General features: G+C 39.9%; 2 protein-coding genes across 3 annotated transcripts in view; both read right to left on the bottom strand.

Moving 5' to 3' along the window:
* msmo1.L (methylsterol monooxygenase 1 L homeolog) overlaps window positions 1-10,193 on the bottom strand; it is a 10,765-nt gene extending 572 nt beyond the window's left edge. The window contains exons 1-6 of the mRNA XM_018241703.2: window positions 10,038-10,193; window positions 7,732-8,037; window positions 5,570-5,718; window positions 4,494-4,620; window positions 3,378-3,532; window positions 1-379 (exon numbers count right to left, since the gene is read on the bottom strand). The exon at window positions 1-379 is cut by the window's left edge and continues 572 nt beyond it. Of these exons, the coding sequence (XP_018097192.1) occupies window positions 181-379; window positions 3,378-3,532; window positions 4,494-4,620; window positions 5,570-5,718; window positions 7,732-7,986 (885 nt within the window). The 5' untranslated portion in view covers window positions 7,987-8,037; window positions 10,038-10,193 and the 3' untranslated portion in view covers window positions 1-180. The remainder of the gene's footprint in view (window positions 380-3,377; window positions 3,533-4,493; window positions 4,621-5,569; window positions 5,719-7,731; window positions 8,038-10,037) is intronic.
* Window positions 10,194-19,114: 8,921 nt separating this feature from the next.
* Window positions 19,115-92,983, bottom strand: LOC108704958 (kelch-like protein 2). Of its 2 annotated transcripts, XM_018241704.2 has the most exons (15): window positions 92,464-92,981; window positions 74,754-74,876; window positions 69,282-69,388; window positions 63,990-64,111; window positions 56,291-56,453; window positions 50,147-50,256; window positions 37,231-37,347; window positions 35,851-36,000; window positions 31,969-32,086; window positions 30,049-30,246; window positions 29,521-29,622; window positions 28,049-28,177; window positions 24,252-24,392; window positions 21,606-21,749; window positions 19,115-20,249 (listed from the first exon to the last, which is right to left on the bottom strand). In XM_018241704.2, exons 1-15 carry the CDS (start codon window positions 92,538-92,540, stop codon window positions 20,221-20,223), a joined length of 1,830 nt encoding a protein of 609 aa, XP_018097193.1. In that variant the 5' UTR covers window positions 92,541-92,981; the 3' UTR covers window positions 19,115-20,220. The 2 variants fall into 2 exon arrangements, with proteins under 2 accessions (XP_018097193.1, XP_041445202.1); XM_041589268.1 differs by lacking the exon at window positions 69,282-69,388 and having other exon boundaries at window positions 92,464-92,983.
* Between the last annotated feature and the right edge of the window lie 23,920 nt (window positions 92,984-116,903).

The raw sequence follows: 116,903 nt of genomic DNA on the forward strand, positions 1-116,903 counted from the left end.
ACATTTGGGGGGTTTGGGGCCAGCAGTTATTGGATTTGTGGGTAATTTCCACAGTTGTTTACTGTCACAGACAAGCTATATACAAGTCTTTGTTCATAAAAGGACTTTGCTTCCATCTGTGATCGCATATAGAATTGGCTGAGATTTATGATCCGGCAGGAAAGAAAACGAATAGACGGTTTATTTTACCTTCTTTTCTGTTGTTGCCTTGATTTTATCGCTGTAGTTGTTGTACTGTGAGTCTGTGTTGAAGATTCTGTCCCACCATGTGAACGTTGAGGCGTAGTTACCAACGAAGTTCATGTGATGAAAATCATGAAAGCGGGCGCCGGCGTAAAATGGTAAGAGGTGCAAGGGGTTCAGAGGAATGTCATAGCCACTGGAAAGGAAAAAGATAAGGCATCAAACAAAGAAGGATTCTGATACAAATAAAGGCTCAGTATCAGTTACTTATCAGCTATTGCTCACGCTTAAAGGACCAGTAACAACAAATATGATTTAAAAAAAACTTTAGTTAGTATGCTACGAAAAAAAAGACACCAACACATATTAAACTTTAAATTTGCTAATTCTTTATTAAGAAATAACTTACCAAAACTCCGCTTACGCTTCTCTTAAGAAAAGGCAATCGGTGATCCATCGTACTGCGCTCTATTTCTTCTCCCTGCCTTCCTTATAGGAGATAGCCAGGGAGGAGAAATCGAGTGCCGAACGATGGATCGTCGCCCTGTCGCCGTTTCTGAAGAGGAGCGCAAGCGGAGTTTTGGTAAGTTATTTCTTAATAAAGACTTAGAGATTTTAAAGTTTAATATGTGTTGGTGTCTTTTTTTTGTAGCATACTAACGATTTTTTTTTAGAATTTTTTTGCAGTTACTGGTCCTTACTTACATTATAGCTCACTTCTTGGCAGGGCCCCAAGGGAGAAAAGCTGTTACCTATTAATTTTTCCATAGATATGATGCACACTACGACCCCCACCCCAGGTCCAAGGGAGTCTGGGTAATTTATCTGACCCATCACTCAACTGGAAAGTCCTATGAAAATGGTCATAGAGCTGAAACAGATTGTCTCTTTAAAGGCACACACTCCGGCACAAATAAGGGGCTGGCTAGAAATACTCACAGAGAGGGGGTAATTTATCAAGTGTCCAATTTTAGAGTTTTATATACCTCCAATGAAACTTTATAATTTAAAAAAAAAAAACTAAAATGGGAAAAACTTGAATCAGTGAGTTTTGGATTAACAACCCAAAAACTCGAACTAACAGAGGTTTTGGCAGAAAAAACGTTTTGGGCAAAACCCTCAGAAAAAAACCCAAACATCATGCAGGCTATGAACATCTTCAAATGGTTCAAGGGACCTCTGACACTGACTTCTACACGACCTTGACAGGTTTTAGATAATGTATTTTCCGATTCGAGCTATTTTCAGGGTTGGGGTATAATAAATCTAAAAAAATGTGTGTGTTTTAAATTCCAGAAATTTTTTTTAACCCCAAAAAAATGTGAATTTTGACCAAAAAAAACAACCCAAACCTTAATAAATCTGCCCCAAAATGTCATTAACAAACATAAAATATACATATTTACATGTATATATATATAATACACAAAAGCCATGAATATCTTGTAAATTATATCCTTATAAACGGTGAGTAGTGATGTCATCAGTTATAAACGGTGAGTAGTGATGTCATTTCTGTCACATGACTCACTAAAATTTGTGTATTATAATTAATAAAGTACCCCCAGTTGTAAAATATGAGGATATTATAAGTTACCTCGGAGTTCCATGACCTGTATAAAAACACTCGGCCTTCGGCCTCGTGTTTTTATATGGTCATGAAACTCCTCGGTAACTTATAATATCCTTATATTTTACAAGAGGGGGTACTTTATTCACTATATTCTTCACAGAAGTGAACTTTCCCTTGCCAAGTCACCATCTTGCTTATATAAGTTGTTAGGAAAGCATAAAGGAGCTTAGATCATCTACTATTTCATTACCCATTTTCAGTGACAAGATAGTCAGGGACATCTGATAACATTTTTATTTCCAGGCCAAGGCAAAGAAGGGAATATAACTTAAAGGGGTAGTTCACCTTTACATTAACTTTTAAAGCATGATGTAGAGAGTAATATTCTGAGACAAGTTGCAATTGGTTTTCAATTTTTTTTTCATTTGTGTTTATTTTTTTAGTTATTTAGCTTTTTATTGAGCAGCTCTATAGATTGCAATTTCAGCAATCCAGTCCAGATTACCCTAGCAACCATGCACTGATACGAATAAGCAGGGCCGGTCCAAGCCGGCAGGGCGCCCAAGGCACCTGGTCGGCGTCCCCTGCCCCCCGTGTGTGTGTGCGAACGCACCATAAGACAAGGGAGAGCAGTGAAGGGGAAGGGCAGGGAGGTAGGGGGAGTGACAGAGGGAGGGCAGAGTGCTAGAGGGGAGGAGAGGAGAAAGGCGAGAGCAGCAGGGGAGGAAGCCACCAAGACAAGAGGTAGGCAGAAAACTTTTAAATAGGTGCCTGCCCAGCAACCCCACATCTTTGTACCCTAGGTGCCTCTTCTGCCTACCCCTAGTTCCAGCCCTGTGAATAAGAGACTGGAATATGAATAGGAGAGGATCTGAATAGAAAGATGAGTAATAAAAAGTAGCAGTAACAATACATTTGTAGCCTTACAGCGCATTCGTTTTTAGAATCAGTGATCCCCATTTGAAAAGATGCTTGGAATTAGTCTTTCTATAACACACTAAAAGTGAACTTAAAGGTGAACCACCCCTTTAAGGACACCAAATCTAAATTTAAGTAAAAAATGTATGGACCTTCACCTTTGTAACATAATCTCCCAACCCCACCAGTAATAGTGTGCTATCTATCCACTAGCAGAATGACCCACCCAAGAAGAAAGCTGATGGCTAGTATTGATTATAAACAAATGTCTCCAGACATGTATCAGGTCACACACAAGAGTTGTACTAGTTTGAGCAGCACTGCATAAATTAATGGAAGTGCTCTGAAAGCTGGCTGTCAATTTCTATGTGGCAACTGCCTGATAAACACGTTTACCTGTGCCATAGAAGGTAAAGGTAGCTGATTTTCAGCTCACAGAGCTGCTAATGGGTGCAAGAACAAGAACAACTAAATATGGATGCCTCTGAATATCCTAAATTTGTTAGCTCCAGTGGTATTATCCCCTTTCTTATATTAAAGGTGATCCAGTTCATTTATATTCAAATATTGTGCACATGTACTGTACATAAGTGGGCATGTAACAAATATCTATCCCCTAAAGCACACATAAGAACATATTTTCATAGTTTCAGCATTAGAAGATCCGCAACCAATATAAGGACATTTGAAAGACGCAGCTTACCTGTGAACATCAATTGTTTCCAGCAGTCTAACCATCACCCATGCCCACATGAGAACGAGGTGATTGCAGAACACCATGATCCCAATGAAAAACCCAGCACCGAGTATTAGGGTTTCCAACGGATGGGCATATTCAGCTTGCATCCCAAAAGGGGACTAGAAAAAACAAGTTATTTCTATTTAGAAACAAGCCTCAAAAAGGATCTCATCACGATATAATTGAAATAGACCCAACCGAAAATATTTCTGTTATAGTGATACTTCACCCTAAAATGAACTTTTTTTTAGTGATATTGTGTTTGTACCTGGACTTTATTTTATTTTTTAATCTTTTGCTATGTATTATTTTTTCAAGATCTTCAACCTAGTATTTAAATGACCATCTCTACCGGCACGGGCCCAGAATTCCACATGAGAAGGGGTCTGAATAAAATGATATACTGTACTTAGCAATAATAAGCTCAAAATCAACCTCTTTTGGTTGCTGGGGTCATTGACCTGAAGCATGTCTTTTCTGAAACATGTTTCCAATATTTAGATATTGTGGTTTGTATAGCAGTCTACAAAAAATGGGCAACATGGCAGCACTGGGTGTCTGGGTATTCCCTTTATGATATGAGCTCATTTGGATTATGTAGAAAAGGTGCACCAACACTGTCTGAACTTCCAGAATTAGACATAAATAATAAATAATTTTACACAAACATAAAAACATAATTTCACAGACTGAAAGGAAACCTTTCTCTAGACTACTTACCATTTCTCAACTCCCCTTAGGCTCATTCAACCCTTCAGTCACCTTGTTCTGTTGTGAAGCTGTGGATTCTGGGACTGCTGTGCTTTCTAGAGAATCTGTGCACCACCCACTATGATAGAAGTGGGACTTCAAGTCCCAGAATTCATCACCTCTCAATGGAACAAGGTGGAAGAGGCATGACTCTGTGAGCCTACAGGGAGTTAGGGAATGGTGCATATGGAGATTTGTGCTGAGGCTTCCCAGGCACAGAATCAAGAAAAAAATAATATATATATATATATGTAGACAGTTTTGAAATTAAGAAATCTTCCATGTCAGGAAGGCCCCCCCCCAATTGCTGGGTTAGCAGAAAATACTCACAGTGAACTCATGGTGCACTTTGTGAATGTATTTGTATATGCGTTTGTGGTGAAGGATTCTGTGAAGGAAATAATGCCAGGTATCTTCAATCGCTGCACACCCGAAACACTGGGCGCACAGAATGTACCTAAAAACAGAAAACAGTGGGAATATTACTCTATGGGAAGTAAAAGGGAAATTTTGCATTCAGTCTATCCCCCAGTTTTACTTGTTTAGAGCCAACTATTTTGTTTCAAACTGGGACTTTTTATATCTTCTAAAATGTTTTTGCAGATATGTTTTAATACACATTAAGGGGCAGATTTATCAAGGGTGGAATTTCGAGTTCATGGGAGTTTGTAAAAACTCCCATAAACTCGAAATTAAAAAAAAAATAAAAAAATTCAAATTCGGGTGAATGGGATCGACCCGCAAACTTGAATCGAATTGAATTCGATTCAAGTTTTTTCTCCAAAAAAAAACCTTGATTTTCAGGAAGGCTGCAAACTGATCCAAATTGGATCCCAGGATGTCCCCCATAGGCAAAAACAGCAATTCGACAGGTTTACGGTGGCGAATAGTCGAATTCGAATTCTTAAAGGGCCAGTAAATGATAAATATTGAATGTGAATTTTTTTAAAAACTCGAATTTTAACTATTCCCTAGTTGAATTACACAAAAAAAACTTGAAAATTCGAATTTTCGCTTCCCCTGCCCCTAAAAGTGATTTATAGGACAAATACATCACTATAAATAAAACTTCCTATAAACCTGATTGTGCTCTCCCCTGCACTGCTTTCTGTTACCTATTACCCTGCTCAGCACAGGATAATGCAATTGCACAGTCCAAGAGGAAAAACTGCTTTAGTGCAGTAACCATCAGCAATTGGATTTCTTTGGTTGCTATGGGTTACTGCAATAAGGCAACTGTAGTCAACACAGTACTGATACAGCACAATGGGGTAGCTTTAATGGTATACAAGCCCATACAAACATTCAATTAGTGCACATATTTGTAAACTCAGTTATTTATTTAAAAAAGAGGGTATATATGGTATAATATAAATACATAGATATGTGCATTAGTTTTTACTCACCATCGTGGCATTGCATCCCAGTCATAGGGTATGTTAAAATACTCTGTAAAATGGTAAGTGCCGAAAATCAAAGGAAACTGAATGCAGAAATGATTAAAAAGGAGCATTTTGAAGCATCTCCACTGACTTTCCCATGTCTCTGGTTTATCCTGAAAAACAAAACAGAATCTGTGAATCTGGTTGTCTACATCCAGTTGACATTAAACATACTGTACCCCCTGCTTGTAATTTATTGGTACACTACAGTGCAAGACATGGAAATTAACAGCCTCTTCTTCCTCTTATATACTTAACACGTATACTTAAAGGGGTGTATACTTAACACGTATACTTAAAAGAGTGGTCTATTTTAAGCAACTTTTCAATTGGTCTTCATTTTTTATTTTTTATAGTTTTTAAGTCATTTTCCTTCTTCTTCAGACTCTTTCCAGCTTTCACAACCAGAACCATATTTAATGCAATAGGAAGCAGAGGGAGTAGCCCTAGGGATACATTTTTCACCCAAAATCATGCAGCATTCAGTGCGGGAGTGCAGCAACAGACTACTTTCAGTGTTTCCTAGTGAAGTCTATAACAAATAAGTAGTACAGAGCATCTCTATATTATATTGGTAAGGAAAATATGTTTTGGCACTATAAACATACAAACTGTACAAAATATTGTTCCTCACTGCTAGAAGAAAGCAGTACTATTACCATATATATTTAGTATGGCCATTTGTAGATGAGTATTACTATTTTAAATGATGTCAGAAGGCACATGGGTCCTTTTTTTTTAGAAAGCACCCCAAATTTCCCACATGGCCTCCCACTGTCTGTAATAACAACCACCTGACAGACATTCTGGACCTCAAAGTGTTCAATTTCAGGCTGAGAACCAGCAGAACTGATTTAGGTGGTTTACATAAGGAGGACTATTTTGGCACCAGAGAATAAAACATCCATTGGGCATGCTACATAACTTTTCCTTAAAGGGGCGGTTCACCTTTAAGTGAACTTTAAGTATGTTATGGCCAATTATAAGCAACTTTTCAATTGGTCTTCAGTTTATTTTTTATCGGTTTTTAATTATTTGCCTTCTTCTGACTGTTTCCAGCTTTCAAATGGGGGTCACTGACCCCATCTAACAATCAAATGCTCTGTAAGGCTACAAATGTATTGTTATTGCTGTTATTTTTATTACTCGTCTTTCTATTCAGGCCTCTCCTATTCATATTCCAGTTTCTTATTCTGATCAATGCATTGTTACTAGGGTCATTTGGACTCTAGCAACCAGACTGCTGAAATTGCAAACTGCAGGGCTGCTGAATAAAAAGCTAAATAATTCAAAAACCACAAAAATACAAAATGAAACCAATTGCAAATTGTCCTAGAATATCTCTCTACATCATACTAAAAGTTATCTCAAAGGTGAACAACTCCTTTAACTATAGTTCACATCCCAATAGAATACTGGAAGGCAGTGCTTTAAAAGTCCATGTCATTGGATGGCACAGACTGGCAGAATATAGGGAATATCTAATGATAAGATAAAAAGTACAAAGGTGTCCCATACAAGCATATTAAACTGTTAACATGCCATGATCCTTAGGTTATTTTACAAAATACTGTTCAGGCCCAATTTTTGGAAATAATATATATAGTGAATAAAGTACCCCCTCTTGAAAAATATAAGGATATCGAGGAGTTCCATGACCATATAAAAACACAAGGCCTCATATTTTGCAACAGAAACAAAAGTTTCAGTGAAGTTCATTTAACTTGTGCAGAGTCAGCGATGCAATAGCGTTAGGGAAATAAGCGGTATAGTGATATGGTAATATATGGTGTAGTATATTAATACCCTTTTTGGAATAGTTTAGCCCAATAACCATATCTCTATAAAGCTTATTTCCCTAAAGCTATTGCAGCGCTGACTCTGCACAAGTTAAAGGAAGTTTGGTGTTACACTCGGAGTGGAGCGAATTTATTGAGAGCCGACAAAAGAAGGGAAACCTCAGGAATCTTTGGGTATTCCTACTGGCTAAATGTTTCAGTGAATCATGTGATAGAAATGACATCACTAAGCTCTGATTATAACTGATGACATCACTAAGCACCGTTTATAAGAATTTTATTTTACGGGATATTCATGGCTCTTGTGTATTATAACCCATTACTCACCTGCTGTATTTTATACTTTTGCATGAAAGGTAAGAACTGGAAAAGAAAGCCAGGCAGACAGAAGAGGAAGTAGATTAGCTCATGGACTAGCAGAGACCCCCAGGTTGCAATCTGAAACTTTGTGTAATTATCCATCATGTAGTTCCAGGCATACTTAAAAGATGGCTGCAACGGATTGTCCGGTAAGAGCGTGTCTATATATTCAGCAGCAATGTAAGCAGAGCTCAGGATTCCGGTACTGTCGTTGGAAGCCATTATTGCTTGCTAGCCCTCGGAGGAAGCACGGCAGTGTCAAATTCAGGTGGCCTGCAAAGGAGCGAGAGATAAGATTTAAATTATTGACCTACTGAGTTTTTTTTGCATCCCAAGCAATTAATTTTAACTGTTTATTTCAGTAATAAAACATAGGCTCACAAAATGCATGCATAATATATTGTACCTTGGCCTGTAAATGATAAGAACAGTCACCAAGAAATTATATTATAAAATGTTGTGGTGCTAAAAGACAGGTGGTAACTTCTGTTACCAACACTTAGAAAACAAAATGTACCAATCCAGCTTTTGGTTGAGGAGTTAGCCAAATTCGATCACTTTAATTGAAAGGGCAATTTGAAACAGCTCGCTTGTGGAGAACTCCTATAAAATGAAATCTATAGTAATTAGCGAAGGAGTTCTTTTCTGTAAACATAAAGCATGTGGCCTAATTTAGTGCACTGTGTACATATATATATATATATATATATATATATATATATATATATATATATATATGAGAGCAGGTGTAAACTGGCAAAAAAGTAATCAAAGGGCCAAATCCAGAATTTACATTGGTGCTTAAAGGAGAACTAAAGTCTAACTAAAGAAGTAGCTAGAAATGTTGTACATTATGTTTTGACCTTCTCTGCCAGCCCAAGGCAACCGAAGCCCTTTAGCAGTAAAGATCTGTGTCTCCAAAGATGCCCCAGTAGCTCCCCATCTTCTTTTCTGCTGATTCACTGCACATGCCCTGTGTTGTTGTGTGCTGTCACTTACTGAGCTTAGGGACTCACTCACAATATACAATATGACAGAAATGTCACAATTTGAGGCTGAAAAGTAGTTAATACAGATAATTACAACATGGCAGCTCAGAAACCAGTGCAACTAGTATCAGAATTAAATAATCAGCCTTGTAGCATCAGCTTATATTTCAGACCAACCTCATTTTTTGATGTATAATTTGCAACAACCCCTAAGCTTAGCTTCTCAACAGTTGCTCAGAGCCCACTGAGCATGTGAGTGTCACAGACACTTTCCAAGTTGGTGACCCCCTGTGACAAGTTTGAAGTCCTGGATCATTGCTGCTATTGAGAAGCTGAAACTTTACGCTGGTGCAATAAGTTCAGTATATAAAATATGCCATTTTTAACCATATTCACTTTAGGGTTTACGTTCTCCTTTAAAGGCATCCTCCACCCAAAATCAGATTTTTTTGCATATAAAAGAAAATATAACTTTTAGTAACGCTCAGATAATTTCAAATGGTTTTAAAGGTATATGCAAATTATTATTTACATGAAAGGCAGTATCTGTTTTCGGCACCGCTGAGTCGGACTCCTGAAACATTACAGCTGATTAACAGACCTAGAGATGAAAAAAGAACTCCTGTTCTAGACACTTGCACTTACAAACAGGTCCGGACTGAGAATTAAAATAGACCCTGGCATTTCAGGTACACAGAGGCCAATCAGCCCCCACCAGCCCACTAATTACTGACTTTCTATGGCACCTTATAGCAGCCCCTCTGGCATTTGCCAGAACCCACAGATTGCCAGTCCGGGCCTGCTTACAAATAACTTTGAAACCGCTAAAAAGATTTAATGAATATGTATTAAAATGTTTCTCTGAATGACATTTTCTTTCATGGTGCAAAAAGAACAAAATATGGTTACATGACACATTACAGACGTATATTATATATCTGAGCTGGAGGTACAATTGCCAAACGACTAAAGAAATAACATTGCAGCACCCAGACAGTTACCCTAGTAATGAATAATGTCCAGTTACTTAACGTCACAAATGTGCAAGGTATATGTGTCACAGGAAGCTTTAGATTGTAAGCTCTTGGGAGCAGGTCCCTGCAGTCCTACTTTGTTACTCTGTAAGGGTTGAATGCAAGGCCCTTGTTTGTTACAATATTACTCTATATACATAAATGCTAATGCTCATATGGTTGTACATATAAAGTATAAGTGACATGACACCTGCCCTACATTATATTGTATAATTATGATAGATATAAAGGAGCTGCGCAGCCGTCTCACCTGTGCCTGTGTAGGAGCCCGTCTCTCGCTCTTCCTATAGACACTTCTCACTTTATAGCTTCACCTCTTTTCCTTTCAGCACCGGGACAGGGAACTCATAGCCCTCACGCACACAACGAGCGATTCCCTTCTCCGACTCTCATTGGTACAAAGCGTTGCGAACTACGCGCGTCATCAGACCGGATCAAGATCCGATTGGCCCACCTTATGGAGTGAGTCTAGGCAGACATAGCGCAAGGACCAATCCCCGCGTCGCTTTTTTTCTCCGTGGGACACGCCTATTGCAATTCGCTGCTGTGCTGCGGCCGTTCCCTGAATTGGGGCGGGTCTAAAAGGTGGTGTGGTTGCCTTGGAGACTGGATGTTACCTAATCGTGGTGTACGTGATGCCACGAGTGGAGCCTGCTGGGCTGAGCCTTTGCTAAATACAACCTTACATACACGGTATACTATATGTGTCTATGGAATTGCCAGCGCTGTATAAATAAATAATTCCTTTATGGCCATAAGTGCAATGTAACCATTAGCAACCAAATGTTTGACGACCAACACGATTTGCCAGTAAGAGCTCTGTTCTGATGGTTATTATGGGGCAGATTTATCAAGGATCGAAGTGAATTCGAGGGAATTTTCGAAGTAAAAAAATTTGACATTCAAAGTAATTTTTTGGATACTTCGACCATCGAATAGGATACTACGACTTCGATTCGAAGTAAAATAGTTCGAATGTTCGACCATTCGATAATCGAAGTACTGTCTCTTTAAAAAAACTTTGACTTCAGTACTCTAAATTAAACCTGCCGAAGTGCTATGTTAGCCTATGGGGACCTTCTAGAGCAGTTTAGAGCAGAGAAATCGTTTGATGGATCGCTGAAATCCTTCGATTCGAAGGATTACAGCGATCGATCGAACGATTTTACTTTGACTGCAAATGGCCAAATTCGATGAAAAAAAACTTCGACTTTCGAAGTCGAAGTAATTCAATTCGATGGTCAAATTTCGAATTATTTTCAACTTCGAAATTCGACCCTTGATAAATCTGCCCCTATGTGTCAAAAGGCAAGTTAGGCAAGCAAGTTGCTGGAGCCACCTGGCCGGTATTTTAGAGGCCTGGCCTGTAAAAATTTTGGTTGATGCCAATGTTATTAATAGGATAAAAAGATAAATATATAGGTAGGCCGGTATTTTTTTTCCAGAAAAGGTGGCAACCCTAGAGTGGCTGACGGGGAGATTTGTCTCCCTCGATAAAAAAATGAACGAATGCGGGCGACAAATCTCCGAAAATGCATCTCCATTGGAAATAACTGAAATCGCTGCGGTAAAACAAACATATCGCAGAGGCAACTTCGGAAGAATTAAACGACGCGTTGGTTTTACCGCTTACAATTTCAATTATTTCCAATGGAGACACATTTTCAGGAGATATGTCGCCCGCATTTGTGCATTTCTTTATCGAGGGTGACAAATCTCCCCATCGGCCACTGCCCTTAAAGGAGAAGGAAAGTCTTTGTGCACTTGGGGGTGCCAAATGTTAGGCACCCCCAAGTGATTGTATTTACTTACCTGAAACCCTGGGCCGGTGCTCCTATCAGCAGAAAACGGCACCAGCCCGGGGTTATACCAGTGAGCACTACTAGCGCTTCTTTTCTGTCTTCCTCTTTCTTTTAACTAAAAAGTTGGCTTTTTCGTTCAACTGCGAATGCATCTGCCCTGGGAAATTTGAAGAAAGAAGAAGTCGTAAAAAGATCGCTCCGTGGTGCTCACTGGAATAATCCCGGGCTGGTGCTGTTTTCTGCTGATAGAAGCACCGGCCCAGGGTTTCAGGTAAGTCAATACAATCACTTGGGGGTGCCTAACATTTAGCACCCCCAAGCGCAAGATGACTTTCCTTCTCCTTTAATAAATGTCACCATAGCGTGGTATGCATGACTTTATTTGTAAAGCGCTGTACAATAAAATAAAAGTACAATGTATACAATTACAATATATAAGTACACACAGGGAGGACCAGTAACAATAAATATACAAAACTATATACATAAATATCCAAAAAGGACACAGAGCTTATATATTTCTATGTAACATTTTCTTAGTCTGCAGTTTTCAAAATGTGTAGCTATTTGTACAAAAAGCAGGATATTTTTAAGTTGACATTACCTGTAATCGATTACCTGTAATCGTTCGACCATTCGATAATCGAAGTACTGTCTCTTTAAAAAATCCTTTGACTCAATACTTCGCCAAATAAAAGCTACCGAATTGAATGTTAGCCTATGGGGACATTGTAGATTATGGGCACTTTTTATGCTCGAATAAAAATCATTAGATCGATCGCTTAAAATCGGTCGAATCGTTTGCGCTAAAATCCTTCGAATTCGATATTTGAATTCGAAGGATTTTACTTCGAGGGTCGAAATAGAGGGTTTTTTAACCCTCGAAATTCGACCCTTGATAAATCTGCCCCATAAAGGTATTATATAGATAACAGTATTATAGGGCATATTTATGTTATATGCAGACCACTAGAGGGAAAATCTGCCACACTGTATTGTTTTTATGGGATTTTAGTGGCATATTTATCAAAGGTTAAACGTGGGAACCACCCTTTATTAAATATGCCTTTAAAATCGAATAGAAATGAAGAGATCCCTCAAAAGACCTGCTGTATTTCACCTTATGATAAATATACCCCATTATATTTAAATGTATATAAACCCCCTTTAATTTCGTTGGTGGTTTTTTTATAATTTTTTTAAGGTAAGCGGTGCCCAAAAGGTATATACTGATCGACCATTAGTGTTGAACTGTTCATTAGGAGTTTCTATCATTATAGCACAAAACACACCATTAAAGTGGACCCGTCACCCAGAAATAAAAATCTGTATAATAAAAGTCCTTCTTAAAAGAAAACTATACCCCCAAAATGAACACTTAAGCAACAGATAGTTCATATCATATTAAGTGGCATATTAAAGAATCTTACCAAACTGGAATACATATTTAAGTAAATATTGCCCTTTTACATCTCTTGCCTTGAGCCACCATTTTGTGATGGTCTGTGTGCTGTCTCAGAGATCACCTGACCAGAAATACTACAACTCTAACTGTAACAGGAAGAAGTGTGGAAGCAAAAGACACAACTGTGTCTGTTAATTGGCTCATGTGACCTAACATGTATGGTTTGTTGGTATATTTGTGAGTACAGTGAATCTTACAATCTCAGAGGGCTGCCCTTATTTTTTAAAATGGCAATTTTCTATTTATGATTACCCAATGGCACATACTACTAGAAAAGTATATTATTATGAAAATGGTTTATTTACATGAAGCAGGATTTTACATATGAGCTGTTTTATGCAATATCTTTTTATAGAGACCTACATTGTTTGGGGGGTATAGTTTTACTTTAAATTAAATATGAAATCCAATTTCTTTTTTTTATTAAAGCTTTCATAGCTGTTGTAAACTCATTTAAAAATATCAGCTGTCAATCACGTATTGACTACCCCGCCTCTATGCCTAGAGGCGGGGCAAGCAATTACTTTCACTTTCCATTCAGCACTTCCTAGATGTCACCGCTCTCCCTACATTCCCCCAGCTCTCTTAACGATTTAATGCATAGGGATGGACATTGGGTCCCTGTCCCCTGGTGCACAAACAAGACTCTGAGATGATACAAGACTTGCCTTAATAACAGTGTCCACAAAATTCTCCTTCCTGGTTGCTATCATTATGAATTCCCAGACTGATGGAAACAATATTCAAATAATTTATACAGTGTAATTAAAGTTCATTTTGCTTGACTAACATGATAAAATAGGATTTGGATAATTTTGTTTGGGTGAAGGGTCCCCTTTAAAACACTGTGCGCATGGTCTAGCGAATGAGGTTAATGTTGACAGAGTTGATATATATAATGTTTTCATATAACATTATAGCCTCTTTCCTGCTTGAATATATTCTGGTATCATGGCACTGTCTGCTTTCCTACACCCCCATCTTTTTATCGTATGTAGAACAGTCTTGTAGCGGTGCATGGGCTGTCCCAAAACAGGTTCTGAAAGGAAAGGTTAGGGTGCTGGTCACAAAATTTCCAATCCGCACATCGCTACAGCCTTGCCTGGAAATAAGTCAGTGGTCCTTTCTTCTCTTACATAACCAAAAAAAAAAACAACGTGGTGATTTTTTAAAGCGAATAAAGCAGTGGTGATAAAATATACAAAAACCCATGATTAGGGTTATAGCATGTGGTCTTCTTATCAACATGGTGCTCCCTTGGGGGAACCTCAGTGGTCAAAATGGCCTTTATGCTGGTCGGTGCTTCCAATTGAAAATAATGGATCCTTTACAAATGGTGGTTGTGACAGATGGACACTGCTTATGAATACCTTGAGAGCATCACAATGGTGAAAAAAACCCACATGCCATACATTTTATCTTTTATCCAGCCTCAAGGAGGAGAATGAAGCCCTTTTACACAACCTAGCTCATCCCATATCTTATGATAACAGACATTAGTGCAATGGAGTTGGCAGGCCACATAACTTCCTTTCTCAGCAGACTTTTGACAAGGAGCATGTATAGTAAATTTATATAGCACATGTAGTATTATACTATGTAATTGATTCCTATCCTGATTCATTAAAATGAATCAGGAGAGAACCTGTTTTAGTCTAACAAAAAAAAAACAAAAGTCGAAGCTTTGGTCTAATGGTTCATTTTTCAGCAACACTATGATCCTAAACACAAGGTTAACATGATGTAGCTCAAGCAGAATATGTGAGGCCCAGGCAGATGAGAGTCTAAAGTTTGGACTGTAATAGCTTGTAAGTAGATAAGTGGAGGGACATGGTCAGGCATGTTCTATTTGGATAAGCCTCTTTTATATAAAACTACGCCCCCATGTTGACCCGACTGTAGTGAAGGACCTTGAAAACGAGATGTTAGCTTTTTTTGCGGCCAATACTACCCCTGACATGAAGACTTCTACACTCTGGGCAGCCCATAAGGCATTTGTTAGAGGCCTACTGATACAAGCTTTGTCTAAGCGGAAAAGAGTTGCGAAAGAGAAAGTGACAACCCTAATGTCCCATTTGAATCGGCTTGAGTCGCAGCATAAACTTACCCCTACCACTCCTCTCTGGAAACAAATTGAGAAAACAAGAACAGAACTGAACTTGTTAATGACAGAACAGGAAATTAAACGGCTGTCGTGGGTAAAGCAAAAATACTTTCAAAAAGCCAATAAGGCAGACACGATGTTGGCGAGGAAATTGAACAATAAATTTCACCACACCCCATTTACACAGATTAAAACTAAGGAGGGGGCCTTGACTGCTAATCCGGCCAAAATTGTTGCTGAATTTGCATCCTTCTATAAATCTCTCTATGAGCAGAAGGTGAATTTGAACCCTCAGTCCGTTCACTCGTTTCTCGACAGCATCCCTATTCCTAAGCTATCTCAATTGCAGCAGAGTAGTTTAGCCAAACCGATAGAGTCGGAAGAAATTGCAGAGGCTATCAAAGATCTTAAGATGGCCAAAGCCCCGGGCCCTGACGGTTTCTCCGCCAAATATTATCTATATTCTGTCCGCTTTATATAATGACATGCTGACTGGGGAGGGAAAGTTTGACGCGGAATCTCAACTCGCATATATAACGGTCATACCTAAACCTAATAGAGACATCACATTGTGTAAAAATTTTCGTCCTATATCACTGCTGAATATAGACCTCAAACTCATCGCCAAAATATATGCCACTCGCCTAAATGTCTTTATACATGCCTTAGTACAGAGAGATCAGGCGGGATTCATTCCTGGTAGACAGGTAACCGATAATATACGTAGAGTTATTGATATGGTACACCATAGCAAACAACAGAATATCCCTTCAATGTTACTGTCGTTGGACCTGGAAAAGGCCTTCGACACGGTCTCTTGGCAGTATCTAACTTTGGTGTTGAAAGCATACGAATTCCCCTTAGAATTCCTCCATGTACTTAAGGCATTGTATCACACACCTAGAGCCTGCGTCCGGCATCTGGGATTCCTTTCGGAAAAATTTGTAATACAAAGGGGTACCCGTCAGGGGTGCCCGCTTTCACCCCTACTGTTTGCCCTGGTTATAGAGCCTCTTGCGATTCATGTCCGTTTACATAAAGATATCTTTGGTCTGCAAATTGGGGACAAAATCCATAAGTGTGTGTTATATGCAGACGACATAATGCTGTTACTTACTAAACCAATGACCTCGCTCCCGCACTTATATAAAATTCTTGCTGATTTCGGTTCTATTTCGGGTTTGAAAGTTAACTCACAGAAGTCAGAAGCGTTGAACATTAATCTCCCTGCTCCTGTTCAAAAATTACTAGAACTGAATTTCGAGTTCCAATGGCAACCCAAGACTATCAAATATTTAGGCATACTGTTAACTTCGGATTACAATACTATTTCTACTGCTAATTACCCTAAGGTATTTAACAAAATATTTTCTACGCTTCGGACATGGGAATCAATGAAACTGTCTTGGCTGGGTAAAATTCATGCCTTAAAGATGTCGATCCTTCCACAGTTGCTGTATCTTTTCCGTACGTTACCGGTAAGCCCTCCTATGACAACCCTAACTAAACTCCAATCCTCTTGTCCAGGGGCGCTCCGCCAATGAGGCGAGCTGAGCCGCTCGCCTCAGGCGGCAGCGCCAGACAGGATTCCAGGGGCGGCAAAAAGCCGCTCCTGCACCTTTAAGAGCCGAATTTCCGGTTTTTAAACCGGAAATTCGGCTGCGCTATTGCGAGAGAGCGCAATTGCGCTCTCCGCAATCGTGTTCCTGCCTCCCCTCGCCGACAGGTAAGTCGGTGCGGGGGCGGCAATGCAGGAGCCGCCTCAGGCGGCTCCTTCCCCAGAAACGGCGCTGCTCTTGTCAGAAATTTATTTGGGGGGGTAAAAGAGCTAGGATGAAAGCAAGTGTGACTTATAGGAGTAGACGTAGGGGAGGACTGGGGGCCCCAAATTTCCGACTGTACTATATTGCAGCACAATTGGCTCAGATGTCGGAATGGCATGTCACCTCTCACTCTCCTCTTTGGATAGATATAGAACAGTCGCAGGTTGGCAATCTGTTACTTAGCAATCTCATCTGGACCAAAGGGAACGCAAACCTCACACTACCTCCCACAGTGACCCACTCTCTGTCGTTATGGAGGAGTATCCGGTCCCACTACCCGTTATCCTCATATTACCGCCCAGCTCTGTCTATGTTACAAAACTCTGAGTTTCCTCCTGGTCAGGCAGGGTCGACTTTTCAGTGGTGGCATATGAACAATTTGTCTACGATAGCCCAACTGACTCCGAATCACAAGTTTGTAGATGTTCCCACTTTGACAGCCAAATATCACATGCCTCCCTCCGAGATATTCCGGTATGCCCAGATGAGACATTATTTCCTCTCCATAATAGGAAATGAATCTCGCTCTTTACCTCCCCCCACTATGTTTGAACAATTGTGCCTCCATTCACTCCCACATAAGGGTGCCATCTCCAGAATCTATGATCAGTTAGCTCATCAACAGCCATTAAAGGACTTACTATACATTAGGCAATGGGAACGGGAGCTTCATGTCACTTTGGAGGAGGATGATTGGTTAGATAGGTTCCTAGATATAACTAAATGTTCCCCCAGTATCTTGATTCAAGAAACTTCTCAAAAGGTTATGTCACGATGGTACCTAGTCCCTGAAAAAATTTCTGCATGGTATCCTGCTACATCTCCCACCTGTTTTCGGGGTTGTGGACAGGTAGGATCCTACCTACATGTATGGTGGTCCTGTCCCAAAGCAACTAGATATTGGACACGTATTTATACCATGATCACTAGCATCACAGGGCTCACTTTAACTAAGCTTCCTGCAGTGGCACTGCTTCACGGCAGAATCACAGGATGTACTAAATATGTGAAAAAATTGATATGCCGTATTTTTTCGGCCGCCAAACAAATTATAGCTAAAGCATGGAAAACGCCTACTCTTGATATACCTTTGGTTAAGTCCAGAATAGACGGTAACATGGTGATGGAGAAGCTTACCATGATGGCTAGTGATGAGATTGATACTTTTCATGGGATCTGGGACCCGTGGCTCCGATATAGAGGACTTACTATATGACTCCAGTCCTGTCGCCCTTTACTAGAAAATACAGCCCTTGACCTAAATACCACCTTACCTATATCATGCCTATACATGGTATACCACCACGGCTGTCACTACTTTGAGCAGGTTCGCTGTAAGAGTTGAGACAAGATTTTGTTTTTTTCTTTTCTTTTTCTCCCTTGCCTTTCTCTTTTTTTCTCTATCTTTACTGTCCCTTGTTTTCCTTCTTCCTTCCATGGCACGGGAAGTTTCTTAGGGCAACTGTTCTATTATGGCGATGTTGACTTGATATACTGACTCTGTACTGATGTAATGTGTATCTCTGTTTATACTGCATTTTGTTGGATATTGTCATATTGCCGACTGTCAATTTTTTTTTTTTTTTCCACTGCCTTTTTTTAGCTTTCTGTATTTCCTTGAAAATTGAATAAAGATTATTATAAAAAAAAAAAAAAAACTACGCCCCCATGTTATGGTGTTTGAAGGATATACCACCCATGGAACCCAAGTACAGATTGGGACAATTTTTTTTTTATATTGGTTATATTGTTTTTGAGTTATTTAACTTTTTATTCAAAAGCTCTCCAGTTTCAGAAATCTAGTTGCTAGGGTCCAAATGACCACATGAAAGCTAAAAAGAGTCAGAACAAAATGGGAATTAAAAAAAAAAAACTATAAAAAGTAAATAATGAAGGCGAAATTGGAAAGTTGCTTAAACTTGGCGATTCTATAAAATACTAAAAGTTAACTTAAAAGGGCACCATCCCTTTAAGTAACAAAAAAATGTGAACAATACTGCTGTCTATAATCAGTATTGCATACTTATATTTTACTTAGCAGAGGAAAAAAAAGAGCCAGGGAAACAGTGCAAGCAAGGTATAAATTGTGAGAGATTGGCCAGGCCCAATGTTAAGAATGGAAACACTCAGACATGTGAAATAAAAAGTTTTATTGAGAAAGAACAGATGACATTATGTGGGACATTGTAGTTCAATTTGAAAAGTAAAGTGTAAATCACCAGAATAAACAAAACATTATTCCAAATAATCACAGCCGAACAAAGCGGATGTATGTTATTCCACTTATATAAAATAATGGTACGCCACGGATGGAACCGATTGGGCCATCATACAAATTCAAGTGATAGCCATGAGTTTATTGGAAAACCAAGATCGTATGAAGCATCTTTAAAAGAAATGACGCTGAATTATGTGCAAAATGATATAAACCGTTTCATAAATAAATCATAATTGATCCATGTTTCAGATTCATATATAAAAACACATTTGGCAACATATTTATTCCCTCTCCTTCCGACCCCCCAAGAGTGCCACCTAGCACATTAGTGGGCAAATTTAAATATACACATATACAAAAAATATATATATATATACAGATTTAGTTCATAACATAGTACTGGCATGTTTTCTGGGTCTTTGACAAAAATAAATAGTGCATACCCAAAAGCTGGACTGCTTTGGGAAAATAAAAGCCGCCTCTACGAAAACACATCACACATACCAGCACTCATATTCAGTACAGGCACTCACTCACACACACTCGCTCCCACGCACACTGCTTTATTCACATAGCTGATGCATACATTTAAGAACTTCTATCGTTTTACAGCTGTAGTTTGAGAAAAGGAGCTCATTCTCGTATGCAAGTCTCTGAGAATGGAACAATTTGACTTTACTTGGATAGACGCCACTTGATGTCCTTCTTTACGAAACGTTCCGTAGACACTTTGTTGACAACAGCCGGATGATAGCACAGTAGCTTTTTTTGTCACATTTAGAAATATCTTGTGAAGTAATAGTTCACAACTCATGATCATATTCCAGACAGCCGCTGCTCCACACAGAATAACTGTGCACTTTGCTTCTACCTAAGGTAATCTTCAGTGCCCGCTGTGCTAGACAGCAGGTGAGCTTTTATCTTCCACTGCCTCAGCTTGCAGCGACTAGTAAGGAAGCTCTGAAACCTTTTCATACCTATATGCAGGTAAGACAAATGTTGGAAATCTTCTTCCCCGCTATCATAAAGGCTTATCGATAACCGTAACACCTACACAGAAAGGAGCACAATGGACGTAAGATAAAACAAATGAATTTTAACAAAAACATTTTTAAGCAATGGTGTAAAAACAAGAATCTGCCAGTACATTATACTCCTCTAAATATTGAAGGAATGATTTATTAAAAAATTCCCACAAAAACTAACTAGCCCTGCCCATCATCTGCAGCTAGGTTGACCTGATAGGGACTCTCTGACTGCAGGGCTGTGATTGGCTGTCCCTCTCCTACTGTGCTTCTGGCAAGGACCATTACAATATGCCCACCCCTCATTTTGGAACACAGACAGCAACTGTAGCAGATCTATAGCTCTAAAAAAGGGGGGCATTTTTGAAGATAGCCCACGTAAAAACATATATTATTTATTATTGCCTACAAAATTAGGTTTTGTTTATACATATCCTATATGTCTCCTTTCAAGACAATTAAAATATAGGGCCCCCTGCAGGACAAATCAGTTTTTGCACTTTGCTGATGAACAACTGTGTTGTTCATCTGGATAAGGCAACAGTAATAGGACTTCTCTAGTGATCCAATGGATTATACTGCTGGTTGGACAACCATAAGAATTTTGGCAACCATGTGCCTAGCCAATTTTTTGGTCTCTGAGCTGGTTAGCATTCAACAAAATATTGTTTTAAGGAAATCCCATAGCACCAATGCCACATCATTCCATTCATGCTATTACCTACTAATCTGTTTGAGATTCATAAAGCTGACTGACCGAGTCGTTGACCCTAGCGACCAGCGAGTAGAGTATAATGGTAACAATGGTGAAGAGTGACAACAAAAAAAGAAATACTTCAAAAACCCAAATCATCTTACAATATAAAGATCTAACTCGTACTATAAAATACTCCTTTATGTGCATAGGTTAAAGGGGTGGTTCACCTTTAAGTGAACTTTTAGTATGTATAAAAAATAAGTAATGGATTTGCCTTCTAACTCTTTCCAGCTTTCAAATGGGGGGGGGGTCCATCTAAAAACAAACAAGCCTGTAAGGCTACACATTTATTGTTAGTGCTACTTTTTATCACTTATCTTTCTATTCGGGCTCTCTTCTATTCAATAAATGCATGATTGCTGGAGTAATTTACTCCCTAGCAACCAAGAATTGGAAACTGAAGAGCTGATGAAAAATCATTCAAAAAACACAAATTATATAAAATGAAAAGCAATTGCAAATTGTCTCAGAATATCTACATCATACTAACAGTTAACTCAAAGGTGAACAACCCATTTAATTTCCCATATAGCTCTTCTATTATGTTGGATAATCATGCAAAGTCAGGGAATGAATATGAAAACATGAGTTCTCCGCTCCGGAAACTGCAGAAATACCATTTACCTGCATAACTCCTCCCTGTGCTCATACATGATGGTAAGAGTATCCATTTGTCAGTGGCTGAATTGTAATATTCCACAGATGCCAAGTTACATGAGCCATCATCACCTCCAACAACATATATCATACCGTCCACAGCACAAACGCCTGAAAAATATAAAGAAAGAATAACATTTATACACATTTTTATTTCTTAATTTTATGGCATCATGGAAAAAAACCATAAGATAGTTCTACATTTCTTGGTTAGTGTTGATAATGCAAGCCTAGAACATGTAGCTTTGACCTTCATAAAATTAACAGCATCATGGCTTAAGAGAATGAAAGCATGTTTAATAACTTGGCACTATTCATAAGCCTCCCACCCACATCATACCAATGGGAAACCCTAAACTTCCCTGTTTGCTGTACCTGGTTCTAAGATGTTGAATAACGTGGCAGGGTTGGAGGACACCATCTTGCACTAAATCAGGTATTCTGTGATCTCCCCGACAACAGTGCAATTAAAGATGCCCAATATGGCAACTCAAGATGTGGTTCAAACCAGAATGATCTCATTGTTTGTCACCAGGACCAGCAATCAGATAGGCACTAGGAGCACAGGTTTATATATATTATATAGTGTATTTGGATTAAAGGAGTTGTTCACCTTTAAATTGACTTTTAGTATGATGTAGAGAGTGAGGCAATTAGCAATTGGTTTAAATGGGTTCAGTAATTAAAAATCAATAAAAAAAAAATCTAAACTAATGAAGAGAAAGGTTTCTTAGAATTAGTCATTCCATAACATACTAAAATTTAACCTAAAGGTAAACACCCCCTTTAAATGCAATCAATCTAGCCACTCTAGCTCAAGGTGCCATTTTTCCACGTGATATGGTGGGGGTGCTATGCATATTTTCTAAGCACAATGCAAATAGTACAGAGAATGCAAACACGCCGAGAAGTATTTTATTAAAAACAACATTAAAATGAGCAGACAGAAATGCTGCTTTTATCTAATCTATACACAGATAATGCAGTCAACTGTTCAAGGATGCACTCATAACCTATAGACTTTTGTATACACCTACGTGTACATATACATTCATACTCCTACAAACAGAGTGCTAGGAGAGTTGTGGTGGCTGACTGGTAGTGCACTGGCTCCCAAGCAACAACCCGATACTACTAGCTATTGCTCAGCCACAGAGGCACAAATGAACGTGGGGTGAAAGTGATCTGGCCTTACCCTTCTATACAGTCATATAAACCTGCAAAATGCTGTGAAATTAATAATTAACCCCCTTGACTTGCCTTCAGTACTGATTATCAGAGAAGATATAGAAAACATTATGAAAAAGATTATGCAAGCTGAAGCCTAAAAACACATCTATGTGTCACTGTCCTAAAAGTATCACTAATGCCTAAAAAAAAAAAAAAAAAAAGAACATGGCTAATAATTGCTGTAATTTTTTTTTTCAAGCTTAGGCTCTGCATCTCTGTAACAATAATGATCCCTGCTTTCAAAGCCGTTGTGGATTTTGTTAGGCCATTTACATCTCATAGAAGCCGTCATTACAGAGTTGATCAAGAAGTAATCAACCAATTCTGATGCAGAATTCAATAGTGTCTATGCAGCCATGTAATATGCATCTAAATTAATAATTAGTTAGCCCTGCATTATGAATTTTAAATGGTATATGCTAATTGGCAGCAGCCCAGAGCATGTGCTGTGAAGATGGAATTGATGGGTATATGGTTTGGCCACAGATTGGCAGTGATTGTAATCCCATCCATGCCCAAACTGGACATTTACTTTGAACGCCTGGAGACAAAAAACTGTTCTACAACAGCAATCGAAACAACAGAAAACACAGCTCCATATATAAATGTACATGAAAGTATTAAAGGAATTGTTCATTGTAAAAATAAAAACTGGGTAAATAGATAGGCTGTGCAAAATAAAAAATGTTTCCAATATAGTTAGTTATCTAAAAATGTAATGTATAAAGGCTGGAGTGACGGGATGTCTAACATAATAGCCAGAACACTACTTCCTGCTTTGCAGCTCTCTTGGTTTCCAATGATTGGTTACCAGGCAGTAACCAATCAGTGGCTTGGGGGGGGGCAGATGGGTCATAAATTTGAGCTGAAAGCGAAGGATCAATTGCAAACTCACTGAACAGTTATGTCCCATGTGCCCCCTCCCCTTAAAGTCGCTGACTAATTAAAGAGCTGAGAAGCAGGAAGTTGGGTTCTGGCTATTATGTTAGACATCAAGCTTTTAAACTGAACTGTTCCATTAAAAGCAGTGACCAGTGTAAATTTCAAAGTGTAAGTAGTTGCAAATGAAGTGTTTTTCATATGTGTTTAGAGTGATTTGTTCTACGTTAGCAGTGCATTAGTAATGTGCAGGGCAATGTGCGGGCATCTAAATGAATTTCCAGCCAGCCTATACACTTACTGACCTTTCCATGCTGTTCCAAGCCCCACAAGTGAAGGAGCGGCACTTGTTTATATACTCTTGCTTGACCCGCCCCATCTGTTGACATCAGAGTTACTTTTTGGATATATGAAATAAACTTTCTAAATATGAAGAACCACAGGTCCAGGCTCTGTTTATAGAAATAGTTTTGGTTCTTTTTGCAAAACAAACACAAGCCTTACCTGCATTCCTTCGACACATGTTCATATCTGCCACTTGCTTCCACGTATTCGTTGAGGGATCAAAAACCTCCACACTTTTCCTCACTAAAGGCCCATCATGCCCTCCAACAGCATACAATAAGCCATTTAAAACTCCAACACCTAGAAAGATTATATAAACAAAAAAATCTCATTTGAATACAACACTCAGTCAGCAGTCAGTCAGTCATCAACAATAAGTGAACCATCACTATAATGTGGCTCACAATGGAACACACATTTTTCAAAACTGAGAATGTGGAACTTTCTCTCGTTTCCCTTTTCCTCCTTAATTGTCTGTAACTCTATGGGATTAGCAGATAGTTTATATCAAATTAAGTGACATATTAAAGAATCTTACCAAACTGGAATATATATTTAAGTAAATATTGCCCTTTTACATCTCTTGCCTTGAACCACCATTTTGTGATGGTCTGTGTGCTGCCTCAGAGATCACCTGACCAGAAATACTGTGACTCTAACTGTAACAGGAAGACGTGTGGAAGCAAAAGACACAACTCTGTCTGTTAATTGGCTCATGTGACCTAACAAGTATAGTTTGTTTGTGTGCACCATAAATCCTACTATCCCAGGAGGCGGCCCTAATTTTTTAAAATGGCAATTTTCTATTTATAATTACCCAATGCACATACTACTAAAAAAGTATATTATTATGAAAATGGTTTATTTACATGAAGCAGGGTTTTACATATGAGCTGTTTTATTCAGTATCTTTTTATAGAGACCTACATTGTTCGGTGGGTATAGTTTTCCTTTAAGTTGACCTAAAAGAACAATACAGAAACACCACTTTGGTAAAAATTTAACAGCCGAGCATTACTAGGATGGCAACTGAGCTTTCCAAACTGATGGAAGAAGCCAGTCTTGTTTAGCCTCACAGGCTGCCTGAGCTCAACAAGACATTCTTTTCTTAAAGGGCACCTATCACAGCCAAAATCGAACACATATTAACAATCTGACCAGTACAAGCAAAACACGTTGAATCACACTACATATATAGTTTTTTGAAAAAACTGCAGGTTTTAAAAAAAATCCCTTACTTTGTCAAATGGATTCTTTCACTGAGGGAGTCCATACTGAGACTATAACAGAGACTATAATATGCAAATTTCAGGAGCATGCTCAGATTGTAGCACTACCCGGTATTCTACCCAGAATGCCTAACTTTAGTAAACTCCTCCAAAAGTATCAGGAGATTTCCCTATCTTGTCCCCTGCTGGTGATGTCATAATCCAAATGAAGGGCACACACTAACTTCCAGCAGGTGGCAGCACTACTGAACAGCAGCTAACACAGAGGTATCGCTGATTTGAAAATAGGGTTGATAAGCAACAAGGAATTTCAACTGAGCAAGTGCGAGATTTCAGAGCTAGATTTGGCTGGGAAGATATAGGTAGGAGGAGCCAATGGAATCCAAGATGCCTGCCTCAGCTAGAACTGCAGGGGAGATCTTGCAGAAGGTATAGTGAGCTGATGATTTACATTATAAAAACAATTCTAACTGTTTTAAAAATCAGATTTCTTGAACTTTCACATAGTGTATTTACTTAGTAAATGATTTTAGTGATGATTGGTGCCCTTTAAATGTAGGGTGGGTTGACACTAGACCTTGCGAAAGTATTCACTTGTTCTCTCATAGACTCAAAAGGTTAAACAACCTTTAAATGTCATGGGATAAGCATGCCATGATATAAGTACCTCCTTCAAGTAATATTCCCAGCATTGGTGAGATGATTCTGTTGCTGCATAAGAAGCTATCTGGTTCTTTTTCCAGATGAAAGATGTATGTATATATATATATATATATATATATATATATATATATATATATATATATATATATATATATATATATATATATATATATATAATAGTAATAAATAAATATAGTAATATGTTAAAGGTAAACTCCACCCAAAACCAGATGTTTGAATAAATACTTTAGGCCAAATAACTTTATGTGGCAGATGGGGAGATTAGTAGACAAATCTTCTCTACTGCGGGTGACTAATCTTCCATAAATGCCTTCCCGAATATGAATTGCCAGCGGGGTGGCATACGAATCGTTTCAGATTTCCGAAGTCATCTGAAGTTGCCTCACGAGGAAACTTCGGGCAACTTTGAAAATCTGAAGTGATTCATATGCCATTGTATTCTTGCCGGCGGGAAGGCATTTCGGGGACATAAGTCGCCTGCAGTAGAGAAGATTTGTCGCTGGGCAACACGTGCAACAACCCTAAAGGCAATGCCAGCTTAACCCTGTAAAGGCAGTCCATTGTACATTGCCGGTAAGTTTGTAATCCCGTCCCTGGCTGGTAAACAATTGTTGATTTGGAAAGAAAGACCTTTTCTCCAGCAGAGAGGATCACCCACCAGGAGGTAAAATGGATATATCCTTCAAATAACACAAGCAATAAACAATAATTAGCCCTCATTATGCACAAAACTATATAACAAACGGCAAAACCACACTGCGCCTGAAAAGCACTACAAAGTTGCAAATGGTAGACACAGACTAAATACCCAGATTCAACAGCTCAACCCTATATAAGGAAAAAAATCTAATAAATATTGAGGCGAGAAGCAAAAAAAGTGTTTCACGCAAAGTTTCCTAAAGAAGTGTGGTTATCAGGAAAAGATTTGTCCCACTGGTATGAGCAAATTCTCAAAGAGGGATTGCTGTTTTTTTTTTGTTTTTTTAGAGAAGGTAAATTAAAAAGCATGTATTTCCTTGAATTTACATTTTTCCAGATTTTACACCATTTGTTTCTGTTCCCCTGAAAAATATAAAATGGGGTTTCTACTGTATGAATGTATGATTCATTCATGTTAAAACCCATAGAGCTGCACTTTAAAATATCTTTCAGAATGTTACTTTTTGGTGAAGGAGAGAAAGAGACAATCAGACACATCATTCTCTGCACTAACCTGAGCTGGGGCAATGTTCTTTACTTTTGCCTACTTTGTGTTTGACTTTACTGCCCTCTTCTGGCCATTGGGAAACTTCTTTCTTACTTTCAGTCACAATTCTCCCTCACCTTTTTGCACCAAGCCACTTTCTGCACTTCAGTCGTATTGCCCCTAGCTACTTCCCAGCAGCAGGAGAACAATGAAATCCAATTGCAGAAAGGCAGGCTCCAGCGTTTCCCTATGCACTCAAATGGTTAAACAGCATATCTTCCCAGTTTACGCTTTTAGAATATTCTCACCTTTTCATTTTTCCCCACAAAAATAAATGTGCAATATTTTCTAATGATTAGCTTGTCAAAACACCAACCATTAATCATTGAAGACATGATAACTTTATTCAGAAACTTTTTAGTTTCACTCTGCTGGGTTTCTGAGGACCATTTATAAATATTTAGTCTTTTCCACGCAAATGAATTCTGTGACTACACAGGCAGAAGGTTTTGCATGAAATTAAGTTCAATTTACAGCTTGATAGCAAATGAAGCCTGTCAAAAAAATATCAGCACTGATTTAAGGAGAATAAAAGCCTCACATAACAGTTAGTATTTTTGGACAGTTATCCCTACCATCAACAAACCTAGTTTGCCTCCAAAAACTGAAGTGAAGCTTAAAAGTGCAGTATTGCTTCAATTTAAAAACATAGTGCATCTCATGGTAAAAAAAGGTTTCCAGAGATCACATGCTTTAGGCATTTCGTAGCTGGCTATTTCCTCAGTTTTTGCCCCCAAAAACTTCCCGATTTCCAATTGCCCGCTTAAATAAAGTACGGTAATAAAGATCTTTTATACCTGCTCCGCTCCTTCTTGTTCCCATTTCTGCAATGTAACTCCATTCATTGGTACTTGGGTTGTAACATTCAACTGTACTCAGGCACTGTCGGGATGCACCATCATAACCCCCCACAGCATACAGCATGCCTAAAATAGCCAACACCACGAAAAAGGGAGGTTATAGAACTTTAAAGGGATACTGTCAAGGGAAAAAATGTGTTTTTTTTTCAAGACACATAAGTTAATAGTGCTGCTCCAGCAGAATTTTGCACTGAAATCAGTTTCTCAAAAGAGCAAACAGCTTTTTTTATATTCAATTTTGAAATCTGGCATGGGGCTAGACATATTGTCAGTTTCCCAGTTGCCCCCAGTCACGTGACTTATTCTCTGATAAACTCTTTACTGCTGTACTGCAAGTTGGAGTGATATCACCCCCCCAACAGCCTAACAACAGAACATTGAGAAGGTAACCAGATAGCAGCTCCCTAACACAAGATAACAGCTGCCTGGTAGATCTGAGAACAGCACTCAATAGTAAAATCCAGGACCCACTGCAACACATTCAATACATTTAGTAGGAGAAACAACAGCCTGCCAACGGGAGCAGTTGTTCAAATTAAATTAACTCTGCATGTTTACATGTGAGGGAACTTTGAAGTTGCCTATAACATATCACAATTTCTTTATTGTTAAATATCTTTTATATCCAGTTATGAAATCTGGGAATTGCTAGACCTTGTGAAAGACAAGTAGTGTAAATGTTAATAGGGTGCCATTTTGACTGTACCCCCACCCAGATAGAGCACCCCTCTGCAAAGCACACTAAGGGGCAAATTTACTTATGGTCGAATATCGAAGGTTAATTAATTGAAATCCTTCGAATTCGAATATCGAAGTCGAAGGATTTATCGCATTTCCTACGATCGTACGATTCGAAGGATTTTAATCCATCGATCTAAGGATTTTCCTTCGATCAGAAAATTGTTAAGAAGCCTATGGGGACCTTCCCCATAGGCTAACATTGACTTCGGTAGCTTTTAGGTGGCAAACTAGGGGGTCAAAGTTTTTTTTTTAAAGAGATAGTACTTCGACTATCGAATGGTCGAATAGTCAAACGATTTTTAGTTCGAAACGTTCGATTCGAAGTCAAAGGAACCCATTCGATGGTCGAAGTAGCCAAAAAAAACCATTTGAAATTAAACGTTTTTTTTATTCTATTCCTTCACTCAAACTAAGTAAATGGGCCCCTAAGCATTTGGTATTAGCATGATAAGGACTAATGTTTGCAAGTGCAGGTATGTAGTGCAGAATGTACACAAACGTGTTCTTGCATCTCTTGCATCGGGGACCACTGCTGTTTCCTAAACACTAAAATACAGGGAGGCCTTTCCATCTTGTGTAAATGAAAAGAATGCTAACCATACAATACTGTCTCTGTCTGTCATGAAAGTGCACGATAATGAAACCAGGTATTTACAGTCAGAACTCACCTCCAACAACGCCCACACCGACACTGCTCCTCCTAGTGTTCATTGGTGCAACATGAAACCACTCGTTTGCTTTTATATTGTATGCTTCCACTGTTGCAAGACCTACAAAACAATGCAATTCCTGGTGCTATTATGTCATGGAATCTTGTGATAGCAATACTCACTTGCGGGGTAACTTTACCAAGACATAGGTTTCTGTACACATTTATCTTCTTAATGCATGTGTGTGCATTGATATGTTTGTATGGGTGTGTGTGTGTGTGTATACAAACAGTTGTGCTCAGCTTTATGACTGAGATTTAATCTACCTTTAAATACATCCTGGTATCATAAATTTGTATATTTTAGCTACCCAGTGTTCCATGGATCCGCTGTATGCTAGTTCACCCCTCCACAATCACTTCTGCACTTTAAAACTTTGCTGTCAGCTCACTCTTTTGCTGTAAGCAGCAGGAGTCTGGTGGGGCCTGAAGGTGTGCACTGCACCTCCTGCAAAGGGAATTTCATATGAAACAGCATTTAAATTACCTGTACTCCCATCAAATCCTCCAACAGCATACAAAAGCCCATTCAAAACAGCTGCGCCTAAAGTGCTTCTCCTGTCTTGCATGTTGGCCACAGTTGTCCATTGGTCCTTTACTGGGTCGTAAGAATCTACTGTTCGCACCCTGAGTGAGCCATTGAATCCTCCAACAGCAAATACATGGCCAGACATGTACACCACACCTGGAACAACATGGTCTTATTGCATGTGCAGAAGTAAACACAAACAGCCAAAATTAAAAGCCAAAAGGTCTGTTTAAAATCTATTAAATATCTAATGGCATATCTAGTGGTTATGAGAAATGTACTAATTTCCCAACATCCTAGTGAGGATTTTAATGCAGTGTAACAGCATATATATACATTCTTAGATAAATATCCTCTTACAGGGGTCCTGTCACCTTAAGAAAGAATTCCAAATTCCTATCTATTGCGTTTGTAAAGCGAAATAAACTTTTCTTACATTATATCATTTATTTAAATCTTTGTTGCCACCTGCTTTGGCATTCACAACCACAGAAAGCAGGCAGCAGTCATTTTGTGGACACTGTTATTACGATAAGGTTTGTAATGCCTTTAAAATTTTGTCTATGTGCCAGAATGGGAGACTTGATGCTCATGCCTACTAGCTACACAATTATAGACTGTGAACAGGGAGGGGAAGACATGTAGCAAATGGAAAGTGAAAGTATTTGCCTGCCCCAGCCTCTATGCCTAAGGCATAGAGGAGGAGGAGGAGCAAGCAATATATGATTGACAGCTGAAATCTTTAAATGCATTTATTACAGGGATGGATGTTTCAATGAAAAAAATAATTTGGGGTTTATGTTTAATTTGAAAAGGACTTTTATTATACAGCTTTTTATGTCTGGGTTAGTGATGTGCGGGCCGGCCCAATACCAGCGGGTTTACCTGCAAGTGGGTGGGAACGGGCCTACCTTGCACTCCTCTTCGCGGGCGGGTTGAGCTCTTCTCCTACTCTCCCCGCCCGCCACCTTGCACTGCCGGCTTCCGGGTTCTTATTTTATAGACAATGTGCCTGCTTGTCCCACCCCTTTTGTGATGCCATCAGTGGGGGCGGGTCTATAAAAGAAAGCCATTAGGCGGGTGCAGGGAGGACGGGCTTCGGGCGGTTGTGGGTCGGGAAAATCCCGACCCGCACATCATTAGTCTGGGTGACAGGTCCACAGTAAAATCAAAGAATTTAATTATTTTAAAGTACTAAAAATATAATGCAGTGTTGCCCTGCACTGTAAAACTGCTGTGTTTGCTTCAGAAACACTACTTTTATTTATATAAATATGCTGCTGTGTAGCAATGGGGGAAGCTATTCAAAGGAAAAGAGTTACACAGCAGATAGCAGATAAGCTCTGTAGAACATAATGGTGTTATCTGTTATCCACTATTTAACATGTGCCATATAGCCATTTTTCAATTTCTGCCATTGCTACTCAGCAGCTTATTAAAATGAACTATAGTAGTGTTTCTGAAGCAAATTGACCAGTTTTACCAGTGCAGGGCAACATTACATGATATTTTTATTTCTTTAAAGAAATTTTATTTTTTGGTGTTACTGTTCCATTAAAGGCATTTATGTAAGAATGTAAACATGAACCTACCAGAGTAATGAAACATGGGGTGATAGAGGCTGTGGCAAGATGTTTAAAATGACTCCTCGTTCAAAGGGAATCAGAATTACTGACAAGCACCCGGTGCTGAGAAGTGAGATTTTCATGCGCTGTCAGCACTGGGCACTTGCCGGCAATCACCCATTAGGGTGAATGGCTGGGGGGCCATGTGTGCACTTAGGTAGAGCTAATCTTCAATGGTGGAATGTGGAAGAAAAAAAAGCACAGTTTTGTATTTATGTTAGTTAACAGTGGAGTCGTTCATATTGAAACATACCTGATCTGCATCTTCTTGACGGCAGTTCAGCCAACTGGTGCCACTGCTCCTCTTTGAAATCATAGCATTCCACACTGCGGATAGCCTTAGGAGCCTGACCTCCCACAACTACCATTAGCTGAAAAGAAATCATATTACTGAACATTGACCAAAATATGGAAACTTACTTCATGTGCTTCAGCCAATTTGTGTAGAAATATTATAAAGCGTTCCTGAACTAACTGCAAGAGAATCATACTATCCCCGACATCACACCCAACATCATTATCTCCTTTTAGACTGTAAGCTCTTTTGATCAGGGCCCACTAACTCTTGTATGGGTTGTTTTTGTATAAACCCATTTATTGTATAGTGCTGAGGAATATTTTGGCATTTTATAAATTTGAGTTAATAATCACTTCAGTAATGTGTAAAACTGAAGGCAGAAGACGGTGTCCATTTAAGGATACACTTCACAGTCTACAGCAGTGATCCCCAACCAGTAGCTCGTGAGTAACATGTTGCTCTCCAACTCCTTGGATGTTGCTCCCAGTGGCCTCAAAGAAGGTGCTTATTTTTGAATTCCAGACTTGGAGGAGAGTTTTTGTTGTATAAAAACCAGGTGTACTGCCAAACAGAGCCTCAATGTATGTTGATAATCCACATAGGAGCTACTAAATGGCACAGCCCTTATTTGCCACCCCAGGACATTTTCATGCTGGTGTTGCTCCTCAACTCCTTTTACTTCTGAATGTTGCTCACGGGTTTGAAAGGATGGGGATCCCTGGTCTACAGTTAACTCTTAACCTAAAATCAATGTGCCCAACCCCCTGTCAGAACACCTGCCTCCCCTCTGTCAGTGCTCAGCTTTATTCATATCTTACCCTCCTCCCTGTGCTTCCACAAAATGAATTCTTCCTCCCTATATTGCCTTCCAATCTTCCATCGGGTGTCAGCCCTCTTCCATCCCCTGTCTGGATTTTGAAGTCAGGCCTTTTCCATCCACACTCCTGCATGCACCATCAGCCTTCCTCCACCTCTCCGCTGTGTCAGTCCTCCTTCTCTATCATTACAGGCCAATATTCTGCAGCTTGTCACTCTGTGTCAGCAAGTCAATACAAAGAGGGTGAGCACTCTAAGGGGCATATTTATTAACATTGGCGACAAACATCACCCATGACATAGCCCATAGCAACCAATCAGATCTTTGCTTTTGATCTCTAACTTTAAGGTGACTGTACAAATCTAATTGCTGATTGGTTGCTATGGGCCAGTGATGTTTGTCTCCAATGTTATTAAATATGTCCCCATATGTCTATAAATCACAGATCAGATGATGGTGTCTTATGTTTTATGCAGAGGTCTGTAATTTACATATGCCCACTCTCTGTTGGTTCTGATCGGGTGACACATGGAGGAGCAGAAGGTACTGCTGATTATGACCCTGTAATGATTCAGGAAGTTGAATGGAGGAGGGCTGACACCAGATAGAGATTATCGGATAAAGAAGTGTTGACACCAGACAGCACATGATGCATGAAGGATATGTGACACCACAAAAACAAAAAGTTGGATAGCAATGACCTAGATCAGGGATCCCCAACCTTTTGAACCCAAGAGCAACATTCAGAGGTAAGAGGAGTTGGGGAGCAACACTAGCATGAAAAACGGGGTGGCAAATAAGGCTGTTATTGGCCATTTAGTAGCTCCTATGTGGATTGTCAACCTACATTGAGACTCTGTTTGGCAGTACACCTGGTTTTTATGCAACTAAAACTTGCCTCCAAGCCTGGAATTCAAAAATAAGCACCTGCTTTGAGGCTCCACTGGGAGCAACATCCAAGGGGTTGGAGAGCAACATGATGCTCACAATCTACTGGTTGGAGATCAGTGGGATAGATGATGTATATGAACTAAATATCCACCAAAAAAAAGCATCAGACTCAAGCACGAAGCCCCCTTGTACAAATGCAAACAAATTGCAGAAAGAAGGCTAATAAAAAGTAACTTATTACAGATAGAGAATTTCATAGATTACCTGTTTCTTATAACCATAATAGGATTCTTATATCAGATTTTTGTTTTCAAAAAAGCTCCTCTTTACAGTAGAATCTCAGCTCTTTTAAAGGGGTTGCTCATCTGCCAACATTTTTTTCAGTTCAGTTGGTTTCAGATTATTCACCAGAAACAAAGACTTTTTCCATTTACTTTCTATTTTCGGTGTCACCATTTTTCTAATATTGAAGTGTAAAGTGTAATTTTTCACCCTCTAAAGCAGCTCTGGAGGGAGTTGGTTTTCCGACCCTGTAAACTGTTCTAAATTGATACATTTAGTTGATACATTTCTTATCTTTGTCCCTGCTGAGCAGAATCCCTGAGTTTCATTACAGGCAGCTGTTAGAATTGATACATTTGCTAATACTCCAGAGATGCTGCTGAGAAATGTATTAGCTAAATGTTGCAAAATTGTAACAGTCTAGAATCTGCAACTGAATTACAGGTATAGGACCTGTTATCCAGAATGCTTGGGACCTGGGACTTTCGGAATAATAGATCTTTCTGTAAACTGGATCTTCATATCTTAAGGCTACTAGAAAATCATTTAAACATGAAATAAACCCAATAGCCTATTTTTTCTTCCAATAAGGATTCGTTATATCTTAGTTTGGATCAAGGACAAGGCAGCTACTGTTTTATTATTATTACAGACAAAAAAAGAAATCATTGTTAAAAATCTGGATTAATTTTTTTAATAAAATAGGGTCTATGGGAGACAGCCTTTCCATAGTTTGGAGCTTTCTGGATAATGAGTTTCCAGTTAACGGATCCCATACCTGTACTGAGCTGACAGACAAACACCAGAGACAACATAAAACTTGGATTTTGGGGAAAAACGTAAAAAAATAAAAAATGGAAAGTAATTGGGAAAAGTCTTTATTTTTTGGTGAACTATCTGAAACCAACTGAACTGGAAAAAGTGTTGGAAGGTGAACAACCCCTTTAATTGTTCAGAAATTCAGTGTTCAATTAATGGAATTTTTTTCTAAGTTCAATGAATAAGGCTGAACATATTTTTTGCCTATTGTATTAATTAAGAAATATCTATGTTTTTTATTTTTTATTTCTTGAGCTATACAAGGCAAACAGGGACATTTAAGATCATGTTTGGTCCCTGCAAGATAGATCATTCCATTCCATTTCCCTTTTGTTGTGACTATTTTGGTTAGCAGGAGCTCATTATGCAAGGGGATTATCATTGAACTGGTAATTTAATTATCTACCTTGCAGGGAAAAATCTGTTTAGTACAAACCCTATTTGTGGACCCAATGTAGAAAAGGGAGATTTAGTCGCCTGACGATAAATCGCCTCTTCTTCGGGGCGACTAATCTCCCTGGACTGCCTCCCTCCGGCTAAAATCGAAATCACAGACGGGAAGTGCACCGTTTGTTATCCTGCCGGCGATTTACATTCTAGTCAGCGGGAGGCAGTCGGGGAGATTACTCACCCCAAAAAAGAGGAGATTTTCCCCGAATCTGACCGTGTGTCTCTGCTCTTAAACTATCATTAAACCACATTAAATATAAATGCCCTATAATGGATTTAATTATAACATCTGTGCCAAAGTGAAGTTAAAAATGTCAGGGCAGGTCATGAATGTTATTTATGTAGAAGGAGTTAATAGCAAATATACTGCACTTTCACTTCAAAGAAAATTTAGGATAGACAGGAATTTTGTACACAAACATTTGAATGTTTTTGGGCTAAACTGTGCCCAGGGAGAAAATCATGCCAGATTCCGCTTAGCTGAAACTACAATAACTAGCAATGCCTGCTAAGGATCCTGGCTAGAGATGTATCTATAAAAGAAAAAAAAAATAAAAGATACATTTATTAGATGTTACCTTTGGCATGCTGACAGGTGTCCTTTGTCTGGTGCGGGCACTTTTTATCAATGTGCGCTGATCACCCGGGAGTAGGTGATACTTCATAGCTTCAATGAGGTAATCCTTGCAGGCACTGCTATTTTTCACCAGGGTCTCTTCTTCAACTCTCTATAGAGACAGTACCACAAGCTGCATTATAGCAAATGTAACACATTCCTTATCCACCATTAGTAATGAATATCTTGTCATTGTGATTATAACATGCACAGACTATGGACCATTTTAGATGGTAGTAGTAAATATGAACCGCAGGAGTAAGTAACTATAGTAAAAGTTGCTACCAGGCAATCTTCCCTCTAGAGCAGAGCCCCCAACTTTTTTTAAAAAAGATAAATAATAAAAAAAAAATTGGCGAGCACCATAACCGTGCAAAAAGTGGCAAATATGGGCTATAATAGTCTATTGGTAGCCCCTATGTGGATTGGCAGCCTACAGGAGGCTCCGTTTGGCAGTACATCTGGTTTTTATGCAACAAAAACTCCAAGCCAGGAATTGAAAAATAAGCACCTGTTTTGAGGCCACTGACAGCAACATCCATGGGGTTGGTGAGCAACATGTTGCTTGTGAGCCACTGGTTGGGATCACTTCTCTAGAGTGTGAACTTGAGCATGTACATGGAGGCTGATTTATCAATGGTGGAATTTGGGTTTTACCACAATTCAAGTTTTTTCTGCTAAAACTGCCAAACTCAAATTATAACTGCAATAAACTTAAATCTAAAAGCTTGCAAGGTCATGTAGAAGGCAATGGGAGTTGTCTAGTTTCAACTCAATTTGAGTTTCTAAAGATTTTTCTTGAGCTTGTCAACTCAATTTTTTTGAGTTTTTTTTCACAGATTTTATGCATTCGAGTATTTTCTATCCAGACTTTTCCAGAAATAAGGTAACATTTGTTTTTTTTAAAAAAATTGTGAATTTATTGGAAGAAAAAAAACCTCTAAACTAGTAAGTCCCTCAAAAACCCATTTTTTTTTAAATAAGGCTCCTAGTTGGACACCAGCAGACCTTGAATTGCACAGACAGTGTTGTATGCACCCAATAAGCTACATGCAGCAAAAATAACTCTCTTGCAAACGCAGCTTAAAAAACATAAAATGGGAACGTTGTTTCCATGGGAATATAATCATAGTGTATAGGACATAACTAAATACAGCACAGGACATGACCTGTGATTAGAACATTTCTTATTAATGTTTGACATCTGTCTACAGTTTCACAGTAAGCAATTACAACATTAGATCTTGCTGTTCCATATTTATTACTTTGCTTTTGGATTTAACGGGCCCTTTAAACAAGTATCCAGGAACCAGTAGGATATGCAAGAGGATACAGTACTAACCTGTACAAGATAGTCCCGGGATAACAGCGGGAGCCGGACATGTTCCATGAGGTGAGACATATGCTCCTGCCGAACTTCTGTGTCATGATTTACCCAAACAATCACTGCTTCGAATACCTTTAGAGATAATATACTATCACTTAGAAAACTCCCTAAAACAGCAATGCTTTCCATAACAGTAATGTAAGAAGAGACCAGACCATTGACAGTTATCATTGTCAGTCATCAATGTATCTAAATATTAACATAGACACAGAATGATAGCCCAGAGCAGAAACAAAGGCTACATCAATTGATTCAAAGGTGAGCAACATCAAAGGGGTTGCTCACCTTTGAATCAACGTTTAGTATGATGTAGAGAGTGATATTCGGAGACAATTTGCAAGTGGCTTTCATTTTGTATTATTTGTGGTTTTGAGTTATTTAGCGTTTGGTTCAGCAGCTCTCCAGTTTGCAATTTCTGCAACTACCCTAGCAACAGTGCATTCATTTGAATGAATGGAATTTGAAAAGGAGAGGGTCTTAATAGAAAGAGTAGTAATAAAAAGTAGCAATAACAATAAATGTGTAGCCTTTCAGAGCAGAGTCAGGAGTGTTTTAATGTAATTAATATATAATATACTGTTAGCATGCACTGGTAAAAGTTGTGTACAGGTTATATAACAAAGAACAGATAAAACACCATTGTATTGGACAGAGCTCATAGCTACACAGCAGCTTATTTATATAAACTATAGTAGTGTTTTGAAGCAAACACACAGCTTTTACCAGTGCAGAGCAACAGTACATTATATCTGAATTACTTTGATATACTTTCAGTTTTTGGTGTTGCTGATTCAGATGCTATTAGCAATCTTCATTTTAAATTATCTGCTATTTCATTCTATTCTGCATGTCTGAAAACTGATTAATTGTAGGGGCTAATGCCCCCCTCTTTTTTTTTTAATTCTCTCCTCCTAAATCTTTAAATAGGTCATTCACCCACTGCCTGGCAGGGATGTAGCGAACGTCGGAAAAAAAGTTCGCGAACATATTCGCGAACTTGCGTCAAAAATGCGAACGGTTCGCGAACGTCGCGAACCCCATAGACTTCAATGGGAAGGCGAATTTTAAAAGCTAAAAAAGACATTTCTGGCCAGAAAAATGATTTTAAAGTTGTTTAAAGGGTGCAACGACCTGGACAGTGGCATGCCAGAGGGGGATCAAGGGCAAAAATGTTTCTAAAAAATACATTGTTGACACAGCGCTGCGTTTTGTGCTGTAAAGGGCAGAAATCACACTACATTTCTAAACCTGTGTAATAAACTGCTTTAAAACGTCCAGCGTCTACATGTAAAGGTTACAGCCTGTTCACACGCAAAGACGAAACGCGGCGCTTACTGCAACGCAAAAAAACGCAAAGAGCTTTAATGAATGATACCGTCAAGTGAGCAAATAATAGTTGTTAATTACTAGTTGAGCTTGTCACCTCCAGGATGTTCGTCCTGTTGGTGGCAATATTTCTGTAGTGGTGTGTTTAGCAGTCACCGTGCTTGTGCGCACGTGCACGGTCAGGCAGAGGTAATTCAATGTACAGTGAAGTGAACCAAAAAAAACTCATTCTGCAGTGTGGGCCCAGTTTTGGTCTACTTTATTGATCACCTGCGGTGACCATAAAAGATGCGATTTTGCCACTGTTGCAGAACCCTGAAAAATTAGGCATGTGTACTTTCCTGAAAAATTATGTTTTTTTTGTCGCAGCCACTGAAGCACAGAGGCCAGAAAAAATATGCCATGTGAATGCTAAAAATATAAAAAATTTTGTCGCAGCCACTGAAGCACAGAGGCCAGAAAAAATATGCCATATGAATGCTAAAAATATAATTTTTTTTGTCGCAGCCACTGAAGCACAGAGGCCAGAAAAAATATGCCATATGAATGCTAAAAATATTATTTTTTTTGGTCGCAGCCACTGAAGCACAGAGGCCAGAAAAAATATGCCATATAAATGCTAAAAATATTCATTTTTTTTGTCGCAGCCACTGAAGCACAGAGGCCAGAAAAAATATGCCATATAAATGCTGAAAATATTCATTTTTTTGGTTGCAGCCACTGAAGCACAGAGGCCAGAAAAACTCAGGATTTACCTGGATTCAAATGAAACCAGTAGGGTTTGCACCCTAGTTTGTAACGGTGGCGGAGGGAGGAGGACGCTAAAGGACAGCTGTGTGTGGAGTCATGAGGCGTGCAGAGAAGGACAGCTGCATGGGGAGTCAGAAACTCAGAACAAGTCTTCCGGCGTGCAGTAACCCTCCGAGATCCACCCCTCATTCATTTTAATAAAGGTCAGGTAATCCACACTTTTGTCACCTAGGCGAGTTCTCTTCTCAGTTACAATCCCTCCTGCTGCACTGAAGGTCCTTTCTGAGAGGACACTTGAGGCGGGGCAAGACAAGAGGTTCATGGCAAATTGTGACAGCTCTGGCCACAGATCAAGCCTGCGCACCCAGTAGTCCAGGGGTTCATCGCTCCTCAGAGTGTCGATATCTGCAGTTAATGCCAGGTAGTCCGCTACCTGCCGGTCGAGGCGTTCTTTGAGGGTGGATCCAGAAGGGTTCTGGCGCTGCCTTGGACTGAAAAACATTTGCATGTCTGACGTTACAGAGTGGCCAAAGTGCTTTGTCCTTGCAGGTGCGCTCGTGGCAGGATTACTGGCACCTCTGCCCCTGGAATGTTGATGAGTTCCTGAAGTGACATCACCCTTAAAAGCATTGTACAACATGTTTTGCAGGCTGGTTTGTAAATGCAGCATCCTTTCGGACTTGTGGTACGTTGGTAACATTTCTGCCACTTTATGCTTGTACCGAGGGTCTAGTAGCGTTGCGACCCAGTACAGGTCCTTCTCCTTAAGCCTCTTGATACGGGGGTCCTTCAACAGGCATGACAGCATGAAAGACCCCATTCTCACAAGGTTGGATGCAGAGGTATCCATCTCCGCTTCCTCGTTATCAAGGACTGCATCATCCACGGTCTCCTCCCCCCAGCCACGTACAAGACCAGGGGTCCCCAAAAAGTCACCACCAGCCCCCTGGGAAGCCTGCTCCTGTTGGTCCTCCTCCTCCACAAAGCCACCTTCCTCCTCTGACTCCACTTCTGACACCTCTCCCTGCGTTGCAGCAGGTGCCTGGGTTCGTTCTGGTGATTCCGACCAGAAATCGTGCGCTTCCTGCTCCTCGTCACGCTGGTCTACAGCCTCATCTGTCACTCGTCGCACGGCACGCTCCAGGAAGAAAGCAAAGGGTATTAGGTCGCTGATGGTGCCTTCGGTGCGACTGACCATATTTGTAACCTCTTCAAAAGGGCGCATGAGCCTGCAGGCATCGCGCATAAGCACCCAGTAACGGGGGAAAAAAATCCCCAGCTCTGCAGATCCAGTCCTACCACCCAGTTCAAACAGGTATTCGTTGACGGCTCTTTGTTGTTGCAGCAGACGTTCCAACATGAGGAGCGTTGAATTCCAGCGAGTCTGGCTGTCGCAAATCAAACGCCTGACTGGCATGTTGTACCGCTGCTGAATGTCAGCAAGGCGTGCCATGGCTGTGTAGGAACGTCTGAAATGGGCCGACACCTTCCTGGACTGCCTGAGAACGTCCTGGAATCCTGGGTACTTCGAGACAAAACGTTGGACTATTAAATTCAGAACATGTGCCATGCAGGGCACATGTGTTCAATTGCCCAGTCTCAGTGCTGCCAACAGATTGCTTCCATTGTCACACACCACTTTTCCGATCTTCAGTTGGTGTGGGGTCAGCCACCGATCGGCCTGTGACTGCAGAGATGACAGGAGTACAGATCCGGTATGGTTTCTGCTTTCCAGGCACATCATCCCCAAGACAGCATGACAACGGCGTACCTGGCACGTCGAATAGCCTAGGGGGAGCTGGGGGTGCACAGGTGTGGAGGAGGAGGACCCAGCAGCAGAGGAGGAAGAAGAGGAAGAAGACGAGGTAGAGAGCGAAGGAGGAGTAGAGGTGGTGGCAGAACCGCGTGCAATCCGTGGCGGTGACACCAACTCCACTGTCGTTGTTGAGCCACACATTCCCTGCTTCCCAGCCATTACCAAGTTCACCCAGTGGGCAGTGTAGGTGACATACCTGCCCTGACCATGCTTGGAGGACCATGCGTCAGTAGTCATATGGACCTTTGGCCCAACACTAAGTGACAGAGATGCGGTGACTTGGCTCTGCACATGGTGGTACAGGTGTGGTATTCCCTTTTTTGAAAAAAAATTGTGGCTGGGTACCTTCCACTGCGGTGTCCCAATTGCTACAAATTTGCGGAAGGCCTCAGAGTCCACCAGCTGGTATGGTAAAAGCTGGCGGGCTAAGAGTGCAGACAAGCCAGCTGTCAGACGCCGGGCAAGGGGGTGACTCGCAGACATTGGCTTCTTACGCTCAAACATGGCCCTCACAGAAACTTGGCTGGGGGCAGATGACTGGGAATGGGAACTGGTGGTCAAGGTGGAAGGCGGAGTGGAGGGTGGTTCAGACGGGTCAAGGACAGCAGAGGTAGAGCAGTAAGATGCTGGACCAGAAGGAGGGTGGCTTTTAGTTTGCCTGTTGCCTTTGAGGTGTTGCTCCCAAAGTGCTTTGTGCTTGCCGTTCATGTGCCTTCGCATAGAAGTTGTACCTATGTGGCTGTTGGGCTTCCCAAGACTCAGTTTCTGACTGCCCTCATTGCAAATTACAACACTTTTGTCAGAGGCACACACATTAAAAAAATCCCACACTGCTGACCTTTTTGAAGCTGGCAATCTGGCGGTAACAGTAGAAGTTGGCGGCGTTGGCGGCAATGGCAGGCGCGTTGGCCGGCTGACCACAGGTGCCGATACATGTTGTTGCCCTACTGTTCCCTGCGAGCTGTCCTCCCTGCTTCTTCTAAGTCTTATTCTCCTCCTGCCTCTCTGACTCTCCGTCTCTCCATCTGAACTATCCTCCTCTTGCTCTCTTCTACTGGGCACCCACAAAACATCAATCTCCTCATCATCATTCTCCTCAGATGCATCAATTTCTTCTGACAGCTCACAGAAGGAAGCAGCAGCGGGGACCTCCTCATCACTCATTATGTCCATCTCTGTTGTGTTCTCTGCCAGAATTAAATCTGGTGTAACGTTCTCATCTCCTTCATCTTCTTCTGCCAATAATGGTTGCGCATCACTCAGTTCAAGAAACTCATGTGAAAATAACTCCTCTGACTCCAGTGAAGAAGGGGCGCCGGTGGTGGAGGAAGTGTTACGTGGGGTGGCCATAGCAGTGGAGGATGAGGATGTTGTGGTAAAGTTAGAAACGGTAGAGGATGGGGTGTGCTGTGTAAGCCAGTCAACTACCTCTTCAGCATTTTGGAGTACAGGGTCATTGCCTTTTAAAACTGGGCAATTTCCTAGGGCCACAGGATAGCATAGCAGCACGGCCCCTAGTGCCTCTGCGTGGCGGCCTGCCTTTGCCTGGCATTATTTTTAAAACAACAACAACAACAACAACTCAGGTGGTGTTTCTGGAGACGGTATTATTATTGATATTTAGACAGTATGTGAACAAGCTCACACAGCTAGGTGGCAGTTGTTTGAAAATGAAGAACACACTGGGCAAACAATGCCTACAAGGTCAACGTATACACTACTACAGCAGTGGATACGGAATATATTATTGCTGCTTGAAAAACGTCACTCAGGTGGTGGTTCTGGAGACGGTATTATTATTGATATTTAGACAGTATGTGAACAAGCTCACACAGCTAGATGGCCGTTGTTTGAAAATGAACAACACACTGGGCAAACAATGCCTACAAGGTCAACGTATACACTACTACAGCAGTGGATACGGAATATATTATTGCTGCTTGAAAAACGTCACTCAGGTGGTGGTTCTGGAGACGGTATTATTATTGATATTTAGACAGTATGTGAACAAGCTCACACAGCTAGATGGCAGTTGTTTGAAAATGAACAACACACTGGGCAAACAATGCCTACAAGGTCAACGTATACACTACTACAGCAGTGGATACGGAATATATTATTGCTGCTTGAAAAACGTCACTCGGGTGGTGTTTCTGGAGACGGTATTATTATTGATATTTAGACAGAATGTGAAAAAGCTCACACAGCTAGATGGCCGTTGTTTGAAAATGAAGAACACACTGGGCAAACAAATTGAAACAATGCCTGCAAGGTCAACGTATACACTACTACAGCAGTGGATACGGAATATATTATTGCTGCTTGAAAAAACGTCACTCAGGTGGTGTTTCTGGAGACGGTATTATTATTGATATTTAGACAGAATGTGAAACAGCTCACACAGCTAGATGGCCGTTGTTTGAAAATGAACAACACACTGGGCAAACAATGCCTACAAGGTCAACGTATACACTACTACAGCAGTGGATACGGAATATATTATTGCTGCTTGAAAAACGTCACTCAGGTGGTGGTTCTGGAGAAGGTATTATTATTGATATTTAGACAGTATGTGAACAAGCTCACACAGCTAGATGGCAGTTGTTTGAAGAACACACTGGGCAAATAATGCCTGCAAGTGCACTACTATTGGTGCACTACTATGAAGAACAGCAAACAGCACTGTACACATTAAAGAACAGTAAGATAAGTAAAATAAAAAAAAAATTATATGTATATTAAAAAAAAAAAAAATTCTCGGGTTGGTGCTGCTGAACTACTAGGAGCAGCACAGTAGCACACCAGTCCCACTCCCCAACACTGCTAGACTAATAGCACTGGGCTCTTATAGTAGCAACTAGCAAAGTAAAAAAGCAAAAAAGAAAATAAAAGCAGTCCTTACAAGGACTATTGGGTTATTACAGCAGTCAGCAGATGAGATCAGAAGAGATCAGTGCCCACAGCAGGCAGCTACATACAGAGCACTGCAGTAGAAGGTAGATTACTAGCCAGCAAAGCTACCTAACCTGAAATGTCCCTCAAATCCCTGCAGACTTCTGTCCCTCCAATACAGAGCAGTATCAAGTAGATTACTAGCCAGCAAAGTTACTATCAACTGTCCCTCAAATCACTAACAGCTCTCTCCCTACACTAGCTCTTCCAAGCACACACAGGCAGAATGAAAAAACGCTGCAGGGCTTCAGTTTATATATGGAAGGGGAGTGGTCCAGGGGGTGTGGGGGTGGTCCAGGAGGGACAGCTTCCTGATTGGCTGCCATGTATCTGCTGGTCTGGGGTGAGAGGTAAAAAAAAAGCGCCAGGTAAGGCGAACCCAAAATGGCGAACGTCGCGCGACGTTCGCGAACATTCGGCGAGCGCGAACAGTCGATGTTCGCGCGAACAAGTTCGCCGGCGAACAGTCCGCGACATCCCTACTGCCTGGCTGCTTAGTTAAGTGGGACCCTAGAACCCATCTAACAGTTTACAGTTTCCCTCAAATGTTTTTTATATCGTGCTCATTAATTTAAGCCATCTGTTGCTTTGGGAAAAGCGCCTCCCTCCTGAACTTGAATTTCCTTTAAGTCACATTGCTCATTTATCTCTAACAAGCTACACACATTTTGGTTTTAACTGGTGCATTTTGTTATTTATCAGCTAGAGGTTACAGGGCAAAAAGCCAGCAAACTATTCAGAATCATTTGGTAATAGCAAAGTAACAAACCCTTAGCTAAGACAGACAGGTTTCTATAGGAAGTCTCAAATTTTAAATGTATAATAAAATTGCCCTTTATGTAACCTGTGACAGGATGTTTGGAAAACACCACTGCCTTGCAGGAAATTACATGGAAAAGAGTACATTTAAACTGCAAGATAGGGGTTGCAGAGAGATACTCGGCTCAGGTAGGGTTAATATTGCCTCTCAGCCAGGTAATTAAGTGGCAGCCGAGAGAGGATCTACCTGGCAATGTAAAAGGGCTGTGTGAGCACAGCTCAGGGCTCTCCAGGGAAGTGAGGGGCTGTGAGAGACAGGCTGGGCAGAAGGAGCTTTGCTGCCAGCAAGAGAGTTCCAGAGCTTGGAGCCTAAATCCCTTGTGGGGAAAGAAAGAGAAAAGGACTGGCAGAGGCTAGTGAGTCTGAGTCCCAGGAGGGTAAGCCAGCAGGGCTGAGTGTGAAGCCCAAATGCTCTGAAGTTTCAGAGGGTGGGAGTTTCCCTTGATAGTGAGCGACCAGAAGGGGGGGGGACCCTGGATGTTTTGCAGTGTATTTGCTGAACTGTACCCTGCATGTTCTACAGTGAAGTTGAACTGTAACCTGAACATTTTTCTGTTGCCTTTTTGTTGGGAATATCCAGTGCTTAATAAACCTGTGTTTTGTCAGTGTCCCTATCTCTAAGCTCCAAATCCTACGCTACCTGCCTACCAAATGCTAATTCCCCCAAAAAGTGCATGTGCAGGCCAGTGGCATGTCACAAACCGTACCAGCACCCTAGATGCATACAATGCACAGAGAATGAAATTGGTTTTATTGAGTTGGAAAATTCTGATGATAATCCAAGATCACAGGTCTCTTCCATAACCATGTTACAATATAGAAGCCAAAATGCCATCATGTAAGCAGGTAATAACCAGAAAGATGGACTGCCATGAACCCTAAACATCAGTTAATGAGAAATACTAGGCTGGTGCCACACATGGGTGTCTCTTGACCTGTGTATAATCTGTTGCGTGTGTCTGCATCCAAGCCGATGCAGTGCCTCAAAGTGCAAACAGAGGAATGAGTGGAGGCCGGATTTGTCTCTGCAGGCTGAGAAACAGCCCGTGTGGCACATGGGGCATTAGGAAAAGACTTAAGGTGGCCATAGACGTAACAATTAGTATCTTTCCTGGAAAGATAATTCATTTCAATACTCATGTGCAGAGCTGAATCGTCAGATATAAAGGAAGAAACAATAGAATTCTACCTGTATCTGACGATTCACCACTAACAATGGCTGATGTTCAGGTGCCTTCAAAGGCGCCCAATGAAACTTTTCCGGCCAACCTGGTCGACAAACCGACCGATATCCAAGTCTTCTGCCAATATCAGTTGGCTCATCTCCCACCATACACTCACCAAATATACGAAAATTTGTTTTGTACGATATAATCGGTGCATCTTTGGCCACCTTAACTCTGTGACCATCTGATAAAGGATGTTTACAGTTTCCAAACGTGTGTTGTCAACTGATACAAATATTCCCATGCTTAACCTCTTTACATCAGTTTCCAATTAGTACAGTCATTCAAGAATCATCTACACTATGGTTACAGCAATGGCAAAACAAAATTTGCCCTTCTGTGCTTATTGCTCAGTCTCACCTCCCTCAGGTGGAAATGCCTTTCTTCCAGACTAAAAAAGGGTGTTATCTTGTCCAAATTTCTGTTTTCAAAATAAAGTTTCCCCTGCCAATTGTTTTAAACTCCTTTAACCTTTTAAATGTTCCCTCTAGCAAGTGCCCTTTCAAAAAAAAAAAAAAAATATATAACATTCAGTGACATAATACTTTCTACATAAGAAAAGGTATCGGTCTTCTTCAATACCAGCAACAGTAGTCAGTAGCGGGAGGTATAAGTAGATCAGAGCCCATCTGCCCCCGGGATCGTATCCAGAAGTAGATCCAAGCATGTCCGACCCCTGGATCTTATGCAGAAGTAAAGCAGAGCCTGTTCGACGCAGGGATCGTATGCAGAAGTAGATCAGAGCCCATCCAAGGCCGGGATCATATCCAGAAGTGGATCCAAGCATGTCAGACCCTGGGATCATATGCAGAAGTAGATCAGAGCCCATCCGACCCCAGGATCATATGCAGAAGTAGATCCAAGCATGTCAGACCCCGGGATCGTATGCAGAAGTAGAGCAGAGCCTGTCTGACCCAGAGATCATATGCAGAAGTAGATCAAAGCCCATCCGACACAGGGATCATATGCAGAATTAGATCCAAGCATGTCCGACCCCAGGATCGTATGCAGAAGTAGATCCGAGCCTGTTCGACCTCAGGATCATATGCAGAAGTAGATCAGAGCCCATCCAACCCCGGGATCTAAGCATGTCAGACCCAGGGATCATATGCAGAAGTAGATCAGAGCCTGTCCGACCCCGGGATCGTATGCAGAATTAGAGCAAAGCCCGTCCGACCCCGGGATCATATGCAGAAAAAGATCCAAGCATTTCAGACCCCAGGATCGTATGCAGAAGTTGAGCAGAGCCTGTCCGACCCAGAGATCATATGCAGAAGTAGATCAAAGCCCATCCGACCCAGGGAGCGTATGCAGAATTGGATCCAAGCATGTCCGACCCCAGGATCGTATGCAGAAGTAGATCAGAGCCTGTTCGACCCCAGGATCATATGCAGAAGTAGAGCAGAGCCTGTCCGTCCACGGAAACATATGTAGAAGTATATCCAAGCATGTCAGACCCCGGGATCGTATGCAGAAGTAGATTAGAGCCTGTCTGACCCTGGGATCGTATGCAGAAGTAGAGCCGAGCCTGTCCGACCACAGGATCGTATGCAGAAGTAGAGCACAGCCCATCCGACCTCGGGATGGTATGCAGAAGTAGAGCAGAGCATGTCTGACCCCGGGTATCGGGCAGGCGCGACACATCACTAGATCCAAACCCTCCCTCACCATGCCCCATTGTGAAGGATTTGAAGTCACTCTGCTTTCCAGAAAATCTGTACACCACCCAGCATGGAAAGATTCAAGGGACTTCAAGTCCCATAATTCATCACTTCAGATAGAAAAAATTCATATTTATTTTATGAAGTCCAGATAGCGTTTATCCACCTTTTGTACACAAGTCCACATGAATGAACACTTGTTAAAAATGGAGGTAATTTTTCCCTTTTCCTACTTTCGCTGGTATCTTTAAAAACGGTCATGGCTGAGATATTATATTCTTGTTAATAGAATTCAGCATTTGGCATAAGCAATGTTCAGAAGCTAAACACACAATCTCTGTTCATGATCACAATGCCTCCAAGGCAATGGAAACAACACTGCATTTTCTTGGCAATAAAATAGCACTGAATATAAAAGACCTAACACCACAACACTTCATGACTGCTTTTAACGTCAAATCACTTTATATATCTATTTCTGTCACAGTGTCTGGGAGTACTATGAGGCAATTCATGACTATTGTTTCTCTTACCATGAAAAATAAATATGGGATGGGGGAAATGAGAGACATAGATCTTTATAACAATAACATTACCCTGTTCGGCAATGAAGCATACAACAACAAAAAAGATAAGGGTATCAGATGCAGCAGCGATAAGACTAAAGACTTTATAATTCTTAATGTTGTTTCTCAAGACTGGCAAATAGGACCCCATTTCATATCACTCTCTTGCACTGGTGCACCATTATCCAGAAACCTATAATCCAGAATGCCAAATTACAGAAAGGCTGTCGCCCATAGACTCAATTTTTATTTGTGCCATACTCTGCCTGCCCTATGCTCCATGTGTGTGCCATACTCTGCCTGCCCTATGCTCCCTGTGTGCCATACTCTGCCTGCCCTATGCTCCCTGTGTGTGTGTCATACTCTGCTTGCCCTATGCCCCTGTGTGTGCCATACTCTGCCTACCCTATTCTCCCTGTGTGTGTCATACTCTGCCTGCCCTATGCTCCCTGTGTGTGTGTCATACTCTGCTTGCCCTATGCCCCTGTGTGTGCCATACTCTGCCTACCCTATTCTCCCTGTGTGTGTCATACTCTGCCTGTCCTATGCTCCCTGTGTGTGCCATACTCTGCCTATCCTATGCCCCCGTGTGTGTGCCATACTCTGCCTGCCCTATGCCCCTATGTGTGTCATATTCTGCCTGCCCTATGCCCCTGTGTGTGCCATACTCTGCCTGTGTGTGTCCTGCTCTGTCTGTGGAACAGAAGCCTCGTAGTGGTTTGTTCTGGGGGTTTTGTTAGCAATTGAAAATTGTTGTTAGGGGCCCCTAAGGTGTTTAACTATGTGCTGGGAGTGCTGTGTTATCCACAGGGGAGGAGGAATATGGATTTAAGGTAATTATGTATTACGTATGTGTTAATACAGAGAGTGGTTAACATTGGCTTCCATTATCGGCCCTTTTACCATGTAGGCCAGAAAATTCCTGGCCCTCAGTCCCACAGAAGTTGGACAGCACTGATCTGGAGAAATGTGCTATCTGCTACCAATGGAAATCAATGGAACTCAAGGTTTGTACTTTCTCCTTGAGAATTATCCAATAAAGCCTGAAAGGAGAAATCCTTTCAAAAGAGAGAGAGAAAAACAGTGTGTGTTGGAGCTCAGAGTAAGTGAAAAGTTAATGCTTAACTTTATTACAGGAACAGGCAATTAACTGTTCGTACTGGCCTACAAGGGATTATCAAGGAAAATATAGTATATACATAAAGCTTATGTTGAACAGTCATGCACTACTGCCCAGGACACGAAGAGAATACAATTCTACTTCTAAAGACCTCATTTCCTTTCTGCTTCTACTACAAATGACGTATTTGAAAAAAAAAAAAAAAAACTATAGGCAAACGGGTCACAAATGCTTACATTTTGTTGGATCGGTGACACTCACATGCTAAGAGAGCTGTGAGAAGCTAAGCTCTGTGCAGAAGAAGCGTGTCTATAGCATATTTCGATCTCCATGGTACTTTTGCCAGTCAGAGTGCCCTTTACTGCCTCTCATCCCTCCACTCAGAAACTGTGTTTCTCTATAATGTCTGCTTGCATCTGCCATAAGGTATATTGTTATCCACAATTTTCTACATGATGCGGTAACAGTCGATATAGGGTGCTCTAATCTGCGCTATTCTCCATGGAGGTCAAACTGTGGCACATGCCATAGCCCTAATGCATTCTTTTTTTAACCTATAAATGCATTTTAACTTTTGCATCTGTAAGAAAAGAACATAAGAATAAACTTATACTGAAGGTAAGAAGAAGGAATACCTTTTCCTCTGAGATGACTGTGAGCTTGTCGCTAGCAATTAAGCTGCATACTTGCTCTATTCCAAGATTGAGAAATTCCTCTCCTGTCACTATATCAGAAAAGTGCTGTTCTGTTAAAATAAATGAAAGAAATAAGATTTGCATGTTGTACTAACAAACAAAAACGATGAAAGAAATGATAGTACAGAGTGGTTCGAAAGAAATATTTTTTAAATAACAGAAACTTATCAGTATTTTTTTCAGCAGGCAGCAACCTTTGTTACCGCTCAGTCAAACTACCCAACTGCTACATATTAAAAAACTGTCTGTTTTCCCTGCTGAAACAATCTAACTGAAGGAGAAATGCCCAACAATATTCATCTGCTTCCCAGGGATTTTAATGGGAACCAGCTCACTGCTAGCACTGGTGTATCTCAGCACAAAAACATGCATTAGAGCATATGATAGAACTAGCAGTATCAGCCGGTGGAAGTAGTAGTTTGGGGTACTTTCTGGTCAGGTGAAATACAATAGCAAATGCCTGGTGTGCCGTAGCCCTTAAGGGGCACATACACGAAAAGATCAAATCATATGGCGAGGTTGGGGCGGGTGATATAGGGCTGATCTGATCCTAGGGACCAATGATCAGATCTAAACACTGGTAATGCAGGTGGTCAGATCAAGGGCCGCATCAACGAACCAATGCAGTCCTCAATTTTAAGCCTGTCTGGACAATTTTAGGGCCCTATTCCCTTGGCAGTAAGCTGCCAACTTTGTCTGTCGGCAGTTTTTCTCGGCACGTGTAGGCCACCTTTATTCTAGTCTGTCAACAAGAACAGATAATTAGCATGTTTCATGGCTTTTATTAATTATACAATCTTCTACACTTCTATTTCTCTTAAAATATATTTTTCTTAAAAAGAAAATATACCCCCCTTGAAACAAGCACATTGATCTTATGCATTCTTATAAACACATCAGAGCTTCTACTTTTTTTATTTTTACACAGAATATCTAATTCCTTGAATTGAAAGATAACCACCGACTCTGTGCTCACCAGGACCAGTTCCCCACCCCCTCAGTGTAATGCAATTCTGGGACATGATGTCCCTCTGCTTTCTGTAGTAAGTGGTAATACAGCCACAAAGTATGAGGGGTACAAGGTTGTAGCCCCATACAAGTACAAGCCCACTTCCTTCCCACCTCTAGCAAACCAGTTCAGGTGAACAACAAAGTTAGGCTATTTGATGTCATTTGGACCAATAAAATTTAACTTTTATTAAATATCTTTAAAAATACCACACGGAACACTGGGCAATGCCCACACAACACACCAGACAAAAGTGATATAGACACGCTGCCAATTAATAGTGTCAGGACTTTAGCCTTAAAAAACATATATTAAAAGAATAGCATATGGTGGTAGGTGGGGTGATCAGTGCCCGCTACAAAATGCGGATAGTGCAGAGACAACACAGCCCCTAGTATCCAAGGTCACCTATGCCCCTGAGGAAGCAGTTTTGACTGCGAAATGCGTAGGGCCGCATAGGTGGACGATGGGGAAGAAGTCCCCATCCATTCCCAAAGTAGATAGGTAGAATTTGCTACTGGGAAATTGGGAACAGAAGGGTGGGACAATGACTAATGGGTACAGCCATACTAGGGGCTGTGTTGTCTCTGCACTATCTGCATTTTGTAGCGGGTGCGGGTGTCTAACAACTTCTTCTATTTTACTTACCTACTCTACCCTGTGTTGATATTTGTAGTAAGTGGTGCACAATATAATGGAAAGACTTGAAATTCCAGAAGCAATATGAATTTTCTTTTCTTTTTTTTTTATTTCTATTAGCCTAACTGAATGGTGGGGTATACTTTCACTTTAAATGTGATGTTTGACTCCCCAGACCCCCTAATCATATATAGACAAACTGTGGCGGATTTCAGCTTGTAAGCGCCCTGTGTGAATTGACATAGTGCGTCTTCCATTAGTTTCAGTGGTAGTGCAGTTTATGCGTATTTACGCCTGGCTGTTCTTTTTTAAAAAAGCAACGTAAAAACGCCACGTCTGGCCTTGCCCTAAAGGCAGCTGTTAGAACTGATACAATAGTTGCGAATATTCCAGCGATGCTACTAAGAATTGTATCAACTCAATGTTGCAAATTGTAACAGTTTAGAATCTGCCCCTGAATTACTGAGCTGCCTGAACACCAGAGACAGGGACTAGAGTCCTGCGCGGAACCGATTTGTTAAACCCGAACCCGACCCGCGAGCTGCAACCCGCAACTGCATACTTACCCGCTTGGAACAGCAAGTACCTTATCCGCAACCCGCTGACCATCAAGAAACAGGAAGTGTTGTAATTGCAAACCGGAAGTGACATCATTAGAAGTAGGCATAATCAGAAAAAAGGGAATAAAACTCGCTATAGAGATGACTGCGACCCGTCCTGCAAACCCGAGGAACCGCAGACGCACGTCTATACGTGCTCCCGAAATTCCATCCTGCAAACCACAGGTTTTTGCGGGTAACCCGCGGGTACCTGACCCGCTGCAGGACTTAAACTTTAAAGTTAGATTTTGAAAAAACAGTAAAAAAATAAATAATGAAAAGTAATTGAAAAAAGTCTTTATTTCTGGGGCATAATCTAAAAACAACTGAACTGAAAAAAGTGTTTGGAAGGTGAACAACCCCTTTAAAAGAAGCAGCAATCAAAACTCCCAGTACACCATTGCCCTTAAAGGGTAATGTATATTTCATGGAGATGTTTTGCCAAGGTTATCTATTTGGAGAGTAAATCAAACATTGATCAATTCTAATGAACTTTTGGCCAACAGAGGTCACTGCATCACTAAAGCAGTAAATACATTCATAAAACAATATGACATAGTTAAAGTAGCAGTTGCTGTGCTATGGTAAAAATTTGTGTTAAAAAAAAAATTAAAGGCTTTTTTAAAAAATCTATCTGCTTCTGTCAATGATGATGTATCATTTTAAAGATCACCTATCACTGAAATGTTTCTGTCATGAATCGGCACCCAGAATCCAAAACCAATGCTAGGCTCCCTGGTCTCAGCTCTTGCTTCCGCCTTTAACAGCCGCCCTTCACCTTGGGAGGAGCCCTCGGCTAATTGGATGCTGCCAGGTCTTATTAAGAGAGGAGCCAAGCGAGGGTTCTGGACGAGCAGAGGGGCACGATCGTTATCAAAATCTTTTGGGCAGAAAGTTACAAGAAAGTCACAATTCAAGGAATAGACGAAAACGTCAAACAGGCCGGGTCGGTACAGAATTCAAGCGGCAAAGGTCAAACTGGGAGATCAATCAAGAGTGGTCAAGCAGGTATGGGTCAGATTACGTGTAGAATAGTCAGATAATTAGGCAATTGTCAGGATCACAGAAATCAGAGTAGTCAGGCAGGCAGGGGTCAGACAGGAATAAGAATAAAGAGTAAACGCACCCATGAACTCACAAATGGAACCAAACAACGGCAATGGACTGTACACTGATTTCCCTTTAAATAGGTTTGAAATTGGCGCCATTGCAAGCTGATGTCATCACGCCAGTGCAAAATCAGAAACCGGCACAAGACAGAGAGAGGAGCCGGGTGGAGGCGTCCCCGCCGGCCCACTAGACCACCAGGGTAAGTCCTCACAGTTTCTTTCCCCGCCAGAGGTATGACCACATACAGTTGGGGGAAAATACTTGTAGATGCCTCTCCTAATCCTATGTCACATGCATGTAAGTAATATGGTAGCTGCATGCATGTGATATGGCTGCCTGCATTGAATATTTTCTTGCAAAATAGTATGGTTTCCTCCTGGGTTCTCACTCTTGGCCTGCCTCTTCTTTAACGACCGGTAAAAGGGCAGATCTTGTTTCTAAAAACACATACTTCTGCATATCTAGGTCACGATCCACCTGCTCAGTAACAAGCAGATACCAGCAAAGTCACACATCAAAAACCACAGGTTGCATTGGTAGATTATACACTGCTGTTTTCCATTGGCATAAAGTTAAACATTGTTCTATATTCTATACGGGTATAAATGCCCGGGACCTGGGGTTTTCCGGATAACAGCTCTTTCCATAATTTGGCCGGCGTTATCCCCTAAGAGGAGATCTGGACACTAGTCCCACTCTTTCTCATGGATGAACTATATACATAAAGTCTCAGTTTTAAGTCATTTAGTGGTTGTGTCATAAAGCTCTATGTTTGGTTACAGTACACTGAATAAAAAAAAAATCTGGCAACGTACATTTTACATCATCTTGTAATTTTACTATACAGCCACAGTTTAGGCCACAAAAGAACACCATGAAGTTTAGTACATTTAGGGGCACATTTACTTAGCTCGAGTGAAGGATTAGAAGAAAAAATACTTTGAATTTTGAAGGTTTTTTTTGGCTACTTCGACCTTCGACTACGACTTTGAATCAAACGATTCGAACCAAAAAACGGTTGACTATTCGACCATTCAAAGTACTGTCTCTTTAAAAAAAAACTTCGACCACCTACTTCGCCACCTAAAACCTACCGGGCACCAATGTTAGCCTAAGGGGAAGATCCCCATAGGCTTTCTAGGCAATTTCTGATCAAAGGAAAATAGTTCGATCGACGTATTAAAATCCTTAGAATCGTTCGATTCTAAGGATTTAATCGAGCCTTAGTAAATGTGCCCCTTAATGTTACGGACTTAAAACAGGGGATGAGGTTTGCTATACATGTGTTTTCTCTATTCTCAGAAAAGCACTTATCAGCAATTACAGGGTTTAGCATGTAAACTTTAGTATTCTAGGTCAGTTAGCAAAAACATTTTATTTTTCTTGGTTTATAAAGACTGTACATTTTTGCTCTTTAACTCTCAAGCTTGGAGTTTCTATAACTGTCTGGTTGCTAGGGCTTAATTTCCTTAGCAAACAAGAAGCAGTTTGGACTTCAGAACGGAAGCTCAAAAGAAAAGAAATAAGGACATTTATGGAGTAATTTGATTCATTATAACTCAGAATATGAAAATGATAACGATGGAGTATTTTAAAATTGCCAAATTATTTGTATGTTATTAACAGACAGGCACCTTGCAACCACCTCATTGAAGATTGCTGAAATCTGGTTTTATGGAAGCTGCTGAAGAACATAGATGTGAAAAATAACCTTTCTGCACTAAAATTTTTGGATGTTCCCTTTTAAACCAATTGGTCTGCATGTGCTTGCTCGCCGATTACCAATGGGAAACCTTGGTCTGAATGTTAAGTAGCGAAACATGAAGGGCATCAACCCCACCGTGCTGCTCTGAACCTGGGGAGTTATTAAGGGGGAGGGGGGAACAGATTGCCTGACTGTGTCCTGATAGTAGCAAAAAGAAAAAGCAAAACCAAAGAAAAAACACGCCTGGGAGGGCTGGTTACTCTTTAAATAAGTAATAGAAAGTCCACATGAGTGCATCAGCATTTTTCTATGTATATATGAATATATATATAACACATTTACAGAGCACTTTATAGAGATTAGACAACCGAGTGTAGTGTATACAAGAAATATAAATTATAATTGATTTGACTATAAATACATGGCAACATTAATATAATTTATGATAGGAGTTGGTTATAAAAAAACAGGCACAACAAAACTAGCAGTACTTTCACTGACTTTAACGACAAGTTAGTGTGACCATTTCAGTATCTTTTTACACCCCTACCCCCACAAGGCTGGAGTAGATATTCGGTTTTGCACATAAATTCTGAAACTGTTCATCAACCACGATTCTCCCTGTACTCCAAACTCCCCCAAAGCAGCTGCCGAGCCTGCTGTCTCTTGTGTTCTTACCCTAGGAAAGAAATTTGCAAACTAACAGTGATCATAATGTGGTAGTGTCTATAGCCGCACTTCGTTTAACCTATTTCTATTCAGTAAGGGTGACTGAACAGAAAGAATTAGAAATATGGTGATATAGAATGCTGTTCTTCTTACTTACAAAGCAGGAAAAATCTTTTGAGAATGACGCGTAAGGTGCAGATTTATTATGTGGTGTAAAAAACGAAGGAATATTTCGCCACACATTGTCGTGTAAAAAATGGTTGTGTGCTTATTTTACACATCTTTTTCTGGCAAATTTTTGATTTACACAGCATAATAAATAGGCTGCATTTGTTACTATAAGCACTACTTGCCTGCGTAGCTGTTGGCCTGGTTTAACAGATCTGTGCATGCATGCATGTCGGCAAATGCTCGGATTCCTAAACAGTTGGATGGGTGAAGCTGAGATTCCAGGAATTCACAGCAAGTCTTCTTCACGTCTTGAAGCTGCAGGAGGCCAGCTGCTGGCAGAAGGACCTGTAGGGATATCACACAACAGTCAAGATGCGCTCACTGACTACATATAACACATACAGAACAGCCATCAGAAATCACATGGCCCCCATACAACAAAATTTCCTTGGCCCCCTGGGTTGCACCCACCGCAAGCCCCACCTACAAGTCTGCCTGTATATTGGTGGCTAGGGTTCCCACATGTTAATAAAAAATAAAAACATATTGGTAGTCAGGGCCCCCACATAAAAAAACATTTGCGGCCAGGGCCCCCCCATTAAAAAAATTTTGGTGGCTAGGACCCCACATGAGAAAAAAAAATTGGTGGTCAGGGCCCCCCCTCCACATTATGAGAAAATTGGTGGCCAGGGCCCCTTAAACGTCCATGATATTCCAAAGTCAGCAGCTCTCAGAAAGATGGGGGGCCCAACTAATCAAGTAAGTGTGGCGTGGCTGGCCCCCATTACCTTCGGGGCCGCCTACAACTCTCCCCCCTGCCCCCCTCTGATGGCTGCCCTGAACACATATACTATACACATGAAGAAAGGAACCATGAGATTATGTTCAATGGAAAGTTTCTAAATATAGCATGTATTTTATACCACACTTCTTTGATGTAACATATGTCACACACACATTTTTTATATATATATATATATATATATATATATACATACATACATACATACTGTTTCAGAAAGTACCCGCACTCTTTCGTGATCCGGTGGAGGGTTTGACATACAAAGTTCAGATTGGACCAACACTCCACTTGTGTACTATACGTGTGATAATATTTCAAGTGCAAGTTATCAATTACAAAAATGTACCCTGTAATATTCTATACGTGTGATAATGTTTCAAGTGCAATTTATCAATTTTCTTTCACCTTTTTGGACTGTTTTTTTGGAGTATTTTTGACTATATTGTACCATTGAATCTTTTGTAATTTTTTCTATACGATGGGAGGGCCTAGCAGGCTATTTAAGGGTTGTATAGACTGTCTGCAACATCACCTGACGAAGGGGCGTGCCCCCGAAATGTTGTGCATCATTTGACGTAATAAACACGTAAGGGGGTTTACCCCGTTTGCTTATGCTCCTGTGTGCCGGTTCCTCATTTCGTTTCTTTCCTGTGTAACATAATAGCCAGAACACTACTTCCTGCTTTTCAGCTCTCTGTGAGCTAGTCAGCGACTTCAAGGGGGGCCACATGGAACATATCTGTTCAGTGAGTTTACAAGTGATTCTTAACATTCAGCTCAGATTCAAAAGCAACAGATATGACCCATGTGCCCCCCCCCTCAAGTCTCTGATTGTTACGGCCTGATAACCAGGGTACCCAGTCAGTGTAAACCAAGAGAGCTGAAAAGCAGGAAGTAGTGTTCTGGCTATTATGTTACACATCCAGTCACTCCAGCCTTTATACATTACATTTTTGCCTAACTAACTATATTAGAAACATTTTTTTATTTTGCACAGCCTATCCATTTACCCAGTTTTTATTTTCACGCTAAACAATTCCTCTAAGGCAAAAAAAACTTTGGCCAAAGAGAGTAAACACTGCAACGAACCTTCTTATTCTTTTGAATCATATAGCCCTTAAATTGCTTTTACTATGAAAAATGACAAGGATAACATAAGTGCAATTGTCTTTCTACTACGTTGCCTGTCACTGAATTGTTTCTGATTGGGTTACAAAGAGAAACTCTCCATCACCAACAAAACCAGCCATACAGGAATTGGTGACTTGTTATAAAGAAAATCCTTTTTAGCCCTAATTATCCACTATGTCATTTACAATTTTACTGCAGGAAAAACAAGATTTAGAATTACTAGTCTGGAAATTGCAGCTCTACACACCCCATACCTCACACAGTAAAAACGTAGCAAGCCGCAAAGCTCCAGCGGTATTTATGTTTAGTGAAAACTAATAAAAGAATTGTTAAAATGCTGTAAAATGATTTGGCAGAGATGCCTGGGATTTGTTTTGAAACTCTCAGAGCTGTGGTTAGCCATCTCTCCAATAAAACTCATGTATGTGAAAGGGATGAAAATCCCAACAGCTGAGAATAGAACCACCTAAAGTATGAAGAAGCAAAAGGTGCTGACCCTGCAACTGTCACCAGGTCACACAGCAGTTAGAAAGCAAACCCATTTTGTCTAGGCAGGATGGTAACAAAATTAAGAACATTGGCCATTGTTTTGTAAATGTTCAGTTAAATTTCTAAAAGCCTTTACATAGCAATCCTGTCTAATGAGTTATACCTGGTAGTGGTCAGAGCCAGAAGTTTCTTGCTTTTTTGGGAAAAAAAAAATTATATATATATATATATATATATATATATATATATATATATATATATATATATATATATATATATATATATATATATATATATATATATATATATATATATATATATATATACACACACAAATTTTTAAAACCATTAGGCAGTGAGCACAACTTTCCCTTGTTTGTTATAGTTATACAGGAGCAGTGACCAGCTCCATGTTGTAGCTCCCACCCTTCCCAGCTATAGTCAGGTGATCCCACTGGTGTCTAATAAAAGGGCAGCCAAGTTTGGGAGTTTTACTTTGAAAGCAGCTAGTAAGTTGCAGGTAAAACTTAGTCCCTTTGTAAAATGTATAATGAAGCAATAGAATTCTTAATGAATCAGATGAAAATTGAGCATAGGACTGGCCAGATATGGGATGACTTTGACGTAGTTGGACAGCTTAAATATATTGCAATATATGGACAAACAATCCCTGTTTTGTTTAAAGGGTAAGGCATTTTTTAGTAGCAGTATGCACAAAATGTCTCTGTCTTAAATATATTGATAATGGGTTGAGTGCAGTGTTCACCAGAAGAAAAAAAAGACTTTTTTTTTCCCTATTCCTTTCCATGTTTTGTTTTTGACCTTTATCTAAAATTAAAGGGGTGATTCACCATCAAGTTAACTTTTAGTATGTTATAGAATTGTCAATTCTTAGCAGTTTTTCAATTGGTCTTCATCATTTTTTTTTTTTTTGCCTTTTTGTTCTGACAGTTTCTTCTTTCAAATGGGGGTCATAGACCCCTTTAAACAACAAATGCTCTGAAAGGCTACATATAGGGGCGGATTTATCAAGGGTCGAATTTCGAAGTACAAAACAACTTTGAAATTCGACTATCGAATTGAAAATTCGAAGTTTTTTCACCGAATTTGGCAATCCTTCGAAGTTTTTTCACCGAATTTGGCAATCCTACGATCAAATAAAAATTGTTTGTTCGAACGATTAAATTTTAGCATACGATCGAAGGATTTTTATTCGATGTCTAGAGACTTAGAAAAAGTTTGTTTAAGGTCCCCATAAGCTAACATAGCTATTCGGCAGGTTTAATTAATTATTGAAGTTTTTTCAAAGAGACAGTACTTTGATTATCGAATGGTTGAATATTCAAACGATTTTTACTTCAAATCAAAGTCGAAGTAAATTCGAAGTCGTAATATCCTATTCGATGGTTGAAGTATCCAAAAAATTACTTAAAATTTTTTTTACTGCGAAAATTCCCTCGAATTCACTTCGACCCTTGATAAATCAGCCCCATAATATTTTAACTGCAACTTTTTCTTACTCATCTTTCTATTCAGGCCCTCTCCGATTCATATTTCAGTCTCTTATTCAGATCAGTGCATGGTTGTTAGGAGTATTTGGACCCTAGCAACCAGAAGGCTGAAATTGCAAAATGGAGAGCTGCTAAATAAAAAGCCAAATAACTCAAAAGGCACAAATAATAATAAAACAATTGAAGACAACACTCCCTACACCACAATCATTTAAAGGTGACCAACCCCCTTTAAAGTTGAAAGTTTAATGTTCCTGTCTCTGTTTCAGTCTCTGTGTTTCAGTCTGGCAGCTCAGTAATGCAGGTGCATTAGTTTATACATTTCTCAGCAGCATCTATGGAACACTAGCAACTATTGTATCAATTATAACTGCTGCCTTTATTCTGTTCAGCAAGGCTAAAGAAAAGAAATGTATCAATTACTTCACTTATAATACAATTCCGGTGAATCCAGATTACATCCATGAAAACTTTTTTGGTATCATTCAGGCCAAGGGTAAGAATAGTTCTATTTACACGGAAAATGTGCGAGACCCAACATAACTCAGGCAGTTAGTCATTTAAGGGGGCTGTACCCAGTTTTTTTATGAAGTCAAATAACACAATTGCTTCTGGTGCCAGGGGCATGTTAGTCACAGGGGAAATGCATGGGATTGTAGAATGGTGTTTTATTTATGTAGCTATGAAAGGAAAAGTAAATTCAACATTGAAAAGCACATTTTTGCATTTACAACAGAACATTCTATTATCTTTTAGACTATTAAAATAAATCAGATATATACACATAGTTCCAGGGGTAGGAATGCTAAACAAGACTCTTGTAAGTATTTATACAGCACTGCAGCTGATTAGAATATTAACCATACAGTTATTATTCCACAATATTAAGGCTCATGCACAGTGGACTGGTATTTCTGACAGAGAAGTGACTGAACTTGATAGTTTCTCTGCCAGATGGAAAACATCAGATGAGCATAAACTAAAAACATATTTTTCAAAACCATTACGCGAAATTAAGTATTACGTGAAAAAGCACTACTGTAAATCAAACATATTAAAGGGATTCTTTCATGATTTTATGATGTTGTTTTTATTTCTAAATTACAAGTTTTACACTGCAAATAATTCACTCTCCCATATAAAATTACTTTCCTGAACCAAGTGTATTTTGTTTTAAAAAATATTGGTGTGTAGGCAGCCATCTCAGGTCATTTTTCCTGGTCATGTGCTTTCAGAAAGAGCCAGCACTTTAGGATGGAACTACTTTCTGGCAGGCTTTTTTTCTCCTACTCAATGTAACTAAATGTGTCTCAGTGGGACCTGGATTTTAGTGTTGAGTGTTGTTCTTAGATCGACGAGGCAGCTGTTATCTTGTGTTAGGGAGCTGCTATCTGGTTACCTTCCCATTGTTTTGTTGTTAAGCTGCTGGGTGGGAAAGGGGTGATATCACTAGAACTTGCAGTACAGCAGTAAAGAGTGACTGAAGTTTATCAGAGCACAAACCACATGACTGGGGCAGCTGGGAAACTAACAATATGTCTAGCCCCATGTCAGATTTCAAAATTAAATATAAAAATATCTGTTTGCTCTTTTGAGAAATGGATTTCAGTGCAAATTTCTGCTGGAGCAGCACTATTAACTGATGTGTTTTTGAAACATTTTTACACATGACTGTATCCCTTTAACATGCACGACTTCACAAAGTATTTTTTTTTTCTCTTACAGTTGTTTATATTTTTAACAACTATTTCTGAGCTGTGCAACCAAACATTGTTTTCATTGTGAATTACTGACTAATGTCAACTACTCTAATAGTGGCCAAAAATGTGCCAATAAAAACTGCTGACCCAGTCTCTTCAGACCAGTCAGGAGCTCATTGTCCTCTGTATGGGACCTTTGTAATGGTCAACAGATATCAGGCTTAACAACAGAAATATATCAATTAGGTAGGTTATAAAATGCATTTGGTAGAGGATACCCCTTAGAGACACATTAATTTAGTCCTCTCCCAACAGGTCTCCATAGGCCCGGAGTATGATCTGATAATATGAGTTCTGAGGACCTGAGTAAAAAGTCCCTCATTCGAAATTTGGGAAGCATCATAAGAAGAACCCATCATAAGAAGAAGGCATATAATTAAAAACGATATAAAAATAAATAATAAAGAATATGTTGAGAAAATAAATAAAAACATTTGTGAAAAAAAAAAAATAAATAATAAAGACCAGTAGAAAAGTTGCTTAGAATAAGCCATTCTATAACATACTAAAAGTTAACTTAAAGATGAACCACCCCTGTAAGGGTCTCATTCCAACAGCAGCATGCTCCGTGTTGGACTGGCACACCGACATAGCAGGAAAGGTCCTGGTGGGCCCAGGGGTCAGTGGGCTTGAGTGAGGAAAGGAAGAATAATAGTACTGAGAGTGGGCCCCTGGTCTAAGGTTTTTGGTTGGGCCCCGGGTGTTCCAGTACAACACTGAGCATGCTATTAGCATGGCCCTACAGAGTGAGGAAAAGTGTTAAGCTGAAAAATGACGCACAAACTATTTCTATCTCAAACACTACAAGAACAAAATACACCTAACTGTAAAAACGAATTATGCATTCACACCAATGTATTACAATGTTTTTTATAGCAATGGGTTTCCTATTTGAAAAAAAAAAATACTTCTAAAAATATATTTCAAAAGTTTTATGTGATGTCTAGTTCTAGTAGACAATGTTTTTAGGTAAACCCCCAGGACAACTGTATTTGATTCTGGTTTAATGCAAGATTTTGCACAAAACCTTCTTTTTTCCATCAGTTGCCACAGGCTGGGAAGCAATTTCCTAGTGGTAAAAAAAAAAAAAATAAAGGTACACAGACAACAAAATAGCTGACAGCTTATAAGCAGTCAGTTATACACAGGAAAAATTTGGCAAAATTCCCAAATATTATTGGTGACAGTGATATGTGAATTGCCCATACTGTGATGTCTTGTCTAGAAAAGGCCATATCTCCAGTTAATATAATCCGTGCCCGATAAGACTTTCCAGATAGGTTGATACCTGACCATACACCCCCAACAGTCAGAAAGAAACTGGTTTTGGTCCCATACAAAACACGCTATGTATGGCCAGCTTAGTCAACGAGATCATGCAGGGGAGCTGTATAATTTGTTTTACAAAACAGACTACAGTATATGTCACCCGTCCATTATCTGGTCACACTGTAAAATTGAACAGTGACCCACTTAATTTAGTCAGTTTTGAAGTTTTCACTTGCCATATAAGCAATGACTTGCTGCAGTTCTATTGCAGCTTGTGCATACAGCCAGTTCCCGCGTTTGCATTTATTTGTTCTGCAACTGTCTCTGCTTTAAAGGGCACAATATACAACTCAAATAAGACAAAAACATAGTTTTAGATACATTTAGAAAGTATACAATTCCAGACATCATATAGAACAGATGGTTGCAAGCTCAATTGTCACAGTGCAGCTGTTCAGATAATGATCCTTGCTCCTTTTTTAACGTTCATCACAAGTTGTCACTGGCCATAAAGGGCTAGTAATAATAAAACAGTTAAAAAAAACAAGCAAAAGAAAGGAGGCAGTTATGTGTAAAGGTAAGCAAAATGATTTTAACAGCCAAGCCGGCCAACAGCTTGATCTGAAAGAGTTGTAGTTGAACAAAAGCTTGAGGGCATCCCTATGACCATGTGAGGAATGCAAACATCAAACATAGCAGGTTATGTGAGGTGCTTCTACTTCCTAGGTGTACTAACTTATATTCCAGAATACATAAGTGGGAGACCCATTTTTATTAGGCGCAAAGGGATAACATTTTGCCATACTAATAAATGGAGAATTTGGCACTTCTGTCATCCTATTATCAATATGGGGAAAAAAATAGCAAGTTTCTACATTTTCTCATTGGGATCAATTGACTTGGTCCAGGTCAGCCTCACCTGCACATTTTCCTCTGTCACTTTGATCTCTGCCGTGTAAACATAATCCACAAGCATCTTCAGGGTCCAACCATCTACCTCCTTTATCCGGACTCGCTTTGCTCTACTCTCACTCATCTCACCTGCAGGAAAAAAAAAATGTTCAAGCTGTCAACTGCACAATTAAATGCAATTACTTCAGCAATACAATGAGCAACCTAGAAGCCAGTAGCCTCCAGCAGTATGCACATAAACAGCACAAAGAAGCTAGTCAGAGAAACAGAAAAAGAAATACACAGCAGATTGCGTACAAGGAGAAGAAGCTTCACAGCCTAAACCAAAAATGATGAATAGACATGGCAAGGTTAATAACTCAGCTACCAAACTTATATCTGAAAGGCAAAAAATACCTCACTTTTTAAAATTAGCTCATTTAGTTGGGCTTATGTTATACAAAAAAATAAAAATAAATGCATAATCACGATCTGAACTTCCAAAAATAAATATGAAGATGTATATACAGTATGGGATCCATTATCTGGAAACCCGTTATCCAGAGAGCTCCGAATTTCGGAATGGCCGTCTCCCATAGATAACAGGTCCCATACCTTGAGAAAGGGTATGTAATGACCCAAAATATGTTGTGTAGTGGATAAACACAACCACAGCATTTTTTGCCACCTCCTCATTTGTAAATTAATAGATGTCGGTATAAGCAGTATACCTGGATGAGGATTTGATGCATTCCTGACGAGCTAAAAAGGCAGTGCAGAGAATGTTTTTTTTGCTTATTTCAGGTCCCATACCTGTATATTTTTACCATGTATATTTTTACCATACCTGATTCTACAGACAAAGTATGCAGCACTATCATGAGGACCATTTCCCAGATGCCCTTAGGCCAGTGATACCCAAACCAGTAGCTCCTGACCAACATGTTGCTCAACCCTTGGATGTTGCTCCCAGTGGGCTCAAAGCAGGAGCTTATGTTTGAATTCCAGGCTTGGAGGCAAGTTTTGGTTGTATAAAAACCAGCGTACTGTCAAACATAGCCTCAATGTAGGTTGATAATCCACATAGGGGCTGCCAAATGGCCAATCGCAGCCTTATTTGGCACCCCAAGAACATTTTCCATGCTAGTGTTGCTCCCCAACTCCTTTTACTTCTGAATGTTGCTCATGGGTTCAAAAGGTTGGGGATCCCTGCCTTAGGCTCACAGTGTAATTAATTCCCTTCCTGACCTTGTTGCATTGTGATGTGATGATTTTTATCAAGAATCTGTGCACCACACACTATGGGAAGCAGATGAATGTCAATTTGCAGAATCCATCAATTCACAACGAAACAAGGTAAGGGAGGGTTTCATTGTGATAAGCCGGCATAAGGTAAATAGTTCTTTAAAGCTATATGGCTTCCTTTCAATCTACGGAATAAGATAAGCCTGTGAAAAAAAAAAAAAACTACATTTATATTTATTTTGGAAGTTCATATATTGTTTATGTACTTTTGCTACAAAAGCCTAACTAAAGCAGCTTGTGTTACAAAGGTGGGTGCATTTTCCCTTTAAACATCTATTTACCCATTCTTTTAATTTAAAAATGCCAATTCCTTTTTTTTTTATGAAGCCATGTGTCTTCCCCATAGAATCTTCTGAATGAATTCAGAAGCAATAATTTAGTGCCACTCTACCACCCAGAGCAAGCAGTAGTAATGAGAACAGTACCAAAAATATATAGATATTAGTGTTGGGTGAATCTGACCCGTTTTGCTTCACCAAAATGGGCGTCATTTTTTGCGACGAAACTCCGCAAAAAAATTTGCTTCTCACTAATAAATAGATATAATTCATTTTAATCATAAAGAGGGGCAATGAAACGCTCTTCTTTAAAGGAGAAGGAAAGCTATGGAGGCATTTTATTGCCAATAGATTAGCTGCAATAGTGCAAGCTAGAATGCTATATTTATTCTGTAGAATATTTTACCATACCTTAGTAAAAAGCTCTAGAAACTCTCTGTTTGTTTAGAATAGGAGCTGCAGTATTAATGTGGTGTGACATCACTTCCTGCCTGAGTCTCTCCCTGCTCTGGGCTCAGATTACAGTAGAGAAGGGAGGGGTGGGGGGAGAGGAGCAAACTGAGCATGCTCTTGCCCAGGGCAATGAGGTTTAAGCTGAAGGCAGGAAGTCAGATACAGAAGCCCATGTGTACACAATAGAAGGAAAGAAATGCAGTGTTTCTTTTGACAGGGGACTCAGAGCAACATAACTTTGGGGGTTTACTGGTATATTTAGATGGACCTTTCTGATAAGGCTTACTTAGTTTTAACCTTTCCTTCTCCTTTAAACTCAAGCGTTTTATAAGACTTACATAAATGATACAGTATATTCAAGCCTGCAATGCAAATCTATGGTGGTGAATACTACCAAGGGGAACGTTCATAAGTAATGCTCTAAGGTGTTTTTAAGATGTCCAATCTTGATAGACTACTTTACATTTCAATTTACAGATTGAAAAATAGCAATAGCTCAGAATGTTATTTTAATGAATTGGTGTTTTCCTTTTGAAGATTTGTATTACAAAACTTGGAAGTCTTCCATTCACAGCTAGAGAATGCTGATAAGTGCCGCACCATGTATGGGAAACACAATTAATATGCTTCAGTTCTGAAACCAACAGACAGAAAAAGAAAAGAACAAAGTGTGTTGAATAATTAGGAATACATGCACTATGGCTTTGAAGTGATTATTAAGTTTTCACATTTATTTAAATAGTCTTAGACATTTAAAACTGGTACCCTATGGCTACTTAGATTAAAACTTTTGGATTTTTTGGAAGCACTTGAAAGTTATGACCTATTTAATCCCCAAGTCTAGCCAAAGAAGTCTTTGGGGTATATTTATCAAAGAGTGAAGTGAGATCACCACAGTGAAATTCTGCCACTCTTCATTCATTTCTATGGGATTTTTATATATCAATGAGTGAAAGTGATTTTCATCCTTTGATAAATACACCTTTAAAAATCCTATAGAAATGAATGGAGTGTGGCAGAATTTCACTCTAGCAGACTGTGGCATGTAAAGGAAAAAAAAATAAAATCCCATTTTTACTTTCTTTAATGAAAAAGAAACCTATCTCCAATATACTTTAATTAAAAAATGAGTACCGTTTTCATAAGAAACCTGACTGTATGCAGTGAAATTCTCCCTTCATTTACTGCTGGGGATAGGAATTGCCAGAAGGTCCCTAACTGCTGAGCAGGGAAACAATCATACTTATGAACAGCAGGGGGAGCCTGCACCTTACTTCCCAGCCATGCAGTACTCAAGCAGCGGTGTTTATGACGATCCCTAAGCAGCCCAGACCACACTGAGCATGTGCACAGTCTTAGTCTTGCAAAGATGTTTAACAAAGTTACAAGATGGTGACCCCCCTGTAGCCAACTTTGAAAGCATAAATTATTTGTTTGATTAGGCTTGTGATGCAGTAAGTTCATGTTTATATTTAGTATACAAAATACAGCATTTCTAGCCTTAAGCTGGCCATAGACACAAAGATCCGATCGTACGAATCAACGTATGATTGGACTTTCCCATCTCCCGACCTGCCACTAACCATTCAGATCAAAGTCTTACCATTCCGATCAAATAAAGTAGTAAAAGAACAGATCAGCCAATGCTCTGCCCCTGACAGCAATCGTACGATAGTTATGTTTGACAAAAGCTAGTGACAGTCTCCCACTGAAAATCGTACGATCGGCAGAGATATTATCGGCAGGCGACAGAAATTTTCTAACCTGTCTGATCGACCAAACAACGATCTCCGCCGGACGGAAAATGTCGGGACTCTCCACACACGGTCCCAAAATCTTCCGAATCCACGATTCGTACGATCGGATCGTTGCATCTATGGCCAGCTTTATTCTATTTTAGACTTTACATTCCCTTTAATAAATATACCCCATAGCGTTGTAAAGGAATAGGATAAACTTTTTTATGTTTCAGGCTTACTAAAAAGAGAGTGGTACTGAAAACGTTTCAGTCTTCTCCCCAATTGCTTTTAGTCACATACACTAACCCAGCATGTTTTGCAATAGGGATTCCCAGCTCCTTCTTGATATTTTGCTCATTTCTACCCCCGGTATAAACACATTGTTGTCGTGAGCTTTTAGCTTACAGCAGCTTTGTGAAGCAACTATCTCATGTGCTTACCTTTACCATTTATATATTTTACCTACACCATGCTACTTTCTAATCCCCCCCCCCCCACTGGAAAAATTCTCTGGGGAGAACAGTATGATTGCTGTATTCACCCTTTATCTCTGGTGAGGGGAAAGGCTTTTCAATATTATTAGAATACACAAAAGCTAAGGATATGTAAACTCTATTCTTATAAATGGTGCTTTATCAATTATAATCGTGCTTAGCGATGTAATTTGCATTAGATGATTTGCATATTATAAGAAACCTCTGGTGTTTTTTTGGACACTGTTATTAAGACAAGCCTTGCAACATTTCAGAATCTTATTTGTGCACCAGAATGGGGGACTTGATGTCCATCCCAATGCACTGGTTACACAATTAAATGGTGAAGAGAACGGGGAGAATGTGGGGAGGACAGTAACAACTAGGAAGTGCTGAATGGAAAGTGATAGTAATTGCCTGCCTAAGGCATAGAGGAGGGGCAGACAATATTTGATCGACAGTTTCGATTTTTAAATGTTTTTACAACACCTATGAATGCTTAAATAAAAAAAATAAGAATTTGGATTTCATTTTTTAATTTGTAAAAGTCTTTTATTATACAGCTTTTTATGTCTGGGTGACGGGTCTACTTTAAAATAGGGGTATGTAGAATTGAGATCTATAAGCCGTACGGCTGTTAGTTAGAAAGCTACAAAGTTCAGCAATGTCATCTCCCTTAACCTTCTAAATGAAAATAATATATATAAAAAAAGTTGGCAAAATAACCCTGTTAGTTGAGCTGCTTGTATTTTGCTCCTAGGTATCCAATGTGTAGCCTTGAGCAGGTGCATGTCCAATAAAGAACTTTTTCGAGATATCCGTATCATTTTGCCCAGCTTATATCAGCACAGGGAGTAACCCTGTAGTGGCCAAGTGCTGGTGGTTTTTTTTCAATTAGAGTCCTTAGGACATACCCAACATCTTGGCACAAGCTCCCCACAGTGATTTCACATTTCTTTGCCTTCAAAAACAGAGGCAACAAATGCTGAGTTTAATTGTATCATGATTGTTTTCCCTTTAAGCAAAAAAAAATGTATTTGTATCTATGTTGTTGAAAAGGAGTAATTCATACCTGTAAACATAGCATGGAAATACGGGCTGCAGGCTGCCAGCACAACCTTGTGAGCTGCAATCTCCACATCTTCCGCCACTATTGTCACATCGCACAGTAAGTTCTGACTGTAAGAGAGGGAGGAAACACAAGGAAGTTGAGGATCTTTGGGACATGCTAGAAATCGAGGAAAAGTTTCCTTGACTATAAAGACCAAGAGATATTGCTCACTAAACATAAAGGTTACATATGGTGCTGCTTTGTTATCTAGAATTATCACATTCCTCTTCTAAATTGAATACTAGTGACTCAAGATTTATATTAGTATTGTACAACAAACAGGTTGATTAACTGCTTAATCTCTCCACCTTTAATTATGCAAATGGTTTAACATACAGTATTTATAGTATATTTAATTATGTAGTGAATATTTCTGTGTAACAATTAATTGGAGTACTCTGTGGTAAATTCAATGTAGATAGCTTTCAACATAAAGTACACATTGTACATGTCAGCTAGCTATAGAAAATTAATTGGTCGGCCCAATTATCAATCAAAAAAGAATAACCTTTTTGTATGATGTCAGTTTTCCAGATTTGGATATATATGATTTAGATCAAAGCCATTTTAAATTAGGTTTACTCGGACCTAAGTGCCTAATACTATGGGGGGTTTTTGTGTGCAATCAGTGTTGAAGTGGGTGGAGCTACAAACAATTTACAGCCATTCGAGGCATTTGAACATTCACCATTATTCAAACATTCACCATTATTCAAACGTTCACAACACAAAATGTAAGGGTACACTAGCATACTGCCTGCTTCTCTCCATCTAATAAATATTTATGAGGCAGAGAGAAGCGGATCAGCTGAAATCATTGCTTCCTTTAAAAGAACAGCTTCTGCCCATGTTTGGCTACACAAAGCCAAGCCGTAATCAACTTCTAATTGCCTGCTTTCTCGTATTTCAGGCTGACCTCCACTCTGTGCAGCCGAACACAAGTGGCAGCTGTTCTGATTTCAGCATCTCCATTCCTCTCCACCTCATTCATTTTAATTAGGCAGAGAGAAGTATCATAAGTTGCAACATTTGTATCAGTGACTCCCAAACTGTGAGGTTTGCCCTTAATGGTGGTTAGGGGGCCCTGGAAGGTCACCTAGGGGCAGATTTGTCAAAGAATAAAATTAGAGCTCACCACAGACAATTTGTCCATTCCTATGGGATTTCTAAAAGCTTATTTATCAAATGGTGAACTCTAATTTTGACCCACTAATTAATACTCTTCTAAAAACCGATTGGAATCAATAGAAAGCAGGTGAGGAGTTTTTCTGTGGTGAGCCCTAATTTCAAACTTTGCTAAATTTAAGTGTATTATTTGGGGTAAACACCATTTCCTGTCCTATATATTCTTGGAAAAGCTTCCAAAAGGTTGATATATAATGTTTTAATATAGTGTGTGTGTGTGTGTATATGAGCAGAAGAAACACAGATATACATATGTAGGTAAACTCGGAACTTCCTCAACATAAAACGATTACCTTGAAGGAGAACTAACCCCTAAAATGATTATGGTAATAGATGCCATATTTTTTTACACTGAACATACTGCATCAGTCAAAAGGCTCAACATCTCGATTACAATAGTGACTCGGCTTTCAAAATCGTGCACAGGAGCTCCCCATCTTGAGGTGAGTGTCAGTGACACCACACATGCTCAGTTTGTTATGAGCTGCAGGCGAGAAACTAAGCTATGGGGTGGTCACAAATCATCAAGCAAAAGGTTTGTCTGTCATAGAAGCTGATGCTAGAGGCCTGATTATTATATTCTGATGCAAACTGCACTCATTTCTGAGCTGCCGTGTAATCTGAATTATAAATCAGCCTTGTATTGTGACTTTTTTATTCAATATACACTGTATATTGTCAATTCCTAAGCTCAGGAAATTGACAGTTTAACAAGACATCTCTGGAGGCACAGACTTCAAAAGGGCTGTGATTTCCTTGGGCTGGTACAAAACCCCAAAACACAATATGCAACATTTCTATTCTACCACTTTTGTAAAATGTTATTTCTCCTTTAAAAACTAATTGAGTTTCATTGCTTTAAAATAAAAATGTCAAATACTGTAAGAAAATGTTTGTGTAGGATTTATAAAATACTGAAACAAGATTGGTTTGCAAGGCAATAACACATTTACACGCACACCAACTTAAAAATGAAATCTAATTCAAATGAGAGTTGCAAAAACAAAATATTTTGTAGAAAATCAGAACTATTTATAAAGAGAATTACTTTACTAGATCCCATACACTAAGCAACTACTGACTCAGAAGCCAACCACCCACAATATGCTCTCATATTTTGCCTTGTACATACATTTAAAAAAAATAAACCAATTATAATTAGGCAATTTTCTTCAGTAATGTGTTTTTTGTGTTTTGAAGGGGAAGCTTGTCTAGTAGGAACAGCAAACAGTCTGCAATTCATATGACCATATACTTATACAAAACACTCTTCCACTTTAAAAGCTATGAAGTGCACAAAATGGTAACAAGAATGGTTAATCCTAATAACCTATAATAATATACAGTATTAGTACTTACTAAATAAATGTATGGCGTTCTAAACAGAAACTGTTGCCCAATAGAAATTATTTATAAAATCAACAGTAGCAATATCTTGTTTGTTGAATGCTATGTAACTATTGCCTTGTTAAGTGTGTTTATTTTTACGTCTATCATTTTTTTTTTTTTGCTTGCCTTCCCTTTTTAATTTTCTGCTTTTTTTGTTGTCTTTCCATTTCAGTATAAACTTATGCCTAATTTACCACTAATGGCTTCTCCTGTCCATGCTTATTTTCACATTCTTTATCACTTTTATCATGTATGTATTTGCTTTCAAACTTTGTTAGCTTAGCTGGAAAGCTTAGTTGGTTAGCCTAGTTTGTTAATTGCCCTCTGTCTATAATATTTATATTTTTGCGTGTACATTTTGTGCATTTTGGATGCTATGTGACCTTTTATTTTCAGTTTCCTTCACTGCTCACATTGTACCTTGTTTCTCTCTTGTGGTTCCACCATACCTCTTTGCTTAGTTGCATTCAGATTTCAGATTACAATTATTTTTTTCTTAGCTTATCAAGAAATTAATGTTTCTCACAATATACATTGCCTTAAAGGAGAACTAACCCTTAAACATGAATATGGCTAAAATAAAATCCCTTTTATATAGTGAACTTATTGCACCAGCCTAAAGTTTCAGCTTCTCAACAGCAGCAATGATCCAGGACTTATCACAGGGGGTCACCATCTTGGAAAGTGTCTGCGACACTCACATGCTCAGTGGGCAGCTGTTGAGAAGCTAAGCTTAGGGGTCATCACAAATTATAAAGCAGAAAATGAGTTTGGTCTATAAAATAAGCTGATGCTACAGGGCTGATTATTAAATTCTGATGCTAGTTGTACTGGTTTCTGTGCTGCCATGTTGTAATTATCTGTATTAATTACTAATCAGCCTTATATTGTGACATTTATATTCTATGTGTACTGCATATTGTGATTGGGTCCATAAGCTCACTAAGTGACAGCAACAAAGAGCATGTGCAGTGAATCAGCAGAAAAGAAGATGGGGAGCTACTGGGGCATCTTTGGAGGCACAGATCTTTACTGCTAAAGGACTGTGGTTGCCTTGGCTGGTACAAAAGCCAAAACATTATGAACATTTCTAGCCTACTTCTTTAGTTAAGCTATAGTACCCCTTTAAGAACTTAGCTTTATATTCTGCAGTAAGACCCATTTTAGAAATAATGTACAAGTTATGCTTGTATTTAAAGTTATTAGGAGTCTGAACATTTTTGGCGACTCCTACTCCAGATACCCAAAATTGCTTCCAACTCCATGACTCCAGCAACCAGCACAGACACATATAATTACACTGCTTGGCAGTTATTGTTAGTGACTAGATTTAAATATTCACATCATTCAACATACCTAACATCTATAACATGCCACCTAGCCTCACCTAATTGTATTTTCCACTTATTTCATTGTGAGTAACTACTTATGCTCTGAAGTATTTTGTTTGGAATGAGCAGGAAAAATCCATACATCATATTTAGGGCCATGCCACGTGCAGAGAAATCATTGCTGTTACTTGCCCAGATCATGTCCCATTTAGTTGAATAAGTGCTGTGGGTTGCCAGGACCAAGCTATTAGTGCCCAAATGGCCTATTCATGCCGACTTTTGCTATTGGTGGTACAATTTAGATCCTATCAGCAGTAAGTCAGTCAGTCACTTAGTATCATATAGACTTCAACCCCAAAATGACACAGAAGTGCATAACCTGCTGTGCTGTGACACTTGTTAATGAGAAAAGTAAAATGTCATTTTAAACAAGGCACAAGCCCAGTAAACTTGCAATGAAACCAGCACAGCTAGAAAAATATTTAAAAGTCATATGTTTTTAATTACTAAAATTTACTAGGCATGCACTTCAGCAGCTGTTGCTAAATCCTTTGATGTGTATAGATTGCCCAGTGTAAGTCTGGCATATGCTGGAAAAGGATGCTCATATTTATACCACATCTTTATACACAATTATTACATTTTATACTACATTTAGGCTCTTTTTGGAATACATTTGATTTTGCACTTTTCTACACATAGCCAAAGTATCTTTTCGGATTCAAAATGTTGGTATATGGCAAAATACAAGTCCGAGAAGGGGCCTATTAATCAACAGTCTCATTTTTGTGGTTTTTGAAACCACGACTAAACTCACACACTCAAACTACGAATGTCATAAGATTGATTAAAAAATCCAAATTAGAAAAGTATGAAAGAAAAATTATGCTGAACTGAAAAGATACGCATATTTTGAAAACTTCTAAAAATTTTAGTTTTTCAGACAATTCCTAGCGGAAAAAACCCAAAAATCCTGTAAAAGTCAGAACTGATTTAGAACAGTTCACAGCACAGGCCCTTTTGCCTTCTATAGGACCTCAACAACTTTTGTATTAGTGGTTTTTATGGGTTTTAACACTTATTAAATCTCAAATTTGTAGAGTTTTTGAAAATAATGAGAAAACTACAAATTTTGAGAGATTCATAATTCATTTGTTGGTAAATGATCCCCCTTCTTAGTGATGAAGCTCCAGTAGCAAACCTTTGCAAAAAATTCAATTATTTTGTTGAATCCTGACTTTTAAGCAATCATATAATATGAATTTGAAAATCAATAATTTAAATCATTTGAAAACTCAAACACTACATTACTCACACGTTCCAAAAAAGCCAATAAAAATAGTATACATACACTTATCTAACTAGACCAATTGCATTCCATTCAACTACTTAGAGCTGGAGGTGTGAGGGAATGACATGGAGGAAGTGGTGTTTTTTGCCTATATAAAAAACCTGTCCTTCCACATTCTCCAGCTATCCAACTCTCATGTTCGTAACTGAATAAAAGATGACTAAGAGAAACAAATACCTTCGCAATTCATTCATAACTTTGAAAGCCTTCCTGGTGTGCCGTGGATTCAATGTGATGGGGCAGAACTTCTCTCCATTATCCTTCACATCAGTGGGTTTCTGACTGGAAACTTTTGTATTTCTGTTGATAAAGCACAAATTCAAGAATATTACACTTGCAAATCTGTCCATGCAAAACTGAACTGCAACAACATTTCCCAATTATCCAGAAAAAAAACATAAATACAAATAACTAAGCATAGACGCGAAAGAGCGGAAATTATATAAATGACTAATGTGCAAATGAATTAGAGATTAGAATATAAATAGGAGAGAAAGATTAGTACAGGTATAGGATCCCTTATCCGGAAACCCGATATCCAGAAAGCTCCGAATTACGGAATGGCCGTCTCCCATAGACTCCATTTTATTCAAATAATCCAAATTTTTAAAAATGATTTCCTTTTTCTCTGTAATAATAAAACAGTAGCTTGTACTTGATCTAAACTAAGATATAATTAATCCTTATTGGAAGCAAAACCAGCCTATTGGGTTTATTTAATATTTAAATGAATTTCTAGTAGACTTAAGGCATGAAGACCCAAATTACGGAAAGATCCGTTATCCGGAAAACCCCAGGTCCAGAGCATTAGGAATGGGACCAGTTATCAAGAATGCTCGGGACCTGGGGCTTTCCACATAACAGATCTTTCCATAATTTGGATCTTCATACCTAAGTCAACTAGAAAATAATGTACATTCATTTCATTAAATAATCTCAATACAAAACAGATTAATTATATCTAAGCTTGGATCAAGGTACAAGGTACAAGGTACTGTTTTATTATTACAGAGAAAAAAGAAATGGTAGATGGTCTTCGAGTAATTCAGAGCTTTCTGGATAATGGGTTTCCAGATAATGGATCCCATACCTGTAATAAAAAGTAACAATAGTTTTTTGCTGCCAGGGTCTGTGCCCGTATTTGAAAATTCAGAAGAAGACAAATAATAATAAAAAAAAAAATAAAAAATATAGACCAACTGAAAAGTCGTGAAGAATTGGCCATTCTATAACATATTAAAAGTTAACTTAAAGGGGAACTTTTGCGAAAATGGAAAATTTAATATAAGCTGCATCATACTGAAATAAGAAACTTTCTAAATACAAGCAATTAAATATTCTGCATTGTTTCTGAAATAATCAAGTTTATCTTCACTATCCCTCTCTCAGCATTTGTTTCTCTTCATTCTTTTTTCCTTCAGCAGTTGGGTGTCAGATATTCATTGACAGTTAGATCAAATATATCTTATGGGGGGCTCCTTTTGCCTACAAGATGTATTAAAACTAACTCTATTCAAATCACCAGTCATCATGTCTCTCTACATGCAGGATTTGTGCAATAGGCAGTTATTTTGTTAGATTTTGTTTGTACTGGAATCAGTTATTTGAATGAGTGCTAATTCATCTGCTAGGAAACAAAGCCCCCCTATAAGATATATTGGATATAACAGTCAATGAATATATTACACCCAACTGCTGTGTGAAGACAGAGTGAAGAGAAACACATGAAGAGAAACACATGCTGAGAGGGATAGTGAACCTAAACGTGGTTATTTCAGAAACGATGAAAAATATTTAATTGATTGTATTTACAAAGTTTCTTATTTCAGTATGCTGAAGCTTGTATTATCACAGATAATAGAGTTGCACCAAATCCCAGATATTTTATAATTTTCATCTTAGTAAAATCCGAAACTTTAAGTCATGTGACTTTAGATCTCGAAAACTAAACACAATTGTTCTTGTTTACGACTGAAGCGGATTTAGTAAAATCTACGGTGGTGGATTAGGTATTAATCCAAAACCAAAATTTTAGCTTCGGTGCTTCCCTAATTAGTAATTGGTAATATCCAACAGTTTGAATAAGAGCGCTGTAATCATTTTGTTTTTAAAAAAAATCAGTTCTTCAGATTCAAAAGAAAACTTTTCTTAAGTACTGGTTACGAAAATGATTGCACCCTTTTTAAGAGAGAAATGAAAACTAAAATTAGAAGCTCAATTAAAATATAATCTAGTATAAAATGCATGTGCACGCGAAATGCATCATTGTATGAAACAAAGCTGAAGAATCAGCCTATAATTAAAGTGGCCAAAAGTTTATCACTTTTCTTTCAAATAGTGTTTAGATCTTTTGGTTAATATGGATTGCACAGACAAGAATATATTCAAACCAGAAAATATTGAAATCATCCAACAAAAGGAGCTATAATGACAACAAAGAACTTCAACACAAACTTAAGTAACCATTAATCTACCCAGAGGTTATTTGAGGCCACCAGTAAATTACTGATCCAGCGCCAACTATAGCTCCAGTAATTAAAAGTCCAATCCAGCTATACACTCTGATGACTACTTTGCATGCATCAGTATATGCATTTCAAAACAAAATACATAAGAGAACATGCAAAATGTGTATGTGAAAAAAGGGAAAGACCTCCATGGCACACTACAAAAACTGCACAAAAATATAATTCACGCACCAATTTATGATATATGTTTTTTTTCAATGGTTGGATGAAACACTTGCTTTATTTAATTCTTGAGCAGAAATCAAAACGTTAATACATTTAAACCCATCAATGACAAATTTAAAGCTGAACTAAAGCTTAAAGGAACAGTGACAGGAAAAAGTGGAAGTGTGTTAAAGGACCAGTAACAGAATTTGTTTGTACTTAATGAAAAATTCCACCAAGGCAGTTTTAACTTTCAATTCGCAAAGTCTTTATTAAGAAATTACCCACTGATTCTCTGCTTGCGCTCCTCTTCAGAAATGGCGACAGGGCGACAATCCATTGTGTGGCGCTCGTTTTCACCTTCCTGGCTATCTCCTTAGAAGGCAGGGAGGAGAAATCAAGTGCCACACGATGGATTGCCGCCCTGTCGCCATTTCTGATTTGAAAATAGTAGCGCAAGCAGAGAATTGGTAATTTCTTAATAAAGACTTTATGAATTGGGAGTTAAAACTGCCCTGTTTTTTTTTTTTTCTAAAAAAAAAAAATTATGTTACTGGTCTTTTAAAGTAATTAAAAGTATAAATATCCGGTCGCCCTGCACTGGTAAAACCGGTGTGTTTGCTCAGGAATACTACTATGGTTTACATAAATAAGATGCTGTGTAACCATGGGGACAGCCAAAGGGTTAGTTTAGCGCAGGCGACTTTTCACTATAGCTGATGGGAAGACACGCAGAGGCAGTTCGGGGAGATTGTCGCCCAGAAGGAGAGGCGATTAGTTGCCAAGTGACAAAATCTCCCCGAATCTCCTTGTGTGAACTTACCCTAAAGCTAAAAAAAGGAGAAAAGGCAAAGGGTACACAGTAGATAACCGATAAGTACTGTAGAATACAATAGGATTCCACAGAACTTATCTTATCTACTATGTAACCTGTGCCTCGTGTTTTCAGATTTAAATGCCTGCCCCCATGGCTACATTGGCTAATGGCTAATTGAAGGAAAACAACCCCTTTAATTCTGTCTACATTGTGAACTACCCTTTTAACAGCATTTTGCTTCCTCAGCTGGAGGAAAAACTGCTTTTTCTTGAATTGTAAGCATCTGTTCCTGCACAGGGCAGTCGCAGCTCAGGCCGATTATCACTCAAAAACGCTCACTGCCATTATAAATAAAATTATACATGTGCATCACTTGAGATATATCTACAAGGGCTGCTGAGAAATCCTAATATTTAAGAGGTTCCAGCAGTGAATAACATAGTGGTCACCAGACCAAGTACCATAAAAATCACTACACTAAATTACATTTTATTTAATATAATACAGGTATGAGACCTGTTATACAGAATGCTCGGGACTTGGGGTTTTTCAGGTAATGGATCTTTCCGTAATTTGGATCTTTATACCTTAAGACAGTCTACTAGTTCATCATGTTACATAGTTAAATGTAACTAATGTAAACATTAAATAAACCCAGTAAGCTGGTTTTGCTTCCAATAAGCCTTACTTATCTTAGTTGGGATCAACTACAAGGTACTGTTTTATTATCACAGAGAAAAGGAAATCATTTAAAAAAAAAAAAACGGATAATTTGGATTAAATGGAGTCTATGAGAGACAGCCTTTCTGTAATTCAGAACTTTCTGGATAATGGGCTTCCTTATAACGGATCCCATACCTGTACAATATAATATTATATAGAAGTAATAACAGACGTAAAGTAAAAATTTTCTGTGTAACTGCACTAGGTTTTTTTCAATTTTATTTTTAATGTTTAAAGATATACATGATTTACTAATGTGCCTCCTCAACCCAACATTCCTGCATATAACACAACTTGCTAGATTTAGTAAAACCATAGTGACAATAAAAAAACCAGCTCCTCGAAATATTAAAAGTTGCCTATAGGTCATGTTGATCGGTTTTCGCTGATTTGTAAATAATTGTTACTTGAATTCCTATACCTCATTGTCCCTTCTCAACCTGTCAAGAGTTTCTAAATCGACTACTACTGCAAAAATATGGCAGCCCCCTTATTGAGGAACATGGGGATCAACTAGGTGATATAAAAGAATTGGGCAAAATTATAAATAGCATTCATATACAATGTTATGATAGATGTAAAAGGTGGTTTTCATTTCTGGTGTCATTATCTTTTTAAACGTTCACTAGAGAATAGCAGATTTTTTAAAGCAGTAACAGTGCCCCTTTAAGAAATATCTGACAGGGAAATGGAGGAAATATCTGGCAGATATTCCAGGCAGGTCATGCCGAGGTTATAAGGTCACACGCCATGGAATGCTAGTTAAAATGTGAGAAGTAATTACATATATTCCACCCATTCCTTCCTCAATATATAGAGGTTTCCTTGGAACACGGAGGCAACCGTGTACATAACGTTCTTGCAAGCTCAGAACTTGCCACTGGCTTTTTTTTTTTTTTATCTAAAAATGAATACAGATAAAAATATTTTTTTGGGGGGTTATGTAACAAATAGTGCAACGTTTGCTACCAGTCTAGACGATGCTCACCTTCATACACAGTAAAATAACAGTAAAAAGCCTAAGCGCAGCGGCACGTGATGAGATTGTTGTCTCAGGAAATCTGGGGTCAGCGATCCCCTTTGTGAGTGAAAATTCTAAGAGTGCTAATGGTGTGGATTTTTTTAAGTTAATATTTTAACCCTTACAATTTTTAATGGTTGTATATTAGAGATATGTTTATAGTGGCTCATTTTTCCCATGGAATGTAACTTGTGTGAAGCTGGAAATCCCCTTTAAAAGCAAACCTTGTTGGTTGTTATGGGTTACTGAACCAGACCAAACTTAGTGCCTTTTATCACATATAAGGGTATGTTTTATAACAAGGACAGATAACATCTGATTCTCTAGCTGTTGCAGATACACAACTACCCAACAGCTGCTAACCTTGTAAGGGATGCTGGGATCTATAGTGGCTTTCTGAAATGTCCTCATCTCAACTCCATTTGATCAGCCTGGGTATTGTATTATCATCCTATAATACACAAAAGCCATGAATATCCTGTAAATTATATCCTTATAAACGGTGAGTTCTGATGTCATCAGTTATAAACGGTGAGTTCTGATGTCATTTCTGTCACATGACTCACTGAAACTTGTGTATTATAATAAATAAAGTACCCCCAGTTGTAAAATATGAGGATATTAGAAGTTACCTCGGAGTTTCATGACCTGTATAAAAACACTCGGCCTTCGGCCTCGTGTTTTTATATGGTCATGAAACTCCTCAGTAACTTATAATATCCTTATATTTTACAAGAGGGGGTACTTTATTAACTATATATTTATATAGCACACATATATTCTGCAGTACTTTAAAGAGATTATTGTCATTCACCCTGTACTAGTGGAGCTTACAATCTGTGGACACTATGGTGAATTTTATTTGAAGCCAAATAACCTTCCTGTATGTTTTTTTGCAGTGTGGCAGGAAACTAGAGCAAGAACATGGAAAATACACAAACGCCTTTAAAGGGAAACTAACCTGAAAGTCACATGTAGCATGGAGATCAACAGACACTTAGGGGGTTATTTATCAACGGTCGAATTTTAGAGTTATGTGAACTTTTTTATACCTCAAATGAACTCATAACACGAATGGTTTCTAATTTAAGAAAAAAACTTGGAAAAAAAAAACGAATCAGCAAATTCAGGGTTAACAAACCTAAAACTCGAATTGATCTAATTTTCTGCAAAAAAAAACCTCAAAACACTTGAATTGATAGCGTTTTAGAGAGAAACCCTCCATCATCAAATGGTTCAAGGGACCTCTGCTACGGACTTCTACATGACCCCGACAGGTTTTAGAAGTATATTTTCGGATTCAAGCTATTTCCAGGATCAGGGTATAATAAATCTTGAAAAATGTTTGTTTGTTTTTTAACCCGAAAAAATTGTTTTTTGACTCAAAAATAACGTAAAATGATTTTGTGGAAAACACACCTCGAACTTTAATAAATCTGCCTCTTTGATTTTGTGCGAAAAAATCTTTAGGCTAGGGCCACATGGGCATAAAATCAACCTGCCGAAATACGCAGACCACTTTCAGCCCCTACCGTGAGCAGTAGCCACCTTCTTCCTTGCACATCTGAAACCATTAGGTTGGCTCCAGCTTGAACACATTCGACAGATTCTGGTGAAGATATGCGAGCCATTGTATTTTGCACTAAAATCCATTGAGTGTGTTTACGCAGGAGCTGACACAATAGTTCCATATAAGTATTTCAGCAGGCTGATTTCAGGCCCTGTGTGGCCCTAGCCTTAGTACCCTAACTCACAATGACATGCTGTTCTAATTCACCAATCAGATCTCAGCACTACATAAGGTATGACCAAAATGCAATAAAATATCACTTAGGGTTTCTAAAGTCACTGACAGTCAGTCAGCCATCTGTTTACCCCAAAATAACAAGCCTTTAATCTGTCCTCTAATGGTTTCAGGAATACACAGCAGCTCACTGTGGCAAATATCAAAGGTGCTGACTTTCAATCTGCCATCTGTTTACCAGAAAATGACATGTCTGCCCAACTATCCAATCAGATTGTGCCACCCAGAGTACTGTAGAATTACTTAGCAGTACATTTGGGAAAGGAAAGACAATGTTATATGTGAGTTTACATATATATATATATATATATATATATATATATATATATATATATATATATATATATATATATATATATATATATATATATATATATATATATATATATATAAAAAGTCAATTGTGGTGAGCGCACTCTTACCGGATTTTTTAGATGATGGGTGCGTTGGTCAAGTTTTTTGCATATGTAGTAAAGAATGGACCCGCACTCCAATGTTCTTAGTGAAAAAAATGATGTGTTTTATTCACAATGCATATCCAACGTTTCGGTCCACGCCGGGACCTTTCTTATATATATATATAAAGGTTCATCGGGGGAACGGAAAGTCGCAAAGAACAAAACAATTCCCACCAATAAGACTAAAAATCCACATCTCGCGATGTAATATTTTTCCTTAAACTGTTTTACTGAATTTTAATTGCACACTCTTAAGTGCTTGTAGGTGTCGTAATCTTTGGGCGCAAACAGAATGACTTTTTCTGTCGGAGGTGGTCGCTAAACAGTTTCCGGGTTCGCAAAAGCTATATTAAATTCGCTCAAAGCAATATTTGTTCACACAAAGGCATAACTTTTCTCATTGCGAATAGTTTTTCCATTAGCAACTGTTATTACATTCCCCCCTATATGCGGTCTACTTGCCTGAAATCCTTATTTGGTTTACCAGCCAATGCAGAGAATTTTAATATATCATTATTTTTTAGCTATAACATCAAATTTCAGACAGCACCAGGTACATTATCTAGCATAGATATACAGGTAAAGTTGTTGGACCATGTTAGCCACTCAAAATGTTACAGGGAAACCCTTTTTTTTTTTATATAAAATACAACAAAAGTAATATAAAGGTGATACCTTTACTGACTAAGATAATCATAACAAGCTTACAGAATGTTTTAGTTCCTTTTTCAAGCTTATTACACACACACACACGAATATGATATGTTAGAAGTTAAATGAATATACTGTAGGCAGATTATCCCGAGATAAACTCCTATGAACATGCATTGTTATATTTTGTGAGTATTTTGTCTGAGCTGCTTTCCGTCACACCATCTTAAACCACCTTACATCAGACCATGTTAGTGATCCCACCTGGATTCAATAACCTTGCACACCGATCTTAAAGGAAAACTATACCCCCATAATGAATACTTGAGCGAAAAGCCTTCGTGCCGGCTAGAATCTAAATTGCCGACGGGATGGCACTCTGAGCACTTTGTTTTCCAAAGTGGCCCAAAGTTTCCTTGTGAGACAACTTCAGAAATCGAAGTAATCCGAGTGCCATCCCGCCGCTGATTTAGATTCTAGTATGCGGGAAGGCTTTTCGGGAGATTAGTAGCCCGAAGAAGAGGCGATTTTTCAGAGGGCGACTAAATCTCCCTGAATCTTCACGCGTATCTCTACCCTAAAAGGAAGAGGTGTGGAAGCAAAAGACAGAACGCTGTCTGTTAATTGGTTCATGTGACCTAACAAGTATAGTTTGTTTGGTTTGTTTGCGTGCACAGTGAATCACACAATCCCTTTTTTTTTTTTTTTTTTTTTAAATGGCAATTTTCTATTTAGGATTACCCAATGGCACATACTACTAGAAAAGTATATTATTATGAAAATTTTTATTTACATGAATCAGGGTTTTACATGAGCTGTTTTATGCAATATATTTTTATTGAGACCTACATTGTTTGAGGGGTAAAGTTTTCCTTTAAGAGACCTCCTTTTCAAAGGAGAAACAGAATTCCATGAGACTCAATCCATACAGAGACAAAAATACACATTCCATAAAACATTCTTCCAGCACAGCAGTATGTATAATGTGGAAAAGCACTTATATGAACATGAAGAACTTTTTAAAATTCATATATGGTTTTATACAGACTTAAAAGGTTGAACTTGATGGGCATGTCTTACTTTGTTACAAAAAGAGAAAGTTTCCTATGTTTCAATCCATGGAACAGGTTGCAGCATATGCAGGCAAGTGCCAAATTCATATTACTGGCCCCATCATAAAAGGCAATATGCTCCCCACTTAGAATATTATTTGGAAATTCTGTATTAAGCCAATTTAAGCAAATGCTGCCGAGAAGCACAGCTGGCTCCTAACCGTTTCAGTATGTCCAACTATGACTCATCTTCAGGATGTCATTAACTAATCATAAAAAAATTAAATATAATTATTTGATCTCTCAGCATATTTAGTCAGTGTGATGACAGATTGTTTGTGGGTATTGTCAGGACATCTGTCATTGCAATAAAGCTAATAATACTAGTAGTGTTTCCCAAATGAGTCCTTAGAGAGCATGCAGTAGGCCAGGACTGAAGCATGGTGAAACAATGTGATAGCGGTCCTAGGGCATTCCAATTAACTCTTTCAAACACGAGTACCTTTAAATACTAGGTGCTAGCCATGGAGAACCCCTGTAATTGAAAATGACCATACCCTAACCAAAATACTCAATGGGTTTTGCCTGAAAACTTGAATAATTTGAGCAATTCGAGTTTTTTCCCGCCGAAAACGAGATTGATTCGAGTTTACGGGTTTCGGAAGTCGAACTTGCAGAATCTAGTTTTTTTCCGTTAGATTTTTTTCTTAAATAAGATACTATTTGAGATTTGAGATATAAAAAAAACTAACATTCAACCTTTCATAAATAGCCTCTTGCTAAGTGCTACCATGCAGCAGTCAGAAGCGATGAAAATTGAGTGTCGCGTGGAACCATAGAAAGGTATGTGTATGTGAGCAGCTTAATTGCAAAGGTTATGCAAATGATTCAGTAATAAAATTCTATTTGCTTGGGTTAATAAGTACCTAACATAGGCAATATATTCATTCCACTTCTAGGGCAGGCATTCCAAATACCAGCACCACAGTCCACAATACACTCAAAAAATTCTAGGAGTAATACGGTTTTAGACAAAAAGACTAGAAATGCTGCACGATTACATTTTGGGCCCCTAAATCAATAAAGATCCCTGTCTCAAAAGATGCTGTCTGTAGCCTCCTATCATTCTTTGCTCTTTTGGGCAGTCAGCTGAGTTAGTTGATATTTCACTTAGCAGAAATTGAAATATCAATTAAAATTAAATTTTAACGGGTCAGTGTTTTATTCATTACTATAATTCACTTTGTCAATTTAGATTCAAATAATATACAGTATACATACATACATACAGAGCTCCTACTTCTATACCTGTGCCCGCCTCAATGCCACGGAACGTGTCCGGCGTAATTGGGGCACTAGGAGGTCACAAACTTTGTGCAGCCATTGACTGAACCCGGAAGTCCTGCAGGATTCAGGTCAGCCCACACATCACTACTCCTGAGGTTTTTAAAAGCATTGTAATAAAACATCCTGGAACAAGCAAGATTTAGTTTAGTGATGGGCGCTACAAAGAAATACCTTGCTCATTTACAAAATCTGGCAAATTATGAAAGTTTGAACACATTTCTGTGATTTTTATGTGTTATTACAGTTTTGTTTTTAAGTTGAATTGCCCTTTAAGATGCAAGTAACAGTTTCCTCAAGAGAAATGCTTATCTTAAATTGTTACATTTGTTTCTTTGCTTTTCTTAAATTTTTACAAAAGTATCGAAGTGCACCTGGCACATATTCTTGGCTCTCTGCCAAAAGCCAATTAAGTTAGAAACTTTGTATCTTTTGTATCTCTGGCTGTTCAGTGCAAGAGATCAAAGAGAAAATCCGGACATTTCAGTAACAATCTGGGACTGTGGGTTGAGCTGTCAAAACCTGGACTGTCCCGCGAAAAACCCTGTTGGGACTGTTGTATTATGGGACTTGTTCAGTAAAAAGGAATCTCATGGTTTCTAGCATGTGAGATTATACATATGCTTATGAGGACTTAACGTGTATACCCACCTAGTTGCGATTTGCTGAACTGTATAGTTGCTGATATTTTGACCAAAGTGTTCTGTGTGCCTTAAACATCAGTATTTATAAACAGTTTTAAAATATTTACTCCAAAGAAATCACTATCTCAGTCTAGGAACGCTAGCATCTGCTTTACTTCAATGACGCAACCACAACCTCCAATACCTACATAAGTATATTATAAATAGCAGAAAGGGGGGGGGATTTATTCTGAGAATGCAAAGAATCGGTGAACTCCTCTCCCCCTATCCCCTCTGTACTGCCTGTGCTCTCAGACAAAATAAACAGAGAATTTAACTGTACAAACAGGATAAGCTTTGATTGAGAATAGGCCTTATTTACTCCATTCTCCTGTCTGTTTTTACAAAGCCGCGTGGAAACGGATTACTACAGAGTTTTTCATTAATCATTTTACCACTTTCCAAGCAGTTACCCCTATAATGTCACATGTAAACATCCTAAAATTTACTGATTCTCTAATTATCTGCTATATTTAAAAGATGGATTATAATAAAAACATTAAAGGGGAACTCCAGCTTCCAAACCAAAATTTGATAAAGAGGCCCACATTACACAGAAACCCTTAATATACACATCACAGTTACCTGTTTCTTCAAAACGTATGAATAAATGCCATTTTCTATGCTGAAATCCAGCTGTTTAACAGTTCTCTTTCTGCATCATTTGAAATAATGGCAGGGAAGGAGGGACTATACACTGATGAATTGTAACAACTTCTCCACAGCTAACGGACAGCATGCAGGGATTCCTTATTGAAATCACCTGTGCAGGGAATTTGTGGGGTTTGGATGATGCAGGCTACAGACAGATTGTTGTTGATACAAAGTAACAGTAGTCAGCCAGCTCAGCAAAGTAGTCAGACAGATCAGTAGGAGAGCAGGGGGCTAGGCTTAGGGAACTGTTCCAAACCATTAAAAATCGTGAAAAGTTTGCATATTTTTTAATTGATGTATATTGCAAAGTTGCTTGAAATTATGTTTACTTTTCATACAGCTCAAGTTAAGTTTGTGTGGAGTTCCTCTTTAAGTCATACATGAAAGGCATGATGCCCATGTGCAGGCTGGAGGTAGTACAGGGTCACATTTAGCTTGTGAGTCTCCAAAAGGACAGTATTTAATAAGAGTTTAAGCTAAAGCAAATGGACTTTGTTTTCTTGAAAACAAATAAAATACAGTGTTCTAAAGCTATCCTGCTGTAATAGTAAGAAAAATAAAAGTCTGCATAGGTCTCATAGATTCATCCCCCTGGGGACTGCTGGGATAAACATATGCATATATGAGATATGTCTTACATCATGGCGACTAATACGACTGAAGATTATGCAACTAGAATTAAAAATCAGTAAATATAGAACTGCAGACAAGAAAATAAAAATTCTGCACAAAATAAAGCCATTTAGGTTGGGGAATCTCTGACCTTTGTTGTTATTTAATCTCTATGTGTTGTGATTTTATATGCAGATATTGTAATGATTCATAGAATACAGAGCATCCTGTAGCGCAATATAAACATATACTGTATTTAAAACATGCTGCGTGATTTTCACCCCCCTCCTTCCTTTCAGTATGATCTTTTGCAAATATTTAAACCTTGCACTAGTTATACCTAAGATAAAATTCTATCTTGACTATGAAATAGAGCATAAATAACTCCGTCTCTTAGGAGAGCAACAGACAGCTTTAGCGTAAAGTTTCACTGGAGTCTAACTGCAGGTTCCATAAAACAGGCTTCCAGGCTTTTCGTTAGAGGAAATGTGATTCATGGCGTTCTTCCCAAGAACAAAAACAGGAAAACCTCCTGTCTAGAATTTCATTTCCAGAATCAAGAACACACTTAAAATTTCCCTTAACAGCCTTAACACTTTTTAGAAACCACAAAAAAAAGTCAATCCCTTTTGGAACATCTGGTGCCACCACCAAATCAATTCATAGGAACCAAATGTCCTGCAATAGGCATGGGGCATCAATTACACGCTCTAGAACCACTTATAGGATAGACGCTACTTAAAGGCGAATTCAACCCTAAAGTAAAAAAACCCTACCCCCACCCCCCACCTAGCTGCTACCCCGGGCAAATGCACCTAACTCTTTACTTACCCCCCGGTGCAGATTCTGTCCAGCGGAGTTCACGTTAGCAATCTTCTTCACTTTGTTAATCTTCGGGAAGTAAGTGCTGTAACGGCGTATTCACAGTTGTAGCATTTTCTCAGTTCGCAACAACTGTGCATGCGCCAAAAGTGAGGAAATTGCCAAATTGCAGCTCTCATCCTGAAGATTATTGAAGAGCCGAAAGATGGCTGCCGTGAACTCTGCTGGACAGAATCTGCCCCAAAGGGGTAAGTAAAGAGTTGGGGAATTTGCAGGTGTAGCAGCTAGGCTGGGGGAGAGGAGGGAGGGGGGCCTATGTAGGGTAGGGCTTTTTTTTTACTTAAAGGGATACGGTCATGGGGAAAAAAAAATTCAAAATGAATCAGTTAATAGTGCTGCTCCAGCAGAATTCTGCACTGAAATTCATTTCTCAAAAGAGCAAACAGATTTTTTTATATTCAATTTTGAAATCTGACATAGGGCTAGACATTTTGTCAATTTCCCAGCTGCTCCAAGTCATGTGACTTGTGCTCTGATAAACTTCAATCACTCTTTACTGCTGTACTGCAAGTTGGAGTGATATCACCCCCCTTCCTTTTCCCCCCAGCAGCCAAACAAAAGAACAATGGGAAGGTAACCAGATAACAGTTCCCTAACACAAGATAACAGCTCCCTGGTAGATCTAAGAACAACACTCAATAGTAAAAACCCATGTCTCACTGAGACACATTCAGTTACATTGAGAAGGAAAAACAGCAGCCTGCCAGAAAGCATTTCTCTCCTAAAGTGCAGGCACAAGTCACATGACATGGGGCAGCTGGGAAACTGACAAAATGTCTAGCCCCATGTCAGATTTCAAAATGAAATATAAAAAAATCTGTTTTCTCTTTTGAGAAATGGATTTCAGTTCAGTGCTGGAGTAGCACTATTTACTGATTAACTGAACTGTTTTCTGATGACAGATCCCTTTAACTGTTCAATTCTCCTTTAAACAGATAAGATATATGAAAATGGCAGTTATGAATTAATCCACTAAGCAATAACGGCAATGTGCCCAGCCAGGTTCTCCTGCGTAATGAAAAAAAGGGATGCCTTTGCTGGCAACTAATAAATAAAATAAGATAACTATCAAAACAGGGCCAACATATGGGGTAAGGTCACACTAGGCGTTTCGGGAGATTTGGTCGCCTGGCGACTAATCGCCTCGTCTTTGCGGGGACCAATCTCCCTGAACGCCTTCCCTCACTCCCTCTTATCATATAATAATCTCTCTAATGCTTTATTTACCAGTAGGTCTTTCCAGCTGACACAAGGTCACCCATTCTGATTAGAAGAAAAGAGGTTCCGCCTAAATATTTGGAAGGGGTTTTTTACAGTGAGAGCTGTGAAGATGTGAAATTCTCTCCCTGAATCAGTTGTACAGGCTGATACATTAGATAGCTTTAAGAAGGGGTTGGATGGCTTTTTAGCAAGTAAAGGAATACAGGGTTATGGGAAATAGGTCATAGTCCAAGTTGATCCAGGGACTAGTCTGATTGCCATTTTGGAGTCAGGAAGGAATTTTTCCCCCTCTAAGGCAAATTGGAGAGCCTTCAGATGGGTTTTTTTGCCTTCCTCTGGATCAACTGGCAGATAGGTAGTTAATAAAAAAAGAAAAAAGGTTGAACTCAATGGACATGTGTCTTTTTTCAACCTTACTTACTATGTTACTATGTTACTCTGCGCTGGCTAAAATGAAAAATCGTTGAAGCTAATCACACGCAGCGATTTGTTTTCCGAAGTCGTCCGAAGTTTCCTCGTGAGGCAACTTCAGAAAACGAATCGCCGCATGTGATTAGCGGCGGCGATTTTTCATTTTAGCCAGCGCAGAGTGAGGGAAGGCGTTCGTGAAGATTGGTCCCAATTGTGTAATGTGTAAAACCCAATTGTGTAATATGTAAACTTCAAGATGGAAACGCAACATGCGGGCTGGTGTCATTGAAATACATTGATTTTGGGATGCAAAAGCATGAAGAAAAGACTCCATCAGACTTATCTGATCCAACATTACAATATAACTGTGGGGGGTGATCAGATTTTGTAGCATCCTACAAAATCTTGTGCTGCTGCCTGGCAAGATCAGATAAAATCTGGCCCACAAAATCTGATCAAAATCATCCATGTAGTTTGTCCGTTATCCCCTGAAACTCCATCTTTAAAGGAGACATTTTGTGTAAAAAAATAAGAATGTACCAGTGTGTAGATATAGAAGAATTATAAAAAAAAGTTAGTGTTTCAGGTCGATTTAATGAATATTTCTGCAAAAACACTAATAATCCTCCCTTTTATTCCACGTCCTGCTCCCTGAATTTCTAGGCTCTCAGCTCACTGCACTGTAGGACAGGAACCAATCAGCAGCTAGCAGGACCTGATAGGTCTGTGCTTGTGTGACTGCAGAGCTGTGATTGGCTGTCCCCCTCCTACTGTGCTTCTGGAAGGGACCATAAGGAGACGCCCACCCCTCATTTGAAACAGACAGGGACCAGAGAACCTCTATAGGGAGCGCCAATAAAAGGCGCAGTTTTTAAAGATAATATTAATTTTTAGCACAATGTGATAACAGCAACATATATTACTTGCCTACAAAATTAGGGTTTTATCATTTATCCTAAATGTTTCCTTTAAACCTGATTTATGGATGATCAAACATACCAGATGGTACCAAACATTCTATGATCCAAATGTAAGCAAACCATGGCCTATCAGGTTATACCCACGTGACAAATGTTACTGTACCTCTAATAATAAGTGAATAAGGCTTCCAGAAGTTAAAGGGATACTGTCATGGGAAAACATGTTTTTTTTCAAAGTGCATCAGTTAATAGTGCTGCTCCAGCAGAATTCTGCACTGAAATCCATTGTTTAATTTTGAATTCTGACATGGGGCTAGACATATTGTCAGTTTCCCAGCTGCCCCCAGTCATGTGACTTGTGCTCTGATAAACGTCAGTCATTCTTTACTGCTGTACTGCAAGTTGGAGTGATATCACTCCTCCCTTTACCCCCCCCCCCCGGCAGCCTAACAACAGAACAATGGGAAGGTAACCAGATAGCAGCTCCCTAACACAAGATAACAGCTCCCTGGTAGATCTAAGAACAACACTCAATAGTAAAAGCCAAGTCCCACTGAGACTGATTCATTTAAGATGGCCATACACTAAGATCCACTCGTTTGGCAAGGTCGACAAACGAGCAGATCTTGACCAGATATGCCCACTAACGGCTGAGCGATATTGGATGAATGCGAACGTTTGGCCCTGAGGCCAAACAATCGGATTACTATACTACGAATGGACTTTGACGGGTCGCAGGACAGCATCAACTAGCCGATTCAGTCCTGAATCGTACAAAAAAATCAAACTTGACCGATCAATATCTAGCTGATTTTTGGCCTGATATTGATCGGTTGGACCCGTCAGGAGCCCCCACACATGGGCGGATAAGCTGCCGAAATGGTCTAAAGCTGGCCATAGACTCAAAGATCCGCTCGTTTGGCGACATCGCCAAACGAGCATATTTTTCCCCAACATGCCACTAACGGCATGGCTATATTGGGGGTAATCCGAATGTTCGGCCGTATGGTCAAACGATCGGATTTCGATACGCCAAGGGGCTCCAACGGGTCGGTCGGGTTGAAATCAAACCTTCCCGATCGATATCGTGGCCAGATATCAATTGGGAAGACCCGTCGTAAGCCCTCATACACGGGCAGATAAACTGTCAAATTGATCTTAACGACCGATATCGGCAGCTTTATCTGCCCGTGTATGGCCACCTTTACATTAAGTAGGAGAGATAACAGCCTGCCAGAAATTAGTTTCAGCCTAAAGTGCAGGCACAAGTCACATGACTGGGGGCAGCTGGAAGACAATATGTCTAGCCCCATGTCAGATTTCAAAATTGAATATAAAAAAAAAATCTCTTTGCTCTTTTGAGAAATGGATTTCAGTGCAGAAGTCTACTGGAGCAACACTATGAACTGATGTGTTTTGAAAAATGTTTTTCCATGACAGTATCCCTTTAGCTTTGCCTGTGCTCTGATGTGTGTTCATATCCAGAATACAGTACAGTGTGGGCAGCCTCCCACAGCAAAAGCAGAACCTTTTACTGATCAGCTGTCATTTGGGTAGCAGCCATCCCCCACAGGAGGTCTTGTAAGGTCAATAGCTGCTCTCAGGCTTTAGGATCAGTGAAGGCCTAGCCAGTGTAAAAAAAAAAAGAAAAAAGTATAGCCCAGCTTAGATATATACAACCTGTACTGGCGGAGCAAGCTATGTTAGTACATATGAAGTTGTAGATGACTGAGCATCCCAGCAGCCCGTGCCCATATGAAGCCCCATATACTACTATGCAATAGGTTCCACAGTAAATAGTGGAAATGCCAGCGAGCCCCACATCCAGTCGGTCAGATTTGCGTAGAAGGCGCAGCTGGTGCATGTGCGTCTGGTTAGACGCAGTATCTGGGCAGACTGGGGGATCTGCAGAAGTCACACAGGGGAGCAGTGCTGCTGATATAACACACATGCTTGTCTTACACTGTAGTTGTGACAGGCGACGAGGTCTCCATGCTGTTGGCTGGGGTTGCACTACTGCGGGGTGCTGTCAGCACCATTCCTCGGGCCGGTGAAGCGGGATCCCCGCAGCAACTGAGCAAAGCAAACCGGTTCCCCGATCATTCCATGATCATCCGTGGACTCCAGACAGCGCTACCAATCCGGAACGCAAAGCCTCCTGTACAACTCCCCTCTGCTCAGCGCTTTGGTTTCACTTGTCCTTAACACAGCGGCGCGGTACTGGGCACTGGATTAATCCAACAGAGGGTAGGCAGGGGGAACCACTCAATCCCAACCCTTCCTTTGCCGCTCCTTCCACTCTGTATGAACTGCTGGTTACCTTCAACAACAGGCTTATCAACATCCTGAGCCTGCACTCCGTCAGCCAATTAGGGTGGTGCTAGAAAAAAACAGGTGTCTCCCTCTGCTGGTGGAAGACTCCTCCGCACATCTATTCGCGAGTGCACAGCATCTTCTGTTCGCACATTTCAGGCTACACAGTTAAAGAAGCGACTTTAAAGTGGTGAGAACTGTGCGATTCGGCCCCCCCCTAAATGATTAAGACACGCCCACTAACTTAAGCCACGCCTCTAGTGTAGCAATAAATCCTTGCAGGGGCCCCATCAGTGGCGTAACTAGTTGTTACTGGGCCCCATAGCAAATTCAATTTAGGGCCCCAAAATATTTATAAGTTTGCCTATTTTACCAAGATATATTAAAATTGCTAATTAATTAGGGTCTCACTGGGCCCCCTACACTCCTGGGCCCCCCTGCAACCGCAGGGTCTGCTTCCTCTATAGTTACACCCCTGGGCCCCATATACTTTGGAATTCTCCATGAATATCTATTGAAAAAGTGTACCTGGTCCCAGGGAGCTCAGCATTGTCTGGGTGTGTTTCCTCAGGGGCTCCTGCCCTTAGTAACACCACCCTCATAAAATGCTTGAAAAAGCACAAACATAGGCACTGACTGTAGAGCACAGGCCCGGACTGGCAATCTGTGGGTTCGGGCAAATGCCTGATGGGCCACTTGCTTTAAAACATAAATGGGCTGCTCACCTAAAAATGCAAATTAGGTCTGTATTTAATATGTAAATGAGCCACTCACTTTAGAAATGTAAATGAGCTGTTGCATGAGGCAGCCTAGTTTCTTCAAGTATGCCACACTTTGGCCCTATGACACACATGTTAATCTTTTATCTGCCAGGGGGCACACAAAGGAAAATTTAGAATATACTGTAAGTATAGGGCCACTAATCCATCTGATAGAATAGTTGTGACAGAAACTAGATATTTGTTGCAAAAGACAGTTCTAGCACATAGGGTTTATATATTAAAATATCTATTAATAAACATTCGTTCTAGTTAACCATGGGGTTGGAAATATATATCATGATTACATGGGCTGCTTTGATACTTTTGCCAGGGCTACTTTTTCCTCACAATGGTCACGTTTGGTGGTCACACCCATTCCAGCAGAGCTCATTCCCACATTTGAAACCAGTTTGCAATGTAAAAGACACACCCAGAAAGAAAGGTCATATAGGTTTGTGACTCCTTCATGTACAGTGACTAGGGTTGCCACCTGGTCGGTATTTTACCGGCCTAGCCAGTAAAAATGATGGTTGATCCCAATTTTATTAATAGGGAAAAAGGACAAATATATAGGAAGGCCTGTATTTTTTTCCAGAAAAGGTGGCAACCCTAACAGTCCTCCTTCATGTACAGTGGCTAGGGTTGCCATCAGGCCAGTATTTTACCAGCCTAGCCGGGAAAACACCTGCCAAGGCTGTTGCTGGTAAATTTGTAATATCCCAAAGTGCAGCCCCTGGCCCGCCCCCAATCCACCCCCTTAAACCCCTCATCCAGTAAAAACTTACTTTACTCTTCATCCTTCGCAAAGATTTTCTGGCGATGTCATCTCCTCGCCATCATCATCCCATCCCTTTACGTCATCGCCCCACCTCCTGGTGTGTCACTGTCCCCACTGGCCGGTAAGAATATTTTATAAAGGAGGCAACCCTTACAGTGGCCCCAACACTGTATGAGTGGGCCCAGCATTTCACGAAGCTGTTCGCCAGGGGCTCACCATAAAATCATACACCACAGGCCCACTTTCCACACTCATTTTTCTCCTGTTCTTAGTAATCTTTTTTATTTTGCTAGCCTCCTCTCTATCCTCCATCCTTCGCTCTGTGTTCTGATACAGAAGTAGGCAATGTTCATGAATAGGCAAATAAAGTCCAATGACTGGGTGAGCAGCAGGGGCCTGGTATCTGGGCAGGTTAGTCTAACACTGGCAATATACATTGTATTACAAAAACCTACATAATTTAATGACACTGCCCCAGAAATTCATGACAATGTGGCCCCAGCATTTTATGATGCAACAGCATTATTATCACATAGTGTTGACACCTGGCTGGTATTTTAACGGTCTGATGCTTGATGCCAATGTTATTAATAGATATCACATATTTATCAAGTGCCAACATATTCTGCAGTACCAGAGCCGATCCAACCCGGCCAGGTGCCCTAGGCAGCCTGGCGGGCCAAGGCGCCGGCTCTGCGTGCGCTCGACTGCGCATGCGTGAAAGTGTGCTCCAGTGCGCATGCGCGAAATGTGCGCGCGCATGCGCAGAAGCGCATTTACGCCAGTGCCAGTCGAGGAGAGACGGGACCGGACACGGGGTAGGCGACAGAGCAGGTACGTGCCTGGCGCCCCCTCAGCTTTGCGCCCTAGGTACGTGCCTACTCTGCCTACCCCTAGTTCCGGCCCTGTGCAGTACTGTACAATAAATCAGTGTACAGTATATATTGAACATACACGTTTACTCACAAAAAACAAGGTATAACTGATACTTGAGGTAAAGAGGGCCCCAGCTCCCAAGTTACAGGCCTCTCTGACATGGTACTGCCACTCCTGCCTCCTCTCTTTCAATGGGGAGTGTAATTTCAGGACCCTAAGGCCTTAGTGTCACCCATAAACCTTGCCACCCCAAGGGGAGGAGCATTTGTGGGGTCAATACCCCCAGTGGCGTAACTACTGGGGGAGCAGGGGGTGCGATTGGGCCAGGGCCCGCACCCCCTCACGGCAGCTCGCGCGCAATGAATCCCGTGCAGTTCCGGGCGTACGGGGGGGGGCCCAGCTGCGCATCTCGCGCCAGGGCCCGCCCCCCTCTAATTACATTACTGAATACCCCCTAGAGTTATGCCACTGCCTCTGACTTGTCATTCAAGAGGTATGGATGGATCATGTTTTTTTCACCCAGTGTATTTATGCTTGTGGTGAAAATGCAACTCTAGCCTAAACTAGGGTGATTGTGGCTAAGCCACACAGCTAAATATCCAACAAAACTGTCATATGCTTTCCCATTATTGTCTAAACCTGTTCTATATATGACAAAATTTCCAACATGAACCCATCTGTGGCAGAAAAGTCCAAATGGGCCCACCCATGTGATCTGATCATTGCCATGAGGGTTGAATAATCTGATGAGCTAATGCATTGGCAGATATGCTTGTTTGACAAATATGCTCCAGGGGGACACAAGGGCTGTGGCCACATTAATTGTTAAGGAATATACGAGTCAGCACACACTCCTCCACTCCGTAGGTGCACGTTCCAATAGTGGCCACAATCCACTCAATACAGCAAAATCTCGTTCATGGACAGCACCGTGTTTGTATAAATAAAAAGCCTTTATTGTTGCATGGCTACGACCAAAGATACAGTAACGTTTCGAGCCACATCCTGGCTCTTTGTCAAACTAACTGATACATTTATCAGACTTCCTTTTAAAGTGCTCCAGATAGCGCCCTCTGGTGTGCTAAGTTAAGTACAAAACATGGTCTATTTAAAACATTAAACACACAAAGTTTCCAATACTATACAATGTAGCAATACAAATGTAAACAATATATCTTGTTGCACACCAATTTACCACCTGCGGCGCTCCTGGAGATGAGGTTACTGGGAATCACTGTTTGTTTCAATAATGTTAGTTTCCCCGCTCTGCAGCTTTTAGTGTTGGAGTACTCCCGCTCCAAGTATATAGAAATCTGTAGTAAAAGAAATAAAAGTGCAAAGAGACAAAGGATCTTTTCTAAGTGCAGTATTTAGTTGTAGTTCAACATATCCCTGCATAAAAAGTTACACTCACAGGATAAATCTCGCATATAAATTCCTTATATCGCATCTAAATTCCTTATCTGTCCATATGTGTCCTTCTCAGTCCCACTCTGTGTGTGTCCAGTGCTCGGAATCAGTCCTGTGCCGGCAAATAATCTTTCTATTGTCAGGATCTCGAGCTCTCTTGAGATCTCAAGAGAATATATCTTGTTGCCACTGGCACTTATCTGTTCATGTAATACAAACTGTTCACGTTATTAAGTGTAAATAAATATGCAAAATATAAATATTAAAATCGAGGTTAAAAGCAAAACTTTAATAAATTGTCTGCAAATCGTATTCTTTATTGAGGCCATTGGGGGTTAAGGTTTCCAGGTGGCGGATCCAGTATGCTTCCCTCTTTAAGAGTTTTCTTACTCTATCACCACCCCGGTTAGGGCGGGGTACAGATTCCACTACCTGAAACCGTAGCTGTTTTACCCCATGGCCCATCTCCACAAAGTGCCCCGCTACAGTTTGCTCAACCTTTTTAGTTTTGATAGCCGATTTATGCTCCCTTATCCTTTCCCTCACTTGGCGGGTAGTTTGTCCTACATACAAGAACCCATACAGGCATTTAATCACATAAACTGCATATGTAGTTAAACAAGTGTGGTACCCTTTAATTTTAATAGGGGTACCCTTCCGGGGATGATAAACAGTCGGACCTTTCAAGCAATTAGAGCAACAGTTGTAATTCAAACATGGAAACGTTCCATTTTTCCTGGGTTGCAAGGTCGACTGTCTATCATCCACACCTCCCAAGTCGGATTTTACCAACATTGAGCCGATCGTGCGTCCTTTTTTGTAGGACATTACTGGAGGAGATTTAAAAGCTGGTACATTGAGAATGCCATCCCTCAAAAGACTCCAGTGTTTCCGTAAAATATTAGCTATTTGGGGACTTATTGTAGTAAAAGTAGAGACAAATGAAATACGTTCCAACTGTTTCTGGGGGCCACCCAATAGAACTTGATCTCTATCTAACTGGTCCACTTCTGAACGCTGTTGGACAAGTAATTCTGTGGGATATCCCCTTATCCTGAATTTCTCCTGCATTTCATTTAGCCTATGCCCCAGTCCCCTGGGTTCAGTGACTATTCGTTTGACACGTGTAAACTGGGATTTTGGTAAAGCTCTTTTCACTTGGACTGGATGTGCTGAATCAAAATGCAACAGTGTATTCCTGTCTGTTGGTTTAGTATATAGGTCTGTTAGTAACATACCACCAGATCTATATACCCGAGTGTCCAAAAAAGGGATCTCCAATGTATGTACATGTAAGGTAAACTTAATATATTGTGACACCGAATTAATATGTTGGACAAAATTGTCCAAGGTCCAATGTGGCCCCACCCATATCGCGAACAGATCATCGATGTAAGGATACCACCGCAAACAGTGCTCACGGTATTCTATATTAATGTAAGTATACTTTTGTTCGAATCCATTCATGTATATGTTCACATATGAGGGAGCTACGTTGGACCCCATGGCTGTCTAATTTGTACATAAAATTTGTTCTGAAAAAGAAAATAATTATTTTGCAAAACCAAATCCAGACAGTTTAAGATAAATTATTTTTGTGAACAATCTAAGGCATCATCATTCTCCAGTTCCATACGGACAGCCTCGACACCCCCATCATGTGGGATGGAGGTGTAGAGGCTCTCCACATCCAAGATTACGAACAGAGCATCATCGGGTACGGGGCCTATCTCCTTTAGCTTCACCACAAAATCTCCTGTATCCTTGATGTAAGACTTATGCTGAGGAACATAAGGGTTAATGATTTTGTCTACAAACACAGAAAGAGGTGTTAATACTGAATCCATACAGGATACAACTGGCCGGCCGGGTGGGCATTGTAATATTTTATGAATTTTTGGCAAGATATAAAAAATTAGATTTACCAAATTTTATTTTGTAAAAATGCAAATAATGTGGTATCAATGATTTCTGCTTTCAATGCCGTCCCGACTAGCTCCAATATTTTCTTTTTTATAAGGGGTAGAGGACTGGTGGCAACACATTTATTAGTCTTATCATCCGATAATTGACATATTATTTCCTCTGTGTATAACACTTTATCAATTACCACCAGTGCTCCCCCCTTATCCGCTTGTTTTATAACAAGTGTTTGATTAGACATTAAATCATTTAGTATCATATATTGTTCTTTAGTTAGATTATGTGGAGTAAAATGTTGCTCACCCTTTCTAATTCTGTCCTCTAAGACGGAAACATCCTTAGTAACATTCTGAATATATGTATTAATAAATACATTATTATCATCAGTGTTATAGCGACTAGGTCTCTTCAAATTTAACTCTTTCCATTTAAAGGTATTAAGCATTAAGGGAGGGTCTACACATTCTACACCCACAAAGTGTTATTTTAACTTAATTGCCCAAAAAAAATCTGTACAGTTCAAGGTCAAGTTCAAAAAAGTCTGTGTTTGAAGTAATTACAAAAGAAAGCCCCTTTTCCAGTACCTGTAATTGGGGTTGTGTCAGGATGACTGATGAGATGTTCACCACCATCTGGGCCTGTGCCGGTTGTATGATCGCTGCTGTTTTTTTGTGATGTTTGCGCCCTCCACGCTTTCTTCCTCCGATGTGGCTATAGCCTGAGATCCATCTAAAAAAGATGTTAAGGACGTTGACGGTGGGGAGCCTGGGACTGATCCGGACTGCCCTGCTTTTTCACGTCTTTCTGCAGGTCCTCTCTGTTTGGGCTGGTACATCAGCTTGCGGTTCTTTAGGGACTCGCCATATCCCTTAGCTCTCCACCGGTATCCATTGCAGTTACATCGATGATGTGTTCGCGATATGGGTGGGGCCACGTTGGACCTTGGACAATTTTGTCCAACATATTAATTCGGTGTCACAATATATTAAGTTTACCTTACATGTACATACAATGGAGATCCCTTTTTTGGACACTCGGGTATATAGGTCTGGTGGTATGTTACTAACAGACCTATATACTAAACCAACAGACAGGAATACACTGTTGCATTTTGATTCAGCAAATCCAGTCCAAGTGAAAAGAGCCTTACCAAAATCCCAGTTTACACGTGTCAAGCGAATAGTCAATGAACCCAGGGTACTGGGGCATAGGCTAAATGAAATGCAGGAGAAATTCAGGATAAGGGGATATCCCACGGAATTACTTGTCCAACAGCGTTTAGAAGTGGAACAGTTAGATAGAGATCAAGTTCTATTGGGTGGCACCCAGAAACAGTTGGAACGTATTTCATTTGTCTCTACTTTTACTACAATAAGTCCCCAAATAGCTAATATTTTATGGAAACACTGGAGTCTTTTGAGGGATGGCATTCTCAATGTACCAGCTTTTAAATCTCCTCCAGTACAAAAAAGGACCTACGATCGGCTGAATGTTGGTAAAATCCGACTTGGGAGGTGTGGATGATCGACCTTGCAACCCAGGACAAATGGAATGTTTCCATGTTTGAATTACAACTGTTGCACTAATTGTTTGAAAGGTCCAACTGTTTATCATCCCCGGAAGGGTACCCCTATTAAAATCAAAGGGTACCACACTTGTTTGACTACATATGCAGTTTATGTGATTAAATGCCTGTTTGGGTTCTTGTATGTAGGACAACCAACCACCAAGTGAGGGAAAGGAAAAGGGAGCATATATCGGCTATCAAAACTAAAAAGGTTGAGCAAGCTGTAGCGGGGCACTTTGTGGAGATGGGCCATGGGGTAAAACAGCTACGGTTTCAGGTAGTGGAAACTGTACCCCGCCCTAGACGGGGTGGTGATAGAGTAAGGAAACTCTTGGATTACACGAACAGATAAATGCCAGTGGCAACAAGATATATTGTTTACATTTGTATAGATACATTGTATAGTATTGGAAACTTTGTGTGTTTAATGTTCTAAACAGACCATGTTTTGTACTTAACTTAGCACACCAGAGGGCGCTATCTGGAGCGCTTTATAAGGAAGTCTGATAAATGTATCAGTTAGTTTGACAAAGAGCCAGGATGTGACTCGAAACGTTACTGTATCTTTGGTCGTAGCCATGCAACAATAAAGGCTTTTTATTTATACAAAAATATGATGCTGTCCATCATCGAAATTCCACATTAATTGTTGACCCTTTTTAAACTTGCATTGCACAATATCCTACCTTGAGCCCCCTGAACAAAAACATCTTTTGCTGCCAGGTTAGGTCTGTCAGATGTGCAGGCTTAGCCTAGCATGACCAACAGACAAATGCTCATTATCATTTTATTGCTGGACACATGTGGGCCAAGTTCTGGGATATTTTTTTACCAGGAGGGGGAGGGATACAGAAGGAAAGAAAAGTGTGGGAAGGGGGATGTACAGCCATGGTTGAATCCAACCATAGAATCACTGACATATAAATTGTAACATCACATGAAATTATCCATTTATTAGCATTGAAATATTAGCGGGTGTATTTCCAACCGCGGGCCCCATATTTTAAGTTCTGGGATATTTAACCTAGTGTGTGTTTTCAAGGTCAATTAATGCTAATAGAACACAGTCATCTTACAATTGATCCCTTGTATTGTCCAGACTGGTGAAGGCCAATATAGTAATTTTTCTAACTTTATTATACACCAACAGCCCTGCCCTAACACCTGGCAAATGCTACCAGAATGCAGCTTAATGGAAAATCACAAAATCGCCCCTATCACCGTGAGGTGCCTAACATATTGGTATCCCCCAGTGACTTTACCTTTTCTTGTCCTTTAATTAGTTGGCTTCCGATACATTGTTTAAATAGTCATAACGAGCAAGATGCAGACAGATACTGTATTCATCAGCAATTACATTTATATATAAATTTGCAGTGAATGTATAATGGAAAGTTACTTAGAATTATTGTTTTCATTTTGCCAAAAAAATGTTGAGGGGGTTAATAACTCCTTTACTTAGTAATTCCCATATTTGCCCATATTCAGGAATCTAGACAGGAGGTAAATCAATAAGTGGATGAATCATTGTGAATGATGTGTTTATTTGTTGAATATGTGATTGGGGGGACTTAGCATAGGTTAAGAACAGTCATGATGGGCTACATCTGGATGCATTATTATATACAGTATATAGTGACATCAAAATATATGATCTATATGTTTTTAGCTGTTACTGGGCTTAAAAAACTAGCATGTAAAGGAGTATTATTTGACTAATGGTTAATTAGCAGGATGTAATTGTGACATCATCCTTGACAGCATAGCTCATACTACTGGGGTACAGCAAATTAATTCACACGAAGTCAAGAGAGGGGATGCAGGGATTTGGCACTGGCCTAAGCACACGCCAGTAAATGAATCAAATATATGAAAAGACAGTCAATACCTGTTTTTGCAGCTATTTTGATCCCAAATTTATTAACACTTTCAGTGTCGGACTGGGACACCAGGGGCCCACCAAAAAACCTAAGACCAGGGGCAGGGGCCCACCAAAAAAACCTTAGACCAGGGGCCCACAAAAAGTTTTCAGACCAGGGGCCCACCCTCAGTACTATTTTATTCCTCTCCTCACCCAACCTCTATTCTCCTAGTCTATTTTCTTTACATACTATAATCTATTATTCCACCTATTTAGCTACTTTGTTCTCATAGAATAGGGAATGGCCATGAAATAGGCCAAAAGTTTAGCAGCATGAGGGCCCACTGACACCTGTGCCCATCGGGAGTTTTCCTGGTATCCCGGTGGGCCAGTCTGACACTGAACACTTTACGTTGATCAAACATTTCGGGACCACATGGCCCTTCTTGAGTGATACCCAACCTCAGAGACTGTGCAGACTTAAAGAGAAAAAACAGCGACCCCTAGTGGTGGTCTTCACCTAAAGTTCTCTGATATAAAATAAAGAAATATCCATTTTTCAATTAAAATCCATGTTCATATTTACCACATTTTACTCTTAAGGATAAATACTTTTTGAAAATACATAATCAGAAAAACGTTTGTTTGTTTTTATTAACCAATATATGCCCATCCTGTGAAAAACCTTAGTAAAACCACATTATCTTTATATTATATTACATATATACAAACAATATTGTGATCAAAAGATTACTAGTAGTTTCTCACTGACTAAGATACGATTAGATGGAGGTTGTCTCTATCTCACTTGTACATTGAAAAATTCTATCTTTCTCATTCTATGTCTGCAAGAAAAACATGTGCATGTTAATTATTTCACAGGATGGGCATATATTGGTTAATAAAAACAAACAAAAGTTTTTTCTGATTATGTGTTTTCAAAAAGTATGTATCCTTAGAGTAAAATGTGGTGTGAAAAATATGAACATGGACTTTAATTGAAAAATGGACATTTCTTAGGAAGGGCCATGCAAACTTTTGATCAATGTAAAGTGTTAATAGCACCATGGAATAAATTTGGGATCACCCCGTTTGCTGCAAAAACAGGTATTGGCTGTCTTTTCATATATTGTACAGCAAATGAAAACACTGGATGGTATAATTCAGTACAGTAGCAATTAATTCTGCAAGTAAAGTAAAGTAAGTGCTTTTAAATGTGCAAGACTTTTCGCCCACATATATAATTATTATTTCAAGCAGCAAAACCCAGAAGCTTAGTATAATACACTCCCACATGCGAGTATGCCTTTGCAAAAATCTTACACTATTAACCCCATAATGGCTAGCTTATGGAATCATTCATTGATTTAAATTGGCAAAAATACACTCCCACATGCAAGTATGCATTTGCAAATATCTTACATTATTAACCCCATAATTAATAACTTTTGGAATCATTTATTGTTTTAACTTGGGATATTTCTATTAGTACTTTACATTGAACACATTGTAGGGCTCATTACAAGTATTTAAAATAGTGGCATGTGTATCTGCTCCCAAAAAACAAAAGATAATAATAAATATATATAGTCACTAAAAGAAGTTTCAAAACAATTACCAGGCCAGTAACACATAAACCCCCAGTCCAAGGGTTGCTACAATGTCAAGACCCCAAATGTGTGTAAGAGACCTGGTGGTAATAAATGCAGTAGCAAAAATAAATGTGAAGTAAAAAAGATTTATTAGGACATAGTAGGCTGACACATTTCGTGCCAAGCAGGAACTGACTAATAAGCTGCGCTCTTGGCAGAAAACGTGTCAGGCTACTAATAAATCATTTTTACTTAACATTTAATTTTGCTACAGCATTTATTACCACCAGGTCTCTTACACACATTTGGGGTCTTGAGTTCAATACAGGTATGGCATATTCTGACACAAATCTGTATATTTACTGCTAGTGTTAACCCAGCTTACAGTAGTTTCTGCATATGACACATGGTATTTTGTTGCCCTATTGCACACACACAAAATGCTAAGGATAATAACAATGGCCTGTACCAATGAGGCAAGTTAAGAAGCCACTCCGTGTAACTTTAAGAGCTGAATCTCCAGTTATGAAACCAGAAATTCATCTCTTCTAATGCAGAGAGCACAATTGTTGTGAACCTTCTCGGAAAGGTGAGTGCGGGGGGGGGGGGCAGGGGGTGAGGCAGCATGAAAGCTGCCTTATGGTGGCAGGGGGTTAAGAATCGCCCCTGGGTAATAATATAACAAAAGGTGCAAACTTTGCTACATATCAGAAATTAGCAGGTAAACTTTACAGGTCAGCTCAGGGTCGGACTGGGGGGACCGGGGCCCACCGGGACTGCTGGTCCAGGGCCCCCCCGCCCCCCTACTGCGCCGCTCGAACGACGCCATGCGCATGCGCGAGCGCACTTCTCGGCGCGCAAGCGCCGATGCGCATGCGCAAGCGGTGATGCGATGCGCATCGCCGAAAACTTTTTAAAAATTTTTATACTATTAGAGGGGGTCTGGCCAGGCGGGGGCCCACGAGGGTCGGGGCCCACCGGGTTTTTTCCCGGTGTCCCGCCGGGCCAGTCCGACACTGGGTCAGCTGCTTGTTTGAAATCCAACGTCTCATAGGTTGCTATTGGTGATTGGACTTGGCAAAACATTATCCTTTATGGGCACTCACAGATCCCACAAGCAGGTAAACGTAAAGAAAAATTGAGTCTATTAAACAAAAATAAGGTACAAGAATAGCATTACATGTTTTGTACACAGAGACACCTACTCATAACCTATAATTAATAGGGATGTAGCGAACGTCGGAAAAAAAGTTCGCGAACATATTCGCGAACTTGCGCAAAAACGCGAGCGGTTCGCGAACGGTTCGCGAACCCCATAGACTTCAATGGGAAGGCGAACTTTAACATCTAAAAAAAAAATTTCTGGCCAGAAAAATGATTTTAAAGTTGTTTAAAGGGTGCAACGACCTGGACAGTGGCATGCTAGAGGGGGATCAAGGGCAAAAATGTATCTGAAAAATCTGCCTGTGTGTGCTTGGAAGAGATAGTGTAGGGGGAGAGCTGTTAGTGATTTCAGGGACAGATGATAGTAAGTTTGCTGGCTAGTAATCTGCTTGATACTGCTCTGTATTGGAGGGACAGAAGTCTGCAGGGATTTGAGGGACATTTTAGCTTAGGTAGCTTTGCTGGCTAGTAATCTACTGTTCTCTTTAAACAACTGCCATACGTTGACCTTGTAGGCATTGTTTGCCCAGTTTTTTTGGCCGCAGCCACTGAAGCACAGAGGCCAGAAAAAATATGCCATATAAATGCTGAAAATAGTCATTTTTTGCCATACGTTGACTCAACGTATATGGCAAAAAATGACTATTTTCAGCATTTCGTTGACCTTGTAGGCATTGTTTGCCCAGTTTTTTTGGCCGCAGCCACTGAAGCACAGAGGCCAGAAAAAATATGCCATATAAATGCTGAAAATAGTCATTTTTTTGGTCGCAGCCACTGAAGCACAGTTGCCAGAAAAATTATGCCATATAAATGCTGAAAATATGCATTTTTTGGTTGCAGCCACTGAAGCACAGAGGCCAGAAAAATTATGCCATATAAATGCTGAAAATATGCATTTTTTTGGTTGCAGCCACTGAAGCACAGAGGCCAGAAAAATTATGCCATATAAATGCTGAAAATATAAATTTTTTTGGTTGCAGCCACTGAAGCACAGAGGCCAGAAAAATTATGCCATATAAATGCTGAAAATATGCATTTTTTTGGTTGCAGCCACTGAAGCACAGAGGCCAGAAAAATTATGCCATATAAATGCAGAAAATATGCATTTTTTTGGACGCAGCCACTGAAGCACAGTTGCCAGAAAAAATATGCCATATAAATGCTGAAAATAGTCATTTTTTGCCATACGTTGACCTTGTAGACATTGTTTGCCCAGTTTTTTTGGTTGCAGCCACTGAAGCACAGAGGCCAGAAAAAATTAAACCAGTAGGGTTTGCACCCTAGTTTGTAACGGTGGCGGAGGGAGGAGGAGGACGCTAAAGGACAGCTGTGTGTGGAGTCATGAGGCTTGAAGAGAAGGACAGCTGCATAGAAGTCAGAACAAGTCTTCCGGCGTGCAGTAACCCTCCGAGATCCACCCCTCATTCATTTTAATAAAGGTCAGGTAATCGACACTTTTGTGACCTAGGCGAGTTCTCTTCTCAGTTACAATCCCTCCTGCTGCACTGAAGGTCCTTTCTGAGAGCACACTTGAGGCTGGGCAAGACAAGAGGTTCATGGCAAATTGTGACAGCTCTGGCCACAGATCAAGCCTGCGCACCCAGTAGTCCAGGGGTTCATCGCTCCTCAGAGTGTCGATATCTGCAGTTAATGCCAGGTAGTCCGCTACCTGCCGGTCGAGGCGTTCTTTGAGGGTGGATCCAGAAGGGTTGTGGCGCTGCCTTGGACAGAAAAACATTTGCATGTCTGACGTTACAGACTGGCCAAAGGGCTTTGTCCTTGCAGGTGTGCTCGTGGCAGGATTACTGGCACCTCTGCCCCTGGAATGTTGATGAGTTCCTGAAGTGACATCACCCTTAAAAGCATTGTACAACATGTTTTGCAGGCTGGTTTGTAAATGCCGCATCTTTTCGGACTTGTGGTATGTTGGTAACATTTCTGACACTTTATGCTTGTACCGAGGGTCTAGTAGCGTTGCGACCCAGTACAGGTCCTTCTCCTTAAGCCTCTTGATACGGGGGTCCTTCAACAGGCATGACAGCATGAAAGACCCCATTCTCACAAGGTTGGATGCAGAGCTATCCATCTCCGCTTCCTCATTATCAAGGACTGCATCATCCACGGTCTCCTCCCCCCAGCCACGTACAAGACCAGGGGTCCCCAAAAGGTCACCACTAGCCCCCTGGGAAGCCTGCTCCTGTTGGTCCTCCTCCTCCTCCTCCACAAAGCCACCTTCCTCCTCTGACTCCACTTCTGGCACCTCTCCCTGCGTTGCAGCAGGTGCCTGGGTTCGTTCTGGTGATTCCGACCAGAAATCGTGCGCTTCCAGCTCCTCGTCACGCTGGTCTACAGCCTCATCTGTCACTCGTCGCACGGCACGCTCCAGGAATAAAGCGAAGGGTATTAGGTCGCTGATGGTGCCTTCGGTGCGACTGACCATATTTGTCACCTCTTCAAAAGGTCGCATGAGCCTGCAGGCATCGCGCATAAGCACCCAGTAACGGGGGAAAAAAATCCCCAGCTGTGCAGATCCAGTCCTACCACCCAGTTCAAAAAGGTACTCGTTGACGGCCCTTTGTTGTTGCAGCAGACGTTCCAACATAAGGAGCGTTGAATTCCAGCGAGTCTGGCTGTCAGAAATCAAACGCCTGACTGGCATGTTGTAGCGCTGCTGAATGTCAGCAAGGCGTGCCATGGCTGTGTAGGAACGTCTGAAATGGGCCGACACCTTTCTGGACTGGGTGAGAACGTCCTGGAATCCTGGGTACTTGGAGACAAAACGTTGGACTATTAAATTTAACACATGTGCCATGCAGGGCACATGTGTTAAATTGCCTAGTCTCAACGCTGCCAACAGATTGCTTCCATTGTCACACACCACTTTTCCGATCTGCAGTTGGTGTGGGGTCAGCCACCGATCGGCCTGTGACTGCAGAGATGACAGGAGTACAGATCCGGTATGGTTTTTGCTTTCCAGGCACGTCATCCCCAAGACAGCGTGACAACGGCGTACCTGGCACGTCGAATAGCCTAGGGGGAGCTGGGGGTGCACAGGTGTGGAGGAGGAGAAGGAGGACCCAGCAGCAGAGTAAGAAGAAGAAGAAGACGAGGTAGAGAGCGATGGAGGAGTAGAGGTGGTGGCAGAACCGCGTGCAATCCGTGGCGGTGACACCAACTCCACTGTTGTTGTTGAGCTACCCATTCCCTGCTTCCCAGCCATTACCAAGTTCACCCAGTGGGCAGTGTAGGTGACATACCTGCCCTGACCATGCTTGGAGGACCATGCGTCAGTAGTCATATGGACCTTTGGCCCAACACTAAGTGACAGAGATGCGGTAACTTGGCTCTGCACATGTTGGTACAGGTGTGGTATTCCCTTTTTAGAAAAAAAATTGCGGCTGGGTACCTTCCACTGCGGTGTCCCAATTGCTACAAATTTGCGGAAGGCCTCAGAGTCCACCAGCTGGTATGGTAAAAGCTGGCGGGCTAAGAGTGCAGACAAGCCAGCTGTCAGACGCCGGGCAAGGGGGTGACAGTCAGACATTGGCTTCTTACGCTCAAACATGGCCTTCACAGAAACTTGGCTGGTGGCAGATGACTGGGAATGGGAACAGGTGGTCAAGGTGGAAGGCGGAGTGGAGGGTGGTTCAGACGGGTCAAGGAGAGCAGAGGTAGAGCAGTAAGATGCTGGACCAGAAGGAGTGTGGCTTTTAGTTTGCCTGTTGCCTTTGAGGTGTTGCTCCCAAAGTGCTTTGTGCTTGCCGCTCATGTGCCTTCGCATAGAAGTTGTACCTATGTGGCTGTTGGGCTTACCAAGGCTCAGTTTCTGACTGCACTCATTGCAAATTACAATGCTTTTGTCAGAGGCACACACATTAAAAAAATCCCACACTGCTGACTTTTTGGAAGTGTGCGATCTGGCGGTAACAGTAGAAGTTGGCGGCATTGGCGGCAATGGCGGGTGCGTTGGCCGGCTGAACACAGGTGCCGATACATGTTGTTGCCCTACTGATCCCTGCGGGCTGTCCTCCCTGCTTCTTCTAAGTCTTATTCTCCTACTGCCTCTCTGACTCTCCGTCTCTCCATCTGAACTACCCTCCTCTTGCTCTCTTCTACTAGGCACCCACAAAACATCAATCTCCTCATCATCATTCTCCTCAGATGCATCAATTTCTTCTGACACATCACAGAAGGAAGCAGCAGCGGGGACCTCCTCCTCATCACTCATTATGTCCATCTCTGTCGTGTTCTCTGCCAGAATTAAATCTGGTGTAAGGTCCTCATCTCCTTCATCTTCTTCTGGCAATAATGGTTGCGCATTACTCAGTTCAAGAAACTCATGGGAAAATAACTCCTCTGACCCCAGTGAAGAAGGGGCACCGGTGGTGGAGGAAGTGTTACGTGGGGTGGCCATAGCAGTGGAGGATGAGGAGGATGTTGTGGTAAAGTTAGAAACGGTAGAGGATGGGGTGTGCTGTGTAAGCCAGTCAACTACCTCTTCAGCATTTTGGGAGTTCAGGGTCATTGGCTTTTTAAAACTGGGCAATTTGCTAGGGCCACAGGATTGCATAGCAGCACGGCCCCTAGCACGGCCTCTGCGTGGCGGCCTGCCTTTGCCTGGCATTATTTTTTAAAAAACAACAACAACAACAAAAACTCAGTTGGTTTTTCTGGAAACGATAATACACACAGCTAGATGGCGGGTTGAAGAAAACAGTGTGCAAATAATGCCTACAAGGTCAACGTATACACTACTACAGCGGTGGATACGGATTACGTAAAATATATTATGGCTGCTTGAAAAAAGTCACTCCGGTGTTTTTCTGGAGACGTAATATTATGGATATTTAGACAGAATGTGAACAAGGTCACACAGCTAGATGGCGGGTTGAAGAAAACACTGTGCAAATAATGCCTACAAGGTCAACGTATACACTACTACAGCGGTGGATACGGATTACGTAAAATATATTATGGCTGCTTGAAAAAAGTCACTCCGGTGTTTTTTCTGGAGACGGTAATATTATGGATATTTAGACAGAATGTGAACAAGGTCACACAGCTAGATGGCGGGTTGAAGAAAACACTGTGCAAATAATGCCTACAAGGTCAACGTATACACTACTACAGCGGTGGATACGGATTACGTAAAATATATTATGGCTGCTTGAAAAAAGTCACTCCGGTGTTTTTTCTGGAGACGGTAATATTATGGATATTTAGACAGAATGTGAACAAGGTCACACAGCTAGATGGCGGGTTGAAGAAAACACTGTGCAAATAATGCCTACAAGGTCAACGTATACACTACTACAGCGGTGGATACGGATTACGTAAAATATATTATGGCTGCTTGAAAAAAGTCACTCCGGTGTTTTTTCTGGAGACGGTAATATTATGGATATTTAGACAGAATGTGAACAAGGTCACACAGCTAGATGGCGGGTTGAAGAAAACAGTGTGCAAATAATGCCTACAAGGTCAACGTATACACTACTACAGCGGTGGATACGGATTACGTAAAATATATTATGGCTGCTTGAAAAAAGTCACTCCGGTGTTTTTTCTGGAGACGGTAATATTATGGATATTTAGACAGAATGTGAACAAGGTCACACAGCTAGATGGCGGGTTGAAGAAAACACTGTGCAAATAATGCCTACAAGGTCAACGTATACACTACTACAGCGGTGGATACGGATTACGTAAAATATATTATGGCTGCTTGAAAAAAGTCACTCCGGTGTTTTTTCTGGAGACGGTAATATTATGGATATTTAGACAGAATGTGAACAAGGTCACACAGCTAGATGGCGGGTTGAAGAAACACTGTGCAAATAATGCCTACAAGGTCAACGTATACACTACTACAGCGGTGGATACGGATTACGTAAAATATATTATGGCTGCTTGAAAAAAGTCACTCCGGTGTTTTTTCTGGAGACGGTAATATTATGGATATTTAGACAGAATGTGAACAAGGTCACACAGCTAGATGGCGGGTTGAAGAAAACAGTGTGCAAATAATGCCTACAAGGTCAACGTATACACTACTACAGCGGTGGATACGGATTACGTAAAATATATTATGGCTGCTTGAAAAAAGTCACTCCGGTGTTTTTTCTGGAGACGGTAATATTATGGATATTTAGACAGAATGTGAACAAGGTCACACAGCTAGATGGCGGGTTGAAGAAAACACTGTGCAAATAATGCCTACAAGGTCAACGTATACACTACTACAGCGGTGGATACGGATTACGTAAAAATATTATGGCTGCTTGAAAAAAGTCACTCCGGTGTTTTTTCTGGAGACGGTAATATTATGGATATTTAGACAGAATGTGAACAAGGTCACACAGCTAGATGGCGGGTTGAAGAAAACACTGTGCAAATAATGCCTACAAGGTCAACGTATACACTACTACAGCGGTGGATACGGATTACGTAAAATATATTATGGCTGCTTGAAAAAAGTCACTCCGGTGTTTTTTCTGGAGACGGTAATATTATGGATATTTAGACAGAATGTGAACAAGGTCACACAGCTAGATGGCGGTTGAAGAAAACACTGTGCAAATAATGCCTACAAGGTCAACGTATACACTACTACAGCGGTGGATACGGATTACGTAAAATATATGAATGCTGCTTGAAAAAAGTCACTCCGGTGTTTTTTCTGGAGACGGTAATATTATGGATATTTAGACAGAATGTGAACAAGGTCACACAGCTAGATGGCGGGTTGAAGAAAACAGTGTGCAAATAATGCCTACAGGGCAAATAATGCCTAAAAGGTCAACTTATACACTACTACAGCGGTAGTAAAATAAAAAAAAGTAAAATAAAAAAAAATGAATATTAAAAAAAAAAAATTAAAGTTGGTGCTGCTGAACTACTAGGAGCAGCAGATTAGCACACCAGTCCCACTCCCCAACACTGCTAGACTAATAGCACTGGGCTCTTATAGTAGTAGTAGTAGTAGTAGTAAAACAACAAAAAAATAAATAAAAGCAGTCCTTACAAGGACTACTGTTATTGCAGCAGTCAGCAGATGAGATCAGAAGCAGGACAGCTGCCCACTGCAGCTACATACAGAGCACTGCAGTAGAAGGTAGATTACTAGCCAGCAAAGCTACCTAAGCTAAAATGTCCCTCAAACCCCTGCAGACTTCTGTCCCTCCAATAACAGAGCAGTATCAAAACGATTACTAGCCAGCAAACTTTCAACTGTCCCTGAAATCACTAACAGGCAGCAGCTCTCTCCCTACACTATCTCTTCAGCACACACAGGCAGAGTGAAAAAACGCTGCAGGGCTTCGGTTTTTATAGGGAAGGGGAGTGGTCCAGGGGAGAGCTTCCTGATTGGCTGCCATGTACCTGCTGGTCTGGGGTGAGAGGGCAAAAAAAAGCGCCAACAACGGCGAACCCAAAATGGCGAACGTCGCGCGACGTTCGCGAACTTCCGGCGAGCGCGAACACCCGATGTTCGCGCGAACAAGTTCGCCGGCGAACAGTTCGCGACATCTCTAATAATTAATTGCCTTTTTGCACGCAATGCGTAAGGCTATTCTTGTAACTTATATTTCAGCAATAATATAAACTTTTCCTTTACATAAGCCTGCTTGCGAGAGTGCCTGCTGTTTGATATTAATTATTAACACATAGCATAAACAGAAACAATACTCCTTTGTACTGCAACTAATTGGTCTGAGGTCTATCTGACATCAGCAATGATGTAAAAAGCGCTAACTTCTTAGAGGCAACAGGCAAAGGATTTACCACCCGCATGAGTGTATGGTACAGGGCACCCTGGCACTAAAGTGTGCTGTATCTTGTGTGCTACAATTGTAAAGCAGGTGATTGTTGGCTCAGGAAAAAAATAGAGACAAGCCAAAGCACATTTTAACTAGTGTAATTCAACACTGATATTTGCATCTGGTACTGCACCATGTGACGACATTATAAATAAAAATTACACAAGAGCCATGAATATCCTGTAAAATTATATCCTTATAAATGGTGTTGTCATCAGTTATGATTGGTGCTTAGTGATGTAATTTGTCACAAGACATACTGAAACTTTTGTATTATAACAAATAGTGTACTTACTCACTATATTAGGATGTTAAAAGTCACCTTGGATTTCCATGGCCTGTATAAAAGCTGTTATATGGTCATGGAATTCCTTGGTGACTTATAATATCCTTATATTTTACAACAGATGGCAGCCAGCATTCTGTCCTTTATACAATGAAATACAAAAATATAGTTAAATCTTGAATCATTGTCTCATGTCTCATTTAATATTAAGCCACTTTGCACAAGTGCCTTTATCTGTAAAATAATCTGTTGTTTCAAATATATATAAATATTCCAAACAGATGGGTTTCTAGTCTTGTAGGAACCTGTTAGAAAGTAATTGTACATTTAGAAAATGTGACATTTATTTTGACTTGTCAAATCTTAGCTTCCATTTTAATTAAGTAGGTGGATTTTATACTCAGTAGATGCTACTGCATTGCACACGAGAGGGAATGTTGGCAATGGCTTCAGTTTGCTGGCAGAACACACTGACCTTTTTGAAAACATTTATCCGACAGTTGCAATTAATTTGGTTCATATTATAGTCAGTATCATTATAAAAACCATTTCATGAAGGAAGGGCCAAAAATTATAATTTTGTATGGATACAGTACAATCAATGAAAAGTGTTCAGACCAGCTGTAGTACAAAACAAGCTGTTATCTGCCTCCAAAGCACTTGCAAAGGAAATAAAGTGATGCCAACTCATGAGCTAACACAGGAGAGGCACAAGATAGTCAAAAGCTGGGGAGCAATTTGAAGCTTGGGGAGGGAGCCACTATACTGAACATATCCTTTAATGTAAATGCTGTGGAGGTTTTAGTTTTCTTTTTATGTTGGTAAGATGTCTATTGGTGGAGAACACTAGTTCAACAGTGTCAGGCCCCTTTTTATGGTAAAAGAAACTACCATTGGTTAGTGGGGAATATTATCTACAAAAACACTTCTCTCACCAGTGCTCCCCAATTGGCTCCCGACCATCACGTGTCCAAAATCCAGCTCCCTGGCAACAGAGCGTCCTCACAACTTTCAAAAATGGATTTCCATGGCTCGTTTTTCGTGAAATAATAAAAGCTTCTTTATTTAATGTTCTATTAATTGCATGTCAGCCTTGACACATTGCACATTATCGTTACTACTGACCGGTTTCGTACCTCACGGTACTTCCTCAGAGTATACATTTTTTCACACAATACACAACTTTGTAGCTACCCTTGATTACAGACAAATATCACACTCATTATCTTAAAGGGATATACCCTAGTTCTTATACCAATTTATTGCCACACTCTATTTTAATTTTAATAAAAACATTTAAGAACAAAAGGATGCTAAAAACATTGTAGATCCATATATGCATTTCTGGGTAATGTTTGGATTACAGGGATGCTTTACATACACTCTTACATAGTACCTCTCACTATTACAAGTTACAAGTTATCCCATTTAAATTTATAATGTGCACTGTGTCAAGGCTGACATGCAATTAATAGAACATTAAATAAAGAAGCTTTTATTATTTCACGAAAAACGAGCCATGGAAATCCATTTTTGAAAAATATTATCTACAAAGCTGAAGCTTTGGCTCCATATTTCAAGAACAACATTTTGACAGAACAACATGAAGCTGTACTGTAAGGGTATTGTGTAAGGATGCCCATTCCATCTTTCTTTTGTAAGGGCATTGACAGATAAGAAGATATAATAGCCCAGGAAGCTGGCTGCCACTTTTGCTGCCTTAGAGATAAATGGGGAACAGTTTGATAAGCTTTGCACCTGTTTCCTGAGCTACTGAAACATACAAAATCTCACTATGTGCGATAGCCCTAAGGATTTCCCTATGTTTAGCTTCTGTGTGATCAGTTTAAATCATGTTTCAGCCCCCAGTCCCTGGTTTGATATGCCTATCTTGCAGGAGTGACAACAAGAAGCAATAATAAAGTTGGAAGCCAAGCAGAGCAAGCCAAAGGATGCAGCGGGTAGGAGTGTAGAAGCAGCCTGAACTACGGTAAGATGCTTAGCATCTAACACATTTAGTCTTTCCTGGCTCCACTAAGTATTGAACTCATTCCTTGTGTTACCACCCTCCCTTGCTCAGTGCAATGTTTTCACCCTTTAAGCTGGGTATTAGGTTATCTTTTTACATTCTGTCAGGGAAATCATTTGTTTGTAAAACTGTTGGAAAATAGTATGACATGTATTTTGTTTAGGAGGACAGAAACTCCTTCTATGCCAGAAAAAAATTTAAAATATACATATTTACACCTGTATAATCAATGGTTTGGAGGTTACAATGTGGTAGCATCCTGAATTAGCTTTATAAATAAAACTCCAGAGTCCTGAATATCCTGGAAATTATATCTCTATATATGGTGCTTGGTGATGTGATCAGTTATAATCAGTGCCTAGCAATGATAGTTGTCTCCCATGTTTCACTGAAAGTTGTGTATTATAAAAAATAATGTACCCTCTGTTGTAAAATTTGAGGATATAAGAATCACCTCAGAGTTCCATGGCCTGTCTCATGATTTGAGAGAGGTCCTAGGGCAGACCGTTGGGCAGATTTGATATTAGCCAATGCAAACCCTTTTCTGCTAATCCCTAGATGCCTTTACATGGTAAATAGAAGCAATTGTTTGCTGGTGCAGCATACAGGCATCCCATGTTACTTTCACTCTTAAAGTATATCACATACCAAGCATCCCTCCCCAAAAATGGATGGGAATCTGTTGAACTGCTCTACTCAGTACCCAGAAAAATTATCTTCCCAACATATTTAATGAGAAATAGAGAGGCGGGGGAACTGCTACCAATCCTACACCGAAACTTATCTAAACTAATGTTAGAATATAATGGCCCACCACTATTTAATTTTGTCAATTGCCCCTCCATGTACTGATGCTTTGGCTCCAGGAGCCCATGGATATGTAAATTGTGTAAACAAATGTAAAATTGCCATTTTAAGCACTTACCGGTATTTACAGCAATTATCTTTTTCTTTTTCATGGCCAAGATAAAAAGTCAGTTTGGACATTTTAAAACTGCTAATATAATTAATTTTGTAATAAAAAAGTTATGCTGGAAATAGATGTGCAGATAAATCCTCATGTCCGACGAATGCTCATTGGTTGCAATCTCCCGACCTACCACTAACCATTCAGAATAAAGGGGTTGCTCATCTTCCAAACACTTTTTTCAGTTGAATTGATTCCTGATTGTTCCCCGGAAATACATTTTTTCATCAATTACTTTTCATTTTTTGTTTTTTACCGTTTTTCAAAAATCAAAGTTTAATGTTCCTGTCTCTGGTGTTTGAGTTTGGCAGTTCATTAAAGGGGAACTCCGGCTTCCAAACCAGAATTTGATAAAGAGGCCCACATAACACAGAAACCCCTAATGTACCCATCACAGTTACAGGTTTATTCAAAAAGTATAAATAAATGCCATTTTCTATGCTAAAATCCAGCTCTTTAAAGGTTCTCCTCTTTCTGCATCATTTGAAATCCTGGCAGGGAAGGAGGGACTAAACACTGATGTTACAAATTGTAACAACTACTCCACAGCTTACAGACAGCATGCAGGAACTACATAAACCACAATGCATTGCACTGTGATGTTCCTTTCCTTATTGAAATCACGTGTGCAGGGAATTGTGGGGTTTGGAGGATACAGACTAAGGAACGGTTGTCAGCCAGCTCAGCAAAGTAGTCAGACAGATCAGCAGGATAGCAGGGGCTAGGCTTAGGGAACTGTCAGAAACCATTAAAAATTATGAAATGCCTGCATATTTTCTAAATGATGTATATTGCAAAGTTACTTGAAATTATGTTTACTTTTCAAAAAGCTAAAGTTATGTTTTTGTGGAGTTCCCCTTTAATTCAAATGCAGATGCTGAACTGTTACAATTTTGCAACATTCATTTGATACATTTTTCACCAGCATCTCTGGAGTATTAGCAACTATTGTATCAAGTCTAACAGCTGCCTTTAATAAACCCCCCTTCCAGAGCTGCTTTAGAATGTGAAAAATGACACTTTACACTTCAATATTAGAAAAACAGCCACACATAGAA

Source organism: Xenopus laevis, chromosome 1L (genome assembly GCF_017654675.1).
Source record: "Xenopus laevis strain J_2021 chromosome 1L, Xenopus_laevis_v10.1, whole genome shotgun sequence".
In the NCBI taxonomy this organism is placed as follows: Eukaryota; Metazoa; Chordata; class Amphibia; order Anura; family Pipidae; genus Xenopus; species Xenopus laevis.

What these genes read in the sequence shown, in the direction of transcription:
- LOC108704958 (XM_018241704.2), bottom strand. Translation starts at nt 92,540, where the DNA reads ATGGTGCTGACAGCACCCCGCAGTAGTGCAACCCCAGCCAACAGCATG. An exon ending in AACAAGAAGGAGCGGAGCAG is followed by an intron (nt 24,393 to 28,048) that starts GTATAAAAGATC and finishes TAATCTTTCTAG; the next exon opens with GTGTTGGAGTTTTAAATGGC. An exon ending in CACAGGGAGGAGTTATGCAG is followed by an intron (nt 20,250 to 21,605) that starts GTAAATGGTATT and finishes CTTTCTGTGTAG; the next exon opens with GTGTTACGGTTATCGATAAG.